The following is a 119625-nucleotide window of genomic DNA, read 5'->3' as shown; positions in this document are numbered from 1 at the left end:
GATAATTATGTATATTGTAATAACGTGATATTATGTTGTTCAAACATGAAAAGTATATTGTACAAACAGGAAAAGTATCTTGTTAGAACAATAAACTTTTCACGTTATAACGTGATACACTTGTATTTTTCTTTTGCCTGGGTGGCAGCTCTACGCTTCCGTAAGTAATAACACTGTTTTGACTGTGGCATGATTATATTAAGTACTAAAACGAACCTTAACAATTAGTTATATAAATTTCAGATACAGCTTTCACTCTTTCTGTCAGTTTGAACGCATTCACAACACAAACACCCCAACGAGGTTTTCATGGAGATGTTTACTGGGTATCAAGATGTCACGTCAGCTGACTTTGCAAAGCAAAACTGAAACTACTAAAAATTCAACTAAAACTAGACAATTTTAAACAATAATCAATATGTCAACCAAGACAAGACACTTGTTATAACCAAGGAAGGCTGCCATGGCAGTGCAGTCATCAGCACTGTCACCTCACAAGAGGCTCCTAGGTTGGATTCATCCAGTGGACTGGATGCAAACTCCTTTCTTCAAAGTCCAAAAACATGTATGGGGTTAGGTTAGTTGTTTAAGTCTAATTAATTGACTTTAAGCGAGGATTGACAGGCTGCACTTTGTCTTTGACGGAAGATGGGTAGGCTGTGGTCATTTCTGATGAGCTGTAACCTCAGTTTCCTGTTCTTAGCAGTGTCACCTGCTATGATCTTCTGCTGCCGTAGACCATCTGCATCAACATTCAGTATGTTGCCTGTTCAGAGATGCTCTTCTGTATACTTTGATTACATCCGTCCACTTTCTTCCACTAATACAATTCAGGATCAAGCCAGAATTTGGTGTAAACAACATGAAGCATGGCTCCATCCTGCCTTGTATCAACAGTTCAGGCTGGTGTTGGATGTGTAACGGTGTGGGGAATATTTTCTTGGCACTCTTTTGGTCCTTAGTACCACCTGAGCATCACTGAAACTCTACAGCCTACCTGAGCATTGTTGCTGAGCATGTCTATCCCTTTATGACCACAGTGTACCATCTTCTGATGGCTGCTTTCAGCATAATAACACACCATGTCACAAAGCTCAGATCATCACAAACTGGTTTCTTGAACATGACAATGAGTTCACTGAGTTCACTGTACTCAGATGGCCTCCACAGTCACCGGATCTCAGCCCATTTGGGATGTGGTGGAACAGCAGATTCACGTCATGGATGTGCAGCCAACAAATCTGCAGCAACTCTGTGATGCTGTCATGTCAACACGGACCAGAATGTAAGAGGAATGATTCCATCACCTTTTTGAATCTGTGCAAAGAAGAATAAAGACAAGGCAAAAGGATTTTTGTGATTCCTTTCCTCTTTGGAGCTAAAAGAGGCCACCCAAACACCTGAGATATCAGTGGAAAGCCCAGGATGTCCTTTATTTAGTACATCAGGACTCTCAAATCACTCAAAAGATATAAACCAAAAACAAATGTCCATTACAGAGGACATAAATGAATAGGCTGGTTCTCAGGAGGACATGACTGGCTCACATCACAAACAATAGGAATGAACACAGTGATCTTTAAGTTCTCCTGATTTAATCTGCAAAATAGTTTGAGTTCATGCCAAATAATCACTTTGATTAATTCTAAAAGTTAGAAAAAGTGACAGGAAATTAATTTAGTACAACTGTTGTTTTCCTTTTTGGGGGCTAGGGGGAAGGGGTCATTGTTGCAGAAGGTAAGCTAACATAAAGACCTCTTACAGAAGTTTTAACTTTTGTAACGTTATCATTACCATGTCTTACTTTGTCGAAAAATAAAAGGTGGTCTTTACATATTAAGCATAATGTACTAAAATGATCAGAAGCCAGTGGCTACATATTGAAACTCAGAATATGTGGACTCACAGGGTTAGAAAAAAAGTCACCACCTAATTAAAAACAATCCCATTACCAGTTATTTTGCTAATACCTTACAGGTATTTTGTTAAATACTGTCTATGAAGTGTAATTTGATAAGTGTTTAACACCATAAGCTACAAACTGCAATGATAATGATTAATTACAAGAACATCTTTTAGCAGAAACTAAACTATTCATATTTATGAACAAGATGACACTCATTAAGGTTAACTTTGACTGGCTGCGTGCAAAGAAAATCAAAAAATACAACACAAAGTGGCAGTGGAGCAAAAACAGACACTCAGCAAAATAATTTCCTGAGATAAATAAAGGTCATAAAAGCTGAAGAAAACATGAGCTCAGCCGTCTGAAGCAAGGACGAGATGCAGCTCAGGGTGCAAACCCCTGAATTTTGTGTGAAGGTCAAACCCGAGGAGACGTTAAATGAATTCAGTGTAGGGCTGCTGAAGGAAGGAGCGCTTCATGTATTTTTAAGGGCAAACACAGAGGGCTGAATGTGCGAGCGGAGGGTCGTATTTTAGAATAATGTGACAGGCTAAATGTGAGCGGAGAGAGGGAGACGATTTGCGAGATATCTGGCGGTTTGCTGTCTTTTTTTTTCCTTTTCATCAGTCAACCAAAAAGCCGCAGGAAGCGTTTAAGTGTCTCCAGAGCTTCAGTGAGTAAAAGATGCTGTTATGAAGGCGGCCTTTTAGACATATACATGAGCCATCCCTCCTAATTTTATCAAACCAGAGCAGAAGTGGCTGTTATAGTTTCACAAATAAATATATATAATAACACATAATTGTAGTCTTTCTCAGTGCCGACAGACTATTTCTTATATATCTTACTATAACACATAAAATCTGTCTGTGTGTTCATTTATTTGTCCACCAACTCCTCCTACATGATCACAAGCAGCACAACCAAACTTGGCACACAAGTATGTCTTAGGCTCCTGAAGGTTCTTATCTATGTCAAATGTTATGACGCCATCATGTTGCCTAGCAACCACCTATAACAACTGGCCAAAATGACTTGTTTTTAGCATTTATGCTGATGAAAATCTCTTAAGAGCATCCTGCTATTTTAATTTCACAAAAATAACATAAAAAGTAATCTAGAAAACTTAAATTGTGAATGATATATATAGTATAATATCATATTGTTTTCATTTCATAGCCAGTAAATGCTGTAGAACGGAAATGCGCAGGATCAAATTCAACAATAAAATGTATATAAAATTCAACAAATAAAATCATATTCATGTAAAATTCGTGAAAAGCATAAAAAGACACATTTTTTTAAACTCTTGCCCTCAAGACAAGGATGCGTCATTTGTTATAATACCAAATTAAAAATATTGTATTTTAAATTGAAATGAAAAATAAAACAATATTTTGTCATTTTAATTTATATATTTTTAAACAAGTTCAAAAATCTGTACACACCTGAATGGGTTATTCAAATATTCACATTCAAATATAACCTCTGTGCAATGTCCTCTTTACTGCTGATACAGTTATTAAACCACAACGTGACTAAAATTGTTGTGGATTTATGTAAATAATATTGATCTATTTGAATAGCTTTGTGCTTACATAGTTTCATCTGTACTTGAGACCATTTCTGATGAGGCTTCAGTGAACAGTAGATGGTTCTGTGTCAGCTCTTTACTGGATTCTTTCATGTTTTTAAGGACATGATTTTCAGATACTGTTCATCTGATGTAGATTGTTTTTGAAGGCTGACAGCTCTTTAGCCCTCCACTTGTCCAGCTTCCTCAGATTTTCTTAGGGCACACCATGTTGTGCTATGCCAAGGTTTCAACTAATAGCTTTTAGGAATCATCTTTGTTAGTACAAAAATACTGTTTAATGTCTGTCAAACTGTGTTATCTTTGACATTTTTCATCGATCCAACTAAAGGCATTAGAACAAATTATGTGTTTTTGTGGTTGCACAACAGTGGTTCAGTCTTTTTTATGCTTGAATGATTCATAGTGGTTTAACAAGCAAAAGATTGGTCAGGGACAAGGACGAAGCCGAAAATAAGTGAAAAGGCAGCCAATGTCCAAAGAAAAACGTTCAAAGACCTTCAGGAAGCCTCAAGAACTATTGCTCAAAACCACTTTAAAAACAATACAACGAAGCCTGTCTGTTTGGTAACAAAATATAAAGAAAGAATTGTTGACTTTTGCACATTACTATATGTCATGTTTTTTTCTTTTAAATCGTTTTTTATTTGGTGGTTTTGTGCGTGTGTGTGAATAATATAATTCTACAACCACAGCGTTTCTCTTCTGCGTTGCTCTGAGTCGCAGCCAATCAGAAAGCAGATATAGTCAAAGCCGGAAGTCGTCATCGCTGGCCGAGGAGTATTCCCGCGAAGATTGAGGCGTCTCTTCGTTACTCCCGGTATGTTTGTTCTGATGTGTGTGTGAAAAGAAGCTCGACTAGCTGACACCTATCTTACACAACGGTAGAAGTAATCAAAGTTAGAAATGGAAAACATTCGTGTTTCTTCAGCGCACTTTTAGCGAGCAGATCTTCGAGTAAAGCCCTGGGTTGCGTCGCAAGCGTGTAGCACCGAAGTTCTGTTGTAAAAATGACAATTTTGAGTTCTCCTGACTTGTCGGTCGATATGATCTCAGCCTTGAATGCAGCCCGAGACGGATTCTCAAACTTATGAGTCGCTTTCTAATTCGGCATACATAAAATCTATTTAGACATTCATTTTTGACCAAATTGTAAGATAAGCAGTCAAAGGCAGCTATGAGATTAGACTGGTATCGTTGCATCAGCTGCATGCCGAATTGAAAAGTGTTTTATCCTCACCTGTTATCGACCCTAACATTGGTTACAGCACAACTGTAAACATGTCCTGAAGTGAGGCTATTTCGTTTCGGTGATTATTAGTCTTACGTTTGGCGTAAACTTAAAGGGGAAAAAAAAAGTTATTTATTGGAATTAAAACCGTTGTTTCCACCATGTTAGTGCATTTAATTGACACCTAACTGCAATGTAAAGTGTCAGTATTATCCCGCTGAAAATGAATTTAGTGGCATGTTGAAGTTGACCTGTTTTCCCACTTGTTCACGTTTTGCAGTCATCATGAGTAAGAGGAAGGCCAGAGATGCTCATCTGCCTATAGGGGAATGCATCACACAGGTGTGTGTATGAACAGCCAGTGAGTTTTTCAGTGTGATACTCTGAAATATACCTAATAAAATGTAGTTTATTTATAATACATGTTTCTGTGCAGGTTCAGCAGATTTTAAGGGAGCGGTTTTGTGAGAGGCTGCTCCCTGACAGACCAGAGGGAGTAGAAGCTCAGTACAAGTAAGTTCATAACAACAGGGCCTGTGGATAGAGGTGATTTTATAATAACGTCAACACATTTACCAAAAAGACTCATATCATAGTATCATGAAAAAGAGTTTACAAGAAAATCACAGAGAAAATCAGAATGTTAAATCCAAACAAAGTTGGATATTAAAATAAGAAACAAGACAATCGGTGCGAGAAAAGAAACTGGAGAAATGACTGGCACAGGTTCCTGCCTCATAGCTTCAACTGGATCGGCCTGTTTTAATCCTCGGGGCGTTTCTGGCTCTGTCAAAGCTGCGTGTGTGTGTGCATGCCTGCGTGTGCGTGTGTGTGCGCCTGCATGTGTGCGTGTTGTGACTTAAATATGGTTGTCCTTTAAAAACACATTCTTGTTTAAAGTGGAGGTCTGGAAAGAGGCTTACAAATGTAAAAACACACTGACTGGCAAAACACTGCCCACTGTGGTGAAACATAGTGACAGTATGTAGGGTGTAATTACGAAAGGTACCTTTACTAGTGATCAGTAAAAGGTTAAAAGTTCGAGGCCATTACAGCCTTACTGTTCATACTGGAGAGGAGGAATCGGTTGTAATCTGGCCTTGTGAAAATAAAACCATGAATAATTTGTCCTAAGTGTTTGGGAAAAGCAAATAACCTGTAAAGGGTGTTTGTTTTTGTTTTGGCTTCGGTTCCTACAGGTGTTGGATGGTTTAGAAGGCCTGTAGTAGAACTGTCATCCATAATTAAGAGCAGACCTGGAGCTCGGTGTGAGTTTCAGTGGCCCAGTTCAGTCGCACCTGGGTGACAGCTCTGTCCCAGTTTCCAGGCCAACTCGGCCACAACACGAGCTTCCCCAGTGAGAGATTTCCACTCATTACAAGCATGAGATGGGGGTGTATATTTTACTAAGCATTGTGGGTATTGAAGTTAAAGCCATTGTGTTTGCAGACACCTCCTGGAGCTGCTGAGGCGGACGGCGATCCACGGGGAGAGTAACTCTGTGCTAATCGTGGGTCCCAGAGGAGCAGGCAAAACAATGGTGAGCCGTGGGAAAAAATGAATTTTTTTTTTTTTTTTTAAAGTGTGGACTTGTTGTGAATCCTGTGAGGTTTGTGTTTTTTGTGCCTGAAGCTGCTGCAGTGCGTGCTGAGAGACCTGCAGAAGGAGGAGAAGGTGCAGAAGAACCTTCTTCAGGTTCACCTCAGTGGTACCAAACCTCATTTAAGTTCTTCACAATTTAAGAACCCACACGTTTGCTGGAAATGTGAATTGGATGGATGGGTTTGTGTGTTTGCCGCAGGTCTCCTGCAGACTGATGACAGAACAGCGCTGAAAGAAATAACCAGACAGCTCCACCTGGAAAACGTTGTTGGAGACAAAGTGTTTGTGAGTATTTAGAGAGACCGTTATTAACATTTTCAGCTCTGAAAACTGCAAAGATCTTTCTACCTCGTTTTTTTCTTAGGGAAGCTTTGCTGAAAATCTGGCTTTCCTCCTGGAGGCATTAAAAAAAGGTGAGAAAGTTCAAATATTTAAAGCTGATTTCAGACTAGAGGGGCAGGTTTGATGTTTTTTTGTTGTTGGTTTTTTCCTAAAAGGCAATCGCAGCAGTAGCTGCCCAGTGTTGTTTGTCCTGGATGAGTTTGACTTATTCGCCCACCACAAGAACCAGACTCTGCTCTACAACCTGTTTGACGTCTCCCAGTCCGCCCAGGCTCCCATCGCTGTGGTCGGCGTCACCTGCAGACTGGTGGGCCTCAGAACACCTCTCAGAAACCCTACTTAGATAATGGTAGGTGTTTTTAGTAAGTGTCGTGATACTTTTTCCATTCAGGATGTTCTGGAGCTGCTGGAGAAGCGGGTAAAGTCGCGGTTTTCCCACCGTCAGATCCACCTGCTGAGCAGCCTCAACTTCACCCAGTACCTGGAACGGGTTTGGACGCAACTCAGCCTGCCGGACAGCTTTCCTGACAAGAAGTTCGCTCAGGAGTGGAACGCTGGTGTAAAGGTGACGTTAGCAGGCAGACACAAAGTTAGTTTTTTTTTTTAGTCACGTCTTTAAGTCGTCTTCAGGAAGGCTTCTTGAAGGACATTCAAAGCTCTTCTTTGGATGTTTCTGCCTTTTGTTCTGTTCTGTCAACATGATCCTTACCTTCTATCCAGGTACGTCTTTACTGCATTGGCAGTGAGTTTGGGATCATTGTCGTGATTAAAAATTGAAGCTGTTGCCAAATGCAAATACAGCACCAAACCATGATGGAGCCTCCACCGTGTTTTACACACGGCTGTAGACACTGTTGTACGTCTCCCCGTACATACTGACAATGATTTGAAGCAAAAGACTCCAAATGTGGATTCATCACTATCAAGACCCATGTCACTGATTTTCAGTCCAGTTCTTGTGTAATTTTCACACCTCAGCCTTTTCTTACTGTTTCCCTTCATTAGGAATGGCTTCGTCACAGCCACTGAGACCGTTTGTGATTAAACTTCAGTGAACAGTAGATGGATCAGCTAAAGGTCCAGATGAATCTCTAAAGTCCTGTGGATATGGCCTTCATATACTGTTCATCTGCTGTAGATAGTTGTTTTTTTTTTTTTTTTTAAGGACTTGCCCTTCTTCTCTTTCCACTTTTGTTATTCACTGGTCCAGTCTCCTGAAATGTTTTAAGAAAACTCTGAATACCATACTGAGATATGCCATGGTTTCAGCTAATGGCTCTTAGTGAAAAAGAAGGCATTGTCCAAAGGAAAACTTGGAAAGACCTTCAGAAAGCCTGAAGAATTGTTGCTCAAGACCACTTTAAAAAATGACAGTCTGATGGCTTGGTGGCAAAATATAATGAAACGATTGTTGGCTTTTGCATGGTACTGCTGTTTTTTGTGCTCTACCTTCTTCGTGCCCTAAAAGCCTTAAATAGCTCACTAAAGTTCAGAAAATGTCTAATTTTGAGTTGTTTGAGTGACCGTAGTAACATCACTGCCCAGCTAACATGGTTCAGACAGCGATGTCATCTCTGGCCTCCTTTTGAACGGCAGACGATGTACACACCTTTTCCACATAGAACAGAAGTGCAGACATACAAAGCAAAAAGTACTGATCTTTGTTTTCTTGGTTCTTCAGACTCTGTGTGAGGACAAATCTGTGGAGGAAGTTCTGCAGAGACACTTCAACTCCAGCAAAGACTTTCGCTCTCTGCACATGCTGCTGGTGAGAAGATCATTTCTCATGTTCGGTTTGGGGAAGTTTTGGGTGTTTCCTTTTCTTTCATTGTTTCTTTTCGTACTAAATATCTTTACAGATGTTGTGCCTGAGTCGCGTCTCTGTCGCCAAACCTACCATCAAACCAGCCGACCTGCTCGAGGCCAGCCGGATGTGTTTTGCTGACGCCACGGCTAACATGCTCCATGGTGAGTACAAATCCTAACAAGGGACGTTTTTTTTTTTTTTACCCGTGGTCCGAAGAGTCTAAGTGAGCCGTTTCTCTTTAGGTTTGTCCATCTTGGAGCTGTGCCTGGTCATCGCCATTAAGCACCTCAATGATGTGTATGAAGGAGAGCCATTTAACCTTCAGATGGTCCATAATGGTACGATCGCACGATTAAATTACACAAATAGAAGAAGCTGTCCCGTCTGTTTCTTCACTCGTGCCTGATTGTTTCCAGAGTTTAAGAAGTTCCTGCATAGGAAGTCCAACTCCATGTACAACTTTGAGCAGCCTGTTGTCATGAAGGTTGGTAGAAACGCTTCGAAACTCTTCCCCCAGTCTTTCCTACCAAACCCCCACACCAGGCAGAAAGTGGACATTTCCTGAACACCGATACAATCTGTTTGCTGACTGACCCTTAATCTCTTCGCCTTTAGGCGTTCGAGCACCTGCAGCAGCTGGAGCTGATCCGGCCTGTCGATGGTTCCTCGGCCAAAGTCCAGAGGGAGTACCAGCTCATGAGGCTCACGCTGGACCACAGCCAGATCATGGATGCCCTGCAGAAGTACCCACAGTGCCCCACTGACGTCAAGCAGTGGGCCATGTCGGCATTTGGGTAGAGCTTCAGAACATTTAGAATTCAGAGTCTGTGAAGCTTGTTTTGACTTGGACTGAAGGGCATAAGGTTTGTGCTGCCGCCCACTCTAAACGATCAGAAAATAAAAGGAAATGAATAGTTTGGCATTGGTGCGATTGTTTCACCCTCTAAGCAGTTAGAGGTTTATGCTGAAGATAGACCCCCCCCCCCCCCCAAATCTTAATACAAAAACTCAGCTTCATGTGCTTGTGTCATTTGATCAGTAGTTGGACTTAGCAAGTGTCATCAAGCGTCCAGCTTTCATCATTTTCAGGTCGTGAGCATCAGGCTGCTGAATACTGCTATCTAGTGGTGATTTTGTGCAGTTGACAATAACCTGGATGAAAGTTGCAGTTTTGATTTCTTGGACAAAAATATGTGTAATTGTGCCAAAAGTCTGTTTTTTGTTGTTGTTGTTTCTTTTTAAACACGCTGTAGCATCAGTGAGGCATGTGTCCCTCCACAGTTCACAAGAATCGCTGCTCCCACGATGGTTTTACAGTTTATGCACAATGATCAGCTGATTGGTCTGCATGGCCGTGAGCTGAATGAAGATTCACCTTAGTGGCAATAAAAAGAACTCATTTAATTAGGTGTCCTCTTGGCAGATATTTTGTGTTTCTAGGCTTCAAAAGCCTCATTGCTGCTCTTTTAGAATCAAGTTTCAAAGGTACATTGTTGCATAAATCCAGCTTTATAAACATGAAGTTGTTTTTTTTTTTTTACTCATTTTAACTGTTTAAATGGTATGCTATGTATTTGTGGCTACAGTTTTAAAGATTTTATTCAGTGTGCAATGCCATGCTGTACTGTAAATATAAGCCTATAATCCAAATATAAGCCTCATGTTTCCAACAGGGAACCCAGCCCCCCACCCTCAATTTAATTGCCTTTTCTTAAACATGGAGCACTGAGCATTTAAGCAAGGCTTGTAACTGAGTGAAGGGACCTGTGAGTATCAGCCTTAAGAAGAGCCAATCTAATTCTCTGAATGAGAGGAAAGGAGGTGACTGTGCTCCATAGTTCAGAGCCATGACACAGGCACAGCCCATACCTTTATGAACACAGTGTACCCGTCTTCTGATGGCTGATTCCAGCAGGATAGCACACCATGTCACAAAAGCTCAGATCATCTCAAACTGGTTTTATGAACATAATGACTTCACTGTGCTCAAATGGCCTCCACAGTCACCATATCTCAGTCCAATAGAGCAGATTTGAGATGTGGTGGAACAGGAGATTCTCATCTGCAGTAACTGTGATGCTAACAAAGAATTAAGACAAAAGTACTTAATCTAGTACTAACAAGGTGTACTTACACCTAATTGCATTGGTTAGGGTTTACCTCTTAAAATCTGATGTATCAAAATTTATTTTATGACTTTCCTTTATTAAAAAGTCCCTAAATATGAAAACCAAACTGTTTCCAGGAAAACGCCAAGCCTCTAAAAAGAGTTAACTCCAGACTGCAGTGATTCAGAGAGGGGGAAAAAAGGAAAGAAAACACATTCACAATCTAAAAACACATTTATTTACATCACGTGGATCACTTCAGCTGATAAAAACCATGGCCGGCTAACATTAGCCGAGAGTCGCAGCGCTAATCAGGGATCAGTCCTGCCTCCTCTGCCATAATGTACACAGGGTTCATGAAGTTTGTTTCCTCTGCTGTAACACTTTTTCAAGAGATTTTCCTCTCATCCCTTCTGTGAGGTCAGGATGAGGACATCCTTGAAGCTGGTAAAGACTCATTCCTACTCAGGAAAACCCAGTGGGCTGTTTCTTTTTTTGTTTGTTTGTTTGATGTACTTCACTTTCCAGTTTGAAATTGCAGACCTTAGTTTCTTTCTTGTTTTCACATTTTTTTCTCAGTAACATAAAATGTACAGTCACATGTATCAGGAGCAAAGAAAAAAAGACATTTTCATCACTGAAGAGAGGATTTTTTTTTTCTTTTTAAAACATGACACACTGAAGTTTCATGTTCAGACTGATCAGTTTCTCCCAGCTTTAAACAACCTGTGAGCATCATTGGCATTGGAGACAGTGTTGGCAGACCCGGGATAAGCGCTGCAACTCGACAGCCTCGAGAAATGTGGGGTCAAAGTAGTGTTTTTGTTTTTTTTTTGTTTTGTTATTTTTTTGATTTGTTTTGTGGGGGGTTTTTTGTAGAAATTTCAGGCCTGGTAACCAGACTTCTCTTACTGCCAAGACAGTCTTAGCGGTGGGGGTCGGTGGGGGTCAATGGAGTTCAATGTTTCCTCTAAAACTCTTTACCACCAGCAGGAAAAAGGAGGAGACTGGGAAGTTAGAATGAAATAACCTGTAGTGGATGATTGTAGTAGCACGTATGGGAATATTGCAACAGCTCCTAAAGAGCTTGGAGGGCTTTTTAAAATGTAACCATCAGGGGATCCAAGCAGGCTCCCAGAGGAACACCTTTGGCTGAACCATCACAATTCGTTTTCTTTCTGCCTTACAAAGTGCTCCAATGAGCCTCCAGCTTAGTGAAGGGAAACTTTTACAGGCCTGGGTGCTGAGTCAAAACACAAGAAAAGTATAAATGAATGTAGAGGAAACACTGAAGTTCAACACGCACTTATAAAGATTCAGCTCAGAGTATATAGTTGATACAGGTATTTATGTCTGTACAGATCCTAGACTGCTTAAAATAGTGGGGGCAACAAGACACAAATGTTTCACTGTTTATATGCACAGCAATGTGAGGTGCTGGGCTGGAGGAAGTCAAGGTAGAAACATGTAAAGCTTCAACATGCGCAGGACCCATCCATACACCTTTAAATATCCAAAAGATCCATCCTTTTAACTCCTCTCAGGTCGCCAAGTCAACTGCTCCTCATCAGGATAAGGCTGAAGTTGAAGATAAATTATACAAATCAGGAGGGTCGAATATGACTGGACTATTTTCCAAAGCTGGTCACCTCAGCTTTTGAGGTGACCAGCTATCTTGCAAACACTGATATCAACACTGCCTCGCTACTCGCTGCACTATCCTCCTGAACGAAAGACAATCTCCACAACAGTGCCAGAGATCAAAACAGGAAACTCAGAAAGTGTAATTTAATCTGGTAGCTCCTGCACTAGCTGAAAAGGTGACAAAACCCCTGATGCTATTAGCTAAAAAAAACACCAAAGTGTGGACAGTGGATATGACAGCACTTTTAGTGTTCACCAACATTTGCAAGGGCGAGAACATTGGGTACAACAGGCCCTGCAGGCTGTCAGTTGTCGTTGCCATCTAGAAAGCCGTGCAACCTCTTTTGTGAACATTTACCAATCAAGAGGATTCTCATGAGCATTTGTCAGGGGTGGGGTGGGGTGTATCTCTGCTGGCATCTTCATTACAGAGACAACATCCAATCAATTACATTTTCACTGACTTGATTAACTGGTGCTTCCAAAGTTGAATCACTCTAGCAGGATCCATTTCACTACCCATTGCTGAGAAACTGGGTGACTGGGTTCAGTTGGGGGTGCTCACAAGACCACTGACACTGAATAATAATTCTTTAAAGCTTCTTCTAGACAAAAAGTTAATTAAAAAAAAAAATTCTACCTTTTCCCCCTACAATGAAGCTAATTTTCCCAATAAAGGAGATTCAAGAAGAAGCTGCTAGTTTAAAGAAAAATATACATCTACTACATCAAATGTCTCAAATGCTTTCCAAAAATTTCCAGAGGAAAAACTTTACCTCACAAAATTTAAATATTTGAGCTATAGATCCATAGGGCCATGTTCATTCTGGACTATTTTAGAAGCGCCACCTATTAAAATGAGATGTTCCGAATTCTTGCGTATTTAGAAGCTCTTTTGGTGAAGTTTCCTAACTTTTCAGTGCAAGAAGTTAACGCTACAGATCCTCAAAGTTCAGTTCAGCAATGCTTCATGTAGATGCTCCTTTGGTGGAGTCAGAACAGGCATGGTTCCTGAGGGGAACCAATGGATGGTAGACGAGATTGTCGTCAATTGCTTTAATTGGGTACTTGATCAGGTGAAGACAAACAGAACCAAATATCTGCTTCGTTTTGGAAGTTTAGGTGCTAAAACAATGGTAGGACCAGAGGTTTTTGAGGACCTTTTTTTCCCCCATCGTCCTTTGGATGGTCGGTTTGGTCCTAATGGACCACAGAGCCGGTACAACCGAGAGGTGTATGAATGGATGTCCAAATACGCTGGGCTTTGCAAGTTTCTACGGGACAGGGCACAATCACACGAAACCAGCCAAACGCAAAGCCCTCTAAAGTTACACAGGGCCGGGCTCAATCCATCGAAGTACACACAATACTGGAATCCAGGAGTCTGAAGAACATTCATTCTCGGTCATTTTGTCCATAGACTGAATAGAAAGAAGCATGAATAAAGTTTATATCTTTTTCTTTTTGAATCAATTAATGAAAGTAGTTCCTGAATTACAACTGAAAACCCACCCCAAACCCTGAAACCCCAACAAAAACCAAAGCTCATGCCAGAACTTTATTCCGAGTTGCACTTGAGCTCCAATCCCCAAAACCTCAGGCCAGTAAATTAAAAAATAAATACAACATATCAATATGCAAGGTCACGGATAAAAAAAATAAAATGCTACAAGTTATTTGTGTGTGTGTGTGTATTGAAATTCACTCCTGCAGCTGATCCTACAGAAGTGTAGGGTAGTTTGCGGCACTGGTTGCATATAACTCGCTAGAACTTAGAAAAGCATAGTACTGAATCCCTGAATGGTATTTGTCGGTTTGGGTCGGTTTCTCTGAGCGCAGTTTAAACTCAAGCCGGAAGTCTTTCCCCTACAGTGCTTAGGATGTGACTGCCAACCAAACAGCAGCGAGTTTCTTTGCTCGTGGCTGATAAGATTTGTCAACCACTTTGGCAGGTAACCAACCAGTTTGGAGGCAGTTTTTGGATATCCACTTGGCTGCTGGAACACTGGTGAGTAGGTTTTGCATTTGAGGACACAAACATGGGAACTAAAAAGAATAATACTGGTGTTTTTCCCTTATGTTGGTGTCATTCAAGGATCCTTTTCGTTCTGCAGTTCAATCTCCCTTTGTGGGACAAGAAAACACATTGTGGTGGAAATGAGGAAGCTTCTTTGTAGCCTTATTCTGTTTCTGTCTGTCAGACCTTCAGGGAACAAATTAAGTTTACCCCTAAACTGAAACCTTTCCCCTAAATCAAGAACATTTAGAATTATTTTTTTTAGCAACCTGGTTATGATTTTAATTTATTTGCCATAGTTTCTATACTGAAGAAATCCCTGCAAGTGAGGTAGTACTTACTGAAGGGCTGCTGGGGTTTGCAGTACTGATCGTCCCCGACTGTTCAAGCTTTGCGAGGACCTCTGACAACGGGTGCTTTTGAACAGCAGTGGAGCAGCATAAGGAAGCGACACTGATGCAAAAAATTGTACTCATGCTACAATATGTAAATAAGATGATGGCTTCAACTTCCTTCAGGTTTGCGGTGTTGTTGCAATATGGTGTGCGGAAATAACCTCAAACTTATGCTGCCAAATTTGCTTAAAGAACTTTTACAGTTCAACTATGAAGATCCTTTTTTTGGAATCTTCTAGATTTAGGTGGGATAACTAAACAATTTGGCCCTGATTGGTACAAATGTTGGCACACATCTCCATTCTCCAAACATTTAGCTTCATTACAGACTTTTTTGTGCAAAATGAAAGGTTTTGCTCAACTGATCACTAATCAATTTAATGTCTTAGTGTTTTACTTGTATACTTACTGGCTCTTGCTCACCAAAACGTCATAATACAGTGCTGTAAAGAAAGCCTCACTGTCTTGAATGTGAATGGTTTGGATAGAAAGAAGTTTCTTCATGCCCCTCCCCAAGTATTTTCTAACTGCACACAGAGCTTTATTTTAAACTGTGATATGTGAAACCGTCCCAAAGCTTGAGGAGAGACTGCAGGTCTGCCGGCACCAGTGTTCAATATCCCTCAGAGGAAATAAAGACTCAAAAACGTCATTTGTCGCCTTCGCAACAACGACAGATACATCCGTTTTGCCTGACATCTACAAGATTAACTAATATCGACATGTAGAAATGGCACCAGGATGAAAGACAGAAAGGAGAGATCCCCTCGTCTCCACTCATTTAACCATGGTTAGCTGTGTGAGTGTGCCGGTTGGGTCGGCAAGGGTTTCAAACTGTCAAGCTAAGTGGTTTTAGGGGTTTCTAAGAACTTTTACTTTGAAGGGGAACATTATTGGTTTCTAGTACGTCTCAGAGGTTAAATAATGAGTGTTTGCAGATAAGTCGGCGTCTTCTCTGCAAGCTATAGGTAACCAAAGAAATCACAAGGAGGGTTTTGGTTGTCATGGGTTCACCAACTGGTTTCTAGGCCTGTGTTACCAAGGCCCTAGGGAAATAACCCTCAAATTCCAACGGCAGTGGGCCAAGCTTAAGAGAAAGCATCAAAACAAATTAATTAAGTCTAAACTGGAACAGTGCAGAATGAAGGTGGTTAAAACATAGACCAGATTTTTGGTTCTACAGATACATTAGGTCCGGTTGACTGTGTTGGTTGGGCAGGTTGATATTTTTTCCTGTTTTTAGTAATATCTCTCTTCATTTTTGTGGGAATTAATTCAGTGGTCTGCATCCTTGATAATTCAACTTTCCCTTTTTTGTAATGAGATCAGTATGACTAATGAATGCTGTGGGGATCTGGCATTAAATGACTGGTGGAACTTTGTCAGAAAAAGTGGATAGTCCTAATATAATAATATAATATCTCTATCATGTGACGGTTTCTTTCAGAAGATGAGATGAATAAGGATTATTTTGAACTGTGATTCATGCTTGGCTACTTAAAAAGAATGGGGAGCAGATTATGTCCACCTTTTAGTTATCGACCAACCTTACCTAATACAGTTTTCTTCAAACCGACTAAAGACACTGAACTATTACCGCACGGCTAAACCCTAACAAGTGGAGACGAGGCAAGAAAGAGACATAGGAGGCGCAAGATTCGGCGAAAGAGGAGGTACTCCAGTTCGAGACAGATGAGGATGTGAGGGCGTGGTGTTGAGTAGCAAAGATTCCTGAGGTGTATCCAAAGAGAGCAGAAACTCTTAATTAAAAAAAATAAAATAAAATAAAAATAAAAAGATGCGTGCAATCAAATCAAAAGCAAGCTGGCTCAGCTAAATACAGGCACAGTTCCAAAGTAGGGCTGGGTACCTCTGGAAACTGTACTTCAAATTTGATACCTCCTAAAAATAATCATGCCAGGTGACCTCGTTTTTTTTTGTTTTTTTTTTGTTAATCTGATTTTTCTAAATAGAATCAAACAACACATAATTTATTTCACAATGAATGAACAAGAATATGACCCGAGAGTTTGATATCTCTGATTAAATATCCAAAAAAATAAAAAAGAAAAGAAAAAAAAAGAGAAGGTATCATTACAGCTGGCACCCAGCGCTAATCCAGAGAGAGATCTCATGACTCCAATTCAAGCTAGTCAGCAATGGGTATTTACTCTCTGCTGACGGCTGACACGGCAAACAAAAAAAAAAGAAGAAGAAGAAAACTTTAAACGACAACTTCATTATCATGGGTGTGGGCAGGGTGTGGGTGGTGGTGGTGGTGGTGGTGGGGGGGGGGGGGGGGGGGGGGGGTGTTTCATGAGTTTATCCCGCTCTCATGAACATCTGATAGAAGCAAAAAAAAAAACAACAAAAAAAAAAAACAACAGGAGAAAGTTGAAGTAGACACTGAGAGAAAGGAAGGGGACGAAGAAGGGAAAAAGTTGTGTTGTTTTTTTTTACGGTTTGTATGGCCGTGTGTGTCTGTGTGTGTCTAGGCTTTGTTGATTGACGAAGGGCCAAAATGTTGTAAAGGAAGTGCGAGCGATGACCATGACCAGGGAGAGAGGGACTGATTTTTTTTTAAAACTGTCCATCTGAACTGAGGTATACCTGGTTGAAGGAGGTTTATGGTTTTTATCGTCGTAATGCTTGAAAATGGACCCCCCTCCCCATTCCCCCCCCATTTAAAATAAGCTTGATTACCAAGTTGTCTGGGTCCATAATACACTATGTACAGCAGCATTACACTATAAACATTCAGAAGCCGTTGCTTATTGGCAGAACGATAGTCTCCCAAAAAAAAACAAAAGAAAAAGAAAAAAACACACGAGAAAACAGCAAATGTATCAAGAGCCGGACGCTCGTCTTTTCTTTTTTTTTCTTCTTTTGTTGTTTTTTAACACTAAAATGCACCGAGAGTTTTGTGAAATTTCTCCGAAGAATCTTCTCAGAGCAGAACACGTCGCCCTCCTACATCTGTGTGTGTGTCTGTGTGCGTGCGTGCGTTTGCATGTATATGTGTATATAAAAACAATACATGATCAAAGTGTCCGTAGAGTGTTGTCCCAGCATGTCAGTGCTGTGGCTTGGTAAAACATCCTGAGTGAGTCCGCTCAGGATGGCAGAGAGTTCAACGTTAAAATCCTCAAGCACGCCTATCAAAATGAGGTGGATGTCAACTGATGTGGTGAGGCGGGCGCAAGGGGCGTTTCCTGAATGCGAGCAGCGGCCCGCACTTAAAAGAACAGGAAGGAAAAAAAAAAATCAAAGGAGAAGAAGAAGAAGAAAACCCCCCCCACAAAGCCAACCAACCAGGGTTGGCCATTTATCCCCTCGTGTTGATCTGTGTTTTCGCTAGAGCTCGTCTGGCGTCGGCTGATTGGCTGATCATAAGCTGGACTCCTTGGGTGGGAGGTCCACGTTTGTCACCATGGTGACAACCGTGACGATCTCCTCGGGGCCGATGACGGGCGCCTGGCGCTGCATCTGTCCGATGCGCTCTTCGACGCAGCCGGCGGACAGGCGTGCCTCGGCCTCGTGGTCCCAGCAGTCCTCGATGGTTTCGCAAAGCATGGCCAGACCCTGTGGAACAAAGTTCAGACGAACGTTATCCAAACAGCACCACGATATCTCAGCTGGTTGTGGTTTCTGGAGTTTGAGCATGGACACACTGGAAGCGCTCTGCAGTGGCACAAAGTGGGCGGGACCTATTTATAAACTTTCAGGCAAGTGACTGAAGAGACTATCCAATGAAAGTTCATAATACTTTGTGTTGTTCTTACTCACTGTCATTTTGTCCTGTGTTATATGTTGTTTGATTATTTCAGGTGTACATCAGCTGTTCTTTTTAAATGTGCTATAGAGGGAACCATTTTAAATCATGCTGCATAAATCAAAGAGCTATGGGACAGTTTCAACAAACACTCCTCTAATTTCTCACCGTGTGTTTCTGCCAGCAGTCTCGCAGGCAGGGCCGCAGTTTCTTATGCACCACCACCTCCTGCATGTCCTCCAGAGATGGGTGCTGACCCACCTCCTCCTCAAAGGGGAGCATGTACTCATCTACTGGTCCTGGAAACATGTGCACGTGTCCAAAGTTAAAATTCGGACGGAATAAAAATAAGACAGTGTGGATAAAACCTGACTGGAGTGCTTGTGGATTTACCGTCGGCAGCGGTGCACCGTGATGCCAGCTCCCACAGGACGAGGCCAAAGGCGTACATATCGATGCGCAAAAATGAATCACGCTGGAAGTTGATTGCGCCCTCCAGGACTTCGGGAGCCATGTAACGTCGTGTTCCCACCTACAGGTTCCAAGCAGGAGTCCAAAGATCAGCACTGAGATAAATAGCTACATGACCACCAATTAAAGCAGACCCAGCAAAAACACTGCCAAATAAATGTGTTTTCACTGCTTTACTGTGATTGTCCAACTTTCAAAAATTGAAAACCTCATCATTCAAATGAATCCCTCCAGGGCTGCTTCAAAAATTTCTGGCCTATGCTGCCACCCAAAGGAGTCTACAACTACTGTCTCAAAGCACGAATAATAAGTTTCTCTCTAAAATGGATGTTGGTGATTACAGCGAAATGAACAAATAGCTTAAAAAAAAGAGAAAAAGATCAGGCCTCAGGTCTAAATACTCAGTTTCAGTTTTCCGTTATTTTTGTCCCCCCCCCCCCATTTTCCCCTTAAGACAGGGTCCAGTATGAGATAAAGAAGGGTTATTTTGAACTATAAATCACGCTAAGCTAAGATAAACTACTGACTATTGCAGTTTCAGGAGGAATTGAAGTTGTACTGAATTGAAAATTCTAGAACATAATTTAACATCAACGAAAAGACGTAATTATACATTAACAGGAAGATTCTGGAAAGTCACTGACTATTAATAGAAAGCTTCTAAAATATATTGGAAAGATTATAGAATTTCACTGTACATTAACAAAGAGAATTTCATTGTACACAAAGGGAAATATTTTAGAATTTAACTGCATTGATGGAAATGTTCTAGAATGTCACTGTACACTGACGGAAAGAATCTGACTGTACTTTGATGGGAGGATCTAAAATGTCATACATTAATGGACGTATGTCCTTTTACAATAAGGGAAAGATTCTAGACTGTAATTATTGATACTGTATAGATGATTTTTTTGTGTTATTCAACTTGTCATTTAAGATTGTTGTGCTGTGCAGTGCAAAACATTTGGAAGACTAAAATATTATAATAATGATAAACCAAATTTTCAGACAACATAAACTGACATTGGTTGCTTAACATCATTGCACAAATAAGCTGGAAACAGATGTAACTGGGTACTGCCTGTAAACATGCCTTCAAACACAGTGAAATGGTGGATGAGAGACAACTATATGAAGTTTTAAGTGTGAGCTATACCTGTCCGTGTGTGTCTCCTGCTGATTTTCCTGCCTCAAACTTCAGAGCGAGGCCAAAGTCAGCTATGCAGGCTGTCAGGTTATTCTTCAACAACACATTCTTACTTTTAATGTCCCTGAAAGAACGCACGACACAGGAAATATCCCTTTAGCCCAGTCAAACTAATACAGGAGTCTTGATAATCCACAGATGTTTATGTTTATGGCAGTGTACCTGTGAGCGATGGAGGGCTTGTGCCCGTCCTTGTGTCCTGGGATATCTTCGTGGAGGTAGGCGAGACCGCGGGCTGCTGACTGAGCGATGTGGCAGAGCTCGTTCCAGGACACCACGTTGGCCTTCAGGTAGTCTGTCAATGAGCCCTAGTGAATGAGACAGACAGAGAAGATGGGTGTCAGCGGGAAGAAAAAACAGAAACACTAACTTTACATTCAAAAATGGGCATGTAGGAAAAGGGGCCCCAAAACGTGCCCTTTGCCTGTCGCCCAGTCCACACTGCACGTGTCCCTAATTTCTGTTGTTGTTGATAAGCTGTACCTGTCCAGACCCCATGAATCCAGGCCTGGCTGCCAGACGTCCCCGTTTCTGTTCTAGCTTAATGCCAGTTTCAGGTGAGGTTATCCAGTGCCAAATATTCTGTTTCAATGGAGTTTCTCAAAGCAAGACCCCTCCCCTGAGATGACCCTACCAGGAGTTACTTGGCATCTTCAAGTCTGAGGCAAAACTCCCCTTTGGGTTGGGGGAGAGACGGTGCTCCAAGAGAGCGAATGCACAAGATCTTATTCACGTGTGATGGAAGGGCCGGAGGACGATGGAGGACAAAGCAGATCACTAACTTGTGTTTAACTGTTACAGAAGTTTTAATGTTTATCAGCTGAAATCTAGAAATGTGTGATGTTATAAATATATTCAAGAGTCAGAGTGATGGAATGAAAAGATTAATTAATAGTACATTAAAAGCTGAGCTGCATCAGAGCATGCAGTATTCTCAGTGTGGTAATGGAAATATCTCTAATGGATGGAAATTCACCAAAGCTTTTCTATTTTTTTTAGTTTGCAGCTGACTCCACAAGATAAAACAATTATACTGGATGTACAAGTTTCAATATTGACATTTTTTAGATGATTATCGAAGAAGAAAGAACTTCTGGAGCTCAATAAATCCCCTAGAGTGCAATAAATGACATTTACGACCTACAAGGCGTCCTCTTAAAACCACAGCGGATGCTTATTGTCCTCTCTGAATAACGGAGCTCTGATAACGCTGATTCAATGACCTCCTCCATGTGATCACTTATCCTTTGTCTACTCATGAAGAGCAGCATGTGCCTTACTCTTAAGTATTAGAGCGAAAAAGTAGAAATGCTACTGTAGATCTGGAGATTTGAGCATTACAAGGGAAAATTCATGCTTACATCTAATTTACTAATTTGTCTTCTGTCCTGTTAATGCTCATATTTTATATTTACTCATATTTCTGTGCTGCTGCTGTTTCCCTCACACCTTTATTGACCATTTTTTATAATGAGAGTTAATAATGTAGAATAAAAAGTATAAAATATATTTGTTAATCTGTACTCCTGTTAGTGTTTTTCTTTAAATGTCATCTACAATGCACAATGACAATAAAGGTCTTGAATTTTGAATGTCAACACAACACAAGGTCACCAGTGGAGGCCAAAGGCAAATGTAGTTGTGTTGAGTGACCACTAGAGGGCATGCAACTCCAACACATCATCAGCTGAGCTTCAGATGAAAGCTTTCCACAGTGTGTGTGTGTGTGTGTGTGTGCATATTCTGCGTGACAGCTTTTAATATCCTTGCAGTGGAAATATATGAAAAGATATAAATTACAGGGTTTTTTTTTTTCTTCGGCAAGCTGCTGCATGTGCACGGCTCCACACCATAAAGCTGCTCAGATGCATCAAACATAAATCAGCTGCGACAGACGCCAACACTTCGACACCTGCTCTTTTTAGGTCAAAGCTTAAAGACTTATGCTTGCAGAATAATTACAGTTTCCTCCTTTAAAGCTCCAGTGTTATTCCCTCTAGGAGAGCTTCACTCCACTCCAGAGCTGAGTGCCTTTCCAAGAGTTGTATTGTGAGTGTTAAAGCCTCACCGCCACACCCACAAGCTTTTAATTTTTCAACCTTTATTCACGCGATGAAGGCTCCTTAGGAACGCTGATTCAAATCCTCGGTCTGGCTGGGAAATTTCGGGCAAGCCAAGCGTACAAGAATCACTCTCCACTAGGTTGGTAATGACTCTCAAAACACAGAGGCACTTAGAGCCCCGAATGCTACAAAGGCTGCAGCATGGAGGGTGAGTGGAGTACAAAAGGGGGCTAACACAGCTCAAACCCACTTTCTAGGCACAAAAAAAAAAAGAAAGGCAACATGAGGCGTATTGTAACTATAGATTAGATCTTAAGGCACCAAACAGAATCAATAAAATGTGAAGGTTTCATGCATGTTTCCCCTCTTTACCAGTGTTTACAACTTTGTTAGATGGTCGCCCTGGAGCTTTTTAGATCTGTGTGCAACTGCCCCCCCCACAAAAACCCCCCAGCAAACAACTCAATAACATACACTAAGCTCAGCAATATGCTGAGCTTACATGGACACAAACAACCCAGTTAGTGGGAGAAATCAGGCGGGAAATCAGAGAATTGTTTTACATGTACACTGTGACTGGAAAACAGATCTGAAGCGCTCCAGTTGGATGTGTTTTAAACAACACTTGCAACGGTTTCTAACCTTTTCTTCAGCTGTGGAAACTTGAGCCCAAGTTTATTGAGTTTTAACTCTTTTACTGAGATGTATACCGGCTTTGATCTCTTGATCTTACAGCTATCTTTTTAAAGGTTTGAGTGGCTGTGCCAGGTTTAAATGCAGGTGTATATCATAAATTTGATATGGATACATATGGATAAATGCTCAGTAAACATGGACTCTTATCAGGACTTGTTGACACAGTTCAAAATGGAACTAAAATAAGGTCGTATAGACATCCAGACCATCAGCTCAACATGTTGCTTGGGTAGCAACAAGAAAAAAGTAGGGATCATACCACAGACTGTATATAAAGGATGGAGACGGCCACAATGACATCAGTAACGAACACTAGTGTTTTAAACCTCTGTGTTTGTTTTTTTAAGACAGAAGTAACTATACTTTATGGAAGCGCATTTCTGCCACTGAAGAAAATTTATTTGGCAACACGTCAAAATTTATAGTTACATAAAAAAAAAAATTGTAACTCAAAAATTTGGGTTAGCATCTCAAAAGTTGAACTATATATTTGGGTTATTTATCTCAGAATTACAACTTGACAACTCAAGATTGTGGGTTAGCACATTGAAATTCAACGCAGTAACTAAAAAACTGATCAAAGTTTAGATGCAACTCCAATTTTGAATATCTCAAAAGTTCAACTTAACTCAAAATAAAGGTTCAAAAAATCTTGAAATTATGATTTAACTCAAAAATGTGGGTTCGTTTGCTCCACAAAGCAAAAGCAAAACAATAAAATGTGATAAGAATTTTAACAGTTAAACTAAGATAGAGCCAAAAACAGCACAGAGGGATCAAGAAGCTCTGTAAATAAAATAATTACGACTGACTAATGCAAACTTAAAAAGACTTTTTAAAATATAAATAGATGACTTATAAAAACAGTCACCCTGTTTTTTAATTTAGGACAACTGGCTATAGAGACAAAAACTGCTTTGTGGTCGCCAACGTGCTTATATCAGCTATAAATTTTGACATTTTAACATGGCGATCTATGGGTACTGACTCACTTATGTAGTCACCCTCTACTGGCCACCAGAGAAACTGCAGTCTTTAAACCCAAAGGCTGCCCCCGTGAGCACGCCTGCTACTTAACATAAGCAACAGCCTGTTTATTTTAATGAACTAAAGCAGTGATTGCACTTAAGATACCCCAGAAAAAGCAAAATTAAACACGTTTTTGTTTTTCTTTTGTTTGTCTTATTCGCTCCTCTTTATCTGATGGTCTTAAATCAAGCTGAACTCATAAAGCAATTTTTAGACCTAAATGACGTATCGATGTAAAAACATCCTGAAACTGGTTTGAAATAGATCCACAGTGTAGTAGACAAAAGCCTGGCATACAAAGCAAACTGAAGGTTCAGCATGAAGCTCAGGTCATCGAGCCTGGAGGTCTGAGACGTCCCCAAAGTGCGAGAGGTTTGATGAAGCAATGAGAAAATATACAACATATAGAGGAATGAATGCATTAGAAATACAGTCCGGTCTCCTATAGTGTACTCTGCTTTAGTGCACTCAGATTGAAAATGACTCAGTAAAGAAAAGAATATGCATCTCTGCAGCCCTCTCGGCGTACCTTGTCGTGGTAGGCGGTGATGAGCCACAGCTCCAGGTCCAGGTTGTTGTTCCTCTTCTCCGCACCGATAAAGTGGAGGATGTTTTCGTGCTTCATGCCGCTCACGCTGTAGATCTCGTACTCGTTCTGCCAAGACAGCTTGTCCTAGACACGAGCACAGAGGGAGAGATGCAGATGTTATTCATGCCGCCGTGCCACCCAATCGACAAAAACACGTACAAGCCAGGTCACGACTAGTGTTAGAAAGTTTGGGAGATGCAGATTGATTTTAGTCTATTCTTTGTTTTACATGCTGCTTTATTATTACTCATTATTAAAACAGCCGAGAAGCTCTAATTCATCTCCTAACAGAGACACTCGGCACCCAAATAATTCCAATAATATTAATCAAATATAAAACACATTTTTGCTTATCAAAAGGTCAGAAATAACAAAAAAGGGGATGAGTTATAAAGTTTCCACTAGAAAAGCTGTCAGACTTGTTGGCTACAAGTTTAATTAGCTGTTTTTCATTTATTCCCCGCTTCCAGCATGAAAATAATGGATACACTAGCCCAATTTAAAAAAAAAAAAAAAAAAGCTTATCAGAAGAATTTTCCTGTAACCAAACTAGATTTTACCCAGAAAATTAAACACATACAGCCAGAGTTGGTACAGTTTCTATTCCTTTCTATTTCCTTTTGATTTCATTTTAGTTTCAGTTACTTCCCAGAGTGGATTTGCTTGTTTTAGTTTAGTTTTTATTAGTTAAAGTTCCTCTAACAGCCACTAGAGGCTGGATCTAAAAGATTTCCAGAATTGTTAAAAAAAACGAACAAAAATGGTTTTAGCTGCTTTGGTTAGTTTAGTCCATCAGAAAAACTAGGTGAGGTGACTATTTTAATCACGCACTTTGTTTAAATGACATGAAAAGACATGTCCATAAGTGTCAAATATAAGTCCAGAATCACTCCGGTAAAGAGTAGAATTGGACAGTATTGGAAAACGTGAAAGTGTAATTTCTGGGCTTAAACATACATTCAAAAATTAAATGGATCCTGTTCCTGTTTTGTCGACTATCTACAACAGAAATGTCTTTTCTTTTAAACGGGTGCAAATGACACAATTTATTTCTTACAATTTAAGAGATGTGCTGAAATATTTATTTCATTAACTACAGCAGTAGTTATCTTAACTGCACTACTGTATAGCTCTGTGTAAATAATCATTCTGTACATTCGATAATCTTTAATCCTACAACTGTTTACAACTTGCATAGTTCACATATCTGTATAGCTGTATATCCCAGATTCTGTAAAGTTATTTATTTCATATTCTGTATAGTTTTTCATATTTATATCCTGTTCATATCCTGTACATAGCTTGTACTCACTACAGCCTGTACATACTTATAGTTATAGAATATTCACAACATACTTCATACCGTGTACATTATAACATACCATAATAGACCCATTTCTGTAATATACTCACATATCTATATTATTGCTAATATATATTGTAATATATCTATATCACTAAAGCACTTCTGGATGGATGCAAACTGCATTTCGTTGCCCTGTACCTGTGCATGTGCAATGACAATAAAGTTGAATTCTATTCTATTCTATTCTATTCAGTATGTCTTTGATGTTCAAAATGTTGGGCACACCTGTTTTAAGACCTTAAATTACTATAAATCCCTTTCTACAGTATTTATTTCACTTCAATCGTATGTATTTATTTCTATTCTGAAAAAAGGTGGCTGCCCCTCCCTCTGGCTCTGTCTATGACTCCTTCCTGTTAAAAAGGAGTTTTTCTTTCCCACTATCGCCAAGTGCTTCATCACAGCGGGTTCGTCTGATTGTTGGTGTTTCATCTCTGTTATTGTAGGTTTTTTACCTTACAATATGAAGGGCCTTATTTTTTTTGACTGTTGTTGTGATTTGGTGCTATATGAATAAAACTGAATTGAATAAACTGTCATATATCAAACATGATAACTTTTTGACATATGAAGGCAGCGGTGACAGGCTACAGTCATTAGTGAAGATATGTGGACAGGCATTTGATAAATGATTAATACTCACAATGTGTGTGTTTTTGAATCACCTCCTTTACTTCTTATAGTTGTTGCTTTTTTTTATTTAGTTTTGCCTTTATTTGATAAGACAGTGAACATTTTTCCCTTAGTACTTTACTTTGTGGGGGTGTAAGAGTTGTCAGGCTAATGTAACAGTTGTAGTAAAAAAACAAAAAGAAGAACCATCAGCACGTGTACCTGGATGGGAAAGATCTTAACAGCCATGTATTCGTTCAGCAGTTGTGCCTTCCACACACAGCCGAAGCGCCCCCTGGCTTTCACCTCGATCAGCTGCAGAGGTTTGTGTCCCAGAATTGGGGACGGGGGTGAGGGTCCGGGATCCTGCAGAGAGATAGAGACGCAGGTGTTATTCTTTTTATTTATTTATTTATTTCTTGTCCAGAGCATTAAAATAGCACCGGGCTTACATTGAAGGTGACCGGGCTGTTTGGCTCACAGTGACAGCGTGCCTGAGGAGCTAAGGCCAGCAGAATTGCCAACGTCTCCACATCTTAAATCTTACAACTTACATTTATAGACTTCTTCCACAAAGTGGTGCCTCGGTGCTTTATCTACTTTTAAATTTCTGTTGTTTCTAATGAGGGAAAGTCCGCTTCAGGAGAGCTGCACATTTAAGTTTAGCCTCCATATGACCGTGTGGACACGGCATACCGAGCAGGGTTCGGATACATTCATTTTAAATTCAATTAACCCCCCCGAGGAGTTGCATTTGCTCAAGTTTACAGAAGCAGGTTTGTAACTGGAGGGTTGCCAGTTTAAATCCGAGAAACAGCAGATGAAATGTGTGCGCTGGCGGTGGTTGGAAAAAACAAAACAAAACCTGGAAGATTAACTGCTGAGCAAGGCACACAAAGAAATTGGGCAAGGGTTTAATTATGGATTTAATAAAAACATTTAAGATCCAAAGGCGGCGGGTCAGACCGCATGCGTGTGCTGTGCGTTCATGCTAATCCCACACAAACAAAAGTGAAAGAGAGTAAAGCCAAGTGTTCCAAATCTAAAGTAGGTTAAACACAGCTGGTGATCGGGATTAAGCTGATCACTTTCACATGTGACTTCACAGAGGAGGACAGAGGGCGAGCAAGGATAGCGAGACCTGGAGAGAGAGAAAGCACGCGAGAGACGGAGGTGGAGGAGGACGAGGGTGGGGAAGAAGGTTAAAAAGAAGCATGCAGTGCAGGAGTCACATTTCCAAAGGATAAAAGGTAGAGGAGAAAGAGTAGCACATGACTGATGGCGTTTGATGAAACCAGATACGCTGCTGTAAAACCTCGACTTTAGCTGCATGCCTCTGCTGTCAGTAAGAAAAGAAGAAGAAGAAAAAAGAAGAAGAAGGAGCTTTTTTTCCCTTCGCGATGTTCATGTTTTCACTTGAACTGAAGGCTTACAAGGTGCCTGATGAGCTGCAGCAAGTTTCAAGACCCCGAGGCCTGCAGGATCCACTCAGACGCGACGATAATATATCAGGAGTGCACTCGTGTTACTCCGAGTGTTTCGCTAAGCTCACGTAAAAGAAAGAAAGGGTTTCTCTTTTGAGTTTCTGCTGGATTTAACAGATTTAAGAGCGCTGCTCTAACCCACGAGGTTACAGAAGGAAAAGAAAAACGTGCATTTCAGGGCACAAATATTACCTCATTTCTGGATTTACCATCCAGGGTTTTTGGCATACGACCTTTCTTAAAGCCAGATCCAAGCCGCACACCAACTGTTAAAAATGAGCCCATGCCAAGGAGCGTGTAACAGCAGGAGCCGTTAAAAAAAAAAAAAGCGCAGAGGAAGCGGCTACGGCAAGATTACTGCGGTTACAGGAGCAAACTGTGTATCCTCTAGTAACATTTATGAATTAGATTTTTATCAAGATGAAATTGAACTCTGGCCTTTAGTGCACACAAAACAAAGCGCTACTGTGTGGCTGAAGAAGCCTTAATGTGCATTTCACTAAATCTCATCATTTTATTACGTTTTGGCAAACACAAGACACTGTTTGAGAGGGTGGGGGTAAATCAACAAAGTTTTTAGAAACACAGCAAAATAACCTCAGCTGCCTCTTTTTCTTGGAGAAGTTGACTTTAAAGCAAACAAAAAGTGGCAGATTGTCTGGTCGGCTCAGAAATATTTTGCATACATCAAACTATTTTTTTTAACTACATATAATTAAATCTATGGATGCAGATAAAGAAAGGCTACAAACAAATTAAATTCAATTAAGTTTTGTTCCTTCTGCAGTGCAAGAGGACTTTTATCTAGTGAACACACGCCTACAACGCATCCTTCGTCAGGTCCATACTGAGCTAATCTTGTTTAATTTTGCCTCTGTACACCACCACAGTGGGTTTTAAATCAAACAATCAAGATATGATTCAAGTGCACAGTTCTGGTTTTGATTCATTGCATTTACCTGTTCAGTAAGTACAGCCATTTTTACACACAATTGTATGTGTCTGAAATTATGTTCCGAGCACCTTTATGAAACAAATAAGGTGCTGTCCAGGTTTTCCATCAGGCACATCTATTGCCAGGGACATCGGTTGGCTTTAAACCACATGGCTGTAGGCTAAATCCATTATAGATTTGGCCCAACTTTATGGCTTCCATAGGAATTAAGAGGGGGAGCAGCAGCCAAGCGCTGCTAATCAAATGCACTTCATTAACTGTTTATCAGCAAGTGTGAGCATCTCTATTAAAGCTCAAGTTTTGGTAGATTGCTGGAAGTTACAACAAGTTAACTCCAAGGTGAGACCATGCAATGTTCAGGTAACCATAACCCCCCCCCCCCCCACGATCTGCATCTCAGACTCTACAGGCATCAGTTAGCATGTTAAATATTAATTCATGACAGTACAATTGGAAAAAGACTGAATGAGTGTGGGTTGCTTGGAAGGGTTACAAGAGAAAGCCTATTCTCTCTAAAAGATCACGGCAGCAGGTTTCTAAACCCCCCATCTGAAAAATCACAAGAGTTCTGGAACGATGTCCTTTGGACAGACAAGACCAAAGTGGAGATGTTTGGTCATGATGCACAGCTCCACATCAACACAAATACCTCATACCAGCTGTTAGTACGGTGGTAGAGGTGATTTGGATTTGTTTTGCAGTGAATGAGTCGACCATGAACTCCTCTGTATACCAAAGTATCCTAGAGTCAAATGCGAGGCCGTCTATCTGACAGGGTCATGTAACAGGACAATGATCCCAAGCAAAGCAGCAAATCTACAACAGAATGGCTGAAAAGGAAAAGAATCAAGGTCCTGCAGTGGTCCAGTCTAAGTCCAGACCGCAACATGATTGAAATGCTGTGGTGGGACCTGAAGAGAGCTGTGCATAAGCAAACCTCCACAAACCTCAATTAACTGAAGCAATGCTGTAAAGAAGAGCGGGCTGGAATTCCTCCACAGTGATGTGAGAGGCTGATAAAGTTACACAGAAAATCATTACTTCAAGTTATTTTTGCTAAACGTGGCTCTACTGAATTCAAGACTCTTTATTTTCAATTATGCAAGCAAAATGAAATCATGGGGTGTACTGCATTTATTACAAGAGTGCAGAGTCTGGTGAAACCTTTCACATGACTGTATATGACTGCTGTGTTATTAGCACCTAACAAGAGCTATTATAGTTTATTTCATTCTAATTAATGCTTTTAAATTTAACGCTTGACTTTTCTTTTAATTTAATTTAGTTTCAGGTAGTTTTCAGAGCGGATCTTCTTTAGTTTTTGTTGCTTGAAAATTTTAGTTTTTTACTGTTTCAGTGTTAGTTTCAGACTTTTGTGATTTTAATTTCCCAAGCTCACAAAATTGTTTCAAGTTTTGTTCCCTAAAGGTCTAATTTTATTTTTATTTTAGTTAACTTTAGCATTGCATTCACACCTAGTTTTAGTTTACTATAATAACGTTGCACCTCAAACCAAAAATTCCACAGAAACCTCTTAATATCCATCAAACGGATTAAAGTCGAGGTCTGAAAACAGACATTTATGATGGAGACGTGTTGCAGTCATGAGGTCTGTCTCGAGAAGGTGCACGTCAAACGGCCTTTTCTCTAGGACCAAGCTGCTCCCCAGGGATCGTGTTTTCAATTTGCAACATCTAAAAGCGTGTAAGAAAAAAAATAAATGAAATAATTGCTGCTGCTGCTTTTGGTAGATATATAGAGCAGGCTGCCCATTTCTTCTAGGCAGTGCGAGGGGAATGGAGGATTGGAATGGGAACTGGTGTGTTTACTTAAAGCCTTTTCCCTCTAACAGAGAGCTGTGAGGCAGACCTGCTGTCTGCACACTGCTTTCACACCAAATGCCAGCCAAATGACGAGGAAAATTACCCACCACGGTGCAGAGGTTGGATTTCAGAGCGGCCCAAACGCTCTCTAGATGGCAGCTTGAAAACATTTTTAAGAACACATTGTACTGACCAAAATAATCAAAGTATAGTTTCACACAAATGTTTCTATGCATCTGTTTTTGATACTGTTTTTAAATATAGGCATGAACTTTCAATGAGGATCAGATGAACTCAAAACTTCTTTTTTTTTTTTTTTTTAAACAAATCATTTACTTGCCTGGTCCATGACTGGGGAGCACGTACTGTACTCACAGAAAGCTAGCTTCCAGTTTGGCGGCTGAGCCTTACTGATATTATTAACTAAAGTCGAAGGATTTGGCAGGCTGTTATTTCAGACCTTTGTGCATCAATGAACTTGACAACCTCCTGTCCTTTGGCAGGTGGGATAGGTTAAAGAATAACTGGACAGAAATCTGATTTCTCCCAGTCTGGACTTTTAGATCAACCTGCAGCAGCAGCAGGCAGGATAGATGATTGAAAGTGTGGTGTGATGTGCTTCTATAGCATCACATAAGAACCTTTAATTATATGAGTGAAATAATAGAAAATAAGCAGTGTTTTTCTTTTCGTGTACAACAGAAATTGATGGGGACAACTTGTTGTATATAAATGTTTCTGTTCACTTTCTTTGTAAGTTGGACTGTGTATAATCAGACACAGATTCATTACCAACTGTGACGACCTTACTCACAATTATGTACTCTATTCTATGGTTAACTGAACGTCTTTATGTATCTGACGCCTCGGTAACGGGAATTTGTTTATATATGAAACCATTCAATTATTGTTGTTAACTGAATTTAACTGAATTTAATGTCTTTCCGCATCTGTTTGTGTTGCTTCCCTCTTAGTCAGGTTTCCTTCTTTAACAACTTAACTGCGCTAATGCGTTGACACCGTGCAGCCCCACGCACGGCGCCATCCACGTTAACTCGCTAACAGATATTTGCCGCATTAATGCGGTTATGCTGTTAACGTCATTTTGACAAGATTAACGTTGACGGCACTAATAAAAAATATAAAATAAAAAAGACAAGGTGAATTAGTCTATCTTGTTTTGGAAGCATCTGCTGGATGTTTTAATGTATACGCAAGTAAACGTTTCTGTTTAACAGCATCCTCCTTTCTCTAGTGTGTTTTATTAATCTCTGACTCTCTTCCACAGCAGGTCTTTTATCCTGTCTTCCTTCTTTCACCCCAACCGACTGCAGCAGATGGCCGCCCCTCCCTGAGCCTGATTCTGCTGGAGGTTTCTTCCTGTTAAAAGGGAGTTTTTCCTTCCCACTGTCGCCAAAGCACTTGCTCATAGGGGGTCATATGATTGTTGGGTTTTTCTTTGTATGTATTATTGTAGGGTCTACCTTACAATATAAAGTGTCTGTTACTGTGATTTGGCCCTGTATAAATAAAACTGAATTAAATTATATCTGATTTATGATCCTAACCTATTTAAAGGCTCCTTGAAGGTCATGCCTCAACGTTGACTTTGCAAGTGTATGCAAAGCCCGTGTAAAAAAATCTCACTATTAAGAGTAAACATTCCCATTCAAGTACATAATCCTAGCTAGAGTGGCTGCTGTAGGCCTGGCCTATTCTGGCTGTCGTTCATCTGTAGTGGCTGTAGGCTGTCAGTCTGCTGTTTACCTCAGCTGTCAATGTGTATTCATATCTATTTACTCTTTAAGAGGCTGTAAAACTTTGTATGTTGTATGTATAAAACTTTATACTTTTAATGGTTATGAGAATGCATCAGAAAAATGACTGACTATATATTTAAACTGAGCATTTTTGCCATCTTGGTGTTTTAAAACATTGTGAGACCACTGAGGGGTGAGCCTGACTCAAGAATACCTTGCTTTCATCATCCTTTTTGACTCTAATGGGGACCATAACTTAGAAAATGAGCATTACAAGACTTTAAAGTTTTGATTTTTACCATGACCTAAACAACAAAGAGAAATGGTTCAGCCTTCTTTCTCTTCGTGGTAACTGGTTAATTCCCTTTCTGGTTCAAACCTCCATTCCAACCAATGCCAAGCCATCAGATGTTTGTTGAGTAACTGCATGTATGAAACCACAGCCTCAACACTGGTTTCGCTCTGTGTACAGAGATACCAATGTAAGACTCTGAATCTGCCTTACGACAACCCAACATCTGATGAGGTCCAGAGAAGGTGGGGTGAAGATTATCATTTCTTTCCAGAATCAGGAAAGTAGAACGGGGGCGAAAAAAAGAATAAACAGAATAGCTTAGCAGTAAATATGAGTGGGGACACTTTTCAGTGAAAATAGGTCAACAAACACTTGCTATTGAAGGACTCTTTATGCCAGAAAAGAGGATGAAAGCAGTTTCTAGTACATCCATTAAAAAGGAGTTATTATGCTTATTTTCTTGTTAAATATATCTCGTTCCAGAAGTGGATGCTCATAATAAACATGAAAAGCAAAGTTAAAAATGATGAGGTCAGAGTAAATACAAGTAAGAGTTTGTAATACTCTTTGCTTTATATGATGTCAGGAGGGCACAAAAGCCTGACCTACCTGCTGTTCAAACCTTGTGTTTATATGGAACAGCCAATCAGATGAAAGTTTCTGAAATTGTCTCGTTTCAGAAAGAAGATGAATTGAGGGGCTGAATTAAGGGTTACTTTCAACTTGGAATCACACAAAGCTACTCTATTTGAGTCCGAAAATATAAATGAGGAGCTGTAAACGAGAAAAACATGTCCACTTTAAGCTCACTTTCTGATATGATTGTTATTCTGATCATGGTTTCGTTAACCAAATCAGGCTATAATACAAGGACACGAGCTCTGTTCACTGTTACAAAACAGTTCTCTAATTTGTCTCAAGTCAAATTCCTGTGTCTTTCCTGGGCTTTGTAGTCCAACATTTTAAATTCCGATTCCAATTTGACAATAAAAGTATAATTAGAGGAGTTGTTGTGTTACATAAGCTTGCAAAAAAGCAATCAAGAAGAATTCCAGTGCATCTATCGCTCTTGGCAGTATAACTGATTATGATTCTGTTCAGTATTTAAATCAGCTCAGGACCATTTTACCGTGCATAGTAATTTGTCAGAACAATAAGCTCTGGTACATTTTGTTCTGACTGAAAATTAAAACTGATTTGGTGTTGATGTGATCAATAAATCGTCAGTAAACACATGCATGGTATTAACTTTTCCTCAGCCTCGCCTGTGTTGGGTTACAGTGAAACTGAAAAGTATTTGATGCTCACTCTGATCACAGAAGGATGTGGCCATGCTCAAAACCCCAATGTTGGCAAAAAAACAAAAACGTATGAGAACGTCATCTTAAAACCCTAAAGATATAAGCCACTATGGATTTGCCTGATAAGCATCAGACACAATCCTGAAGACGACCTGTCATTGCAGGACGCTCTTCTTTTCTCCATCGCTTCTGAAAACTCGTCTTTCTTCTGGGTTTCAGCCTGACGAGGGGGCCCAGCCCGCCAGGCGTCCTGTGGGAGTCACCGGATCCCTTGTCCGATCGCAGGGCGCTGTGGCCTCAAATGGGGGCGCATTACACTTAGTCAGCAGACCACAGGAAACAGGAAAACAGAATCTGCTGCTTCACGCCGTTCCTCCCAACCCTCAACCATCTCCTATGGCCTAATCAAGTTACACCTTCATCTATTACATCAAAACAGGTCTTTCAGTCTGGTTTGGGTGTCCTGGGTTTAGGTGCAGATAAGTAGATCTAACAAAACCAAAATGCCAAGCTTGGTTTTAGGACAATGAGTAGGTATTCTGGCTAAAACTCCATTATTGTAAGGTCATTTCCTGTTGTTGATATGGCCGTAAAGCTTGAGACCATGTCAACAACAAAAAGTTGTTGACATGACCTTAAAGGAGCAAGGCCAGGGACTAAAATCCCCGAGTTATTTAGTGAGTTACTTTTTTTCCCCAGAAAGGTCTGGCGCCATACTTCGACTCCAATTTGTTAAATTTTGAGCCAAGGTACATTTGCAAGAGGCTTATGCTTCCCTTGTACTTAAGCAATTTACACTCTCTCACTTGAAAAATGTTCCAGATAAGTGGCAAAGCTCCTACTTATGTAAAAACGTATCTGTACTCCTCCTCAGTCTGCAAATGAGATGGAAAAGCAAGCCGCAGTTTCAGTTTCAAACACCTCTGCCATCTCTGCATGGAAAAATGGTGAGCCATAGGTCTGAGCAGATACCATTCTGGAAACTGGGTCACATCACACACAATGTGTTACATAAACATCACAGGTGGAGATTCATACAAAGAAAAATATAAAAGGAGGGCTGCATTCAGAGCCGCGTTGGCCATTTTCCGCCATGCACAATGCATCTTCAGCAAGAAACAATTTAAAAAAAAAAAAAAATACACAACCATCCACCCATGCAAACAATCCAGGCACAAAAAAGAAAAGTCAACTAAAGAAGACACAAAATGGTGGTCTGGGATTGAGGTGGAGAATTCATACCAAGCTCTGAACCCAAAAAGGAGGGGAAAACTAACAGTGTTTTCATTTAAACTGCTCTTACCTCCACCATAATGTGAAAGGCGTGCTTGTTGAAAAGGAACATAAGAAGCAAACAGAGAAATTATTGCTATCTTCTTTCAGTTAGTGGATGAAATAGAGGCAGATAAAAAAGCAGGACATGATAAGTCAGCCCTGAATAACCTTTTGTTCCCCTCTTGCGCTCCAGAGCAGGGCTTCTAGTTTCTTATCCCACATGGATCATGAAGAGGTTAATAAGCATGGTTCCAAAGGCAAGATGGTACATTTTAGGAACTTAAAATGATGCTGAAAATAGAGACTGAATGATGTGTGAAAAGAACAGAAGATCACAGTGAAGCCGAACAAACACAAGTTAACAGCAACAGCACGCTGATGTCAGACACACAAAACTTTCCCGACAGAAGTCATGTAAGAGGCAGAAAGGTTGAGCTCAGAGAGTCAGACCTTCAGCTGAGGACACCAACATGGAGCTACAGAGAAATCAGACATGAAAAATATGCCACTCTCAACTAACGGCTGCTTTTATCTTGAAATAGATGCTTATAGAAGTGGAACTAGGGCTGGGAGATTGGATCAATATATCCAACAAGGTCTAAGTTAAGTTTGGAAGCGTAAAGCTAGTCGGTTAGTTTTAGGCGCTAAAATTAGGCGGTAAAATTTCAGTGATAAATATTACTTACAAAGTGTGATCAAGTTTTTCTAAGCACTGGACTATGAGAACTGGTAAATCTGCTTAGTTAACATAAGGTTCCCTTTTTGTAACTTTACTTCTCTTGTCTTTCCCCCTACTTTCCAACTGGTTGCTAATACAGCCAATCCCTCAAGTCTATTATTAAATTTTTGCGCGGGCTTTTGGTGTTATGCTAATTTAGTGCTCTGCCTCCTGACAATGAACTTAGTAAATCAATGTGGTGAACAAGCCTTCTTCTTTTAACTTAGCTGAGGGTAAGTTGATAGTTTAACACAGTGACTGATGGACAGTCCCATTAGTAATAGTAGAACAGACAAATGTAGCGCTCCTGGAGACGATTTTATAGTGTAGCTGATATTAAGTACTGCCGAGTAAAACTTAAAAGTTTAAAACTTTTGAAATAACAGTGTACAATGGGCAAGCTAGCTGCCTCAAGTATAAGATAGCACATGTTGCCCCCAGCCATTTGTTTATTTAACTGAAGTCAATGGGCCACGTGTAAAAATAACGGGAGATTTTATTACAAAATCTGAGTTGATAATGATTTAAATACAAAATTCATTCTTTGTAAAGCCATCCAGAGAGGCAGTCGAGCCCTCTGGCAGGCTGGTGTTGACGCCCTAATGCTTCTAATTTAGATGGTGCGTAATGTCGGCCTTTTATCTTTTTGGTTTAAAACAAAAATAATCCAAAACAGGTGATTTGGATCAGCACATCCAACCTAACATGTTGGACTGATGGTGACCATTTGGAAATGTCAAAATTCTGCCTAAGCCGACACACAGCAGCCCCAGAATTATACTATATATTTGAAGCACACGTCTGCATATGAAACGATCCCAAACACTACACACGAACTCTATCATGTAAGAGTTCAGACACATTTTAAAGGCCAGCTGCTTTGTCCAACGAAAACAGAAAGAAAAAACGCAGTAAAGCAACAATCAGGTCAATATCAGCTTTGGATTTCTCTAACAGCACCTGCCAGCTTCATTTTTGCATCAAATGAGTTAATAAGACATGGTGTAGAGTCCACTGATCCTTTAGGACTTCTTTGGAAAGCTGCACCCAGACAAACAAGATGTAAGTAGCTCCATAATAAAGCAATTGATGAGATTTTGGTCAGAATCGATTGCTAAGATGGATAGAGATGAGAAAATAGGGCCCATGTTGAAGGAGAAAGAAAAAAAAAAGAAAAAGAGGCTAGACTTATGCTTAAATGCTGCAGCTCCAGGCCTCTTCGTGTGAAAGCTGTGGGTCTGTGTACTCAGACAGAATCAATTCCAGTTTGCCTCCACTTCGCACTGTGGTGTGAATAATGGAGGCTTGGTGGCAAGTATGCAGACCATGATGGACCGCAGCCATCATGACATAATGACAGAGTGCGACAGAAGGACTTTGGCGCATGAAATTTTCTGCGTTTCACACTGGGTTTTGTCATTTTAAGGTTTGGGAAGACGGCTAATTAAACAGAAAATCCAACACATTATTTTTTTTGTATGCTAAACCCACACTGATGCAAATCTGCCGCCTATATGAGAAAGAAAGGCCGGAGCTCTTTTTGTTTTACTAGGTATATTTCATTTCTGGTGCCTTGTCTTGTAAAATCAGGGAGCACAGCCGTGATAATAGATCCAATAACGATCATTAAGTGGGAACAATTACTTTTGCATTGTGAAGACTGCATGTTTCATTACCTAGCAGAGAAAACTAATGGTGTTTTTCTTTAAATGACTAGAAGGCTCCTTCGCTGAGGAGAGAACAAGTTCAAAGCTAAAAATGTGCAGAAATTCTTAACAAAATCACAAAACAAAGGAAATATTCAGGACAGAGTTTTCTTTAACTATGCAACAGCCTCCTGTTATTCAAATCCTGACTGAAAACATCTCTCTCGCTGACCCTTCAGTTTCTGGTTAGGTTCAACTTGGTGTCAGTGTATCATCAAATAATGGGTTTGTTGTTTTGGTTGCTGATGGTCTTATCTTCCTTTAAAAACATTCAATTCCTTTAATTTTAATGCCTTCAGATGCCGGTAACAATACTTCCCTTGTTGTGTTTGATCTGAGATCATCTGTCAATACTTGCATTAGACTGGATTAAATCTCATCTCATGGGCAAAATGTTCTCAGTCTCTATTAATCGTTCCTTTTCAGAAAAGGGCTCTTAAACAGATGTTTGATTTACCATTTGTTTGCGGATGACATCCGGTTGGTCTTTCTTTCTGACCTTGCTGATCTAAATAACTGCCTGACTGCCATCAGGTCTTAGTTAAGTGCTTAACCTCTACAGTTAAATTTTAGCAAAACAGAGACTCGTAACAACTGTTCCAGATAGCACCATATCAAAGATCAAATAATGCCTTGGGTCTGCCAAGCTCCTCTGTTAAATCCAGCTCATGTAACCTTGAGGTTATCTTGGACAGCTTCCTGTCAGGATCTAATTTTTTTCCATCTACGTAAGGACCATTGCTAAGTCTATTCTTGTGAATTCCAAGCTGGAACTGGAGAAAACTGCTCATGTTTTTCATCTCTTCTCAATCAGTTACTGTAAAAGTCTTAACAAATCGTCTCTGAATCAACTTCCATCAGTCCAAAATGCTAATCATCTCTTTTCAATTTCCAAATTCTTTTCACTGGGTTTCTGTCAGCTTCGGATTTTATTTGAACTTTTAAAGCTTTGAATAGTGAGACAATCCCTTCAGAGATTTTACTGACCTATTCTTCCAACTGGTCCTTTCTGTGTTTGGATTACTGGTGTTGCCTTGTACTAAATGTTCAACACAGGGCCTTTGGGACAGGCTTTTAGCTTCTATTATAGAGTAGGTAACCCCGAGCAACAAGGAACCTTTACTTATGTAAGCATATTGAGACTGTTTTTAATTAACACAATCAGCTTACTTTTACAACATTTTTGATTTTAAGATGTCTGATCAGACTTCCGGTTTGGCGGGTCGTGTGATGGCTGTGTAGGATAGTTGCTCCCGACATTTTTTCTACCCCAATTTACCTAACTCGAAACATAAAAAGTTTGGATTTATCTTTGTGGGGTACTATACCAAGGAATAGAAATGCCCAGAAAATCCAAGAAAAAGGATGTAGGAGAACGTACTGAAGCGGAAGAAGATGCTTCGTCGCAAGCTAGCAGCAATATGGAAGAAGACCAGCAACCCGATGCTAACGCCACAGCGAAGGACCACCCAGCTACGATGGACATGATATTAAAAGAATTACGTGCTTTTAGAAAAGACACAAATGATCAGTTTAATGCTATAAGGGAGAAGGTCGTCGGCATTGGTATAAGACTCGACGAAGCAGAGGGACGCATAGACGTAATGGAGACTCGAATCCAGGCCTCGGAGGAGCTGCTAATTGAAATGGCAAATTTTCAGTTGCGATGCGAATCTAAGCTACTGGAATTAGAGGGACGGTCATGTCGCAAGAATCTTAGAATATATGGCGTGAGGGAAGGGGAAGAGGACAAATTTCCATCCGTTGTCAATTTTGTAGAGGTTCTATTTGAAAAGACAATGAGTCTCTCCCGCCCCACGGTGTTGGGAATTGAAAGAGCACATCGAGCCGGTGGCAAAAAACCCCCGGAAGGAGCCCCTCCACGCTCAATTGTAGTTAAACTCGCAAGTTATCGTAACAAAGAAGACATTATTAAGAAGGCCTGGCAGGCTAAGGGCTTCAACTTTATGGATTCTAGGATATATGTGGACAATGACTATGCCCCGGAGATACAAAGAAGAAGAAAGGAATATGCGACAGCGAAGAAGGTGCTTAAAGAGAACAATATTCGCTTCCAGACGCCTTTCCCGGCCAAGCTAAGGGTGTTCTACAGAGAGGGAATTGTGACATACAACACGGCGCACGAAGCGACTACCGATATGGTGAAGAGGGGATTATCGGTAGAAGTTGTGAAAGACAGAGACTCATTCTTGGATCAAATAAAACAGCACACTTGGCAAACAAGTACGAAGAAGAAAGGTGGAAACTTGACTCCAAAGCTGGGTTTCAAGGAACGCCTTCAGATATTTAGGCACCAAGATGACAGTGGATAAACAGCAAGTGTGTGACGGAGCACTATACTAGAGGTAAACTCAAGAATATTGAGACCTAAGATGAACTGAGAATATGAATTTTATTTCGATTTACTTGTTTTGTTATATAATTAGTTAATCTTATAAAGAGGGCATATAAAATTACATTAAAGTCGGGTCATTTATTTGCACAATAAGTTGGACCCTACAGACCACTGGGCTTTCGGCCTGTGTGCCGGAGAGGGCACTCTTCCACAAGTGGACAGAAGAGTTTTTCCCTCACCAAATATAGCTAATATAGCGATTATGTTTTTGGAAGTCAACATGATTATATGTTTTCGTTGTATAATGTTTTTTTTGGGTTTTTTTTTTTTTTTTCCCCTTCTTTTCTTTTTTCTCTTTTTTTTTCTGTTTTGGGGGAGTACCTTTCGATCTTTGGCTATGTACAGAGATTGGAATTATATATGGAAACACTACATCCGGTTAAGGAGACCCGATCTTGTTTGAATCTCTGTAACTATATATGCCACATTTCTGAATCGTTATGTGTTTATATGTATATGTTAGTATGTATGAGACTACAAGTGAACACATATGTAAGTAGGTATGTGTATGTATGCTTAAGAATATGGGTGTGTGAGTGAATATGTGTGTGCGAGTACATACACACTAGAGGGTACACCCGTCTGTTTTTCTTATTTTTATTTATTTATTTTTTTATTATTTACGTCTGTTCTTGATTATATGTTTATTTTGGATTATTTGTGTTTATATAGGTTGTTTAATAAAAAGAGAATAACAAAAAAAAAAGATGTCTGATCAGCTGGAAATACTGATGAAGAAGTATTTCCAGCGTAAGTGGCTTTACTGTTAAAATCTGAACAGTTCCTGTTATCTTGAGTCGAGCTGACTGAAACCTCTCCACCACTTTTAAGTGAATATGACATTTTTGAGAAAAGACATAAGGATAGCACTACTGCAAAAAACTAAAAGCATGCAGAAAAAAATATTTCATCTCAATAAAGCCATAATTGTATGCAAATGTTATTAATTCCACAGCCCTACTGACAAAGAATCCATTTAATAGTTGACATGTGTATGAAATCTAGGGTTTACAAGGGCTAGAGAAAATATTAGCCAAATGCATGTTGGTAAATGTGGCACAAATCATAAGTGGAATTAATTTCCATTTCATTTATATTTATAAGATTAACTTCAAGGTGCTGTCCCCAAGTGGAAAGGAGAAACTCCCTTTGAACAAGAAGAAACCTGGAGGTTTTTGTCTGTGTGGTGACACCTATCAGGAGATTACTGCAGCGAGTCCTCATGCCCTCAGCAGTGGTGACATCACTGCTTGTGGTCGAAGTGACCGATGTAGTGTGCACAAATGGGCCGTTAACATTTCTGTTGGTGGTGTGTATGCAAAGAGAAAAAAAGCCCTTAAAGATATGTAGTTCACGAGTGGGCGTTTGTTCCAAAAACACTTCCTGACTCTGCAATTCTTTTTATTGTTGTCCTCATTTCACAAATCAGTGCTTCAGTTAATGATCTGTTAGCATTTTCAGGTCCAGATTCAGGGGTTTTAAACACTCAAGAGGATATTAATAAGACATATACGTCTTTGTCTCTCTGGCTGTCTGTTCAGACTGCAGCTGCCTGTTTATGACATAATCGCATTGCTACTCATTTTAATTAGAGATTCAGATTAAATGTGCGCAGTGTGATGCAGAGCTCTGACATTTTACAAGATGAAGCAGTGTAGCTGGCACACGGATGCTGTTAGGGAGCGAGGAAAATGCTCCGAACAGGTATGATTAATAACTAGAACGACTTCCCAAACACACAGGACACTCTGAAATCCAACTGGCAACAGGTGTGGCCAATTTGTTGCTGTCACATTAATAATAAATGACCAAGAAGAGCGCATTATGCTCGGGTGTCGATGCGAGCATGACCAAGAATAAAACATCTGCTGATTTTTACATTTTCCCCAGAGTGGCTGAGAGCTGATATGAAATGAGGTGGCAGAAGTTTTCACTTGATGGATGTCTCTTTCAAAAAAATCCAAACAAATTATTCTAATTTAATCTGACAAAGTGTTTTAACTGCGAATTGGAGGAAGATGTTGACAATTTTTCATTCGCCCGTGGACCACTTTTGCATAGATAATACAATACTGGAAATTTTCTGGCATACTTTTTAAGTTTGCTTTCCAGAGTTAGATGAAGAGTTCTCTGCCATTTACAAAGGCAAATTCTTATATTAAGCATGACCAAAATTTAAAATAATGAAGTTCAGGCTTCAGACTGCTCAAAATGCAAACGTTTAGTTAGTTTTTCAACTTTTAGCTCTGTGTGACATCTCGGATATAGGAAATTAGGCTCCACCCACCAGCTATTTGTGAGGGGCAGCCAATTAGAAGAAAGATGGCTTAAAGACGGAGGAGACAACAGATTTTTGCTACCTTTAGAGGCAGAAACTACTCAAATTCTTTGAGCTCCAATAAAATAACCAGGGTGGCTGCTCTGGAGTCCAAGAATCTATGAAAAAGAGCATTTATAACGCTTAATTAGCAGGTATACCATGGTCTGACATACAGCACTGCTATAACTTTGGATATAAAAGAGAAGATGAAATATCAGCGACGTTTGGAGGGTTAGTGAAAGTGGGCTAGCTAACGACTAGCTACTACCTGGTGGCTATCTACAGAGCTATGGTTAGCTACTGTAAACACAGTATAGCAGGGATGATCTTAATTTCAGAGAGGCGCAAATATATGTCGAGAAAAATAAAGATACTATGTAGCGGCAAAGTTGGGGCCATGTGAGCGATTCTTTTCTGAAACAGATCCCTCAACAGTTTTGTGGGACTCGTTACAATTAAAAGGGAAAGCAGGTTAAAAGACAAGAGGCTCATCGTCAAACACAGAAGACAGGTGGACCCGGAAACAGGGTTGATATGTCGTCACTTAACAAGCAGACAGGACACCTTTAAATGCCTCACTTCATCGAGCAGGTGTTGCACGTCCTAAATGAGTAACCTCTGTTGTAACAGAGGGTGTCTGTGGTGTTTTTTTGTCCCCTTCAACAACTGAATTGCTAGCAGCCGTCCTTGATGACTTTGCAGGCTGTTTGAGTGATTGTCGGAGTCACCTCTGCTTTTATTTTTTTAAAGCGGCGCCCGTGGTGTAACTGAAAAACATCAACAGCACCACACACATACGAAAAAGAAAAAAGGCAGCAGAAATAAATCCCTCCATATCTCCTCTCCCCACTGCACCCACCTCTCTCCTCTCCATCTCCTAAATTGAAAAAACAGGTTTAATCAATTGCAAAATAAGCAACGGACACAAAAGTGGCTGCAGAGGGGAACCGCAAGCGCACCTCCCGTTTGTTTTACCCACCTTCACGCAGCGGGCGAGTGGAGTTTACCTCATCGCCCTCTTCCAGAAATGCATATTAGCTGACTTTTAAATACATTCCTTGTGAGTTGAGTGACCTCCTTTTGCTTCCCCTCTCCTGTCCTTGCACACCTACTCATTCATGCAATAATGCACTCCTGCACGCACACAGAGGGTTACACACATGCAGCATGACTCCATTTGTTCCACCCTGGCTATTTTATTTCATTTCACTCCCCTCTGATTTTACAAATCTTATAGGTGCTGCATTTTTCTAATCCCCTCTGTATCATCTTTTGTTATCTGATCCACTCTTTTCCCCCCAGTGCTGATCTTGTTTTGTTTTCTGTTGTTTATTTATTCATTTATCTGCTCCCAGGTAAGATGCTTCATAAGCTTCTTAGCGGTGTTGTTTTTCCATCACCATTGGTATCCAGATTGCATTGTGTTGCTGTCTTTTTTATCCTCTTCCTGCCGTGCTTTAGCACCGTGCAGATACAATAGCCAAGTTAAGAGAACTGCATGTCTCTCTTCACTCCCACCCCCACACTCCCCATTCTCCCACCCACCGCCAACACCACCACCACCACCCTCGGAGGCAGAGCTGCGAGCGTCTCTCTCTGCTTAGTTTTGTTTGCCTATATAAAGCCTCATCAATAATGCAGAGGCCCCTGACTCCTCTCTTCCATACTGTGGAAGCTGTGCATGGGTTTTCTTTTTCCCCTGCTGCTGAGCAGCCGAGAACATCGCTGCTGCTGTCGGGTTGAAACAGCCTCCGAATCACAGAAACTAAATTAATCAGGAATTTGGTGAAATGGTTTTATTCTCAGTCCTAAAACAGCGAGAATTTGTGGGGTGTCTGAAAGGTTTATGACAGCGTTAAATCAGGAAACACGATGAGCGTGGTGACTAAGAAAAGGTATCCATTTACCGTCTTAGTATTTCATTAGGGCGTACATTAAATGGTGACATTTGAAGCTAGCTAGAGGCATGCAGGGGTAACCAGTACACCAAAAAATTCTGAATTTATTTGTAGATAATCGCCTGCGTCTCTTTGTTTGTTCCTCTGGGAGCGACTACCTGTATCAGCAACATTGATCCATGTGTGACTGTCAAACACGCCCCAGAACAGCCACATGCACACCAAAGCACCACTCGCCGACTTGTTCCGGGTTGGCGCCAACATTAAACAAACATCCATCAAACCGAAGCAGATATCAGCGGAGGAGGAAACAGCGGGACGACGTCTGAAGACACATGGATCACATATAATCAGCTAAGCTGACGTATCCTCAGGAAAAACTCCTGGTATACTTCCTGCAACCCTCTGAAATCTCCGCTCATCATTCATATCAGTGACTATACAACTAACATCATGACTGTTTATTTAGGGCAGTGCAGTTGCAGGCCTGAAATAGTGAATGTAGACTGGTTTTTATTCTGCTATTAGTGCTGTGAAATATATTTCCTAAGATCTTGTGCAGTTTTCCTTACTGTTAACACTGCTAGATTTATACCTTTAGATTAATTTATATTGTACAGTCCGAATGGTTAATAAATGCACCGAAATTTTGTTCTCATGTCCACTAATTAGTTTACATTCTGAATGACAATAAAGTGATAAAAAATAAAAAATAAACCAAAAACTGAACCATGGGAGCCTGTAAGAAAACCCGAAGCGGATTAGATGAGTCGGATTTGGAGACATCTTGTTTAAAAATATCTTTTTGTGGCTCTTACTGGAGATGGTGTTGGGTGTGATTTCATTTCATGCTCAGCATGATAAATATTTCCCTCTACTTTCATCCTTTGTGTGGTTTTAAAGCATTTCAGGAAAGAATTCCAAAGGGAAGCGCCCAAAAACTGTCACACATGTATGATCTGCTAGCATCATAGACTCGCTGAGCGCTATGTGGCCGTAAGCTTGTCACCCGTGTTAGTTATTGTTGTTATTAATTGCTCATATTCCTTCAGCACCAAAGTAATCCATGGTAACTGTGCCTCCGCCGCCCTCACACTCTGCAGAATTGCTCGCATTAATAACTGATGGTCTGAGGGTGTCTGAGGGTCAGCACTCAGCAGTTCATTAATTGCTAAATGAGACAGTAACAAAAGAAAATGACCAGGGCGCCCATGCACACGGGCTCCTTTCAAAGTGACCGCAAGTCACCAGCTCTTTGTCCTTCGGCCACGTATAGCTTAACAGAGTAATCACTGTGCGGGAAATTGTGTCAGTACATTTAGCGGTACTTAGCAAAAGAAAATGCGAAAACCAAAATATAAGCAAATGTGGTATAAAAAGACACTTAACCCTTTAGAGCCGATCGGAGCGGGAACGCTCTGTTATGCGTAACTATTTTTAAATCCCGGTAGCACTGCAACCACGTAAGCTAGCGCAAAAATTCTTTTTGCATATGAAACCGGAGGAGTTGTACTTACATATTGTGCCATCAGCTTGTCCTAGGTCACGGTTTCCTTCCACATAAAGCTTTGCAAAAACTGCATAAAAAGCGCTTGCAGGAACAAAAACATAATATTCCAGAAACACGCTTTGCCGGTCCGATCAGCTGTTCAAAACACTTCCTACGTTGGAATAGACGTCAGCGCGAACTTTTGCATTTCCGCCATTACCTGGCCGAAACCGGAAGTGACGTCATTTTCGCGGAAATGTAGTCTTTTTTGCGATCAGGGCCTCAGGGCCTATACTGCTCTTTTTAAAAGTTATCTTTGACTTTATGACTTTCTGTGTCGTTTCTGGGATGCTTAGGACTCATATTGCACTGCTGGAAATAGTTTATTTTGATGCATATGCTGCTTTTTTGCAAATTTGCAGTATAATATTTATTTTCGTTTTTCCTGCAGTGTATAAAAATTGGTGTATTTCAAAAATAAAACTATGAAGACACTCAAAATAAATTTCCTGTGGTGGGAAACTATTTTGTGCAACTTTTTTGTATTTACAGTTTTGAGGGATAAGACTCTTAAATTTCTCTAACTACAAATATATGTTAAAAAATCAAAAACGATTTTCAATTTTTTTGTAGTTTATTGCACTTTTTTTGCAATTTATGTAATTACTATGCACTTAATGAATACATATTATTAAAATCTGGGCTATAATGGTTGTATTGATGTATAGCAACTTGAAATGCTCCCAAAAATGGCTCCACAGCATGTAAAAATATAATATAAGCTCTGGCGGACTTGGTTCTATGGTAGGTCTTAAAGGGTTAAATGAAGTTAAACAAATAACAAGAGGTAGTGGCTCAACTGCCTTTAAAATCCACAATAACAGTAACAGCTTTTCCCCTCATTTATAGCTCTCAGACTAACAAATATTTTAGTGTTTTATTTTATTTTGATGTAGAAAACGCTAACGCTAGCAACTAGCACAGCTACCATTAGCCTAACTAAGTGTTTAACATTTAATGTGATTAAATTTAAATGTAAATTTTAGCCCGTTAATTTTTAAGGACGCCCCGCCTTCTATTGATACTTATTGCTGGCGTGGACATGGACACATCAGTTGGCTAAGTGGAGTTGTTTAAAGCCATGCCTTTCCATCAGATAACTGCATCTTTACCTTACACCCACCCATTTTCCACTTCCTGTCACTTGCTTGGTGGATTTACTTGTTTACACATCACTTGTTTCACACATCACCAACCGTGTACTTGATGATGTCTTTTATAGACTCAAGTGGTGAAACATATTATTTAAGGTCTTTACCTTACAATGTAAAGAACCCTGAGGTGACTGCTGTTGTCATTTAGCGCTACATTAATAAAATTGAACTGAATGAAAAATAGTTTTGTTTTCGTTTTTGTGCATATTTTGCACAGTAATGTGTGTTGATCGAGTTTGTCGAAGTATCTCTGTTTCCAGGTATTAAATAAACTTCGCAAGGTGACACAGTCTCTTCCTCAGACATGCCCGGGCTTATTTCATTGTTTTGTCCACTAAGTAACGTAAACCATTGCTATAGCAATGACATTGCAGTGTGACAATTTCACTAGGGATAATCTGATATGGAACAGGGCTAATTGTAAATAACCCCCCAAAAAAAGGGCACAGGTATTTTTTGATCAGACTAATCGCACTTGTGTGTGATTAAAAGCCTGTCTGACACACTCTCAACAATACAGTTCGGCTCATCTCCTGACTCCTCAATGTGGTGAATTAAAAGCGAGTCTGAGATGAGTTTGCTCTGAAAAGAGACCCGCAGGAAAAAGAAAAAGACAGAACCAGGGCTCCTCTCATCCTTCTAAACAGGACTGAAATAAGAAATTGTAAAAGCAATTATCCAGACGTAAACTCTCAGCACAGCGTGTCAGCTCTGGATGACCATCGCTCCGTCCCTCGGCTGCGCAGGGCAGGAGAGGCCAAGGCTGTTGAAGCCCACTGATGGAAGTGGAACAGTGGTGAAGCTGAAGGTTGGTTAAACAGAGAAGGCAGTGTGCACACTGCACCTGACTGCAAACTTCAAATAATGCACAACCTTTTTAAAAGCGAGCAACTGATGAAGTCATGTCAGAAATAAATATTAACCTCAGACCACATACGGACGTCTCTTGTAATAAATTTAACCGAACTTTCAGGTATCAGAGGACGAATCCTCTGACATGCAGGAACTGACTGGTTTTACATTTCCCCTTTGTTTGCAATTAACAGATGGAAGTCAGACCTGATGGTCACCGAGGCTGAACAGACAGAAAGAGAAACTAACTGCATCAGCAAGCAACTTTGAAGAAAGAGGACACCGCAGCCTCGCCACGCTGTGTGACTGACAGGTGACCTCTGAAATCAGACGACAGCGACGAGCAAACGTGAAGACAGAGAGACAAACCGGGATTAAAGCAGTGATGGGCTGGACTCTGGTGGGACTTACATGTGTGGGGACGAGGGCAGCTGGGTACGCCAGTTTGTGGTGCCTCCACATCCAGAAGGAGAAGAGGACGACCGCGGCCAGGCCTATGATGGGAACCAGTGAGTAAAGCAGGGTGCTGAAGAGCTGGGGCTTCTGGGAGAACGGGTTGGAGGTGGCTGTGAGAGGAGAAACAGACATTATATAAGTCAGTCTGAGCTCCCTCGCTTTGTAACCACATTGTTCATGAGCTCATGGACTCGATCACCATTTTCAGGTCATAGCGAATAAATGATATAGGTAACTTTTACAAATCATAGTCATAATTAGAATTAGAAAGGAGGATTATCTGGTATGTTCAACACCAAGATGGTAACAATGAAAATGCTCATCTTAAAGCTTTGTGATTGAAACAGTGTCTGAAATCATGGTGATTATGTCCACCTTTTATACTGCATATGTAATGAAAGCTGTGAAATATCGACACTCAACCTTCTGAAGCACAAATCTCCAGGTGGAATGCAAAGGACATGCTTTCTTTCGCTGGATTAGTACCTTTTGGGGTTTTGTTTTTAATATTTCAAGCTGTAAAAACAAGCATTAGATGTTCAAAATGCCCAGTGGGATTTAAACTACGCGTGACCCAAGGGTCCCATAAGGAAAAGCCAACTAAATTAGGCTTCAGTGTGTAACAGAGGCAGAAATATTAGAAAGACTTCATTGCTCAACACGTCTCTTTTAATAGTTCTACAAAAATGACCAATGTGCACGACTAGACAAACAAACTTCAGCTGAAGTGAGGAGCCATGATAATAGATCGCCACGGTGCATTTTTGTTCAACCAAACTCTCAAGGCAGCATATGAAATAAATAGAAAGAATATAGGAGTTGGTAAATTGGCTATTGCTAAGTTGTTTAAATTGGACAGTAAAATCGTGAATAAATAAAAAATAAATAACAGATAAATGACAACAGGGCAAAACTGAGGGTTCTGTCATTGTTGAATTGAACGTGCGATGAATTTAAGGTGTGCGGTGCCCTGTACAACTCCAAAATCAGTGAGTTTCTGTTAACGCTGTATACGACAGGCTCCGTCTACAAGTGGAGTACTTGAAGGAGAGACAAAGTGGTGCTTTCTGCCACAACCTCACCTACTTTCAAAGTGCAGGGAGAGCACGACAGATCTGAATATGTTAAAACACCAGCAGCACTTTGTGTGTAAAGAACAACTTCACTGATTCGCTGACGTGTCTCGACTTGTGGCCTTCATCAGGTTCCTGGCAGTAAGATAAACCGTGCCCGAGCGTTAAAATAATACAGAATTGCTCAACTTATTTGCAACCTGTTGGAACTGATAGTTCTCGATATGCCTCAAAGGGTGGACATGCAAGAACACCGAATCTCTCACAACTCATACTCATACCATCAGGGATTGAGCAACCAAACTTGCCACACGTGTACATCTCAGGCCCCCGAAGGTTCTTATCTATACCAGATATTATAAAATCATCATGTTGCTTAGCAACCACCTACCAGTGAAGTTTTAATGACCCATTTCTAGCATTTAAGCACCCAAAACACCTCATGAAAGCATTGCATCCTTTTTTATTCATGATAATAACATCTAACTTCTATTCACAGTGCTTGAAAAGCATCATATGAGATGTTAAAGACCCCATCATGTTGCCTGCCTCCCACCTAATAAAAAATGACAATTATACTTTCACCTGAGGCTTTTTATTGCAGGTTGACCCAATTTTGCCTTCAATGCTGTTTCAATTCTTCATGGTACATACTTAACAAGAAGCTGGAAACAATGTTTAGAGATTTTGATGTGACAGCATGACACAGTTGCTGCAGATTTGTTGACTGCACATGGACGATAAGAATCTGCTGTTCCACCACATCTTAAATGTGCTCTAACTGGATTGAGATCTGGTGACTGTGGAGGCCGTTGGGAGTACAGTGAACTCAATGTCATGTTCAAGAAACCAGTTTGAGATGATCTGAGCTTTGTGACATGGTGTATTACCCATCAGAAGATGGTAGACATAAAGGGATAGACATGGTCAGGAACAACACTCAGGTAGGTTTGTGGTGTTTAAATGATGCTCTGTTGGTACTAAGGGGTCCAAAGAGTTCCATGAAAATATCCCACATTACAGCACAGTCACTTAAATCATCCTTCCCCATTCTGATGCTCAGTTTGAACTTCAGGAGATCGTCATAATGATTTATTTAATCTAAGATTACGTTTATTCTGATTGGTGATAATATCAGATCCTCCAATTCAGATAGACCTCCCTTCCATTGAAGCGCCTATCACAAAGCACAGAGTCACGTCAAGCTTGTTGGATCCTAAACCAGCCACAACAACAAAAACACGGCCAACATCCTCTTGGTTACAAATGTGGTAACGGCCACAGAAAGGAGTGTGGGGCAGTCTTCCTGATCATACACAGAAAATATCTCCATGAAGTCAATTTGCAGAGCGGCATGAAGAATGCCTGATTTATAGAGGTTCTAAACATTTAATGATTTAACATGTGAAGGTTTTTCCTCTCCTACACTGGTATCATCGGTTTCTGTATTATATTTTATATTTCAGTATTTTTAAATTGTGCTATACTTCACAAAAGACATTTCTGACTTCTTTCCTCTTGAAGCTCTGGTTTTTCTCTTTCCACAAGAGTGCAGGACTTTATATTGCAGAGAGAAACGAGCCCACAGTGACTGAAACTCTCAGAAGAAACTGCTCCAGGATCAGCCAAACAAAGACAAGAGTACACAGCCTTCCTAGCTGGCCTCACGCTGGGCCTCCATCTCTAAATGCAGCTCTAACCCTGCTTACAGCCACCGTGCTTAGAGATCATATCAGCGCACATAAGCGCACACAAACACACACACGCACAGCAGGATTAGCAAATCCATCTCGTGACATAACGTAATCCGCCTGCCAAAAATAACAGCTCTGAACTGTGCCCGACCCCTGCAGGAGGCGCAGGGTGACGCCTGCTCGCTCAGCCTGTCCTCCCGTCACAAAGCGGCCGTCTGATTCGGCAGCGCTGTCAAAACGCCGACGCTCGGACGCCGACCCGCCGCTGCCGCCCTCTGAGAGCAGGGAAGTGAAGAAAGGCGTGAGGGAGGGGGTAGGTGCCGACAGGACTGCACCAGCTGCATTGTGGGACCCTGAGGGTGTTTGTCGGGACGTTGTGGAAAGTTGTTCCTCTACAGGAAGTCTGCAGGTTTCACAAAGTCAGATTTAAAGGGTGAGACAGACGGGCCTGCCAGATACTTCAGCTGCAAACTGATGAGCGCAAGGACACCACTGGTTGGTGAAGCATTAATCACCGGTACCTGAATGTGCTTTAACCTCCTGTTATACTAAATTCAGGGATAAGTACATCTTTTTCATTCATTTTATTTATATACTTATAAATACTGTACTCCTAATTGATTAATTTATTCCTTTGATCGCTTGTCTCTTTAACTTATATTAAATTACCCATAATAGCACATAACCCCCAGTTTTGTCTAATTTCCTGCTTTACAGTGAAGGACTGTGAACTTTACTAACCTGCATGAAAAACGCTATACAAATAAAGTTTGATTAATTTCCTGCCAGTCCTAAATTAAAGATTTCTCTTGCGTTTAAAAGATGTCTGAGGTCTGAAATCATTTCTATTCATTTTATTATTGAAGCAGGGTTGAATCTACTCACGTTAAACATGTTTGTTGACAAGCTCTGGTTTTTCTCTTTCCACAAGAGTGCAGGACTTTATATTGCAGAGAGAAACGAGCCCACAGTGACTGAAACTCTCAGAAGAAACTGCTCCAGGATCAGCCAAACAAAGACAAGAGTACACAGCCTTCCTAGCTGGCCTCTATGGAACGCCAGGACTGCCATAATGAATTAATTAAATACACCATTAAATAATTAATTAAATGTGGCAATAATTAATTAAAATTGGAATTAATTAATTAAATAAATAGTTATGACACATGTAATTAATTAATTATTGACACATTTAATTAATTATTTATGTATTTCACATTTTAATTAATTATTGACACATGTAATTAATTAATTATTGACACATTTAATTAATTATTTATGTATTTCACATTTTAATTAATTATTGACACATTTAATTAATTAATTATTGACACATGTAATTAATTATTTATGTATTTCACATTTTAATTAATTATTGACACATTTAATTAATTAATTATTGACACATTTAATTAATTATTTATGTATTTCACATTTTAATTAATTATTGACACATTTCATTAATTATTGACACATTTAATTAATTATTTAATGATATATTTATTTATTTCATTTTGGCAGTCCTGACGCCTGGCTCTCATCATGAAATAATTTTATCTGTCAGCCTCACCCATCAAACTCAGGGGGCGGGGTTAACGCTGATCGAGTCAAAACCATTGCTTTGGCCTGGTGGCCATTGTTTCTAGCACACAACAACCGGCATGTGGAAGCTAACAGAACTGAGCTTTGAAAAACCCTGTTTGTGTGTTACCAAATACCGTTTTAATATTTTTTTAGCCGAGAATGTAGTGGTTTAATCTTCATGTGTCTGGTCGGTTTGTCAAGATACAGCCTCTTTGCAAAAGTGTTTCGATGATTTCGGAGATGTCTGCCCAGTCTCACGGCAAAGCGTGGGATAGACCCGCTCGCCTCGCAAGCAATCCCACCGACAAAGCGCAGGCCCCGGTACACAGCTGTAGTAACCCCCGCTGACTTCTTTTACTGAGGTTATATTTATCGATGTTTTATTTCCTGATGTTCTTATGTGTCCTACGTGTTTCAGTCGCCAATTCTGAATTATAACTAACATTAAAAACATGTTTAAGGAGGAGAGAGAGCAAATAAATCTGTTTAACATCTGATCTTTGGGTTTTTGTTCAGTAATCAGCGTGACCTGTGTATAAACACATAAAAGAGATAACGTTGGTGTTTCCGTCATGTAGTAACTGCTGGCTTTAACTGTACAAAGGTTGTTCGACACTATGAAACACATACAGACTTCATGATGTTCGGCTAATATTTTTATTGTGAATATTAATCATGCTGACCTCGCTCTGTACACCACGCAGCGAGGTCAGCATATCCACGATATCCTCAGCTCCATGAGTTAACACAAAGTTTCCCAGCTGACTATCTAACTGCCAACTATTCCAGAGACGTGAAAATATACAGCATAAAGAAAAGTGTAAGAGACTCAGCAGCAGATTAGAATAACAGTTATACATTTAATAAATCACCAAATGAATCCAAGAAACGAGCAAACCTGTTCCGACAATTTGAGTTTGTATTCCCTCAGCTGCAGACTCGCTGCTGTTTAAATGTTTGAAAAGGAAGATTAGATATAAAAAACGTCAAACATAGACTCAGTCTGCCTTCACATTTGATATGAGGCCAGCACGTATAGTGGCCTCAGCAGGCTATTACTGAAATACACGTGCTATATCATAAACTATGATATAAACAGGGAGGTCCTATTAACATGTTTAGTTTTAAAGGACACCTTCCTGCCTTTAGTCTCATTCATGAGCAGTATTAGTTTTCTTCTAACATCCAGAAGTCTGCACAATGTGTTTCATAGTTTGTAACAAGCCTTTGACAGGTAAACATAACATGACCGAAAAAGCAAAAAAAAAGAAAAAAAAAAGAGAGAGAGTGTTGACATAAGAAGAGAAAATTCTCTCAATTATGGAGACAGACAAATGGTTCATTTATGTTTGATGTGTGTTTATTCCTCCCTAAATATCGTCGGTGAAGTTTGCCATGCATGTCAGATTTTCCTGCGCATTTTTATACCTCTGCCAACAGAGAGAGAGAAAAAATCACATTCTAACAGACAGCTGGTGCTTAGAATACAGTTGAATAACTATTAAAAAACAGATGATATTTAGATGATAGTTCAGTCTAACACATGTGCCAGTGAACCATTAAACGTCTGTGAAACTATGCAGTTATGAAACGTAACTTTAACCTCAGCCAAACCGATTTGCTCAGTTGTAAATAAAACAGCGAAGTAAACGTGACCCGACAGATAGAACCTGAGTGAATGAAGTCCAGCGTTTAACCACTGAGAGCTAAAACTCAGCTGAGGTTTGAAAGCTGTGTGCCGGTGATTGGACATCAGCCGCTGATAAAGCTGTTCGCCTATAAAGTGCTCTGTAAGGAAACGAGCTCCAGCAGCTCTGCGCTCGGGGAAAACACTATATTTACTTATCTTGTGCAGAAAAATGCGCTGACATTGCGTTATATCGAGCACCGGCTGCCCAGTTAAACTGTGACTATCACCAGGTAACTAGGCGTGTTTCTTGAATTAGCAGCAGGTGTTAAACAGCTGACAGATGAGGAGGAGGATGCATGCAGGTAAACTGAGGGTCTGCTGAGCTGATCGCTGGTTTCGTGAGAAAAATGTCAGCTCGTTCTTTATGTTACAGAAGCACAGAGACACAAGACCAGGCGGAAAGAGACGATCGTTCGGTGAAAATGAGAATCTGCGAATGCAACATGTGGAACACGGAGAGTGGAATATGTAAACAAACCGGTTAACGTAACCCCCTCGGTGCACTCTGCATGCTAACTGTTAGCAGAGCTAGTGAAATCTCTGAAAACATCTGAGCACTTTTGCAAACATGTTCTATGTTGACAACCTGACCAGACATACGTCGCGACATTCGCGGCTAAAACACTGTTAAAAGTGTAGCTGGTGACAGAAAAACGGGGTATTTTAAAACTACACCACCACCATTGCTGCTTGTGATTTGATCTGCATTCTGGGATAACTGGCTGCCCCAAGTCTACACAAGCAATCGATTTTCTAGGATCGACCTGTTTTGACTTACTTTGCACGGCAACCAATCAAATGTTAGAGAAGCTGCATGGGCAGCGTTAACCCCGCCCCCTGAGTTTGATGGGTGAGGCTGACAGATAAAATTATTTCATGACGAGAGCCAGGCGTCAGGACTGCCAAAATGAAATAAATAAATATATCATTAAATAATTAATTAAATGTGTCAATAATTAATTAAATGTGTCAATAATTAATTAAAATGTGAAATACATAAATAATTAATTAAATGTGTCAATAATTAATTAATTAAATGTGTCAATAATTAATTAAAATGTGAAATACATAAATAATTAATTACATGTGTCATAACTATTTATTTAATTAATTAATTCCAATTTTAATTAATTATTGCCACATTTAATTAATTATTTAATGGTGTATTTAATTAATTCATTATGGCAGTCCTGGCGTTCCATAGGCCTCACGCTGGGCCTCCATCTCTAAATGCAGCTCTAACCCTGCTTACAGCCACCGTGCTTAGAGATCATATCAGCGCACATAAGCGCACACAAACACACACACGCACAGCAGGATTAGCAAATCCATCTCGTGACATAACGTAATCCGCCTGCCAAAAATAACAGCTCTGAACTGTGCCCGACCCCTGCAGGAGGCGCAGGGTGACGCCTGCTCGCTCAGCCTGTCCTCCCGTCACAAAGCGGCCGTCTGATTCGGCAGCGCTGTCAAAACGCCGACGCTCGGACGCCGACCCGCCGCTGCCGCCCTCTGAGAGCAGGGAAGTGAAGAAAGGCGTGAGGGAGGGGGTAGGTGCCGACAGGACTGCACCAGCTGCATTGTGGGACCCTGAGGGTGTTTGTCGGGACGTTGTGGAAAGTTGTTCCTCTACAGGAAGTCTGCAGGTTTCACAAAGTCAGATTTAAAGGGTGAGACAGACGGGCCTGCCAGATACTTCAGCTGCAAACTGATGAGCGCAAGGACACCACTGGTTGGTGAAGCATTAATCACCGGTACCTGAATGTGCTTTAACCTCCTGTTATACTAAATTCAGGGATAAGTACATCTTTTTCATTCATTTTATTTATATACTTATAAATACTGTACTCCTAATTGATTAATTTATTCCTTTGATCGCTTGTCTCTTTAACTTATATTAAATTACCCATAATAGCACATAACCCCCAGTTTTGTCTAATTTCCTGCTTTACAGTGAAGGACTGTGAACTTTACTAACCTGCATGAAAAACGCTATACAAATAAAGTTTGATTAATTTCCTGCCAGTCCTAAATTAAAGATTTCTCTTGCGTTTAAAAGATGTCTGAGGTCTGAAATCATTTCTATTCATTTTATTATTGAAGCAGGGTTGAATCTACTCACGTTAAACATGTTTGTTGACAAAATGGCCAAGAATAACAGGAAAACGTACAAATTTCTGTTCTGATTTCCATCGGTAGCCGTTTTGTCTGCTAGCTTCTCTACTAATAGATTATTTGGATTTAGTTGTGACCCGGCCTTGACCCCAAAGGATGAGCTTCATTACTCACAAGGCTGCTGGCCTTAAAGGTGAGGGTCAGGCTGGTATCAGTAGGTGGAGAACCCAATGGAAGTTAAAAAAAAAAAAAAAAAACATGAAGAAGAAAGAAAGATTTTTTCCTGTGAAATAAAAATGAGTGGGTTGGCTGCCTGGGGCTTGGTGACGTCTGAGGACACTTTTTGACACATGCTGCAGGTAGTTTGGCCTGTGCTTTCGCATACCTGATGGAAATATAAGTGCAGCAGCAGAGGTGGGGAGGAGGGCTGTTTGAATTTTATTTTGGTTATAAAACACACTTATGTGGTTTTAGAATACGACGTGTTGTCAATAAACATTCTGCATCAACAAATTTTTATTATCCGTTTCGTCGATTATGGCGACAAATCGTAGCAGCCCCGATGTTCAGTTAATTCAGAGTGTCATTATCGAGAAGAAAATAGCAATTGGTGCATAGTTCCACTAAGATCGGCAGCGTGACTCCCTCACAGGATAGTTGACAGATTTGGAATGATTTTAGCCGAATACAGCATGAAAGGTGGAGATGGGCAGAGGTGGGTTTGCCAAGTAGCTTGCAGGGGCAGTGGCAGCAGCAAATGAAAGCAGACTAAAGCCGAGTTATAAGATGACGCTGTCCAATAGATGTGTCAGCTGAGCTGTGAGCTGATGTGGACTGGCACTGAGGTCGCAGATCTGCCCCAGCTGTGGTCAGTCTTCATTTCCTACTTGATCTCATGCTTCGCTCAATTTTTTTTCCACATTCATTACTGTGCAGAGCCACTACACTTAACGCTGATATCATCAGCATTGCTGCATTTACATTCACCATTTAACCCACATTATGAGGCTGTCTGGACTTTACATGTAAGCTAGTTTAATGTCTCATTTCCATTCCTATTCAAGGAGGTAAACACATTGTTTTTTTTTAACATTTTTGTTTCTTAAAATAAATTCCATTGCATTGAAATGGGCTAAAAAAGGAGTCTGAATCATGTTCTTAGGGATGCATTGATCTTATATTCTTCTATAATATATCAGTTACTAAGCTCAGTGGATATTCAGAACCATGAATACATACTGATGTGAAATCTTTTGCAATATTTCCACTTCATTACAAATAAATGATTCACATATTCGCTTAAATATTTTTCCCGATGCTTCGTTTAGTGCAGGTGAGAACCACACAAAGCCCAGACATGCCTCCCTCAAACCTGTATTCACTTTTTAATCATCATTCCAGCCCTGAACACCTGGAAGGAAGCTCAGTTGATGGCAGCCCTCCATAATTTCTTACATCACACCCTTTGTGCAAGGTAAGGCTTTCAAAATAAAAGCCCGGATGTCTCCAGATTGTAGAAATAACTTGTATGTGCTTCTGATTGTTTGCTTAAGGTATATTTTTTTATTCATGAGCCATGCTATAGAAACAAAGTTGATAGGAATAACTTTAGAAATAACCTTCCAAACAAGTACTGAGGTACGAAGTTGATAAGTTGGGGTTTTAATATAAAACCAATCAAACCAAGCCGTGAGCGCCTCACAATCAGTTAATATGTGTGTATTATAACTTTAATCTTTTTCACGAAATATTTTACCTCGATAGTATGAATACTTATAAATTCATAGGCCCTCGAAACACTTATGGGTATTCTATCAGAGATTAGCTGATTAGTTGATATAACGGAATATATTCACAGCTTTGATAGCAAAACTGCACTGATATAATATCTGTGACATGGAGAGAACGGAAAAAAGGACTGGGATCCTGGATGTTTGATCTGTTTTCTGATTTTTCACTGGAGAAAACTTCAAAAAGTGTATTTTGGGTGAACTTCAAAGGGTCATATATCACCATGGGAGACAGGTGGCTGCTCAAAACAAGTTACAGTATATGAAAGGACTCCTTTTCTTATCTACATTTTGATACCAGGTTCATTCTCTAGCCAAAATTCCTTCTGGGGCAAAAGACATTTCTAATATAGTCAAATATTATACATAAAGAATGGAGAAACACACTAACAGAGCTATTGTAAGGTGAATCACCACATTTTGGTTGGCCTGAGTGTTTCCAATGCCCCACTGACTCAGGCGTAGAGATCAGCTGGCGACCACCACCACAGGTTGCTAAAAAATAACAAATTACTCAGTACGCTCGTATGTTTGTGCTCGACTATGAGACCAGTCAATGATCCCCAGTAACAACCATTTGCAAGAGATTCCCTGACAAGTTGGTGAGTTGTTTGCGGGAGTCTGCTTGTTGCCATTTGGTCCCTTGTTTTTTCTCCAAGTTTATTTATGCAGCATCTTTCAGACACAATTTTACTTGGTCTTGGTGCTGCTCCACTAACCACCTTGCGATTGCAGCAGGTGGTCACCTGTTGTTTGCACAGAAGATGGCGACTTGTCTGCAAACACTTGCCAACTGCTTGCAGAGTGGTGGTGAAGCTGGTATCTTCTGACCTCAAAGTAAAAGTTGCACCATTTGAAACAGTAAGTAGTAAGGCACTTTTATGTGTTCTGTTTCCATTGCACTTTTTTATTTTGAAGTTTCATTATTGCTCAGCAAGAAGTTGGAGACAAATTGGCGATCTTTCATGCAAACTATAGGCGATCATAGCGATCTGCTATTAGCCAAAGGAAGCAAAAGATTGCAAATAGGATGATTCACTAAAACAATCGATTTCATGGTAATGATTACCAACAAACTCCAGCAACCGCTCGGCAACTGGTGGAGGAATACACATTTTACCTCAGTGACCAGAGGTTGCCAGGGAGTCACAGCCTCATCTCTACGCCTGTGTGACTGCTTCGCATTCAGTGACATTTTAAAAAAAGTTCCAAGTCGAATTTAATTGAAATGACAGTTAAAACTCTTAATATGATTTTTCACTCCAAAAAGACCCAGCCAATTGCTACCATTCCACTTAATTTTACTCCATATTTTCCTCCTGGTCCCACAGTGTGAGAAACACTGAACATCCTATTTATGTTGTTTTACAAAAATAGAGGATGTTCACATCACTACACTCAAATCAAAAAAGCAAAGTCAAGTGGCGCCTTACCGGAGAGCACCTGACTGATGAACCAAAGAGGCATCTCAACCGCAATATGGATAATAGATATTAAGACATCATTACTAATAATGAGAAGTATTGATGTCCGCATGTTGTATATAATAGTTTGGACCTATTGCAGGGATCAAGCCCTGAATACGTTTTTCATAAACCTAAAAAAAATATCTCAGGATCAAAGCAAGATCTGAGTGTACACCGGCAGATGAGGACAATGCACTGAACACAGCAACTGGATGCTCCCCTCTAAAGTTCAGTGAAGTGAGTAAAAGCAACAAGCATTGAAAAGAGCTCTGGCTGATGCTCAGTGCCAAATATGGACCAACCCTTGTGCAGTTCGAGTGCCTGTAACTCAGAAAAGATTAATAGCATATAGCATGAACTTACAACTTTCCAGGAACTCATTAAACATATATTAAAGCATTAAGCTCAAGCCTAGCAAACAAACTGCAGCTCTGACTAAAAGAAAGCGTTTGCGCCCGCTGAGAAGTCGTCATTTTCAGTGAGCGTGCTGGACTGTACATACTGTAGGCGGTCGAATGGTGCGGGTCGCTCTGCGGGGGCGCTTCAGGGGCGTACAGGAACCTCTCGTTGCACATGTTGCCTTCACAGCAGCAGAAGAAAACATCGGGACTCTCCTTCCTCTCCACACACTCGTTACTGCAGAGGACACAGAGGTGGAAATCAGAAACACTCAATCCTCTCCATGCACTGCAAAAGGACATGGGAGCTATTTTGAACATGCACTCACTCCAGGAGACGTTACGCAAAAAAAAGAAAAAAAGAAAACACACACAACAAACAAACACCGCTTTCCATTCCCTCGCTGCTGCAACAGAGGACATGAAACAAAACATTTATAAAATAACTCCTACACATGCGAACATGGATGCCGACAATCGCGCTTGCTCTCTCTTCTCACACTCACGCAGCCATCAGATAAAAGCCAAAGGAAGTGGCAGCCGCCCTCGATTTGCTCTGGACTCTCCAGGGAGGTGAGGCGGCGCCGTCTGAGCAGAGGTACCCCGAACTGTGCGGGCTACACATCCGACAACAACTTTATCGTTCGGGAATCAAAAAGGAAAACAGAACTGGCTCAAACCGGTATCCGCGGCCAGGGTGATGCTTTACTCTGGGACAAACTATAATAATCTCTTATTATCATCATCATCTGTTTACCGTCCTGGATGTGGACGCATAATTCACGCTGTGGTTCAGGCTCCCTCGCGCGTGGTAATTAAAATGCAGCCATTTGGATGTGGAATCTCACACAGGGACACAAATTATGCTCAAGGTGATTTTAAATGTATTTAGAGTTGAGGCTGCTGCTTTTGTCCTGATTCAGAGGCAGTGCAGAAATTAATGGGCAGCTTCTCAGCAACAACCCCTGCCACCATTAAAAGCTCACCCTCTTAGAGCGCACGCATGTCTGGTTAAAGTTTGATATTTCCCGTATTCTGTTACTTACTGATGGGAATTTAACTACTATTTTATACCATGCAACCTTCTAGTGACAGCAGAAAGTTCCCTTAAAATCATCAGCTGAGATTTCTTATGTTTTTAAGGTTAAAGGGAGTCTGCTGGATGCGAAAACCCAAATGTAAATACACAGAAATGTAATCAAACTACAGTTTATTTACTTTAACTGGACTTCATGAGCTATTCTGCTTGCTATTTATAAAGCCACTTTATTGTATATACTCAGTGTTTTTTATACAGTGTCCTGTATTTTATTTAAAGTTTAGACAGGCGTGGGAAGGTTATTAGGAAACCACTGCACTGTTTGAACAATGTAAATCTTAAAGTGGGACTATTCTGCTAACATCCATATTTTTATTCTTGGACCCTATTAGAGTAGCTATGCATGATTCGCAGTTCAAAATAATCCAAATTTGCCCTACATGCCCATCAATGATGCTTGCTGTGTGCTTATACTATGACTATAGCAGGTCATTTAGTCCACAGTACCTACTAAGACACACTCCACTTTCCCAGTAATATGTTATGCATGTGGTAATCAAAGACGAATTATAATATAAATAAATAAACAAAAATAATTTTCTTTGTTTCCTTTTTGCACTGTTACTTCAGCCAGACTGTTATCTGAAACCAAAATGGGAAGTTAGATGGTTGTTTTTTCCCCCTCAATATTAAACCAAAGTCATGTGACCTACTTCAATTTTATCAGATAAAACAACCCCCAAATTTTGCTTTTTTTTCCCTCTTTAATTTCTCATGTTAGACAGATATTAGGCAGGCAAACTGGAAGCTGAAGTGCAATGAATATTAAAATAATAAGGAAACAAAGGAGGGAGGCAGGTGGATACACAAGTGTCATAGATAGGTTGATTCAGTGGGTAGGCAGGTGTGATGGTTGAAAAGCTAGATAGGTAGCAATGTAAGAAGGTAAGTGGGCGGATAAACAGGTGTAGTGGTAATTACATGTGGTGGTTAGTTGATAGGTAGGAAGCCAGGGTGGCAGTGGGCAGGTAACTATTGGAATAATTGGTTGGTATGCAGAGTGGGTTGGTGGGTAGGGGGTCTGGTCGATTGCCTAGTAGGAGGGTAATTTGTTTGACTGATAGAGTCAATGATTGGGTGGCTAGCTGGTTGGGTAGTTAGGTAGGTAGTGTTGTCGATTGGTTGGTGGGTGGATAGGGAGAGAGAATAATTGGCAGGTTGGATGATGATTGAAGGTTGATTGGTTGTTTGATGTTCAACCTTTCAACTAAAGCCACGTCCAGCCACAATAAATGGCAGTTTAACACACAGCTGACCACACCAAAGCAGTAAAACTCACATATTTGTTCAGCATATCTTTAAAATGCTTTTTTACCCTCCCCGTAAATGTTTCCTGCTTACCTGTCGTAGCAGTTGACATCATCCAACCAGCATCCCTGCTTGACAATCTCCACAGTCCCGGAGACATTTTTCCATGTGGCGAAACAGTGCCGCCTCTTGTCTTTCTCGCCATAGCAGGGTTCGATGCCGCTGCGGTTAGTCCGCTCCTTCTCCCAGCTGGAGTTGTAGTAGGCGCACTCCTGCGTCTCTGAGCGTCCCAGGATGGCGCCTGGAGAGGACAAAGAGGTTATTCTTTAATTTCTTTCCTTTTAATTTGAAGAAGAGCATTGTTGACTCTTGCAGGGGAAGATAAATTACTCTATCAAACATGTTGTCAGGTGAAGTCTCAAACACTCATGAAAGAAACTTTTGAATGAGGAAATTTACAACCGCTGTGGCTGCGAGGTGTAAGAGTTGCTCTCCTTCCTTGTCACTGACAAAGAAGATAATTTAGCTGTGTATCAATAACTGGTGGAAGGACATTTCTTTACAGCCTCCACATATAAAATGAAGTGAAGTCATAAAACATTTCTCAATAATAAAAATTCACTTCTCTGGTACTTTTCTATGTGGACTCCCAGAATGCCTCTGAATCAATACACCAATGAAAAATAAAAGCGTTAAAAAAATAAAAATGGCAGTTACTGGAGGAACAAAAAAACAAAAGTTCCTGTCCACAAACAAAAGCAGAGCAGGGACGATCGACTTCTCTCCCCGCCAAAATAAAAGGGACTCTGATTTCCTGCGGATGAAGCCTGCAGGCAACAAACTGATATCCAGGGAAATAACTGCATGACAGCTTGTCAGTTTAGCATTGCTGCCGCTGCCTCTCATCACCTGTCAGAGATTTAGTCCAGTTTAGACTGCTGACAAGTCTGAGGATAGTCAGCCGCTGTTTGCCTGCTTCCTGGCGCTGCAAGCTAAACAGCCCAGACACACAGGAAACAAAGATTACTTCCCACATTATTTGGTTTGTGCTGCTACAAAGTGAAATAAAGAAATTTTGACTCTTAGTCCTCTAAATTTGTCCATTCAGTTTTTAAGCCATGAAATGAAACCGAAAGAGTTTCTGAGCTCCTTTATGCTAAATTTCCTTTTCGTTTTACGCATTTCTGTTGAATTCTACCTTCCACAGCCAGCTTGCTGCCATTTGCTGTCGAGATGTAGCAAAAAAACAAAAATCTTTGCTAGAGTTACCCGACAGCCACTGATTGCAAATATATTTGCAGAGGTGTATATGCCTTATATGCTCTATTTCCCTGTATCTTTGCATATGTGCTTGCACCCATTTCGTATTTTCCTAGCAAAATATAAAGAAATTAGGGGTGTCAAGGCCTCCATACTGCTGCTTTGTACTACAGTACTTGACGCTGATTGTACAAAGCCAGGTTTCCATGGTACAACATTCGCAAGTCTATTAATCAGGTTGTATGTGTGCGCTTATACACCACTCTGCATTTAATCATTAGTCATTATTAAGCTTTAGCTCTCTTCCACAGTGTGTCTTTGTCCTGTCCCCCTCCTCACCCCCAGCCAGTCATGGCAGATAGCTGCCCCTCCCTGAGCCTGGTTTTGCTGATGGTTTCTTCCAGTTAAAAATGAGTTTTTCATTCCCACTGTTGCCAGGTGCTTGTTCAAAGGGGGTCATCTGATTGTTGGGGTTTTCTCTGTGTTATTGGAGGGTCTCCACCTTAAAATGTAAAGCACCTTGAGACAATCAGTGTTGCCTCAACCAATTGGTAATCTTGTAAGCTTTTATATATAGGATTCATATTGATGAAAATCTTTGTCAGACCACAATACAACAGATAAATACAATTTCAAAGACATGGAAATGGTGTGCGCTGTCAAAAGGCTCTGAGCTACCTCAGTCTGTTTATATAAGTCAATTAAAGCTATTAAAATGAGGCACTGGTATCCAACTCTGGAGTCAACATTCAGCAGATATACAAATGATACATGGCTTCTGTTTTTTGTTGCTGCTAAATGTGCAATTAGTGAGATTTGTGGCCTTTCGGATGAAGAGTGAGAAAAGCCACTAAAGTAGAGGCTGTTAGCTGGACATTTTTAAACAAACAGGATTTGTTATTTATCTCTTTATACCCGTTTAATTCACTCTTAATTGTCTGTTTTTTGTTTTTGTTAAATTGTTCCACCCTTGTAGGATTTGCGCTCTTGACCTAATTGCCTTTTGTTTATTGCTGCTTTTAATGTCTCAAAAGCACACTGTAATTTAAGAAAAAAGCGGACAAATAGAAAATAATGTTCCAATTTATGGGATCATTATCCGCTCTCCTCTGCCAGTGAAATCACGTCGCAGAGGAGAAGAGTCCTGACCGTGTCTGCAGTCACAGTAGCTTTCAGAAATTAGAGCTTAGCTTGCGTAATGGAGGTTAACTTTAGAAATATCATGTATTTTTCAATAAAATGGCTGCTTAAGTAAAGCCAGTTAATGCCAGCCGGGTCCCCCAGAAGCGTCGCAGGTCTCTTTTCAACGACATTAACAGCTGCAGATGGAAGTGAGAGGAGAATGGCTACTTTACTGGCAGGCGAGGTCACGCTGCCTCTTACCAGCACCGACAGCATTTTCTCTCTTGTCAAATCCATTTCCCATGAAGCCCCAAACTATTTCACAGCAACAGGTGCAACTGTGAAGTGCTGTCTGCGTGATTGAAAGGAAATGGCTCAAGTAAAGAGGGAGTGAGAGGAGAAAGATAGTTGGGGCTGCTGAATGAGCAAAGCTGAAATAATTGGTTCTCAAAAAAAACTAAACAACTGTACTTTTCTATATGGTAGCTAATGTTACCAGCAACTTTTACAGCAATCAATTTTAATGCATGTCCATGAGTTACATAGCAGTACAATTCAATTCTTTTGGGAAGGCTTTCCTCAAAGACAAGGTTTAGGAGGGTGCTTATGAGAATCCTTGACCGTTCTTCCAGAAGCGCATTTGTGAGGTCAGACATTGTTGGGTGAGAAGTCCTGGCTCACAGTCTCCACTCTAATTCATCTCAAAGGTGTTCTACCTGGTTGAGGTCAGGACTCTGTGCAGGCCAGTCAAGTTCTTCGACACCAAACTCGCTCATCCATGTCTTTATGGACCTTGCTTTGTGCACTGGTGTGCAGTCATGTTGGAGCAGGAAGGGGCCATCCTCAAACTGTTCCCACAAAGTTGGGAGCATGAAATTGTCTAAAATGTCTTGGTATGCTGAAGCATTAGTGCATGAGTTGCTTTCACTGAAACTAAGAGGCCGAGCCCAACTGCTGAAAAACAACCCCACACCACTCCAACAAACTTTACACTTTGCACAAAGCAGTCAAATATTGTTTAGTACCGTTCCCCTGGCAACCGCCAAACCTGAACCCGTCCATTGGAATGTTGGACGGAGAAGTGTGATTGATCACTCCAGAGAATGTGTCTCCACTGCTCTACAGTCCAGTGGCAGCATGCTTTACACCACTGCATCCAATGCGTTGCGCTGTGCTTGGTGATGTAAGGCTGCAGCTGCTCAGCCATGGAAACACATTCCTCTCTACGCACCGGTTCTAAGCTAATCTGAAGGCCGCATGAATTTGGAGATCTGCAGTGTTGGCGACCAGAACACCTGCTGACCCCGCTCTGTGATTTTACATGGCCTACCACTTTGTGGCTGAGTTGCTTTGCTATACCACTAATAGTGGCCTGTGGAAAATCTAGTAATGAGGAAATTTCATGACTGGACTTTTTTCACATGTGGCATCCTATCACGGTACCACGCTGCAATTCATTGAGCTACTGATGTGGATGGATAAGTGAATACTTTTGGCAATACAGTGTAAGTTGGTGTTGGATTATATAAAGCAATTCTCCAGCTGCACATTCCAACAATAAATGACTTTAAGATACATCAATACGTTTCCATGACTTAGAGGATGTTAGTTTGATGTTGTGTTACATAAGGCATTTATTCTGTAGAGTGGGCTATTGTTTCCATTTATGGCCCCCACTCCACTCCTTATTCATCCATTCACACACTCATTTATACAAGAACATATATTTTAACATTCACACACTCACACTCTGACAGATGCATCCCAGGCAACTCGAGGGTCAGTATCTTGCTTGAGGATACTTTGGCATACATGGAAATCTAAACACAAGTCTGCTGATTGGTAGATGACCACTGTAACAACAATAACAATGTTTTCAAATTGTTGCAACATCTATCTGTGAGTCTCTGATTCGATGACATGATGGTACAGTTATGTCTTCGGCCTTGCCGTGATGGTGCAAAAGCTGCAAAACTGGGAGAAAAGGCTTGGGACAGTGCATGTGAAGTCAACTTTGTTGTCCAGTGCCGTTCCTCCAGCACCAGACAGTTGGTATAACAAAGAACTATATCCTTTTTTATTTTGCCTATGGTTGCCTGTCCACTGGTATTCATTTAGCGTTGGGTTCACTTTCAAATTAGGCTTTTAAAACTGTTCTAATCATTCCATGGTGCAAGGAAAACAGGCAGCGGTAAACCATCGACTCCTGTGTTCTTAATAGTAAAATTACTACTTTTGTTAATGGAGCCCAGAGAGCAATAAAATGGTTTCAGCTTCCAGTGGAAAAGTAAAACAGAGAAAATGACCTAAAAACAGCACACACCTGAATTTCTTAAAATTGTTTTTTTTTTTTTTACTTTCACCCATGAACCACAGGCGTTTCTGTACAAAAACCACTTCAAAGAAACCAAACCATCCCAGCTTACCCAAACAAACACTCGTTATTGTAAATGTGTCTTTAGGAGTAAAATTGCTGTTTTTGTCAATGGAGTCTGGTGGCTGCTTCCAACAGCAATTAACACAAACATCAGAATTTAGTTTCCTGCGAACTGCTGCAGCTCTTTTACTTTATCCTGACCTCAGTTTGTTCTCAAAGGTTGCTTTGACAAGAAAACGGAACATCTAGCCAACTTCAGAGAAAATGCCAAGATGTACACTGCGTACTGCCTTTCAGCCTTAACCCCCCCCCCCCCAAACAAAAATAACACAAGCACAGGAAAAATAAGTATGCAGTATGCTAATGTGTAATGATGCAAAGGAAAAAAATCTACAGTGGAATAAAGTCACGGATATGTGACTGTACAGGGGGGGAAAAAGGAATTTGCCCTAACGTGCATTATAGCAGAAATAACGCCACGGGGAAGATTACCTCATCTGACGTGTGGTTTATGCGGTCTTCATTTTCCCTCCCAACCCTCCTACTCCTCCCACAAATAAACACATTTAAAACTTTCTAGGTTTGTATCTATGTGCATTTCACTCCTTTTCAAGATAATAATTAAAAAAAAAACCTACTCAACTACAGCGATCGTGCCAAATTAAGGTAAACAAGATTGGTAAATGTCGATGCTTGAGCCGGCCAAATTAACAACTTTTTTTTTTCTTCCCCCTGAAAACACAAACTCCTGCCAAGACACCCTTCAGCAAAACATTCACATCTGCAGTGGGGATTATACGTGACAAAGAGTTGTTGAAAAGCCTGGTTTTCCTGTCACAGCCATTATACATTTGCATAAAACACAGCAAAAGCAACACTCCCTTCAGACATCCCATCATGCCTTTAGGTTGTTGTTTGGTTGCAGTTGGGTTCCAAGCCACATCTGGAGGTTGAGGGGAAAATTTAAAAAAAAAAAAAAAAGGAAAGGAAATTTGTTTTCTTTGACCGGCGAAGAATGATGAACCAAAAACCAACCAAAAAAATAAATAAATAAAGGTGGGAAGACCAAATTTTCCAACCGCAGATTCCCTGAAGGCAGTGACAGATAAGGAAGGCGAGTTGATGCTTTCCCTGAAAGATCCTATCCTTGAATAACCTATGATGTTACGCATGCATCTAAATACAAATGGCAAAATCCCTGGTGGTGTTTTGCTACACTTATCCACTCCAATCAGCCCTTTAGCAGTTTAAGTGTTCACTGTATGGCGCCTGCTTTCTATTATTTCTCTGCTTCCTAGATGGGGATGAATGCACCACTCGCCTCACTGGCCTCTCGTGGGAGCTGAAGGCGCTAATGATGGAGAGGTACGCCGAGGTAAAGCGGAAGGTTAGCTCATTAGCCACTTCTGGTGCGACTGCATTAGCTGTGCTAGCGCTGATCCCCCGTGGACGTCACGTCGCGGTGCTTGGAAAATGCAGTTTCTATCAAGCATGGGATGGTTTCCACTGAGTGCAGGCAGCCTGATAAGCAACTTCATTACAAGGAAGTCTTAATAAAACAAGCGTTCAGCACAGAGCAAACATTGCTGCATACTTGTGCACTCCAGTTGGATAAATAAAGCCCAGAAGAGAGTAAAAAAAAAAAAATGGCTCACAAGTTTGAGATAAGGTTGATTTGTGAGACCAAACACCAATCTACCCGCTATCTTGCCGTTTATGGCAAAGAGAAGCTTAAACAACTCATGTTTTGACTTTATCTTTTTTGAAAATGGCTAAAATGATAATAATGTTGCTCCAGCTGTGAGACCAACTGTTTTTTGACCAAATCTGTGGTGCTTTCCATTCATTCTTTACACTGTCAATCTGAATATCGAACCTTAAGGGCTTAGAGTGAATAATAAGGGTGTAACATCTGCTATGCTACGCTACGCTCGGTTCGGTATCTGAAGCCAAAGTGTCAGCAGTCTATTTGTGTTGACGTGCTGGAACAAAAACTTGTTGTTTTCCATCAGCGACAGCATGTTAGTGGGGACTTTTCAAGTGGATAAACACAAAAACTAAGGTAAAAGTGGTCATAGAACACTTTTACTCGCTATGGAAGCTCCTGTGCTTGGGATCAGCACTGGAGCACTTTCATCTATAAGGTGTCCACTGGGAACACCATGAAGCAAGTGGTTCTTAAACCAGTGGGGATAACACTGGAACTGTGCCAACAATGCATTGGTAGAAAAACGGCAATATTGTGCGTCTTCAAGTGACACAACAAGGGCGAATCCCGAGTTCAACTTCTCTCATTTTTGAGGTGAGCTACTTAAATGGATACCAATGAGATCCAAGGATACTGCTGACTGATAGGGATGGACAATATGTTAGGGTCTTCGTGTAACCCAAGCAACTGAGCTCTGAATGTAATTTTAAATAGCCTTATATGTGGACAGGGCTTTATTGAAAGTTTACTGGCAGCATCTGAGTGATTTAATTACGATCAATATTACACTTTGTTCATATATTTTAAAGCATTATTTTTGATTTTGTTATTTAATTTATTTTTTAAAAACGGACACTCAAGATTTGTTACATGTAGTCATGCCAGCTTTTCCCTTCATAGTGTGAAACTTTTCCAAGTTTCCAAGGACAATGGGGTGAAATTTGCCACAGTGAAGCCTGAACCACGAAATGATTGCCAGAATTTATTTATTTTTGTAATTTTGAGGTTTTAGTTAACCTTTGACAAATTTAAATAAAGAAAAGAAATTAAATATCAATTTGCACATATGAGTTTTCATTTGTAATATTTTTGCTATATCTGGTATTTTTACGCAACTTATTGCTGACAGTTTTTCTTAAACAAAAGCAAATAAAAGGGTTAGGGTTTAAAAAAAACATATCAATGATGATGTAGAGATGTTATAAACGTATGTATTGAAACTAGGGTGCTGCACCTACATCAGCACCTCACCTCATGATTTCTTACAGTGTTTCTTTTTTCTTTTGTTTCCAGCCAGATGATGCGCCTGGTGTCAATGTCAGTAAAAAACAACAACATAAAAACAAAAAGAAAACATGGAAACCTTTCAGATGGTACAGCTTATTTTGAGCAGCCACCTATCCCACATGGTGACTTTTTTTAGTTTAACCAAAAATGTACTTTTGGTTTTCTCGAGTGAATGATCAGATCACACATCCGTCGTGCCAATGGGTGCTTCTGTTTTTACACATCACCAAAATTAAACTCGCGCAGAAAGTACTAAACCTATGATACTGCTGCTCAAACTTGGAATGAGTTTAAAGTTGATTTGTATTGTCTATGAAGTTACGAGGGCTCAAAATGCTCAAATTTAACAGGGACCGAATTTCAACTCAACTGTATGTACTTCAAAGGCCTGTAACCCAGAAAATATTCTTAGTATAGAGGCAAAATTTGCATGACTTCATTAAATATACTACAGTAATTAGTCTAAAAACAAAAAGGGAACTCATCTGATTCTGAGGGGTCATGGCGGATCTGATTTAAATGAATTATTTCTTGAGATGTTAGCTCCCATGAAACACGTCAACAGCTTCATTCAGGTATTACAGTTTGCCTCAAAGAGCTGCGAGCTATGTGAACTGCAAATACAGCGCCGAGTTGTAAATACAGCCGTTAAGAGCTCAAATCAATCACTCCTCTGAAATGAGGTGACAGTACAGGCCGGCTGTCTATAGCGCTGTGCGCCAAAGGTGGCCAAGAGAGCTGCCGGGTAGCGTGGCGGATGTGAAGGATATAAAGCAGAGAAATCAATCTTCTGACTAAGTTGCAGCTCAGAGTTGACTAAAGTGGATAATGTCACCGAGCGGTTGTGCAAGGACATACAATAACAGGGCTTCCACCCACAAACACACATGCTGGCAATAAAGAGGTGCTGTCCTCAAAGATATCTCACGTGTGGAAATGTCAAACACAAGCGGCACGGGCTCACTTTGTTTACCCGTGATGAGGTCGGTCGGCCTACAGACGCTCTTAATGCAAGGCTGCTTTCTTTGCGATGACGCTGGTAACGTATATTTAATTCATTACGAAGTAAATGAAAGTGTCAGGGTGTCGAGATAAATGAACCAAAACACAGGAAAAAAAAAGAGTAACAGCAAAGTAATGAACGGAGGAGGGAAAATTAAGCAGCTAAAAGCAGCGGTGTGCTATTTAGCCTTAATCAACACGCCTGGCTAATTGATAGTAATGGTTGTCAGGGAGGTTATGCTGGAAGGTAAGCTCACGCGGGTTAAACAGGAAAAGAAAAGCATCCATTTACACTTCATATGGAGTCCATGCATCAGCTCATCCTTGGAACACTTTTTGTGACGTTTAATTGGTCATCCCCGTCAAAAAAGAAGAAAACAAAAACAACGCTACTTCCTTCCTACTTTCACACTCTCCTCTCTTTTTGTGAGCACAAATGACCACAGTGGATTTTACTCGGGCGCTTCCATCCATACGAGAGATTTATCAAGGTTAACCGTGACCTACTTTAGCAGCGGACATTTCAGTAAAATGTCTAAACACCTCGACCTACTTCTCAATTCACTGGGGGCTATTCTCCTCACCCCTCGCTACAGCTGCCTGCTAGTGGTTATTCCAAAATGTTATCCCATCCCCACAGCAATTAAGCTCCCCGTTATTAAAGAACTATAAAACTGGCGAGAAATAAACTAAGGATGCAAATATTCCTGCAAAGAACCCTGCAAACAGAGAGAGCGTAATAAGAGGATGGAAAAGATGCCAAACTTGGCAGAGACGCCGCGACTTGAGGAGATTACTGATCATCTGTAGTCCGCATTGAGAATTCAATCTTTTTTTGTCAGGAGGCCAAAAGGTCACTTTAGGCGCACACAAATGAGAGACATTGAGTTTGAGAGTTGCAGCAGGAAGATGCAGAAGGCAATGAGAAAACGTATAACCACGTGTAAGTAAATCATATTTATAAGAAAAGGCTCCACAGGTGGCTGTTAAACATGGTAAAATGGACCAGTTTTAATGACTCAGTCAATCTAGTTCTGAATTTAAATGAATCCAATAAAATGCACTTTTGTGCCTGAAGCAATGCAAATGTGAGAAATTGAGATACCGTCATGTACGGCTGAGCAGTAATTACACTCTAATTTGATCTTATTTTACAAGCATAACTCACAGTTTCTTTACTTCAAAAAGCCACTGGTCACTGATCCCCTGGCAATCTCCTCTTATTAGAGAAAAATGTATGTTCCTCAAGTGGTTGATGAGTGGTTGCTGGAGGTTGCAGGGTCCTAGTGACCAAAGCAACAGCAAGAAGATTTTGGGTGCGCCATTGTTTATGTCATTGGTTGCCTATTATGTGAATGAAAGGTCCCAACAACTCTTCAGTATACCACCTTTGCAACCAATTCCACATATCGACAGTTGTACTTCCCGCAAGCACTGGCCAAACAGTTGGAAAATAAAAAAGAAAATTCCTCAGAACACGCAGTTTGTTGCTGACCAGTCTCTACGCCTGTATGACTTTGACTGTTTAGCTAGGCTTCGGTCAAGACCCATCTACAGGGTTTAGTTCCTAATCAGACAACCTTATGGTCCCCACGATATGCAACTTTATTTAATTGTTTGACAGAATCTACAGATGCATTGGGATATACTTTATGAGACTGTAACTGTAACTTTTCTGCCAGAGAGATTACAGATGTCCCAGGCCAGACGACAAGCACAACTGAACAGTCTGCATTTTCCAGGAATTCAGTCCTTCGAGTTTCTGATTTATCAACAATCAACTATTTTTGCTGGATGCCGACTTATTGTTTAGCAGCAGAAGTTGAGCCAGACTCCACATTTTTGCTGGATGACTGATTTTTTTCTTTTTCATTGAAATCAATGAGAAGGCTGCATTCTTCTAAATGATCTGCTGTTGTTGCTCGGAACATAACCTCCGGAGCATTAACTTTTTACAGGAACAGTTGTGAAACACGTTAAAAAGGTTTTAACCTTGTATTTCATCTCCTTTTACTGCACGTTGTTACTCAAATGGCTCCCCAGATGTCCAGAGAGGGATACATAGGATCACGAGAACTAGCACGTCTCTTTATTAGCAAAGCGAGATGGTTCTGGTGCGATCGGTCGCCAGGCCAGCGAGGTGCATGCTGGGTGGGAAATGACCACCAACCACCTGCCAAATGTTAGAGAAATTTCGACTGAGCCACTCTGGCAGGAAGCCAGCCAACGCCCGGAGGTTTTTTGTTCTCTCTGCTGGCTGGTGAAACCCATGAAGTGTTTGATTAATTTAAAGTCCTTGAGCTTGCGTGGCAGGAGGCCTTTTTGTCCCTCTGAGTTTGAAGAGCAACACTTACAGTTTAAAGAAAAAAGGCAAGGGGAAAAACAACAACAACAACAACAACAACATCTGCCAAACGGGCCACATTTCAGCCTCACAGTTTGGAAAACATGCCACTGCTTCATAAAAATAAATGTATATTTGGCTCCTTGCCGTTGCCAGTTGTGTTAACACCACAATGATTCAACCTATATCATGGCGGAGGACAAGTAATCTCTGGGTCGTGGAGGGCAGAAATATGGCAAAACAACAACAACAACAACAAAAAAAAAAAACAAAGAAACCCGGGACCTGAGCTTGTCATCAGTGGACAATAACGGCGTTTAAAGGTGACATTTCAGACTCGAGAACAGCCCATCCAAGCATTTTCTGCCTGACGACTGTTGTTGAGGAATACAGGAACTAATATCCAATTTCCTGTGTGCGAGGCCCTGGTCACAGGGGCAGGCTGTGCTGCACTCTTGCTCTGCAGCCTCATAATGAAGTGGCATTTTGGCGGGCCGGGCCTGCGCTCAGCACTGCGTGCACTGAAGTAGGTAAACAACTCATTCATCAAGGCTTTTTTTGTGTGCCTGCCAGCAGCGAGGATTGTTCGTTATGATGGAATTTGTTCTAAGGATCAACTTATCATCTGCGTCCGCGGCCCAGATGAAATAGATTGGAGGTGATGTATGGGCGTTTGGGGCGCTGGTTTGTGTGGGAATCAGCCCGACCCGCAATGTAAAAAAAAAGAAAAGAAAAAAGAAACTCAGCATGAGCGATGGGCTTTGAATAAAGACGTTTGGGCTGAGACCACAGGTCAAAACGCCGTCTGCAGAGCTGGCCTCTTGGCTTCCCGGCAATGCTCTTTTTTTGCTCCTGATGCAACCTGACACTCCTCTCCCTCCCAAGATAACTGACTCAAGACATGACTAAATGCAGCTTTTACATGTCGGAGAAAAACTTCTAATCGTGAGCGGTGTTGAACACTCTGCCGCGATAAGCCATGCACGTGGAGCAGAGGCAGTTCCAAAGTTGTGCAGCAGAGCAGTGAAATAAGCAGGGAGCACAACGAGTGCCAGTCCAGTTTAGACATGCACACAGAGAAATAAACAGAATTGACATGACTTCGGGGTCGCGTTGGGTTCAGGCAGAAAAGGTTTTATAAGCCGTCAGGTCTTGTTTGGAGCTGCAGCTCTTCCTCTGATGGTACTTTATCAAATAGGTATCTGTTATGACTACGTTAATAGAGGAAAAACAAAAAAGTCCACATGGAAAATGAGTGAGTGTAAAGCTATGATGCTGAGACGATTTGCTGTCAGATTGTGGCACATGGAGAGGGTGTAAAACTGATTCAGTTGCAGTTGTTAAACAGCTTGAATGTGTTTTTAAAAGTGTGTACCAGCCCTGAAAGAACCCTCTGTACTAATGAATTTATGATGGCTCAAAAATGCACACGCACAAAATTTCTACTCACCAGCCCCATGTACTTCCAGGACCTCTAGTCATTATTTGAAGGTAAAATTTTGCATGATTTCATTAAATATACTAAGGTTATTGTTTAAAAAAATCCAGGTGACTCTAGTGGGAACTTTTCACAGACTATTCGACCTACTTTATATTAAAAGACCTTTATTTTCCAATCTCCTGTTACAACGCCATATCTCAGTTTTTGGAACGAGACTGGACTTGAAGGCACGAGCGTACCATCGTGTCTGTGTTGGTGGCATCATTTAGGTGACGTAATCAGTCCAGGAGCTCAGATTAAAGAGAGAGAGATACTGCAACAGCCTTAAAAAAAACATCACAACTCACTGAGAAAAAATTTAAACTCATTGCATTGTTTCCTAATTTCAACTTTTTCAAGTGCCAAGGTCATTGTAGTTAACCCAAACTAAGATAATAATCAAAAAGAGTAAAAGTAACACTGAAACTAATAAAAACTAAACTGAATTTTTTTTTTTTTTTTAAAAAGTCAAAATGAAACAAAAATAAAACCTGTGCTAACTCAGTTAAGCACCACTATAAGTGGCTATGGAGGACAGAACAACAATAACAAGCTCAGTTTCAGACAGTTTTTTTTCTACCCTCGGATCTCTGAGGTCAGAGAGGGGGACCATGAAGCCCCGCCTGCTTGCCTTTCAAACCTTTTCACGACGAGCAGCCAATAAGAGGAAAGACTGCTTTCAAGGGGTTGCAGGAGCTATACTCAGGAGTTGCACAGAGATAAAGAAGGATCATTTTTTAACTTTGAATCATGCAAAGCAACTGTAGCAGTTAAAAGTGAAACTATCAAGTCTGAGTTTGACAGAGTCTCAGTTAGTTTGACCAAATGTTGTGCTTTCCTCCTTTTTTCTGCCTGAACAAATGTTATTATTTTTATTATATCATCATTATATCATTTCAAAAATGTAACTAAAACAACTTAAAATTACAGTAATGGAAATGCAAAGTCCCTAATAATCATAAACAGCCCACTGCAGAGTAGTCGCATGTAGTGAAGACTTAAATTATTTGCACCTCTTCATAATCCTTGTAGGCTCAGCTGTACTTAACAAGTAGTTCATGGCTCTTTTGATTTGATAGTAAAGGTTGTTGAACCCTATCTGCTGAGCAAAACAAAAAAAACAAAAACAAACAAGTACCTGAACAAACTAAACGTAGTGCTACTTCTCCATATCCACCATCCCATCTTTCTCCCTGACTCCAAAAACGTGGGCACTGCCAGTTAGAAATGCATCCCACCGCCTGCCTCCGGGGCAGCTCGGATAAAGATTTTTTCCACCATTTATAGCCGCTCCACTATCACAGGCATTAGGCAGCAGGGGCGGCATGGGAGACCATCGTCCCACGGTGAGGTTACCACCTCACAGTATGGATATTATGCACAATTTCAGAGCCCTGGCAGCAGATTTTGTTTTATTTTATTTTATAAATAAATAAAACAAACACTGTACAAAGTGTGATGGAGCCACCGCTAATGGAGCTGCTTCATCAGATTTTCTGTGCTGATTTTTAACCTCAAATAGGTGACAATCGCAGAAATGACAGGAAAGATGACGAGCTTTGTTCTTAGCATGTGACATTATGTCAAATTAGAGAAGCTGGGAAGGAAAGTTATATAATTGCATTCATTTAATTTCCAGCAGCAGCAGGAGGGCAGCGGTTGAATAAATAGGGAGGTGAATGTCTGGTCTGTGCATAAAACCGCTCTTTTACTTATTTATTTTACAGTAGACAGTAATTTTACAGAGATCTCGCTGGAGACCTGTGTTAATGCTCAATCAGATGGTGTCATGACACGGCAGGGGTGGTTGCGTTGGCTCGGGCGAGCCGGTCACAAAGACCGCACTCTTTCCACGGTTGGGGAGGAGGGGAGGGCATTAAAAACCACCGCACTCAGCAACTGAATCCAATCCCTTTAATCCTCGCTGGTATGCCCGAGCCCGGCAGTCTCCGCCTCAATTAGCGCTGATGGAGTCCGCCGTCGGACAGGTCAGGGGAGCACCTGGGTCTCCTTAGCCTTGAGTGGTGGCAGGCTGTAGGAGCGAATACCAGCGCGGCAGCCCCAGTGTCTCGTGCGGTCGGCCTCTGCGTGCCGTACATTCTTTACAGGACGAGCAATTTAAAAGTGCCTTGTTATCTCTCTGCAGAAGGATCTGCCAAAGTCCCCACCTCACCCCACCAGCCTGCTGCTCCCCTCCGATCCCCCACCCTCTGTGTGCTTGAAATGTTTGGATTTATTTGAAGGGTATGTTAAGTGGCACTTGGGCTTAAAGCTGAACTGCTTATTGAGTTTGCAGTGATGCTGCAATATCGGCAAGCCTGCAAGCACGGGCGTTTCAATTCATTTCTATAAAACAAGCAATCAACGAGCAAAGACTAGAGGAGGGGGGAGAGGCAGGAGGCAGAAGAGATATATATATATATATATATATATATATTAGGGGTGCAACGATACACAAAATTCACGGTTCGGTTCGGTTCGATACTTTGGTGTCACGGTTCGATATTTTTTCGATACAAAAAAATGTTCAAGCATTTTTAATTTGTCATTTATTAAAATTATAAATATATATTTTAACTCAAAAGTACAGTTTTTAAATTTAACCCTAACCCTTGTGCGTGTTTTTTATTTTGACAGCGAATGCACACCTGCGGACCACTTATGTGCAGCCCTGGTTATTTAGCTCATCATATTGCAGCCACAGAAATTATTTTGTCCATGAAACCATAAAGCTGAACTTTCTTTTTGCCTTATAGTCTGATTTGTCATAACTTCTCCGTTTTGTGGTAAGCTTTTCTTTGGCTGTCACTTCTTCACCCTGACCTGTCTTATTTGGCTCAGCAGAACTGAAATGCTTTTACACGCGCACTCACATAAGCTCAGCGATTCTCTGCGCGATCAACCTCTCACATGTTTAAGCTGCGGGAGATTTCACTTGTCATGTTTGCATAGTAAGCTAACGATTAATAAGACGATGTCAGAGGAATTGGTGCACAAATTATCATCACTCACAGATCAGTGCTGTCGCTCTCTATACACAGTTCGCACGACTGCAAAGTGAAAGCAAAAAAACAAGCGCAAATTCAAATGCGACTTCAATATGTCACATATTGACAGTGGCTCACCGATGCCAATGACATAATTACCCAGCTACATTTCTGAAAGAATGCAAAAGCATTGACATATATTTTTCCTTCCTACAATAGCCCGACGGGCAGGGAAGAGATAGAATTTTGGTAGCCCGACTGAAAAAAATCGCTAGCTCCGGGACGTCGGGCTAGCGATATTGCAAGCCCTGTATCTGATTGAGGAATCACTCATCTTTGGAAAAGAGAGTTTATTACAGAGAAATGGCTCTTTCCAAAATAAAAGCTATACTATCCGCTTCTTCTGGGCTATATTCTCAGCAGCATAAGGAGAATCATGTGCTAACAGCTGTCTAAATGACTCGGCTAAAGTTAGTAGCATGCTTGTTGTTTTTGTCTTTGCACTAGGATGATGTCAGCGTAAATGTGCAGTCATATTCGTTGTGTTCCCACTAGTGCTTTCAGGTTAATCTCGTTGAAATGACCTTAACGCCACAACACGGCAAATCTCCGTTAACGAGCTACCGCCGATCGCTCCGTGCATGGGGCTAGACGGCCAACACGTTAACGAGCTAACTGCGCTAACACACTAGTTCACACCAATGTAATTGAGCATTGCATGTAGGGCTGCCACAAACGATTATTTTGATAGTCGACTAGTCACCGATTATTTATGCGATTAGTCGACTAATCAGATCATCATCCACTGGACGTAAAACTACAGCTTATTGCACCAGCAGCATCTGCTCTTATATAACTATCATTAGCTTACAGCTTTAAGCTTTTAAGGTGCTAACTAAAAATAAAGACAAGATGATAGTTTATTCAATTTTAATGAAATTTGCAGATTGTTTCGGTAAAGTTTAATAAACTCCTTGCTATCTAAAATATAACAGGACACCGGAGTATATTCTCCAGCATCTCACACTTCTGATAATCAGTTGTCTGCTTGACGTTTATTCAGCTGTGTAAAAACTATAACTTTAATCTCAGCCAAACCGATTTACTCAGGAACAAATAAAATACAAAAAAAAAAAAAGCCAAACAACAACATTTTTAATTTATCTAAGTGACTCATATATATTTAACCTGAGTCGCGAAAGACGGCGGTGGGTTTGAAAACAATTTGCCGGGAGTCCGGTGTTCTCACGGCGCTAGTGACCTAGCCCCCGGCTAGCTATCGAGCTAGTGGGTAACAGACGTCTCCGAAAACGTCGGAGCGCTTTTGAAAATATGTGGTGTCCTGATTAACTGAGCAGATATTTGAGGTTTACACAGCTACATTCTCGCCTGAAAATATGTTAAACGTTTATTTTGTGACCCAGAAAGAATAATAAGAGTAATATTAAAACTAACTAGCTACCGCCATTGTTGGAAACTAAGCTGGGCCGCGCTATGAATTCTGGGACACAGCTGCTTCTTCTTCTTCGGGGTTTAACGGCAGCTGGCATCCTTGTACATGCTGTGCTGCCATCTTCTGTTTCAGTCCGTTATTACACTCTTAAATCCTGCTATTATTCCTGCGTCTTTTGCGATCTTACAAAGCTTCAAACGACACGTCGACTATTAAATCAGTCGTCGACGATTTTGATAGTCGACGTAATCGTGACTAGTCGACAAATCGTGGCAGCCCTAATTGCATGGCACATCCAACATACTGTTTTACTTTAGTCCATGACTCGCTTACCTTCAGGGTCATACGTCACATGAAAACCAAAATAATTCCAAACGCCAGATCTGAATGAGAGTGGGGGAGGTCCATGTTAAAAGGAGAGCTTAACTTCTGTCTTGCTAGCTTGCCCTGCGCTCTTCCTTCTGACTATGCTGTCTGTGTTGAGCGCTCAGTGGATCTGCGCTGGACAGTGCAGCCTAGGCGGAGTAGTCGAACACAGATTCACTGAGCGCTCAACACAGACAGCATCGTCAGAAGGAAAATTGATAAAATAAATTACAAATGTTGTATTGTTCGATACATATGCGTACCGAACCGAAAGCACTGTATCGAACGGTTCAATATCGATACGAATATCGTTGCACCCCTAATATATATATATATATATATATACACACATATTTCTATAAAACAGATATATATATATATATATATATATATATGAATGAGGAGATTGACTCTTTGCAAGGCCAATTCTCTCTGAGAAATTTCCCCATCATCCTCTCCCGTGAAGATCCTGAAAGGTAAAACCTGTAGGCAAAACATACGAGCCTACCTTTTACTTGTGAGCATTACTGAGTAGAGTGCGCACAACAAAACACAGTGAGCTGTGCTCCATCTTAGTACTCTTAGTATTTTTGTAAAGTTGCAGGGTAAAAATAAAACGACTGTATTTAAAAATTAAAAATAAAAAACTTTTAAGAGTCAAAACAACACCTTATATGGGGTAAACTGGCCCTTTGCAAGCTCATCGATTTAGTCTGATGACTATCAGAGCATGTTTGCATGCTTTAATGTCAGCATGACTCCACATGTCACCAGTGTAAGACCTCTGAAGAGCTGTGAGGCATCATTGCAGCTGTTAACAGGATGCTTCCACCACATGTGGGTTCAAACTTCCTCTCTAAATGTTTTTTTTTTATTTTAAATACACATGAAAACAGTCAAAATCACCTGTGACTGAAAAATAGTTTGAAAGTTAGTCTTTATATCACTATTTCATGCACGTACAGTAGTTGGATAACAGAACAAAACAAACAAACAAATAAGTACACAGATAAGAACAGCTATACCGTGAATTTGGCTTGTGGTGTTTACAGGTGGCTGCAGTCCTTAAGTTCACGGATTCATTCACCTTCACTCTCTCTCCAATTTGTATATACTCTGTGCTATACTTTATAAGAAAGGTAAAAAGGCAAAAAGGCCCAGAATGCATCATAAAAAACCCAAAGATGTAGCATTAGCATACTGGCTTCCGACCTTTTGTGTGGACACTGCTATATGGAAAAGAGCTGGCCACACCCTGTAATAAATGACATTAAAATCACTGATACAGTCCGGCTCTGAACGGTTAAATACCTAAAACTGTGCTGCCAACACTAAGAAGATGTAATTGTGATAAATAAATGTCAGTCGAAAACAAAGTACTGGCTAAACTGGCCTCTGTGTAACATACAGAGCAGGGAGCAGGAAGTATGGGCCGCAAATGTACTGCAGAGGTCACTTACAATAACTCAAACTCTTAATTCTTAAAGATTTTTTTTATTTTAATAAATAAGAATATAAACTGTCCTCTCTTTCCATTTTCTCCATAGGGCTCACTGTTAAGTGGCCGCCCCGCTTGATATACTCCTCAATGAGAGCCATCATGGCCGCCTTTTGGGCACACGGTTGTTACTGCTGTTGGCTCACAGCAAGAAGGTCGTGGGGTTGAATCCGTCAGCTAGTTGAGGTCTTTCTATACATCTCCTCCAGCTACCCCATCTTCCTCCCACAGTCCAAGAACATGGATGTTAGGTTAATTAGTGATCTATGTGATGTGAATGTTTGTCTGGTTGTCTAACCCTGTGATAACTGGGGTAAGCTCCAGCCCAACTGTGACCCTGTGCCCTTTTAAACTTTTATACATCTTAATCCAATAAAATACGATACATTTTTGTAGTCTGAAATAAAATCAAATAGATTATGCTGTTAAAAAGTTGTTTTTTTTCCCAACCAGGTTTTTTTTTTTTTTTGGTTTTTGCCCTGAAAACATTTGCATTTTAAAAAGAAACTCAACATAACAAAGGCACAGGATTTGAAAAGGACTTCTTTAGTATTATTTCTTATCCTCAACTTGTCTTCTATCTCATCATTAGTAGAAAAGAGCTTAAAGCAGAAGCTTTGAGAGAATCCTTTTCAGTAAGTAAACTCATCAGAAGGTCAAAATGACTCAATGTAGACACACGGAAGATGCTTCTGTGCTCGTGTGATGATTGCAGTTGTGATTAAAAGGCTCTCACATTTCAAACTGGGCTGTGGCGGCTTGGGTACGGCTCTGATAAAGGCCGTGCAGGGGAACTAGGCACGGTTAGCCCACGCTGGATCACAGGCAATGGCTGGTGCTGGTGCGTATAACTACCGCACCGCCTTGCTGTGAGTCACCTCACATGGCCCTCCAAGACATGTCTGCCACTTAGCTATGTTCACTGTTTGCACTCGCCAGCTTCGCATTTGTACAAGACACACCAATAAACGTTTGGAGTCACTGACCCCCCCGCTTCCCCACGCATCCACCGACCCCCCACCACTGACCAACGACCTCCCTGACTCGACGCTATTTCAAGCAAACTAACGACACAGCGGTCACAAGGCAGCGTGGCCAAAATAAAACCCCCCCAACACTCGTGTATTTTCTGATTGAGATTATATTACAGGTGCAGTAAGCGATGCAGAGAATAGCCATAATGTATCTGCAGCGGTTTATGGTTTTGTTTACAATACCAATCATGATGAGTCAGTGATAAGCAGAGCCCTGCTGAGGAAAAAGAAAAAAAAAAGCTTTCCTGTCAGGGGGGAGGGGAAAAAGTGAGTTTCAAGACTGAACAAATCCCTCTTCAATCGGCTACAAGAGCTGAAAGGCCTTGTAGCTGAGGTGGGGGAAAAAGCAGCAGTATTTAGCAACCAGTCTTGAACTCTGTCCCCCTGCTTCTCCTCACTCCTTACCCTTCATGTCTGTTGTGTCACAGGTGTAGATTTAGAGAGCGATCATCTGTCCTCTCTTTCTTTGTCTCTCTCGCGCACACAGGTCGTTTTCTACTGCCAAAATATACTTTAAAACACAATTTCACACAACTGATGAACATAATAATAATAATACAGAAAAACACAAGTTGATCAGGAGGTCTATGGATGGAGAGTCTAATGGACAAGATTAAATGGTGTGTGTGTGTGTGTGTGTGTGTGTGTGTGTGTGTGTGTGTGTGTGTGTGTGCACGCGCTCGCGCAACGATAACGAACATGTGACACTTTGTACTGCCACACTCTGCAGACATGGAGCAGAGTGGCTGCGCGACACTTCAGTTGCCACTGCCCGTTTTCTACAGAGTGGCGCTGTCGCCTGTCTCGTTTTTAAAGCTTGCTCTCACAAACAACCACCTAAAACCAGACACAAATAACGAAAGACCATTAGATCCAATTAAAACAAAAACGACTGTTACTAGGTCGACTTAGACGTCATGGTCCTGCTTCTGCAGCTCCGCGCAGCCTAAATGGCTTTTGAGTTTTACAAGATGCAAAGTGACAGCAGCAATAAAGGCAGAATGACAAGCTCGCATTATTACAACTGAGCAGCGTTCAACCAGGGCCAACCGAGTCCCCGGGTCACCGTTACCCTTTGGTGGTTTTGTGGTGATAAGAAGTTAGAGCGACCTTCACGACAGTGAGGAATCTTGGCAAGAGGCGGCCGAAGAGGTGGTGGAGGAGGAAGAGGATGAAGGAGGTTGTGTTAAGTGTAAAGCAGGCGAGGACCCTTGAGAGAGCCTGAAACAAGAGCATGATGAATGTACAGCTCGCAGTTTTTAATCAAGGATCAAAGCCGGGCCTCTCCGTCTGAGCAGCCAGCCTGTCTAGACTGAAACTCTCCCAAGCACATAAAGCAACATCTGCAGGATGCATTAATTACAGTAAAAGACTGTTCTGGACCGATCTCTGGGGTACCGGCACATCAAGTGGTCTAGACTGAGACGCTATTTAAGGATAGCTGGATTCAGAGACTCCCATATCATGAAATATCCACACTAAAGGTGATGCGGCAATCCTGAACTTCCATCTGCCTTTCATTTGTTTTAATTCGAGTCAATTTAATTTGCTGGTTTCCCATTCTACGGGTCACTCAGTTTAGATTTGCATTATAAGCTTTTAGCTCTCATCCTCCGTGACTGTAAATAAGATGTGGCAAACATAAGGAATGGGACCAGCACCTGCCCCCAGTGTTTTAAGTCATTAATTACTGTAACTTGACCTTAGGACCAATAAATTGTTGTTATAAAAATCAGATATGTTGAAAAATACCTTTATTCTGCAGGTACATGAAAACACAAACAGATTTTACGCAGTTTAAAAAATAATCTTTTTAATTGTCACAGCAAGTTGTGGATTAGTCATCTCCACTCAGCCTGGATCAGCAGGTTATTATGAACAGAAGAGTTGCAGATTGCCCTCTGGTTGCAACGTCAACACTCAACTCAGGATTGAACAGTGTTTCTCCTACATCATCTTCACTTTTAAAATTTTCATTCATTGACCATAACATAACAATTGCCAATACCAATTTATCCAGAAATAGCTAATATTGAGAGATACATTTAATAACATTTAGGAAAATATAGAGGTGCTAGGTCCTGTTCATATGCTAAAAATAAGGTAATATTAGCCTGTTTCCAGGTGGCTGCTATGCAACATAAAAACATCATAATCTCTTGTATAATTCAACTGTTTTGGACATAAATGAGACATTTTTTGTCAAGAAGTTAAGGTGTAAGAAAAGTGCTGTATTTACCTAAATGATAAAAGCATTTTATCCAATTGCTAGGCAACCTGATGACATCCAAATAACTGATATAGATAAGAACTTTCGGCATGATCAACTCCTGATTGTGTAGAACAAGTTTTATTTCATGCATTATAGTAAGGTTCTTGTATATTAAGCTAGTAGCATACGAAGTAATCAAACAGACTTTTCTGTGGCCAAATAAAGGTCTAACCTACAGGCCCAAAGGCCTACTGGGGAAATATGTTATGCTGAGCATTGTATAAACAAGATTTTTGAATCATAAAGACTTTATTGTTTAGTTACAAAAACTCTCATGTGTAGCATTTCTGTTTTTTCACTGCAAGCTATGAATTATAATGTACAAGTAAGGGTGGTCGCTTAAACAAAACACTCCACTACATTTACTTCAAGCTTAAATAAATGTGCAAAAACTACAACAGATCACTGAAAATGCAGCTGTTTTTTTAAAGAAACCTCAGACTGTTCTTCAATGGTTTTCTGAAAAGTTTCCTCTACAAATTATAACTGTTGCCTGGCAAATTTTGTGGTGACTGAGGGAAATCAACACTCACAGTTTCAGCATATTTAAAATAAATAAATAAGTAGTGGTGCTGGATCACTTTTCACAAAGTACTTCTTTCCTCTTAAAAGATTGTGGGGTTTAGGGTATTATGGTTTCAATGGATTGGCCCATTTGACCTCAAACTGGGCTGCATTTTTGTCGCTGACAGGATGAAAGCCTGCAGCAGTTGTTGAACATGCGACCTTTCAGTTACCCGGCGGCCTCTTCTCCCCACCTGTCTCCTACGATACATCAGGTAGAGTATAAAATGGTAGATATTTGCAAGAAATGATATGGAGGGTTGTCTCAGTCTCTTTCTACAAACACTAGAAGAATTGTTTTCAGTATTGAGTATTTACTACTCCAGGGTGAGAACAGTACATTAGAGGAAATCATTTGCATACTACTTTAAACACTTTGACTGCACGGCTCTGTGTGGCAATACTCAGTCCGACAACAGTGGGAGCAGGTTGGAACAAATTCCTGCAGCAAGAGAAAGAAAATCCCCTCGATAGTAATCATGCTGTTTTGATGATATTTAATTGGAGTCAAAGTTTAGACAGTCATTCATGTGGTGAGTCGGTTTTAGGGAGGCTTTTGAAATCTCTTAAAACGTCCTTGTAAGATTTCAAACTAGTTATTTTTCTTGTGGCGTTCGCTGCTCACAAATATAATCAAGTTTGATGTTGATTTAAGTTCATTGGAGTTTAATGACCGTGCAGACTTTGCCAACATATAAATAAGCAGAGAACAAGTGAACTTTGCAAAGATAATCTGCACTGGTTTTTTTTTTCTTTCACTTGTTATTTACTTCATTTAACGTCGGCCTCATGAAAAATAACAGCGATAACTTTCACTGATTGGAGTTTAAGAGAAATCATAAAGTGGAGGCATTATGTTTTTCCATATTCCACAACCACAGCTTGATTTTAGGAATTTTTTTAACCTTATTGAACAAGTCTGTTTTATCATATTTATTCTTAAAGATAATCAACATAATTTAACTTGTTAAAAGTTGAGTTTTAATTTCGTTTTTGCCAACATAAAAGAATTTCCCAACTTTGACCATAAATAAAGAATTTATCTTAGCTCAGTGAACATCCATCCATCTATCCATTTTCATCCGCTTTGTCCGGGGCCGGGTCGCGGGGGCAGCAGCCTAAGCAAAGAGGCCCAGACCTCCCTCTCCCCAGCCACCTCCTCCAGCTTATCCGGGGGAATACCAAGGCGTTCCCAGGCCAGCCGAGAGATATAATCTCTCCAGCGTGTCCTGGGTCTGCCCCGGGGCCTCCTCCCGGTGGGACATGCCTGGAACACCTCACCCAGGAGGCGCCCAGGGGGCATCCTTGTCAGATGCCCGAACCACCTCAGCTGGCTCCTTTCGATGTGGAGCAGCAGCTGCTCTACTCTGAGCCCCTCCCGGATGGCCGAACTTCTCACCCTATCTCTAAGGGAGAGGCCAGCCACCCTTTGGAGGAAGCTCATTTCTGCCGCTTGTATCCGCGATCTCGTTCTTTCGGTCACTACCCACAGCTCGTGGCCATAGGTGAGGGTAGGGACGTAGATCGACCGGTAAATTGAGAGCTTCGCTTTTACACTCAGCTCCCTCTTCACCACGACGGACCGGTGCAGCGTCCGCATTACTGCAGCTGTAGCCCCAATCCGTCTGTCGATCTCCGGCTCCCTTCTCCCATCACTCGCGAACAAGACCCCGAGATACTTGAACTCCTCCACTTGGGGCAGGAACTCATCCCTGACCCGGAGTGGGCACTCCACCCTTTTCCGGGTGAGAACCATGGCCTCAGATTTGGAGGTGCTGATCCTCATTCCCGCTGCTTCACACTCGGCTGCGAACCGCTCCAGTGCGAGCTGGAGGCCCTCACCCGATGAAGCCAACAGAACCACATCATCTGCAAAAATCAGAGATGAGATTCTGAGGCCACCAAAGCGAAAGCCCTCCGCCACTTGGCTGCGCCTAGAAATCCTGCCCATAAAAATTATGAACAGAACCGGAGACAAAGGGCAGCCCTGGCAGAGCCCATCACCCACCGGGAACGAGTCCGACTTATTGCCGGCAATGCGAACCAAGCTCTTGCAACGGTTGTATAGGGATCGAATGGCCCGTAGCAATGGGCCAGACACCCCATATTCCCACAACACCTCCCACAGGACACCCCGAGGGACACGGTCGAATGCCTTCTCCAAGTCCACAAAACACATGTAGACTGGTTGGGCAAACTCCCATGCACCCTCAAGTATCCTGGAGAGGATAAAGAGCTGGTCCAGTGTTCCGCGACCAGGACGAAAACCGCATTGTTCCTCCTGTATCCGAGGTTCGACTAACGGGCGAACTCTCCTTTCCAGCACCCTGGCATAGACTTTCCCAGGGAGGCTCAGTGAACAATAGTAAATAATTTCCAGGGTTAACAGGCAGGAAATCCTGGTTGATGTCTCACCGGGAGCTCTGCTTCTTGCCCCCCCCTCTCGCTTCCATCGACTAGTTACGATAAAACATGCCCTTTCACAACAGTGACCCTGCTCACTGAGAAATGACCACTTACTGACTGACTCACTCTCACTTTTGAAATAAAGTCCATCAACTCCTCACAAAAATGTCATCCTATCAATGTGGGCCTCTCATGTACAGTGGGGCAAAAAAGTATTTAGTCAGCCACCGATTGTGCAAGTTCCCCCACCTAAAATGATGACAGAGGTCAGTAATTTGCACCAGAGGTACACTTCAACTGTGAGAGACAGAATGTGAAAAAAAAATCCATGAATTCACATGGTAGGATTTGTAAAGAATTTATTCGTAAATCAGGGTGGAAAATAAATATTTGGTCACCTCAAACAAGGAAAATCTCTGGCTCTCACAGACCTGTAACGTCTTCTGTAAGAAGCTTTTCTGTCCCCCACTCGTTACCTGTATGAATGGCACCTGTTTGAACTCATCATCTGTATAAAAGACACCTGTCCACAGCCTCAAACAGTCAGACTCCAAACTCTGCCATGGCCAAGACCAAAGAGCTTTCGAAGGACACCAGGAAAAGTATTGTAGACCTGCACCAGACTGGGAAGAGTGAATCTACAATAGGCAAGCAGCTTGGTGTGAAAAAATCAACTGTGGGAGCAATCATCAGAAAATGGAAGACATACAAGACCACTGATAATCTCCCTCGATCTGGGGCTCCACGCAAGATCTCATCCCGTGGGGTCAAAATGATCATGAGAACGGTGAGCAAAGATCCCAGAACCACACGGGGGGACCTGGTGAATGACCTGCAGAGAGCTGGGACCAAAGTAACAAAGGTCACCATCAGTAACACACTACAACGGCAGGGAATCAAATCCCGCAGTGCCAGACGTGTTCCGCTGCTGAAGCCAGTGCATGTCCAGGCCCGTCTGAAGTTTGCCAGAGAGCACATGGATGATACAGCAGAGGATTGGGAGAATGTCATGTGGTCAGATGAAACCAAAGTAGAACTTTTTGGTATAAACTCAACTCGTCGTGTTTGGAGGAAGAAGAATACTGAGTTGCATCCCAAGAACACCATACCTACTGTGAAGCATGGGGGTGGAAACATCATGCTATGGGGCTGTTTTTCTGCCAAGGGGACAGGACGACTGATCCGTGTTAAGGACAGAATGAATGGGGCCATGTATCGTGAGATTTTGAGCCAAAACCTCCTTCCATCAGTGAGAACTTTGAAGATGAAACGAGGCTGGGTCTTCCAACATGACAATGATCCAAAACACACCGCCCGGGCAACAAAGGAGTGGCTCCGTAAGAAGCATTTGAAAGTCCTGGAGTGGCCTAGCCAGTCTCCAGACCTCAACCCCATAGAAAATCTGTGGCGGGAGTTGAAAGTCCGTGTTGCTCGGCGACAGCCCCAAAACATCACTGCTCTCGAGAAGATCTGCATGGAGGAATGGGCCAAAATACCAGCTACTGTGTGTGCAAACCTGGTAAAGACCTATAGTAAACGTTTGACCTCTGTTATTGCCAACAAAGGTTATGTTACAAAGTATTGAGTTGTATTTTTGTTATTGACCAAATACTTATTTTCCACCCTGATTTACGAATAAATTCTTTACAAATCCTACCATGTGAATTCATGGATTTTTTTTTCACATTCTGTCTCTCACAGTTGAAGTGTACCTCTGGTGCAAATTACTGACCTCTGTCATCATTTTAGGTGGGGGAACTTGCACAATCGGTGGCTGACTAAATACTTTTATGCCCCACTGTACACTAAAACCAAAGTAATACTCAGGTTATACATGTTGATAAGATAAGATAAGATAAGATAAGATAACCTTTATTAGTCCCACACGTGGGAAATTTGTTTTGTCACAGCAGGAGTGGACAGTGCAAAAGTTATGAGGCAAAAATTAGAATACAATAAGAATAAATACAGTACACAACTGTACAGAATAGAATAAAATAAAATACTATATACAGTAGAATAAAATAAAAATAAATATACAATAAGATAAAAATAGAATACAAATACAAATACTATATACAACTGAGTAAAAATACTGAGTAAAAATACAACGATGACAACACTGTTGGTTCAGTGTGTGAGCAGCTGCCATTTGCTAGACTGACTGGACAGTTTAACATTTTTAACATATTATTTTAACCATATGTGGTGATGAACACGACTGACTCATTGCAATTTCCTCACTGACAATGCATGCTTACGTAAGTTTATCGTCCACTTCAGAAATGCAATTACCAGACTGCATACGCCACCCACAATCCAGTGTGTACAGAAACATGAAACACCTGGATACAGGCTAAATTTAACCAACCGGTCGAGGGTCATAATTTCTCCAGCCGTGTTTGGCAACATGCTGTCTTGGGTCAACATTTTACCTCGGTGAACACGAGCTAGTGCAGCGCTTTCTTTTTGTTAAAGCACAGAATGATACACGGCCTTGGAAGGAGGTTGTCCGGTTAGTTGGGCCCAATGGGAAATAGAGGCTACATCTGGCCTTAACAAATACACCTGTGCTTTCGAAACCTAATGCATAATGCAAGAGAACATATTAGAAATAGATAGGAAGAGGGGAAAAAATGGGACAGAGCTGATGGCTGGCCTCAGACCACTCGGGGAAGCAGCCAAAGCACTGCAGTGCAAAGATAGAGGGGGGTTTAGTCACATGCAAGAGGTTTAAATCGAATGGAAAATTAAGTTTTTCATTAATTTAGTTTGTAGCTTTGTTAAGCTTTCAGCACAACAGAGGAGCATCTTCAGCCAAACCACAATAAAGCTACACTATCATTCTCACTTTCCACTCTTTGGCTTAACTATTGATTCAGTGCACTTCACTGATTTTTAACCAGTTACAGAGTAAATAATCAGCTCAGTGAGCACGAGTAAACATTTCATGGTTTCAGTCTGCTACTGGGACCGTTAGTCTTTACTTTCCATGATTGGATTTTTACCCCCTCCTACCTAAAGTGTTTTTTTGGAGTCTTCCGTTTAACATTTAACACTTCACACGACATCTAATGATTAACTGTGCCTGGAAAGGAACGCCAAATGAGTTGAATTGTGTTTAACTGAGTGAATTATAAAGGTCTAAAGGTTTAAAGGCCTCACAGAGAGCATCACTGTGATGATAAAACAAGCCATGGTCATGATTTTGGGATATTCAAATAGTCATTAAGTTGTTAAAAAGAAACATCCAACAGATCAGGCAGCTATTTTCCACTGTTTTTATCTCAGCCTGGCAGCCACCTGGTTGGCAGCAAGGATTAAACAGCAAAAGAGGGATCAACTGACGTGGCTTTTTCAAGGCCAGTTCCTACTATTAGTAATCAAGTAGACCAATAAGTCTCTATATGTTTAGATCAAATCATATAAACTTGGTATGAAGTTACAAAATAAAATAAAACTTTGCTAAAATTCAATCCTAATGATTTATAGGTCTGAAATTGTACAGTACAATGGAAAAGTCCCAGTTTGTGCATTTTTAAAAAAAATAATATATTTATTGGGGCTTATTAAAACAATGAATAAATACAGATACTGATACCTAGTAAGAGAAGATGCAGGGGCTACCAACTAACAGACATCAAGATGTCGGAGTAGTGAGATTAGATACTGTTACCTTCATAAAGTCTGAGAGAGCAACAAAAAAATAAATCTGCCAGGTAAATCTCGAATACTTATGATTATTCATTCATTATTATATAATTATTATTACTTGCAGAGCTGAGAAAAGAGTGTCTATCTTTTCGAATCCTTCACAGCAAGGACATAGGTTTGGGTCAACTAAAAAGAAATAAAACAAACAAATGCTATTTAGAGTGTAATTGCAAATCTGGTGGCAGAACCACCTGACCTGTTCAATTGCAACTGGTGAACATTAGTCAGCCCCAGCTTAATGGTAGCAGGACACAGAGACCCCAGACTGGTCATCAACTGAGATTTAAGTTGATGTGCAGCAGAGCTGAAACTGAATCATCGGCTCTGTTGCGCTGCTGCTGAGGATTTAAAAAAAAAAAAAAGAAAAAAAAAAAAGAAAAGAAAAGAAAAGAAACAGGAAATAAAGAAAAACAACAACAACAAGCCAGAGCTGCTTCATCCTCGCCATACTGATGTAACCTTACACTGGTGTGCAAGAGGATCAATGTCTGTGTGAAACTGCTGCAGTGTACAGGAGGCCAAATGTACAAGCAGCACACGGGACACGACTTGTCCGTCTCTTGGCCTCTGTGGTGGAGAAATCTAAACACCCATTTGCTCCAAATTACTGAAGAAACATGGCTGTAATAACAGGGTTTGACCTCTGCAGCTCTAGACTGATTCGCTGAGTTACAGTCACATCAGGTCTGACGAATAGAGAGGAAAAGGGAAGCTTCTTGTTGCTTCAGCTTCGCCAGAAATAAAGAGACAGTCACAGGGTAGGGTAGGTTTTACTGTTAGTATGCATAATTGATTGCATTAGGAAGGCCACACCACAATCGCTTGATCATTTGATTCATGTGTTTGCACTTTCCCGGAACATCACCACCCCAAAAAAACCCAAACAATTAAAAATAAAAAAATAAAAATCAAATCCCCACCTTTGAACTTAAAGAGTTCAGAGTAAGCCTCACCGGATCTGGATGTGCTGTCGCAGCACTGTAAATATTTACAAGCCTGCAGTTCAAGCTCACATGCGATCTGAGGCAGAGGTCACCTGAAGACCATCAGATGACCAAAGGTTCAAGGTTCATCTGATAATGCTGCTGTTGGTGGTGCGGCGTTACCAGAATGCGCCCTTTAAGTTCAACAAAAAGAAGTCCCATCAACTCTTTTCAGGCAACTTAGGCAGTGAAACACTTAGCAGCTGCTGAGGTCCCTTACAAAATAAAAGCATCAAATCATTAAGTATAAAAATCCCCCCAAAAACCCTGTTTTAGTCATGCCTCAGTTTTTCTTTACAGCAGCATTTTTACATACAGCTCAGTGTTTATTGTCAGCGGGTTGGACCAGTAAAACTATTGCATAACAACATATAGCATAGTTGCACGTTGTTCTCCTTCCTTTCAAGTGTAAAGAAGTTTAAACACACATTTAATCCCTGAGAAGTCCTTTGGCAAATAAGTGAAATTTCACCATTACATCTCAGGTTTTTCTACACAGGGCAGAAAAGCTGATGTAGTGAATAAAAGAAACCTGACAGCAGCTTAAACTTTAATAAATAAATGTGTAAAAAAAAAAAAAAAAAGAAAGAAAGAAAGAAAGAAAGAAAGAAAGAAAAATCATCTGCAGCTCATTACCTGGACTCAGTCCTTCAAGAATAAGATATCCACAGATAAAGTCTCGTTCTTACTGTGGCATTGCAGTAAAACCACAAATTTCTATAGTATTTAACAAAGAGATAAAAAAAAAAGTCAATCCCTGTCATTTAACAGTTTAATCTGGGGTAGGATGCCACATCTTTGTTTTTAGAAGGCTGTTATACTGAAATAAATTTAGAGGGCAAAATGTATGCCCTTCTCCATTTCTTTGCAGCTTTCCCATTTTCCCATTTGCTGTTCTCTTACATTTCTACTGGGGCTGTGCAATTCATCAATTTCAACACAATTCTGGCTTTCAATGATTATTAAAAAAAACTGGCTGATCGAGATAAAAACAATTATTTGGCCACATTCTGTTTTGCATTAAAGCTCGTTCTGCCTTTCAGCACATCGCTTTTGCCAATTTTGCTTTTTGTCAAGTTCACATTAATTTATTTTCTTTTAAATTCTAATTAAAGTTTGTGTTTAAATAAAAAAGGCAACTTTCTTTTTTTTTTTTAAGTTTAATGATTGACCTATTTTTCCAATGTCTCTGGAAAAAAAAACCGCACTGTTAAATAATGACAATCTTACCACTGATTGGGATTTTTTACCACAATCAAGAAGCTTTTCTTTAAAATGTAATTAAACAAGATGTAATTTTATATTACAGATGCTTGATATCAAACTTTTGCTTTCACTAAAAGTCCAGATTTACTCCCATTCAGACTGTGGTTGGGTTGAGGTTTAATAAATCTATTTTTTTTCCCCAACACCCAAGTGGAACTTTCTTCCGGCTGCTCTCCAATTCACACAGCATACGTGATTCGGCACCGATTTTTACAGACTCACTAGGATTTGTGACTCCACCTGGTTTTGAACAAAGAATCTTCTGCGTGTGGGGCCAGTGTATTAACCACTGCATCATGGAGCTAAACAATGGGGATTTTGACTGTTTGCCATAACCAGGCAGCTACAGTTTGGACCTCTACTCATCAAACATGCCTCGGCTGAGTCCACAAATTATATTTCCCAAAACTGCAACATCAAAACCATCCCTTATCGTCAGACGTTGATTTGGGTTTTTAAATGGCCCGCGGGCAGAACGGGATGTCCACACTTGAAGTCCTGAAATAATGGTGGCTGTCTTCAGAGGCTATGTGAGCAGACTAGTTGATTGTTTCCCCTACTGCCAAATAAGTTTCTGATAAATATTTAAGCTGCTTCTCTCAGTTTCATCTCACAGTGAATTGAAGCTGGTTAAAGGTGCATATTGAACATCACTGAAAAGCTACAGAGACCTCTCTCTGTTCATTTCTTTTGGCATGTTCATCAAATAAAAGCCACTCTGGGCCAAGTGCCCTGCCTTTATCAGAGGTTTTTCTTGAGCTGTGCCAATTCAACTCCGATTTCACTGAGGATTATTATTCCACCTAGTTCATTTCCCCACTTCAGACAGTAATAAGTGAGTGGAATAATCACCTGCAGCACCTGGCTTATAACTCCAACCAACCCCGACTATTACCATATTTGAGAAACCTTTTAATTTAAGACGCCCCAGGGGGGTGGGGGTGGGGGGTGATTTCTGTGAAAGTACAATTCTGCTGCAACTCGAGGGTTTATTTTACACTTCTCTTAGGTGTTAATTGGGGCAGCTTTCACACAGGTACACTGAGTATTTGGTAAACCGGCAGCAACTGTAGAGAAAACCGGTTCGGTGGAGCTGCACAAACACGCACAAACAGTAAAGTTAGAACATTTTCTGTTTATCCTGTAAGCCAACAGGAAAAGAAATTCTGCCTCTGGGCCTAATTTTTGTTTTCTTTTGTCAGCTCCAGTTACATCAGGCTCACACCACAATCAAACCACATCGAGTGACACAACTGCAAATGGAAGTTAAACTCACTGCAGTGCTATTTTGTTAGCAACACCAAAACCTCAACTACTATGACACTTGTGTCAATTTCCCCACAAGTATTTACACTTCACATGGTCACAGAAGTGTCACAGGGTTTATATGAGGCTATATTAGCTCATTTTGGGAGGTGGAAGTGGTTCAATGAAGACTTACAGTACAGTTTATAGCTTTAGAAAAAGTGGTTTCTACTCAATATTTTGCTTTTACAAGTCAAAAATCATTGCACACCACAGGGGAGATCATGATTTTAGTTCTTTTTAGATCCAACAGGAGCATTTGAGACTGGATTGTGCTAAACAAGTGTTTGCTTGTATGAGTTTCCTCTAATCTTTTGGAATAAACCGATTCTGGTCAAACTAACTCATCGTCTACAGCTCACATTACCTGTGGTAAACTGCAAGGTTCAATTTTAGGTATCATCTCATTTTCTATTTATATGCTTCCTCCAGGCCAAGTTATACAAAGTTATAAAATCTTGTTCACTCTAGATTTACTTGATCACTTGGTTTCTTCAGGGGTTGCAAACCTCTACTATCAAAATAATCATTTTTGAAGGTTTATAATGATAGTGACAGTCTATTAAGCATAAATTAGATACTTTACTACGTTTGACCACATCCAATGCCTTTACTGTGACTTATTTATTAATAACTGGTACTTATGTCATGTTTTGTTGCAAATTATAAAACTAAAATAACAATAATTTACTTTTTAAATTATCAGCACAATGATAATAGCATGTATAAGCCTAATATGTATGCAATATTTATGTTGCATACATATTACCTACTTATGTTTACACAAATTACTCAAATTAAAAACAGTGTCCTTCTATAATAACTAAGACAGGCAGCAGCGCTAAATTCTTTTTAACATTTTTAAAGTTGTTTTTTTTTTTTTTTTTTTAAATAAAGTCCATGTCAGAGTAATGATATGAAGCCAGAAGCCAACAGCATTGGGAGTGAAAGCAAACAGACCTGTTCACGCTTTTTAAATATTTGAATTCCCAGCTAGAGGGGTTTAGGACTAGATATTTATGTGTATATTTCCACCAGTATTGAGGTTTAATTGCTTGCAAAATTAAGAGGAGAAGGTCTCCAGGCAAAAGATAAATGCTGGAGATAGAGCTGGGCGATAGAACGATAACGATATGTATCGCGATATAACTTTTACTCGATAGAGAAATTAAGCTATCGCGATAGACCTCGCCGCTCTTGTCCTCTTAAAAAAACAAAAACAAAAAAAAAAGGTCAGCCAATCCAAATTAAGTAGCGCAGAGCCGAACCAATCACAGCCGCAGCGTCACGTCGCGTGACTTGTTACGTACAGCACAAGTGCCAAGTCGCACGTGTGTTTGTTTGGGAAGCAGCCAGCGGGTAATGGAGATGATGATGGTTCCAATGCCGGAGAGATTGTCGAACGGAAGAGCCATAGAAGTTCCGTAGTGTGAAGGTATTTCGGCTATTTCAAGTCTGACAAAAAACAGAGTAGCGTGCACTGTAAATTGTGCCGAAAGCAAGTCTGGAAATACAATAAACTGGTGCATGCGTCACACTGCGCCACGTTATTGTTTCGGTGAAATGAATTTCTACAATACTGTTACTGTTAATTCTACTCTCTGCAGTGTTTAAATGCTTACATATACACACAGTTACTGTCCCTCCACACATATGACTCGGTTCTGCTTCTATGCCCCAGCTTTGTTTACTTTTTCCCACCGAGGCTTCTAGACTTCTGATTGGCCAACATTTCTGCACGGTTAGGAATCTAGCGCCACCTGCTGCTTTGGCATGTTCATAGCAGCGTTTTCCTTCATTTCTGCCTTTATGTGTGGACGGGATTATTTTTTTAAACGAAAACGGAAAATCTCCGTTTTCAAAAATACCCGTGTACGTGTGGACGTAGCCTCAGTCTCTGACTGGAAGCGCTAATTCGTCATTCGGCTTTTGTCAGACTAAAGTAACTGTTAAAACTGTTTGAAAAGCTAAGCTATACAACAAGGAGAGATTGAGAATTTCCTTTTAGTTCTCAGTTTATTTGATATTGACAAAAGTTAGTCAGTTTTGTCTGTTCTTCTGTAAAACAAACTAAGATTTATTTTTAGAATTAATACTTTGTTTCTAAGTGGAATTGACAATTTAGTCTGTTTCGTTTGTTCTATTTTGAAACTTAAACGCTTTAGTGGCTGCCTTTTGTGTAGTTTGCAATATTTGCCTTTATTTATCTGAAAAAGTCTCATGTTCCTTAAGTACATCTACCCTGTTGAACTTATTATGGGAAATAAATATTTAAATAAAAACAAGCTGCTGATTATTTCACATTTTACTTGTGAGCAACGGCACATTTAAATCTTACAAATATAGTTATTTGGCTTATATCGTGATAGATATCGTTATCGCCTGAAATGAAAAAAACATATCGTGATATGAAAAAATCTCATATCGCCCAGCTCTAGCTGGAGATGGATCAAAACAAGCGTAGAGCTGGAGTTTTGTGACCCCACTTAGCATTTTAATTGAGCATTATCTGTGGCATACCACAAGGTTCGATTTTGGGTCCTGTTATAGTTCCTATTTATATGCTGTCCCTAGGATAAATAGATTTTAAATAGATACCTTAAATCCCTAAAACACACACTTCTCTTTAATTAAATGCATCAAATAAATAAATAAATAAATCATACATCATGCTCTTCCCTGATCTACAAATCACACAAACCACTCTGAAGGTGTCCTAGGACCCTAAAGCCAGCAGTCAGAAAGGTACTCAGCTCTAACCTTTGAACTAGAAAAGTTACCCTTTCCTGCTTCTTCCAAATAACATCTACTATTAAAATTAAACAAAATATTAGCTGGAAAAAGGTTCATTCTTGTGCTTTGTCCAGGCTAAATTACTGCAAATGAAACACCACTCTCTCACCTCCAAACAGTTCAAAACGCAGCAGCGAAGCTTCTTACTGGTACAGACGGCATCACATCATCCCAATCCTCTGACTCCAAGTACATTTTAGATTTTCCTACTCATGCTTAAAGCCAAGTAGCAGAAATTCTGACCCCTTATATAACCTACTTCACATTGTTAGAAAGAGCCCCACCTGAGGAAGTGGAGGTGCTTCTCCCATCAGGAGCCCTTGGCTTTCTAAAAACCTGCCTGAGCAGATAAGGCTCGTAAAATCTGTGACTTCCTGTAAAAACACGTTTTTGTAACCTTGCTTTTAGTCATGTGATTTTTCCGTCTTTTTACCCTTTAATCATCTATTACGTTATATAATTGCTTGTCTGTCGCCTCTTTTATATTTGTTGCAAACTATATTATTCTCATTCCATTAAAAAAAACAACAACAAAAAAACAAATTCAATGGATTTTGTACTATGAAACCAAACCCAAAGAGCAGATTTAAAATGACACACTTCAAGGTGATCAACTTCTCTTCCTAAAGAACAATTGCTCTCAGAATACTCCGGCAAGTAAAAAAGTAAAGTCTGAAGCATTTCTCCCAGTAGCCCACATAAACAGCATGCCCTGCACTCCCGAGATGACCTCTCTTTCCTTTATCATCACTACACTGACATTCATTAAACATCCACCGCGGGGAAATAACTACATATAATGGCCGTCCACCAACACAGAGTGCTGAAAATGGCTTTTAGCATGTAGATGTAGAAAGAAGCCACATGCAAGCCACATGACTGATTACCTTTTATTTGCACTCCATCAACCCAAATCCCTGGCTGCTCCCTCATTAACTTCATAAAAACTCCAATCTGTACCCTTGTGTCCCACAAGAAGCCACTCAAGGGCCCTCTGACCCCCCCCCCCCCCCCCCCCCTTCAATCTTGGGGCTCACCTGCAGTTTGCATGCACGCCAATGATGCCCCAAAAGAGGTTACACTCCTTACACATAAAAGCAAGCTATGCACTGCACGGCTGACCGTACGCAACATACATAGCCCCCCACCTCCACACCCACCTGAAGAGCAGGAGATGAGGAAAACGGCGAAGGCCAATTTGGTGGCGTCTCCCATTTTCCATCCGAATCGGATCCTCTTGACTAGAAAGAGAATTTTACAAAAGCACAAAAAGCTCCAGAAAAATTTTCAAAAAATCTCAAAACGATTGAGTCAAATTAAATGTCTTGTTGTCTCTGGAAATATTGCATCTTTAAAAAAAAAAAGTCAAGATCGAGTCTACATCCAAAACATCCCAGGTAATGCGAGCCTCACTAGTCCAAAAAAAGAAGACGGGAGGATGATGAAGAAGAGGAGGAGGAGGAGGGGATGGTCGCTGGTATTTCCAGGTTTATACACAAGCAATGCAGGGTGAACTGATGGCACTGGAGCCGGGGTTATCGTGTACTTGCCAGGTCTGCAACAGCAGCATTGTTCACCTGTGCCCGGTGGTGCTATTTTTCAGATAAACGGTGCACAGACCCGAGCCACAGCCGGGTAGGGCTAACATCCATCGGACTGCAAATCAAACGCACTCCGCTCTCCAATCAAACTTCTCCTCGGTGAGCTCCGTCGCATAGCTCTCAAAATGTCCAAACTGCGTCGAAAGGGAGCATTTCCACTCTCCCGCTATTTGCAAAAAACAATTTAAAAGCTTTATCTTAGGTGTTATATTCCGTGCAGAGGTTTTAGGCTTCGTCCGGCTGGGCTGCCCGGCCACAACCACGGCTCCGTCCGCTCCAGCAGGGAAACAACCGATTACCAGACTGCCTTTCCCCCCCTCCCGCTGCGACAGCCCTCTCCAAAGTGGGCCAAACAACCGTTCCCGGTCCAAAAGATTCGAACGAACAAGCGGAAAGACTATCATATGATAACACTAGCCGCTGAAGCTGCCGTTAATCCACGTAGCTGTCGAGTTTAGGACGAGCTGATTTTCCCAAGTCCGTCTCCTCCTCGCCCCCTCTGCTCGGGACGATTTCAAGATGGCGTCACTGGCACCCTGTTAGGCTTACCCAGCTCATACAACGAGCTTCCAGCGAGGGTTTTCAAAATAAAAACCACAGCGTTTACGCTTGTAAACGAACTAAAACGGTTGTAAAGAGAAATTTTAGTTTACTGAAATAAAAAATAAAACTACGCAACCGAAGGAGAAAACCTATCCTTTTTTTAGGTAGATGTTTAGACGTCCTTTTTAAATGAATTTTATAAATTCTGTAAAAAGAGGCTTTGGTACGAACATTTATTTAAATCCTGAGTACTAAGTGACTGTTTCCATTATTATTAAAATCTGCCCCCTAAATTAACAGAGTTCTCAAAATGTTTCAAAATGGCATGATTTAAGATGTATTTTTGTGTTTCAATACAGTTTGAACTCTCTTAGGCAGCTTTCTTGTCATTTCTTGAAGTAGTTTTTGGGAATAGTTTTCCAGGCTTTATGAAAACCATTCAAAGCTCTTCTTTGGATGTTGGCTGCCCTTTGTTCTGTTTTCTGTCAAGGAGCTACGTTTGCCTGCTCCCTTATTCACAAGGAGTTGCCACGGTGGGTAGCTCCACGTCTTTGAGTTGGCAGATTTTGACTCTGGATTTGTGAGATTACTGTCTCTTCCCTCAAATGAACCGGGGATATTTAGCATGTTTGATGAATTTGTAAACCACTACACTATGGATGATCCCACATTGCTTCAATAATGTTGAGGTCCAGACTTCATTATTATTAATGGCCTTTGTATAAATAAGAAAAAAATATCGCCACCACCACATAGAATCACATAAACAAACGTAGTTTAGTATTTTGAATGTTTTTGACATTTTTGGTGGGAGGGTTGCCCTAATTCTGAAAGAACTGCTAGTCAACTTCCGGTGCCAATCTGGCTAACTTTATCCAGCTTGACGATCTGCTTTATGAGCTAGGGATTGTTTTTGTCCGGGAAGGCTGTTAGCTTTGCTTTCCAGTGCGTGCCGTATAATGAAAAGATGGGCGGTCACATTTCTTTAAACATCCTTTCAAAATAAGAAATGTCCAATTTGTTACACATTTATACGTCTTTACAATAACTTGCATTAATTTTAATTTGTGCATGCTATATTACATATCATTAGTCAGCGTGTACTTATTTTATACACCTTATGTTAAAAGAAAAACTATTTATACTACAGCCATCTACAGTGGTGTTGTTGAGGTTTAAACTACACAAAAAATGTCCTTTTTCTAATCAACAGTATGCTCATTATACAGCTCAGCACTCATATAGGTCAACACATGCCACACATAGGCTACATATAGCCTCACTTTGCAGTATGTGCTACTATACCTACATATATCAGGTTTCAGCATGGGTTGGGTGTTCAGTAATAAATGCTGAGAATACCATGAAGTACAGATATAGGCTTGGCCCATCCCCAGATCTGTGTGACACTAATCTCTCTAATAGCCTGGAGCAGATCTCCAACCATAAGCGCTGCTAAACGATTAGGAGGTCAAAGGTCTCGGGGGATTTCTCTGCCAAGCTGGAAGCTGAGTCACCTGTTCTATATTGGAGTGTTGGCTTTCATCTTCAGCAAAACACGGGGTCCTGTACATAGCTTAATGGCTGGGGCTCAAGGCACTGACAAAGGCCCGGGTGAGTAGTTCAGTTCTTGTCAATGTTATTCCCCTAGCAGCGTTTTCAAACTTTCATCACAAATGAAATCTCTCTGGAAAGAGCGAAAGCAGCCCCAGCAGGATGCTCATCATTTCAGAGATATTAGAAACATGAATCAAAAGGCTTGTTTCTGAGTATGTGTGAGCATGCTGTGAGCATAGCTGTGGTCACCAAGTCACCACATAATCAGATTACACCTTCATTGTCACACTCCTTTCTTGCGTCACGTATAATTAACTAATTCACTTACAGAAGTTTAGGATGAGCCGCTGCAACAATCAGCCTATACCACACCTACAGGATTCATTCATCCATGGGTTGTGTTGTTGCTAATTGATGAGGCATTTTGAAGCAAATTCTTTAGCGTGTGCTGTAAGCTGATAACTGAGAGCCCTGTTCTAAATCACCAATATTGTGAAATAAATCACCCCGAGATGAATAAGTGGTAAGAAAATAGATCGGGAACTAATAGAAAAGTTCCAGTTTGCAGGCAACATCTCAGCTAAGATGTAAGACCATGTGGCTAAAATGAGTTTCACAATCTATGAGCCTATGGCTTGATTGATTTTGATGTCCAACAAAATATGAAGATATTAAAGAAAACAGACACCCTGTGAAAAATGTAGGATTGAAGTCTTTTGTCATTTCTTTAAGTAGTCTTCAGGAATTAGTCTTCAGCCCAAAACCATGACAGAGCCTCCACAGCCCGTTCTCACTCCCGAGGCGTAACATGCCGACGTTTTGTCACGTCCCGCGGCGTTCCTGAGGAACGCGAAAGGAGACCTTCGGCGTTCTTATGGTACGCGGCGGGTTATGGCTGGAATCCAGTGCAATGACGCTCCCGCGGTAATAGACGTTCCAGCCCTGTATTCCAGCCCTAAACCTAACCTTATCCCTAGCCCTAACCATAACCTTTTTCCTGATCTTAACCAGGACCGTAATGATGTTAAATAGCGTGTTTCTCAGCGATTTAAAGAAAAAGAGCGAACATGTGTAGATTGAGTCCATACAGTTGTCATATTTCCTCACTTTTCCGAGGTCGTCATTTAGGAACGTGGTGGGTAGCCGAAAACGTAATATGGTGACGATTTTGCACCTAGCGTAAAATGTTACGCTTTGGGAGTGAGAACGTTGGCCTCCACCAAGTTTTACAGACGGCTGTAGAAACGTACTGTTGTACCTCTCTCCAGACCTTCTCCATATGTTTGAGGCTGAGATTTGTTTTCCAGATGATGTCTTATATTTCTGTTATCTAAATTTGTCATGTATCTTTCCCCCTCTCTCTCTCTTTTTTTTTCTTTTCCCCCCCTCTCTCAATGGAAGAGAAACCTTCCAAAAATTCCTCGAAACTCTAAAACTTCACCATTTCTTAATTGGAAAAACGTCAATGTAAATTCACTTATAACATTTCCTATAATCCTGGTAACTAAAATTTGAACAAACAAAAATACAGAAAAGCCAAGCGTCACATGACCCGTTTAAAAAGGTTTCTAGAGCAAAATGTCACACATAACCTAACCTAAATGAACTTCAGTCTGACCTCCAGGGCTTGAATCTGAAGTCCATCCAACAAACCTCTAAAAGGTGAACATGGATGCATCCATGTTGAAGTTAAACCTTAAAGTAAAATTATTTATTTTTCATTAGTTTTTATTGGTTTAAAAGCCTTATTTTTCAGTTCGGTTTGAAAATGTTTAATTTGCCTTATTTTGTATTGAGTCGGCCCTACGATTGACTGGCAGTCTGTTCGGGGTGACCCTGTCCTTCTCTTGGCCATGGACAGTTGGAAAGGCGCCAGCCTGCTCACAACCCCGTTCTGGAAAATGATTACGGATGGATGATTTGGGTTGATTTAGGAACTTCACAACAGGGCAGTAATGCAATACAAGAAAACCAGTACTACTCCCATAGAAATCACAGTATACAAGTAATGTTTGTGGCTTTGTGTTTGACATTTGCTAATAAACGCTAACATTAATTGAATTCATAAGAATGGTGTCAGATTGGTGTCCTGACAAATAAAGTTTTACTTTCTTGATTGAGTTCATGGAAATGTCTCTAACCAGTCCTCCAACTACATGATCTTATCTGCGTTCGTAAGTGAAGTGAAACAAACATTTTTCAAGTGCTTCTGAAATGACACGGGATTGTTTCCACCTCAAAACTGACTTCAGATATTTATCATCACCATTTTTAAGTTTCCTTTTCAGTCACTGGTTACTTTAAGTCACATTTGGTATTTGGCTAGAAAACATCACAATTTGGGTTAAAATACTGTCCTGCCAATGTATCCATTTGCATGAGGATTTCCATAGAGAGGAGTTTTCACCCACAGTGAATGTGCCTTTGTGTAGTCCTGAGTTCAGCAGGAACGCGAGACGCAAGAAAAAGCAAAAAACAAAAACCATGAAACATCAAAAATACAGTGTGAACAGTACAGACTGTGGCTGCAGTGGACACCTTTCGTGTTTTTAACACTTGTTTTCATTTGTATGTTACGAATTAGTTTTATTTTCCATGGCTGGCTGATCAACCACCAACAGCACAAGTAAAAGTGGCCCGCAGACCGGTTGTACAACATACTTTGTACTCTGCGTCTGTTGACACTGTTTAATGAAATTCTCTGCAGGTAGACCACAGTGTATCAGTACCACTGGACCGCCAACATGCTACCGCTGCTAGCCCATAATTTGAGCTTTAGTAGCAGTGAAACAGCTTTGGCTTTTTGCTGGTCTGGGGCATTCTGGTGTGTTAACATAATGCCACAATCTTCCCACCCAGGAGTAGTGGACGTCCCAGGAAATTCACCCCACGCTAAACTACATCTCAGACTCTACACGCCTCATTTAGCATGTTAAATGTTAAAGTTCGTGACAGCACAATTGGAAAGGGACTAAAGAAGGATGGTTTATTTGTAAGGGTTTCCAGGAGAAGGCCTCTTCTCTTTAATAAGAATGTGGCAGCACAGCTTAAGTTTGCAAAGTCGTCTATGAACAAACCACAAGACTTCTGGAACACTGAACTTTGGACAGATGCGACCAAAGTAGAGATGTTTGGCTATAACGAACAACATCATGCTACAGGACAAGGGTCTCATGCACAGCGGGAAATCTTTAACAGAGTGGCTGTGTGGCAGGGTGTGGGCTGTGGCGCGGCTGGCGGGGGAGGTGGACATACCTGAGCGGCATCAGTAATCACGCCTTGCCAGCTTAAAAGGATTAAACGGGGTCCTGAGTGTGTTGTTATTGTGTGGCTGGCAGCTGAAAAGCTGCAACCGTCTGTGTAAAACGACAACTGGAATAAAAGACGTGTGCTGAAAAGCGTGAAAATGTGGTCGGGTCTGCCATATGTCTGTTACACTGGTGCCCAAACCCAGGATTGGGGCATGGTGGAACCGCGACCGGGCCAGCCAGGGGAGGTGCTGGCCCAAACGGGGGCCGAGTTTGCGGCCACGGGGAGGGAGCAGGCAGCGAAACAGTGGGAACAGCTGCAGGACTAAACCGACTGCCAGATGCAGGCGATAGAGAGTCTGGCAGCTAGGATCGGTGCCTGGCCGACACGGCCGCCGGCTCCACCGGCTCCCCTCGACTGTATGGGAGTGGCTGGTGTCTGGCCTGTTCTGGCACCCATGCCAGACCCCAGGGTGAGGCCAGCCAAGGCATAGCCTACCTCCGCACTACACTCTACTACACTCCTCGGGTGGGAGTGGCTAGTGCCCGGCAGGTGCCTGCACCCATTCCTGTTCCCTGGAGGGCAGCCGAGCAACCTCCACTTCCACCACCTGCTAACCCACCTGCTCACCCCGACCCGGTGGGCAGTGTGCTAGAGGGACCTGCTCTGCTGGAGCCGGGGATCGTGGCACCGGAGAGACTTGCTTGGTCTGAGCCGGTGGACAGTGTGCAGGAGAGTCCTGCTCAGCCAGAGCCAGAGGTTGACGCAAGGGAGAGACCTGTGCAGCCAAAGCTGAAGGTCAGAGCGCGGGAGGGACCTTCCTTGGCCGATTTGGCGCACAAGCTGGATCTGCTTAGTTTCCACCAGAGGCCAGTGTGCGGTGGGGTCCTGCATGCCGGCTACCTGTGAGCCTCGGCTCACGTCTGTGTCTGCTGCGCCGCCGCTGCTTGCCACGCGGCCGGCCTGTGGACCAGCTTCGTTTCCGCTGGACCAGTGGCCGTCCCCTGTCACCAACACATCCCTGCCGCTGGGCCATGCTGACGGTCGGGCTCATTCCCTCTCTCCTCTCACGTGGGAGGGGGCTGTATGTGGCGGAGCGTGGTCTGCTTCACCTACCGCCTACTGCTGATGGCCAGAGGGGCCGATGGCGCGATATGGCAGCCTCGCTTCAACTGTAGCTTTCCTCCACCAGTGTGTGAATGTGAGAGTGAACGGCATAGTGGAATTGTAAAGCGCTTTGAGGGTCCCGAAAAGCGCTTTACAAATGCAATCTATTATTACTTCCAGTTATTGCTACTAAAGGTGATTCCACAAGCAGTGTTGGGAAGGTTACTTTTAAATTGTACTCCACTGCAGAGTACAGAATACATGCCCCAAAATGTAGGTTGTAACACATTCCATTAAGTTACTCAGTGTGAGTAATGTACTCTGAATACTTTGGATTACTCAATATATTACCATGCTTTTTACAACTACTTGAATGCACTATTGCTGTGTGATTTATTACTATTACTGAAGGCTAATAGTAATAACCTGGCGTTAGCTCAGGTTAGGTCAGACTGCTTTCACAACTGCACATGATTATTTGCAGCCAACAGGTTGTTGATGCTCTCCATCAAGCCTAACCGTTTGCAGTCTATGAACTAGTCTCAGCTAACTCCAGCAAACAAAGTTAGCTCGGTGGCATTCACACAGCAATAGTACATCAAAGATACTGAAGTGGCACATAACCCAGTAAGCTACCACAACTAAAATAAGTTAGTTGCAGTATGAAGTGGTGTTGGAATTTCCAAGTAAGAAATCCATTCCTGCCCGTGCACTGCTGGCTCTGTTGTGCTGGCTTCGGGTCCATTGTGTAACTGACGCCACCAACATTAACAGGACGCTTAGTTCTCGCTGCAGTCTACCGGTAGCGTCTCCTTTCAGGCCAGGATAGACGAATGTCACCGAGCAGTGACTAAGTTTGTGGTAAAAGGCTTGCACCCATTTGCCACAGCAGATGCCCCCGATTTCACTTTGGTAAGTGAATGTGTTTAATTGTAGGCAGGGACATTACTGGATATTCTTGTGTAATTGCTACAGAATAATTTATGTTATACTTTGTTATTGCTACAGAAGAATATTTATTTTATTATTTTACATTTACAATTTTTTTTCCTGGGGACCCTGTGACACCCCATTGAAGAGCCATAGGCTGTGGATCTCTTAAGATCTCACTGTTGGGTTTGTAAGGCCATGTTATCCTAAATTTCTATCTTGTTCAAAGAGAAGATATAAAACAAAGTTCTAAGCTAATCGACCTTAGTGTTCTCCTTTAAAAAAAAAAAAAAAAGAATCGACAAAGAATCGAATCGTTAAACAGAATCGAAAATGGAATCGGAATCGTGAAAATCTTATCAATACCCATCCCTAATTAGAGCCTCTTATTTCGTGTTTTGTTTGGGTTTCCAGCAATGTGTGGAATTATCAAAATTAGATAGCATATGTGGGGTGGCTGTAGCTCAGGTGGCAGAGCAGATCAGTCACTAACCAGAAGGTCGGTGGTTCAAAGATCGGTGGTGCTCCAGTCTGCATGCCAAATATCCTTGGGCAAGATACTAACCCCATCCATCGGAGTATGAATGTTAGATGCTTAGAAGAAGTGATTGGGTGAATGAGTTAGTAGTATAAAGCGCTTTGAGTGCTCATGTAACGCTTCCAGCTCTTCAAAAATCACAGACGCTCAGAAAGGTTGGCTTTTCACAGTTTATTCCTGCAGAAGACATGGAAAACACTTAACATGTGTCTTCTGGTGGTACCTGCAATTGTAGCTCCCTCACAGTGCAAACGTGCGCTGTGTTGACAGACTTACAATTAACTTTTTAATAAAGAAAAGATGGAAAACAATCATTTCTTCCATTTTACAGTCTGTCACACTGAACTTGTATACAAAAAGAAATCTTATGGCTTATAAAAATACATTTCACAATTGTATAAAACAAAATAACAGGATAACAGAAGTATCACCGGCTAAACATTTCCCTCTAGTGGACAAATTAACGGTAGCGCACTACATTTTCACTTGCTTGTGCTTTACAGACAAAATGACTGTTAACAAGCGCACATATCTGCAGAAGACATGGAAAACACTTGTGTCTTCTGGTGGTACCCGCAACTGTGGCTCCTACAATGTAAAACAACATCAAAAAAAGCACAGAAAAACAGTAAGTCCAAACACATTTCCTGCTATGCGCAGCAACCACTAGGGGGCCGACAAAAGCTTACTGCCAAAGAGCATAAATACGGCAGAAACACTGTTTAACAGCAACCACCCTTTGTTTCGGTTACACAGTAACATCCTAACATCAATATAAACCTATATACATCGACATGTACAACTTATGTAACAACATTCACACCAGAAACCACAAAAGTGCCAGAGCCTTTCATTACAGAACTTACCCTCACAGTGCAAACCAATGACTGTATAAAAGATTTTCTTATCAAATGAGTGAAGCGAATGGCAGAAATCTGAATGGGGGAAATGAGGGCTAGCTGGTCAGAGAACTTTTTTAGTGAACTGAAAGTTGTTCTCTCACCTGTTTGCATATCACCGGCTCGGACTTTTGTGATGACACTGCGTATACAGTTTACTTCTTGATGCATCAGCGGTGCACCTGTGCAGGGACGCGGGTGGGAGAAACCACTTTTTTTGTTGTTGCCATTTTTAGGGATATTTCAGGCCGAGGGACAATTTGAAGCTGAAAGTGCTTTACAGCTGCATCTTAGGATTCTCAGATCAGGTGTTGAGAGGCGTATGTGCTTGGTGAGCGTTAGGACAATGTTTGAAAACAGCTTTTACTTAGAATTGTTGTCAGCTTTCTTGCTAATTGGTAATTCCTGACCTGTGAGTCAATTAAGGCTTAACAAGTTAATGAAGCAAGGAGATGTCACAAGCTGAAGGACAACAAACAGACAACAAGTAGATCAAATTGTGTGCTGAAGCTAAATTACAAAGGGCCATTTGCTTTTTCACTTAAAGACAAACTAAATACGTAATTTTCCTACATTTTTTGATATATTTGAACTGCCAGAGCACCTAAAATGCTCTTTTGAGGCTTTGAAACATAAAAAAATATCAGCAGAGTTGTAGTATTTGTGTTAGCTGAAGAGCCTTCAGGCATGCCAAGGTCCTTCCAGACACTGATGTGGACAGGTATGCCTGCAGTGAGGCTGTTTAATTTCTCTACAATAACAAAACCCTGAAAGCACTCCGCCAGGACAAAGGGACGACATGACGCGCCTCATGTGGAACAAGTGCGTCTCTCTGTCTTCCCTTGAGTGGGGAAGACCTACAGTTCTAGTCCTGGAGATTTATTGCCCAGCTAATCCCATTACTCAACTATCAGATGCCAAATCCCCTCTAATGGCATTACACGTGCCAGAGTTACGTATGATGATGCTTGCTAATGAGAGCTCAGCTGATATACCTTACTGGAACCAGTGGCCCTTGTGCACAGAGTAGCCCCGTGGCTCTGCGGCTTAATGGACTCAGTATTGAGTGTCAAGGGAAGTCAAATTTATCGACAAAGTGCTTTTAACAAAAAGCAGGTTGCTCGCAAAGTGCACTGCAGGGCAACCAAAGGATGTAAATACATCGAAACTGTGAGCAAACACGGTGAAATGTTAATAGTTTGTAACGCGAGGGAGCGCGTGCAACAGCGAGAGCTGCAGGGTGACGCCAAGGACACGCGGACACTTAAAGATTCAAGCATGAATGATGAATAGCGGGATGGAGTTTCCCCATACAAACCTCAAATCAGACAGCAACTGCTGCCTCCGCCGCTGCTGCCACATCTTCTGTAAAGGTCATTTTGAAAAGTTGATAAGTGCCTTTGCCAAACAGAAACTTACATAGACACCTACATCGCTGAGTGAAAATGTCACTCTGCAGCCACTCGAGCCTTCAGAAACAGTGGCCGAGCAAGCATTTGAAATATTCAGACACTTAATTAAAAGAACCAGCTCTTCAAGAAAAGAAAACATGCAGCTGAATTCTAGCACTGAAAAATCACTTAGAACTATGTTTTACTATCAAAACATAAAATATTGAATGCATTCCCATTACTCTGAGGAATGTGTATATGAGACATAGTATATGATTGTATGGCTAATACTAATCGCGTAAATGCATTTTCAGGCTGTAGTTGGTGGACACAAAGTATTTTGTTTAATTTGTGGGTAAAATAGTTGGTCTATTAGTTATATATAAGATAAAAAAAATATTTTTTATTTTGATTCATATAAAACAGGAATTCCCCAGCTTTGGGCAAAAATAAAGTATATCTTATCTACAAAATAAGTGAAGAAAATATAGTTAATACTCAGAACTGCACAAAAATAATTTTTTCTACTTTAAAGAAAAAGCTAAATACATTTAACATTGACACTGAACAGCTACTTTATTAAGTACAGCGTACTGGGTTGGACCCCGTTTTGTCTCCTGTCTTAATTCTAAATGGGAAAAATTCAACAAGGCGCTGGGAATGTTTCTCAGAGAGTAGAAATAAAGGCTCAGAACACCAGGGAACATTTTTTTCAATCTTCTATTGTCCAGAAAGTCTCCATCAACAGGGATCTGAAAACAATGCTGATTGATGTAGATCACGTATGCTTCATGCTGGAGTATTATTGTATTATTAATCTCATCTTCACGTCTTCATTGAATGTGATGGACAGTCGATTGTCCAGTTTTGGTAAGTCTTTGCAAATTGTAGCCTCAGTTTGCTGTTCTTAGCTGACAAAAGTGGGACCCGGTGGTCTTCTGCTCCTCTGCTGTGGATTCAAAGATACTCTTATGCATACCTTGGTTGTAAAAAGTGGTAATTTGAGTAACTGTTGGCTTTCTATCAGCTTGAATCAGCCATTCTGGCATCAACAAGACTTGAACTTCAGCAGGTTGTTTTAACCAAGTGTACATGCGTACATGCAGTGAATTGCAGCCATGTGACTGACTGATTTCCGTTTTAATGAGCAGTTGTCATTTTTCTAAAATGATTCTCTAAAAATCATATTTATGGACCGCTTAATGTCCAGTTACGTTGTGATCTGTGAAATGATACTATCAGGCCACATGTATGTGAACACCTAACCACTGCAAAATATAGAGAAAATGTAGCATGCGACAAACATGCCAACATAATGGGCTTTTCCTGCTGTTTCCCACTGGAAGGCTCCTATGTAGACCTTTTTGAGATTCTTTGGAGTCACTATAAATCTCAGAAGGACTCCACTCCTACAACGTGTTTGGCTCTCTTGTCTAATTAAAAATGTTCGATCAAAAATAGCACCAGCACCAGGTAGCCCAGACTGGCTGGTGATAGCTCTATCTGTGCACAGCCGCTCGAGCTAAAATCAGAGCCTCCGCTTTTTGCTCTTAAAGCTCCCAGGAAAATGATTTATACGCCTGCTTTCGGCTTGTTGCGATGCCACTCAGAGCGATTTATCTTGCCTTGGCCCAGGCTCTCTGTAGCAGAAGCGGCCAATCCCCCCCCTTCTTTTCTGTTGTTTCAGCATGAATGATCTTTTGCATTGACAGCTTTGTTCATCCCTGCAGGCAGATCTGCACCTGTAACCAAAGTCCGGTGGATAGCGGCCTAATTACCGTTCTCATCTGGCACCCAGCTGCCTTCCTTGTCCTCATATGAACCTGTGCAGCAAACCTCGGAGGGGGGAGTGGCGGTGTTGCCGAGTTAAAAATGAGCTATGGTTGCTGTAGCTACTGTGTGCAAAGCGGTGGAGATGAAGCTGAGAAGAAAGGGTTTTTGAGGACTCAAGGTCAGGAGGACAATAAACCGAAGAAAGACAGCATCTCCAGTTACGTCGTCAATCATCGGCGACAGTTCGCGCTTATGTCATGTTGGCAGGTATCACTGTCTTCTTAATCCCCAGCGTGCCTGCCGTGATCTGTGACACCTACTGTTTTTAAACCGAGACATGCAGGAACTGTCAGCAGCAGCAGAGCCTCCGAACATCAGGCGGGAGAGGCAAAATGAACTGCTTGGGTCCCTAAAGGTCGATGAGTTTGCTCTGAAAAGAGAAAATAAGGACACAGGTGAAGTAGATGTAAGTGTTGTTACTGGTTGAAAAGGAACATGTGGGCTTTGAAGAAAAGAGCACACAACCTTTACTGCTTGAATAAAATTAGAATAAACAATACTTCCTGCACAGGAGTGAATATGGCTTGCACAAATGGACATAGGATGATGACGCACACAGCAGAGATGAACATTGTACAGTACAGTCAATGAAGGACGAACTTATTGTGAAGCTTTGAATCTCAGGGCTCAATGCTTTTCATTAACTCTCTTATGAGCTCTCTCCTGTATATACACTCGTACCAAGGCCCGCTGCAGCAGAATTTATATGCAAATCTTGACCTTTGCCAAGCTGTTGCATGAATAGTTGTTTTTCCTCGCGTTCTCATCCGATAAACACTTGTTTGCAGCCAGATTTGCAGAATTTACTTCCAGTTTCTAGTAATTTCAAGTCACCAAGTGAGCCCTCATCAGTCATGGAGGAAATAGAGCTTCATGAAGTGAGTTAGGATCAGTCACCAAGCAGATAAATGCCGCTGAACTGATCTACCTCTCCTCTTCATTTTCCTATCTGGAGGGGGGCTTGACAGGAGATGCAGTGCTGACAGCTCTAAATTTAATACGCAACACCCCCCAAAAAAGTGCCAGCATGACCAGGCTAGTGTGAAAATAACACCACGTTAAAGCTGAGGCAGCCCATGCCTCGAGCGTGACGTGACGCTTATGCAATCTCACAATGAGGCCCAGATATTTGGGGAATGTAACTCGAAACCCCAAAACACTTATAGACAGGTTGTTGCCAAGGTTTAGGAGGGCAGCTGTGCAGGTGATGTGCATGCATACATGAAGGGCAATTTCCAAAGCTTGTGATGCTTGAAGCTCAATTTTAAGCATATTCCAAGTTTAAGGATCCAACAGTTCTGCTTATTTCCAGCTTGTTTTTATTCCTGGACTCCACTAGAGCAGCTTTGCAAGACTCACAGTACAAAATAAGTCTTTAAATAAAGTTCATCCTCTGCCTGAAACAAAAATGTTGAGCATGGCTCTATTTCTGATAGGCTGCCTCTCCTAAACAGTTTTCAGCAGCAGAGGTGGGAGGGACTTATGTCACTGATATAATACAGTGGAAATTAAAAAAAAAACACTACAAGTCAGCTGTTTTGTTAACTGTAAGCATTGGGGGAGAGAGAGAGTTAATAAAGTGCTGGGAGTTCCCCAAGGCACCTGCTTTGGTCCTCTTGGGTTTATTTTGTTTCTTGTGATGGTTTTTAGGTATTTAAAAAAATCATTTCTGCATTTCTTTATTCTTTTATGTCAAATTTTTGAAGAACCTAATTCTGATCATTACTAGCCCCATGATTTTATTCCTGTACTCTACCAGAGCACCTTTGGATGATTCACAGTTCAACATAAGCTTTATTTAGCTTATTCTTGGTGCAAACGAGGACGTTTACCGTCTATCATTTTCTGATTGGCTGCACCCTTTTAAACAGATTTTAGCAGCAGGTGGGTGGGGCTTCTGTACCTTTTATGCCACTGATATAATACAGTGAAAAGTAAAGGTGTAAGGAATAGTTTCGTTAAATATAAGCGTTGTCTTGTATTATATACAATCATTCATGTTAAACATTGCCATGTTTAACATGAACATTCAGCACAGTATCAGTATAGGTAGGATAGAAATGAAGGAAATCAAATCCACTTTAAAGGTACAATTTATTTTAGTAAAGATGCTCCTGACTCCAAATCAAAATTTGTACCGCTTCATTTAACAGAATATATTTGCATTTCTGCATTTTAATTACATCCAAACTACCATAAAGCAAAAATAAATGGAGCTTCAGACGTTTCTGAGAAGCAATAGTACAATTAATAAAGTTATATTAAATTCCGTGTCAGGTCCTGATATTTGCCTGGTGATTAAACTGTAAACAAAGGTTATACCCTGCTGAAGGAACTCAAGTTAAGAGGCAGACTCAATTTTATATGAATCACATAAGTAGGTACAAGCAAAATTGAGTTTTATTAAATCATATTATTAAGTACATGAACTGTTTTCCTGCCGTGTTTGAAAAGCAGTGCTGGCTTGAGGTAAAAAAAAAAAAAGCAGAGGCAGGTGAGACAAAGGTGTAACAAGAACCACAGCGCTGTTCCAGCAGCTGCTTTAAAACAGCATTAAGTATGTTTGTGTTTGATAGGTCAAGGTTTCTGCTGTTCGACTTTAGTTTAACTCCATTCTGTGTCGAATTACTTCAGGTGATACGGTTTTTATTACATAAATCCTCCTTTTTACTAAGATATATAAGGCTACAGCATACTGTATAAGGCTAAAGTAGTGGTTCTCTCACATTAAATAGGGAAAAATATTCACCATCAGATTTTTTATGTTTTGTTTTTAAATAATTTTTTCAACAAAAACGTCTCCTACTAATTTAAATGTAACTTTTTAAACTATTTTTACCCTGGTGATTCATGTTGCTCTTTCAGTGACTCTGTGCCATACTAGTAGGGTTTGCGCCACAGTTTGAGGACCACTGGCTTAAATGGAGGCTGCCCTTAAAGGGAAATGGGTAAAGACAGGAGATGAACTAAGCAGCAAGACGCCTAAGATCAATAAGGTATATTTTAAACAGTGAGTCATTTGGTTTGGTTTGTGATCAATGATGTTTATTTGTGTCTGAAAAATTACATGAAAGTACCCAGCTGAAGTAAAGCACGTGCAAAGGAAGAACTGTAGATCTGTAAAACTTTCTTTAAAGTTGCAAATAAAAGATCACAGGACTTGACAGTGGATGCAGCCACGGTGCCCTGCTGCTTCTTTACAGAGCTGAAAGTTTGCAGAATATAATAAGTCACATCTCTGATGGTACAGGTGATAAGTAACAATCTGGAGACTTCTGGAAAACACTGTATATGACTACATTCATTTTTAGATTATGTTATTATGTTAAAATTAGGTTTTGATCACACGACAGCCAGATGATTACATTCTAGCCTTCTGGGCAGCTTGTTGACTGTTTTGGTTTCCATCTATTATTGTTGGGTTCTTGTTTGAAGTTTTTATCCTAGTTGTTATGGAGTTTTGGGGTTTCTGTTTGACTTTTGTTTAATTTTTGGATGATTTTATTGTGTTTTGCGTTTCTCTCACTTTTATTATTAGTCTCCTCAGTGTTTCCCTGTTTCCATTAGACTTGTCTAGGTCTTCCATAATATTCTCTGTCTGTGTTCCGGTTGTTTGTACACTTCATTTTATCTTTGTCAGTTGGTTTTTGGTGTTTTTTATTTTACTTCTTTGTCTGCCCTGACATCGCCTGGTTGTCATTCTCAGTCAGTTCTCTGTGCACATTTAGTTTAGTCTGTCCTTCATCTTCAGTCAAGATGTCAATTTTTTCCCTTTTTGCCTTCAGTGTTTTTGGATTTCTGAAGCCAGAATAAAGGAATGTTTTATTACATCGTCTGTGCAGTTGTCCTGGTTCATAATCCAGTCTTGCCAACAGTCGATGTAATGTCACAAAAGGCTGCCAATTAGTTATTATCTAATATTATGCTTGGCAAGATCTGAGAGGGTCATACTGGAGACATGTATGAAATCATGAGGATGTTATGTAATCAAAGCTCTGCTTTGCTTATTTTTGATCTCCTGCCACAGCAGCATTTTCTAAAACTGGAGCATGTGACGTGACACAGCCACAGTTAGAGACAATTAGAGGTGGACACTTTGGCTCTCCTTTCAGAGGTCATAGAGTTTGTGATGGTGTTTTGACTGTTTTGGACATAGGTGAAATTAGATTAATGCCTTTGTGCTGATATATATTGTACAGAGATGTAGGAGGAAGAGAGAACAAATAGTGTCAGTAAGCCAGTTGGACTGGATGTAAGGAACATGCTGTTTTTGTTTAATTTAAACAGACAAATCTAGGAAAGTCAGGGAAAATAGTGGAATTTGTGTATGAATCAAAGCAAGCATACCAAAAGATATGGAATAGAAAAAAAAGAATTTAGAATGTTTCAAGCTAAAACAACAAACAAACAAGCAAAAATGTTTGGTGGAAAGGTGAACCACGGGAAATTTTGATACCTCCATCACCAAAGTCATTGCCCGTGTAGATCTACCAAACTGTATATAAAAAATGGGAGTGATGTCCATGAGGTCACCCATTGGTTTAGGATGTCTAGCTCTAAAAATCCAACATCATGAGTGACGATATTTGGACAAAAGAGTGGAGTGTTAACTTATCAGCGAATGGTAGCTGGCCTTTTTAGCAAACATAAAATGTACAGGTGCAATGGACAGACAAACAGCTGAGAATTGGTGCTACATAACAGACAGTAAACACAGTGGAAAATCCCAGTTCAGCATGGGGGAGTGAGGGCTAGGAGACAGCTATCAGCTACAACAGCCTGTGTTCAGACACCTATCAATCAGAGTGGCCACACCCCTAACTTTAAGCCGATTAGAATTGATATAAAAGTGGAGAGCTATTCTTAAAGTCAAAAACTGCTTTTCTTTGTGTTGTTGTAGTAGCTGTGAACATGTTTATATATGCTATTAAGTTGTGAATTTTAACATGCTAATATTGGGATTGAGTCTTTTTGAGGCAGGCTCAAGTCGCTACTACAGGGAGTGCAGAATTATTAGGCAAATTAGTATTTTGTCCACATCATCCTCTTCATGCATGTTGTCTTACTCCAAGCTGTATAGGCTCGAAAGCCTACTACCAATTAAGCATATTAGGTGATGTGCATCTCTGTAATGAGAAGGGGTGTGGTCTAATGACATCAACACCCTATATCAGGTGTGCATAATTATTAGGCAACGTCCTTTCCTTTGGCAAAATGGGTCAAAAGAAGGACTTGACAGGCTCAGAAAAGTCAAAAATAGTGAGATATCTTGCAGAGGGATAGCTTCTCAGACTGTAAGTTATCAGGATGTTGGAGACATCACAGGATCTACCTGAGAGAGCTGCTGTAGATGAAAACGAAAGTCAAAACTGCTGTTTTGTGAGGCGTAGACTGAGCAGCAGTGACCTTTTTTGGAGTGAGGAAAAAGCTCCACCTGTTGATGTGACTGTCCAATGCTCAGCTGGAATATCTGCTTGAAATAGGTGTTACCTTTGCTCCCAAAACAGAGACAGGAAGATAGCAACTGTTTTCCACCCTCCTGTCACATGCCAGCATGCCCTGAACAAAGCATGAAGCAAATTGTGTGCTATAAGTGCCTGTAATGTGGGATTAGCTTTAGCTGTTTTTAGTTGTTCCAGTGCCTGTACAGCTGCAGTGAGAGCTTGGTCTACACAGCAGGTAATAAGTCAGACTGTGTGCACTTTGCCCTGATTCTTTTTACAACATTTATAGACATAATTTCTAGGCACAGCAAATGGATGGAGAGCTAGGTGAATTCAGGACCTTGTTTCGGCTTTTTGCAGATGATGCGACTCTGTTGGCCTTTTTGAGCCATGACCTTCAGCTCACACTGGGGATTTTTGTTGCTGGCTGGGATGCGAACTAGCACCTTCAAACCTGGCAAGATGCTCAGCTGCCCACTCAAGGTTGGGATGAGTTGCTGACCCAAAAGGAAGACTTTTAGTATCTTAGGGTTTATTCACAAGGGAGGTGAGAGTGGAATACGAGACTGATAGACAGTTTTGTGGATACTGTAAAAGGTTGGTTGCAGTGAGTGAGAGCTGAGTGTAGAGTGTCAAGGCTGATTTCCAGGTTGATCTATGCCTAACCGTGATCTACCCAGGACAAACAGAGATTATACCTCTATGTTTACCTCTATGTATGAAATTACCGAAAACTAAGTGATACCAGAATCTAAAGTTGGCAAACAAGCTTTTAAGTAATAATGTGGAATGTACATGGAATTAAAATTGCAAGATGCGTTTTTGTTTTACAAAATAGGTAAACGAATTGTCAATAAATTATTCTTGTATTGACATACATGGGCTTCTGAGTGGCCCATGTATGTACATATACAAGCATGTCAGTAGTGGGAGAGCTAAAAACAGTATTAAGGACTACATGAACACACATATTGACCTCATTATTTCAGACTTTGGCCATATTTAATAGGAGCATCCATCATTCTTACAGTATATACATGACAGAAACTAGGAAAAAGCATAAAAGGTGTCACGGCCAGGCGGATCAGCTGCACGCTGATCAGCCCTCTCTGTTTCTCTTCCTCTTCTCTCTCGCCGGGGCGGAACTCACTGTGGGTTCATGCCCTTGGCCCACGCCCTCGGGAGATGAGACCCAGGTGTCTCATTAAGGGGAGCAGCATTTAAGCCAGGAGGTGACTGCTGTTCGTCGCTGGATCGTTGTCTACCACGCGTTAGTAAAGTCAAAGCTACAGCAAGTTTAGTGAAGAGTGTTTTCCTCTGTGCATCGTCCTTAACCCTGTCTCCCTGTCCACAGAACCTCTTGGATTTTTCCCCGTGTGTTTCCCGTGTGGCAGTGTTGGAGTGTGAACCTGTGATCGTGTGAGTGGATATTCTGAAGAACGTATGCTTTCCCTTGGACTTCCCTGGAGACCCCTTCTTCCCCCACTCAGCTGTATATAACACCCCCCCTGCACATTCTTGTATATACACCTGGTGACTTGTAAATAAACTCTTCTTGTAAGCATCAGTACCGGAGTCCTGCGCTTGAGTCCTCCTTCCAACCGTAACAATAGGTTCACTTTAAGCTACCATAAATCAAGAAGAAATGCTAAGATGAGTTTCACACCAGTCTAAATCTGGAGACTTTAACCTTATGGCCTTATTGCTGTCTTCCCCCATCTTTCACTCCTTCTTTGCTGTCTGTCTCACCTTTTCCCTCCCTTGATGAAAAATAGCTGTTCTCCTGCAGCCGATGGCTGTTCTCTGCCACTCCCACCCCCACAATACCACTGGGGCTTCTGTGTGGGAGAGAAACAGGCCATAACATGACATCTGCACACAGCTCACCTGTACTACTATATACAGTCGGATCTACAAATCCATCCTTGGTGTGGTAGTGTTTTTAATCATGAGGAAAAAGGGGCTCACTGCTGAACTCTGTGTGTATACTTTAGTCACAAAAACTCCAGGTTTTAAGTTTCCACACTATGCTTGTTGAATGATTTTTAGAAATGATTTTTTTTTTAGATATTAGGTCCATGAAACTGGGAGTATTTCTTTCAACTCGTGGTCATCATCCTGCACCGCAAAGGTCATGTATCACGGGGAAGCAGTTATAGGGAAATTACATTTTTGAGCAGAGCAAGCTAAATTTGCCCTCCTTTGATTTATTTATTAGGAATAATAAGGTAAAATTAACTTATCTTGTTAGGTTTTCCAGGTAAAGCGGTTAAATATAGTTTTTTTTTTTTCACCCACTTATTATTTTTCTTCTGACTACTTGTGATGAAAATCCAGATAAAAAGCCCATTGAAGTTATTTATAAAAGAAACAATGGTGAACATCTTCTGGATTCTGCTTCTAAATTTTGATAGTTGACCATTTTTGTTCCTTTTAAATTGTTTCAAATGAAATAGCTTTGAGATTTGGACTGCTAGCTGAGTGTGGATACCTCTTGTATCAAAATATGAGTTTAAGTGATGGAAGCTAGAGCTTCCTTTGAAGTTGTAGGGGCTCTCCCTTTAAGAAAGAGTGAGAAGCTTGGTCATTCTGGATGGATGGATGGATGGATGGATGGAAGTGCAACCCAGCAACTTCCATGATCTCAACATTGCCAAAAATGCTAGGGGACATTTCTCCTCTGAACATTATTCCTTTCATGCTGCTGCATTTCAAAAACATTTCTGAAGTTCTGTCATG

The 119625-nt window shown here is 40.9% G+C and overlaps 2 protein-coding genes across 2 annotated transcripts; one reads left to right on the top strand and one right to left on the bottom strand.

Annotated features, from left to right (window-relative positions):
- The first annotated feature begins 5016 nt into the window (after positions 1–5016).
- On the top strand, positions 5017–9280 carry orc4 (origin recognition complex, subunit 4). The gene is made up of 13 exons (XM_085348043.1): positions 5017–5073; positions 5168–5244; positions 6181–6271; positions 6364–6439; positions 6533–6618; positions 6698–6746; positions 6831–6982; positions 7067–7240; positions 8357–8443; positions 8535–8643; positions 8725–8820; positions 8899–8966; positions 9098–9280. Exons 1-13 carry the CDS (start codon positions 5017–5019, stop codon positions 9278–9280), a joined length of 1305 nt encoding a protein of 434 aa, XP_085204169.1.
- Positions 9281–16993: 7713 nt separating this feature from the next.
- LOC146608238 (activin receptor type-2A) lies at positions 16994–99913 on the bottom strand. Its single transcript, XM_085347395.1, has 11 exons — positions 98955–99913; positions 62667–62874; positions 60331–60464; positions 48372–48526; positions 26677–26820; positions 24417–24560; positions 20262–20407; positions 20049–20163; positions 18812–18950; positions 18587–18717; positions 16994–18228 (listed from the first exon to the last, which is right to left on the bottom strand). The coding sequence occupies exons 1-11, from the start codon at positions 99007–99009 to the stop codon at positions 18034–18036; spliced, it is 1566 nt and encodes a 521-aa protein (XP_085203521.1). The 5' UTR covers positions 99010–99913; the 3' UTR covers positions 16994–18033.
- Positions 99914–119625: the final 19712 nt, after the last annotated feature.

Source organism: Diplotaxodon limnothrissa, linkage group LG23 (assembly GCF_057381915.1).
Source record: "Diplotaxodon limnothrissa isolate DT_005_m linkage group LG23, D_limnothrissa_male_GT1.1, whole genome shotgun sequence".
NCBI classification, from domain to species: domain Eukaryota; kingdom Metazoa; phylum Chordata; class Actinopteri; order Cichliformes; family Cichlidae; genus Diplotaxodon; species Diplotaxodon limnothrissa.
The sequence above is the reverse complement of the archived record's forward strand: the minus strand, read 5'-3'. Positions and strand labels throughout refer to the sequence as shown.

Bases quoted from the DNA above. Each gene is read 5' to 3' on its own strand.
- orc4 (XM_085348043.1), top strand. From the start codon at position 5,017: ATGAGTAAGAGGAAGGCCAGAGATGCTCATCTGCCTATAGGGGAATGC. The intron at 7,241-8,356 runs GTGACGTTAGCA...TTGGTTCTTCAG, and splicing joins AGTGGAACGCTGGTGTAAAG to ACTCTGTGTGAGGACAAATC. The intron at 8,821-8,898 runs GTACGATCGCAC...GATTGTTTCCAG, and splicing joins CCTTCAGATGGTCCATAATG to AGTTTAAGAAGTTCCTGCAT.
- LOC146608238 (XM_085347395.1), bottom strand. From the start codon at position 99,009: ATGGGAGACGCCACCAAATTGGCCTTCGCCGTTTTCCTCATCTCCTGC. The intron at 48,527-60,330 runs GTATGTACAGTC...CTCCTCTCACAG, and splicing joins GCACCATTCGACCGCCTACA to CCACCTCCAACCCGTTCTCC. The intron at 20,164-20,261 runs GTACACTGCCAT...GCGTTCTTTCAG, and splicing joins AAGCCCTCCATCGCTCACAG to GGACATTAAAAGTAAGAATG.